The sequence below is a fragment of the Neopelma chrysocephalum genome, unplaced genomic scaffold, assembly GCF_003984885.1.
Source record: "Neopelma chrysocephalum unplaced genomic scaffold, ASM398488v2 Primary Assembly neopelma1_25, whole genome shotgun sequence".
In the NCBI taxonomy this organism is placed as follows: domain Eukaryota; kingdom Metazoa; phylum Chordata; class Aves; order Passeriformes; family Pipridae; genus Neopelma; species Neopelma chrysocephalum.
In genome coordinates, this window is record NW_020897694.1 from 29,873,886 (window position 1) to 30,018,064 (window position 144,179).

At 38.4% G+C, this 144,179-nt stretch overlaps 2 protein-coding genes and 1 long non-coding RNA gene across 6 annotated transcripts; all 3 read right to left on the bottom strand.

The window, feature by feature from the left end:
* Positions 1–6,973: 6,973 nt before the first annotated feature.
* On the bottom strand, positions 6,974–41,221 carry LOC113963536. 3 transcript variants are annotated; one of them, XR_003532852.1, is made up of 3 exons: positions 40,552–41,221; positions 11,113–11,213; positions 6,974–7,098 (listed from the first exon to the last, which is right to left on the bottom strand). It is a non-coding gene; the product is annotated as an uncharacterized LOC113963536 (long non-coding RNA). The 3 variants fall into 3 exon arrangements; XR_003532853.1 differs by lacking the exon at positions 40,552–41,221 and adding an exon at positions 31,996–32,159; XR_003532854.1 differs by lacking the exon at positions 40,552–41,221 and adding an exon at positions 31,976–32,159.
* A 22-nt stretch (positions 41,222–41,243) lies between these two features.
* Positions 41,244–85,715, bottom strand: EFNB2 (ephrin B2). Its single transcript, XM_027674728.1, has 5 exons — positions 84,553–85,715; positions 62,945–63,228; positions 45,889–45,981; positions 45,015–45,128; positions 41,244–43,424 (listed from the first exon to the last, which is right to left on the bottom strand). The coding sequence occupies exons 1-5, from the start codon at positions 84,678–84,680 to the stop codon at positions 43,042–43,044; spliced, it is 1,002 nt and encodes a 333-aa protein (XP_027530529.1). The 5' UTR covers positions 84,681–85,715; the 3' UTR covers positions 41,244–43,041.
* A 5,924-nt stretch (positions 85,716–91,639) lies between these two features.
* Positions 91,640–102,095, bottom strand: ARGLU1 (arginine and glutamate rich 1). Of its 2 annotated transcripts, none has more exons than XR_003532855.1 (4): positions 101,488–102,095; positions 95,288–97,437; positions 94,777–94,860; positions 91,640–93,656 (listed from the first exon to the last, which is right to left on the bottom strand). XR_003532855.1 is itself a non-coding variant. In XM_027674730.1 (4 exons), exons 1-4 carry the CDS (start codon positions 101,841–101,843, stop codon positions 93,492–93,494), a joined length of 831 nt encoding a protein of 276 aa, XP_027530531.1. In that variant the 5' UTR covers positions 101,844–102,094; the 3' UTR covers positions 91,640–93,491. The 2 variants fall into 2 exon arrangements, 1 of the variants encoding a protein (XP_027530531.1); XM_027674730.1 differs by having other exon boundaries at positions 97,212–97,437; positions 101,488–102,094.
* Positions 102,096–144,179: the final 42,084 nt, after the last annotated feature.

Below are 144,179 nucleotides of genomic sequence, written 5' to 3' on the forward strand. Positions count from 1 at the left end.
GCCCCAACGAGAGCACTACAAGCACAATGAGATTACTTGATTTTCCTTATTTTCCTGAAAAGAAAAGAACAACCTCTTCTACAGCAGGGTAGGACAAATTCTCAGGAGGCTTCAGCCAGGATCACCACAGAATCATGTCTCCTTGTGTATATAAAGTTTGAACTGGGACCCAAATAGGAAGGGCTTTCTGTAACATTGTGATTCATGACTTCAAGAAAAGAATCCAAAATTTAAGTACAACCTCCAAAACTAGCTAGTTTGAGTAGTCCACCGTTAAGAGCAAGTCAAGATGTGTAAATGAGGTGTCTCCTTCTCTCCATTGACTGTACAGACTAAACAAAGAGTCACCTGGCAACAATTAATAGAAAAATGGATTGCATTTCCTAAATGAGGTGCATAAAGTGGGCAGTCTGCACCTGGCTGTATGAGCTTTAAATTTGCCATCTTTATTCACAATGTATGAAGTATTTTTCATAGCTTTCCACGACAGGCATTGCACAAGACATTTGTAACTAGCTGAAAACAAAGAAACCCTGTGATTCACTGAAAAAAAAGGATAGTTAGTTAGATGCATGACAGACCCAGAGGCAACTTCAGAGCTGCAAATGCAATTACTGCTGGCCAGAGGCATTTGCTTTTTACTTAAAAAAAAAAAAAAGTCTGCTGCTGTCTGATTGCTGTCCAGAGAAGAACAACATAAAACCTGTTCAGTCTTAGGGGATTGGGAAGATCCTCCCTAAAAAGAGAACAGATTTGGAAAAGGTCCCTTTACCTACATGTGAAATATGAATAAATAATTTGGTCATCCTCTTGCCCATATTATAATAGGCTGAACATTGCTTTTCATTGCAGGACGGGCAAAAAATATGGAACAATTTTATATGCAGCCTGTACTAACATTGAGAAAGCCAAATCTACTGTCCTAATGAAATCTATTGCAATATAAAAATGGTGTGTTTATTAATAAGGCAGAACATTATTAGATTTTCTTATTGAGCTAGAGCATTTCAAGGCCATTTGGGGCAGGGAGAGAGAGCAATGCCTTTACAGTACATTCTTTGTTTCCTTAACACTGATCACCTGTCATACTTGATTCCAACAGTGGACCTTTTATTGCAACTTGCTATTCTGACCTTTGCATACATTTTTTGCAAACTTTACTCTGGGACCATTTAAGCTGGGATGAGTGGGCATATGCTGAGTAGGGTAGCAAAGAGTAAGGAAGGATTAAATTTCAGTTGTGAACTGGCTGCATCTCTCGAACTATTCATTACCAGATTCCCTAACATTTGAGTTTTCAAAAGGTGATGATTTTTTGTGTGGAAAAGGGTATTTTGTTGGCTGGACTCCACTGAAGCATACTTTTAACATTAACTCCCTATTGGCAGCAGTTTCTTCTTATGATTTGTTTTAATGAACACTGGTTTAAACTGGGCTAATCATGATGACTGCTGGAGAAAGGTTAAACCTCAGCATAGTTTATACAAGCCTGACTCAAACAGAGCTCATGTACTGTGGATGATAGTCATGCAAAAGGATTTTTTGAGTGTGGGAGTTAAGTCTATGCAGGATATGGTAAGAATATGGGGGGAAATGAACATTTTTTTAATTCTTTTTTCTTCCTGTTACCTCAGTTCCCTATCTCCCTAACCAGTGCACACACCCACCTCCTTCTATCTCTCTGACCCTGTGGATGTCTCCATTTGCTGCAACCTCTTCTACTCCTACATCCTCCACTGACCTCAGTTCCCTCATGCTCCATTTACATCCTGTCAATATTCTGATTGGAGTGCTCTTCATTATCCACCAGCCACGTGTCTTTTCATCTTCCTCACAGCTTTCCATGGTTTCCTAAATCCTCCTTCTCAGATCTTAGGTGAAACAGCTGGAACCAGAAAAGGAACAGTTTCTAATTGTAAATATCATATTGTAAATATCTAATTGTAAATATCATATATTTAAAAAATACTCATTGAATTTCTCCGAAATGTCCCTAATTAAATCCCCTCATAATATCGAAAGGTCATCCTTACTAAAGTCCACAGAAAAAACCCCCAAAGCTAAGTTGTTATATTTATTACTGATGTCATTAAATGAAAATACATTTTTCATTCAAATTAAACCATAACCAAGTATTATAGCAGTAGTAATTTTAATCTGAGTTTTACCTAGCTATACAGAACTAAATTTAGAATAAACAATTTTTGAAAAAAATTAGTAGTTCTGATGAAGTTTGGGAATCAGCAGGCAATCAGCTTTACAACAGGACATCAGCTAAACTCCCATTGATGGAGTGCCCATATCATTCTGCATCTGGTTTGCATCAGCACTGCATTTCTAATCAGACCTTGCCAATCCATTTGTCAGTACTGGTCTACAAGTGACAGGGTTGAAATATTATTTTCTATAGAGATATCTGCCAGCATTTCATGCATTTTGTTTTAAAATAGGCAAAAGCAAGCATGGATTGTGAAACTCTCTTTGGGAATAGTAACCATTACAAATTTTTACAAAGACAAAATTGAATAGGTTAAACATTAAATATGAAGAGAAAGATCCTCAGATAACATAAATTGTTATTGTTATTCCACTGATATCACTAAGCTATATTGATCCAACCCTGCTGAGAATATGCTGAAAAGTAGTACCACATCCTGCAGCCAGAAGGAATACTGAAAAAAACACACCTGACCCTTATCAGAATCCACTTTGCTTATAAAAGGAGGTTATTTCTTTGTAGCTTTATATTAAATTTTATTCTTGTGAATATTTCTCTGTGAGTTAACTTGAACTCCCTTGGAGCCTTTTCCCTTTGAAATGCAAGGGTCTCAGTGTTTCATTATTGCAAGGGACAATTACTTTATGGAATTTACCTGTATAACTAAGCATTTGGATTTCAAACCTTGAGAGTATGGTATTGAAACAGTGAAAGTTCCTTCTTGAATATGAAACCCATTTCAATTATACGTATTGTGAGTCCACTGAGTTAAGGAAATAAAGCAACACATTTTATTTGCTAGTGTGCTATTTATTCTTCTTCCACCTTCTTTCTTCTGCAAACATCTCTCTATGTACTGTTCTGTTTAGTAGTATTAACAGATAAGCCTGTGGAGGCTGGAAATCCTGCCTCCAGGATGGGGGGGAAAAAAGGCTACAGAGGACTCCAAATGAGCTGTAAATGTGGAGACCCAAGGTGAGATTTCTAATACATCAGGTATGTAATTGCATTAATTCAATACAATGATTAAAGAGCTTTGAAGCAATGCTACTGCCTCATCTAGACAGATTCTGATCAAGCCACAGAGGTGTGAGAAATTGTTATGGATCAAAGATTGATAAGATATAGGTCAGGGAAGAAAATATGTTCAGAAGATTAAGAAACCATATTTAGAGGCTCTGAGGAAAAAAGGAAATGTCTTAGATATAAGTTATAGGACAGATTGTTATGTAGCATTACAAATTTGCCATTAAATGCATACTTTAGGGGGCACAGTAATAATGGATAATTTAAAGATATTATTTAAAATTATTTTAAGGAAGAGAAAATAGGCAGTTCAGTTGCAGTTCAAACATCAGCCTCTTACACATACAACTTAAATATCTAAATTTAAACACTGGTGAAGTAGCTTAGTTTCTGAAAGATCTAAAATCATTGGTGAATTTAAGGAGGTATCCCAGGGCCTGTAACACACACCCCTCCTAGAACCAAAACCCCTGTGTTGACTCTGGGCAGTCAAATCACCCCAACTTTCAGGGCTGCAGAGGATTAATGATAACTAGATTTCTTCCTGACTACAAACATCTTGCTCAAAATCGTAAAAATTAAGGCAGTACATTAAGCTCAAAAACTTAGTAGTATCACAAGCCCTAAAAATCAACAGGCAAGCTCAGGAGCATTGTTTCAGATTACCTTTCTTTGCTGCCTGAGTTCAGATTAGTGCCTTGTTTTGAGAAGTAGTAGTCCAGAAATAAAGTGAGAAAAGGTGGGCACCTAGAGGAGTGAAGATATGGCTGGTGATCGTAGTTTTCAGTATGCCTGGTGGCCATGGAAAGTCATGGGTCTCTGGAGAAGTCAACACATGGATGGTATGCTAGCAAATATGCTTTTCATTTCCTAGTTTTTTGTGGATAGAAATTCACTGGACTGTATATTAATATGGAGAGTTCCTAATACTTCCCAGTAAATTGCTTATCTTTGTATTTTTAAAAAGGTATTTTAAGGATTCATTGGGAAAGGCCTACTGCATAAGAGAGAGTAGGCTAAAACATGATGGGTGTTTACGAGCAGCCACTGACATAAAAAAAATCATGTACTAGCAGCTGCTACAGGTGAGCATTTGTATTGCATTTTTCAAGAGTTTGCCAACAGACAATTACTGGGTTATACAGTTATTCTTGTGATATGTGTGTATGGCCAGTCTTCGCAAACGAAGATTTGGGAAAGGTCTTTACCCTTCGAGCCCGCGCAATGGATTTTTTAGGTGAGACACAGTGTGTGCTGAACTGAGCCCACCCTTTAATCCTAAGGTTCATCTGCCAGGGCCGAGCGAGCTTGGACAATGGCAGCGAGGTCCTCAGGACGTAGGTTTGTTTAGAGTGACCTTCTCTTAGATGGATGGCCTTACAGGGCTGACGAGCTCCATCTGCCCGGGGGAATTCCCTGACCGGGAATCGAACCCAGGCCGCGGTGGTGAGAGCGCTGCATCCTAACCACTAGATCACCAGGGGGCCCCTTGTGATATGTAGCTGCAGAAAATTACCTACCGTTCTTTTATTATTTATTTTACAAATTTCCAGTTGCTTCAGATCTTTTCAGGATACACTCCTCTAACAAATGAAGTGAACCTCAGCAGTGGGTTTTTTTGAGAGTTATCCATCAACTGCTACTGTTGAATCCTCAGATGGTGCTAAATTCTACACCCTTCCTACAGGCAGGTTAAGAGAGCAAAAAACATCGTGACATAAAATTAGACTAACACTACACAGAAGGCCCAAAGATGAACCAGCATTGGTGTCTATGCTATAAGTGGTTTCTGGCCTATTTTATCATCTCTTCCAAGTAGTGGTCATGCTCCTTTAGACTTAGGACCCAAACCATGCTTCTTTTCTGACAACTGAAGGGAGTATAGCACAAAATAAAGTGGCTGCAGAGCTTTAGTCATTGCATAAGTGGGGTTTGGAATTCTTAACATTATGTTTATCCCCTGAAATTGCTTCTATTTGAAGCATTTTTTGTGCTTAGAAGAGCTAATCCCATTGCTTAAAAGGCTGTATAGAGGAATACATGCTTTGTATATAATTATTCTCTTTAGCAAGTTGCCTTGTGAAAGTTACATTGTTGAGTCCTCAAGGCACTGCATAGCAGTTTTATTAATATCTGGATGAGTACCTCCAGAAACAGAATAAAATTCTCTTCCTAGTGTTCTTTGCTAGTCTCTCTGGTGAAAGACAAACTAATTTCAATCACCTGTAACTTTACATTTTCTCACATGTCAAGTATCTTATTACTCTTTTTATCTTTTTTTTTTTTTTTTTACTTTTAGTCTGGGCAGAGATGTTGGCATTGAGTAGATCAGCAGCACAGAATTCCTGGTGCAAGGAGGAAGAAAAAGTGAATTATGTAGTTAGCTGTACTGGTCTGTAGGTTTCCATTAAACAGATGTCTCTGGCTTGCTATCATTCATTGTAATTGCAGTGTCTGGAAAGTTGACTTTGCCTTGAGACTAATCTATTTTAAGTTCAATGGATCAGGAGAAGCTTTTGAATGATTTGTAAAATTCTTTACACTTAACTTCTTAAGTCCAAGGAAAGACAATACTGTGTACCGTACATACTTATAAGTGCAGAATTTATTAGAATATAGAGACAAATTGTTGTGTGAATTTCCACAGGCAATGGATTACCACACACACATATAATCATAGAGATAGTAATTGTTTTCAGAGATGGCATTTAGAAAAAAAATAGCTAATTTAGTCACAGTTGTAATCATAGTCTTTCTATTTTGCTATATTTCCTATGTTTGACCATCAGCTCTGGCAGAACTATCAAGGCAATCAAAAGTTGCTGCAGAGAGTTTCAGACATGCTCTGAAGGAAAGAATGTTATACTTTAAGGCATTTTTGGCATTTTGTCCAAATATATATGGTATAAATAGGCTAAAGGACTAGTCTTTTCTTCTAGGCTCATTTCTTCACTGAAATAACTTAAAGAGATTATTAGAAGTTCTAAACTAATTTAAAAAAACTCAGAAGAGGATATCAATTATGCCCTGAAATCTCTAGTAAGCAAAAATTACATCCTTCTTACCTAGACATTCAAACTATTTCAACCCCATGAAACATGGTAACCAAACAACAGTTGGAAAGGTAATCTAAAATCTCATTTCTGTGGCTGCTGTAATGTCTGTGACTAGTGTAATCTCTGTTTAGGTCTCAAAATCAACACAAGATTCATACAATACATCAGTGGCATACTTAACACCTTACTTACGCCTCTGAATATCATATAGATTAAGATAAGAGCCCTACATTATGTTCATGGTCAATGCCAATAGAATGAAAGCAATGGTAAAAAATCAGTGGTTTAAATTCTTTAATCAAAAGTCAAGAGTAACCAACTTTCAATGTAAAAAAAAAAAAAAAGCCACAGAATATATACAATTCTTGGCCCGTAGCATTAACTACATTAATTCCTGAGAGAGAGAGAAAAAAACCCAAGTAACAGTTATCATACATGTTTCTTAATCCATGGCTGATAGCTGCATAGCTGCCCTGTAAAGAGAACCATGTAAAAAATGAAGAATATTTGCTTTCAGTCTTCATAATGGAGCATGCTCAAACCTTTCAGACTCTATCTCGCTTTCATTTTTCATGTTACCTAGGAAGCCAATATAGTAAGAAGCCTAAAGGGTATTAAGAAAGCCTGGTGTTAAACAGATGCATAAATGGGCAGTGAAGTACATCACCTGCATTCCAGGTGACAAGACTTGAAATGCACCCAGTCTTCTAAATAGTTGTGTTCAGAAATCAGAAGCAGTGGGAGATACTCCGTATCTTGGGTCTTTAGCACTTCAGGTTAAACACAGCACATATGTCTCTTTATGAAATAAGAGGAAAATTATTACACTAGAAGACTGCTATTAAATCTGAAACTCTGAACCCTAATTTAATAAAAACTAATGTTCCACCTTGCCTTCTCTTAGCACCACTATACACACACCTCCTTGAAAGGGCACTGAGAGCTTCCCCATGAGGATGCAGAGCACACTGCGACCTTCTACCAGTGATCTCACAAAACACTCTACATCCCACTGAAGGTCTGTCCGGTCATGCCCAAGCATGGCGTTTCTGTTCTGCTCTGTGGTGCTTTTGGCTGCTCCAGAGGCTGAACTTGCAAAAGGCAATGGTATCTGAGTCAATTAGTGAGGTCACTTCATAGGCATTGTTCTATGGCCAGTGTCATATGTGTAGACTTCACCAGCTTTTCACATAGTTTATGACAGACCATGGTAGGAAAGAGAAGCGTACCCACCACATCAGCCTTGGGCAGCAGTAATAGTCACAGTTGAACATCAGACCCATCATGTGATATATAATCAAGAATTACCACCATCAAAACTGTACTTGGATTTTTGTGTTTGTGTGAGAGAGCAAGGCTCCTTCATATTCCTGTTTTTGTAGATGCACATTAAACATATTTGCTCAATCTGTCCTTGTATTCCCACCAACAGAATCAACATATGTGCCGATAATGCTTCTAAAGGCATTTTTCTATACTCTTAGCATTAAACTTCTTTGGAGATCATTCTTTCTTCCTTTTCTCTTAGGATTAGATCTTCTTTTAGCTCAAGATGTTTCTCCATATCTGGCTGTGCGAATGAGACTTTGAAGATTTTGCTGTTTCAAGAGACCAGAATGATTGACTGCAACAGCAGTACAGTAATGGAGGGAATCACTAGGGGGATGTTGGAGCAGACAGCTGTTATATTATTTTGAACAGGCAGTTTTCCTTATAAATATTTACTGTATTGAAAAACAGACAGCTATTGTAGCAGTGATCTGGAAAAAATTTTGAAAAATTACTGGGATTTTCCCTGTGAGACCAACATCAAAAACTGTAACTGAATATATTTATGGTCCAGTATTGCACAAAATTTGGGCTCAACCTGTATTTGGGAAAAAACTTCTAGTAAACCACTGTATTTTTTAAGTGAGGAGGTCAATGTGACTTTGGTTTGAACAGATATTTCAGGACTCCTACCTATTGTTCACAAATTTTACCCAACCTGAGACATACGCCTAACAAAATTGGCCAAATGTCCCTTTTATATAAAGGGGTCTTCACAGCCCTCACTACAGCTGACATGACTTACACTAGTGGAAGATTCGATCCAGCAGCAGAGATTAGTAAATTTATTAAGAAATAATTAAAATGTTTTTCTGAAAAGCTGCTGATACTTTTACCAACATCTTCTGAACATCTTAAATATAATAAACCATTTCTAATACCTACCAAACAAAGATTACTTGAAAAAAATCACACTAGGAAATTTCAAGAGCTAAATATTTGAGCCATAATTTAGTTGCTGTTGTTGTTGTTTTAAAATTGGCTCCTTCATTATGTAAAATGCTGTACATATGAGATAATTGACTTTTCCTGTAATTAAACCTGCAATTAAAAAAATGTTATCATCACTTAAATAACTGCTTGGGAAACAATTGGATGAAAAGACGAGCTGAAAGCCAGCGAATGGTCTTTTCTCAGAGTGTGAATAACAACAAGGTTTCCTAGTCTGTCAGTCTCAGTACCAGCAAGCTTGTCTTTGAAAATGCTTCCATTTTTCAAGCTGTTAGAGGGATTGCTATAGATCCTGGGGGCATATGCCTGAAAGAAAGATCATAATTCAGCAATAGGAGGTCTGCTTATCTCACTCGACAGTGAGCTGGCAGAGGACGAGACCCACACTTTGTTTACAGGGAGAATAAACAGCATACTTTCTTGGTGCCTGCATGGGCTGTGAACCCCCTTGGTACAGAAGTGAGGGAAGGATGGAAGAGCGAGGCACAGACTGTGAGGAAAAAACTGTGCATAAGTATGTAGGTGTGTAATAAGTGGGACTCTTCACACCTTCAAAAAATAAAAAGAATCTGCCTCATCCATACAGTACCCCTTGATCTCTTTGTTAAACTCTATTTGTAGGTTTCTATTGAAATGTCATTCAGGAAACACCATTCAGCTTCCCTTGACACAGAAAGAGGGAGGACACTATTAAGTGACCTGTGTGATGAAAGGAAAGTTTTATTTCTAATGATTTTATATTATTTCTAATTAAACTGAGATAATTACAAAAGAGATGGGGAAAATGGGAAGAGAGGGGGAAAAAAAGGGAGAGACAGAGAGAAGAAATTGAATCCTATTTATAACACACTCTTCATAGAGCTAAATTCTGCTATGCCTACTTATTTTGAAGTGATTCGGTCTACTTGCAAAATATTCCTCTAAAGAAACCTCAAAGGTGCAAAAGAGGTTTAACTGATTATAGCATGATTTACATAGTAAGAAATGGTCATTTCACTCTTTTAGCAGAAATGTATTTAAAATCTAATTAAATAGTTTATATTAATTTGGATTTACAGGTGACATTCACCAGACAGAAAGATCAGTAATTACACTAGTTGACTGCTACAGTGCTAAGAAAACCAAACCAAAGAAAAAGAAGTGTTCACTGAAAAAGAAAGATACATTTTGCTTTGACTTGTGATTTTCTCTATACATTTCTAAAGAGTTTCTGGTTTGGATATTATGAGAAAATAGATTGAAAAGAAAAAAAGTATTGTATTTAAATATTAAAAAAATAACATTATATTAACCTTTTAAAAACTGAAGATAAAAACTATTATTTATATTCTGCTACCTGTGGTCCAAAAAATAATTTGACTTGAACATACTTGTAAAGGTCTTTAATAATTTGATAAAGTAAATATTTCTATTTTCCTTCCTTCACATTTTTTTACTCCATCAAAGCTAAATGAATGTAAAGCAGTTTTAACTGTTTTAAATAATCAGCTTGCCTTTCTCAGTTCTTCATGAAAGATAATGAGGTGTATTTGATCACAAGGTTCATTAAAAATGATTACATAAAAAAAAGGAAAGTCATTCCAAATAGTGTTGCTAATTGGAAAAGATGAATTGTCATATGACTGAAGTTTGGATCCAAGTTGAGAGTCAAAGAAAATGTGTAACAATTTGTTTTCCCATATGCATTGGTTTGTGTGATGTTATGACATTAACAAGTCCCTCAGTTATATCAACTTTCATTTCACTGTGTGATGTTGAAATAATTTACATTTTTCAAAATTACATTTGAGTTTCTAAGTATGAATTACCAAAAAAAGTAATTGGCTATTTAGAAATTGATGTTTCTAATAACGAAACAAGTGTTGAATCATTTCATTTTTTCAGCATCAGTCATATTCTTCATATGATTTCTTAATTGAGCATGTCACGTCACTGATATGCCTTTTAAATTGAATTAGGGGAAAAATGGTAGTTGGAGAAAGTGACTGTTTTTCATGTTTCATCTGCATAGCTAATGTCAACAGAGTAACAAATAGTATGCTTTCTTTAACTCATCATGGGCAAATATTGCTTGAATAGCCCTACAGACCTCACAGAAGCCACACCTCTGTTTAGGTTTGCAGAATTGACTATCGCATAACACCATTACTTTTTCAGAGGAAAGCAAGCCTTGACTTTTCAGCCATAATAAAAAGGTATTGCTGTAATAAGAATACTCACAAGTTAATATATAAGGTACCTAAAATAATCAGGTAAGGTAAATGCTAGGGAGAAAGGAGAACATATAGTCAAAAGGAGATCTCCTCTGAAACTTATAGCAAGACTTCAGCCTATGGAGATTAGATTACAGCAGGAACATATGCTGAATAAAATTTACTTCCTCAGCAAACTACATACCATTTTTGAGTACAAGTGGGCAATAAGACTGTGAGTACCCTTCCGAAACCTATCAATCCTAAACACCTTGTCAGGACAGAATGAATGACATATCTCTCTCCATTGTGCTAGAGAAATTTTATATAGCAAACTTACCACATCTGCACAAATGATGGGTGAGGTGAATCCTGATTGGTCTGTGCTCTTTTTGGGGGGGTTTGCAGCAAGTCATCAATATTCAGTTAACTGCTAAGGATCTATGGAGAAAAAGAGAATAGATTTCCTTTTGAAGACTGGATTAGGTGGGGTTTGGGGAAAACAAGCAAAGCTTCAACTTGATCAAACAAAGGTGTGAAAGTACTACTTTTCTTGTGCAGAATACGTGTTTGATTACTATAAAAGTAGATTACTCTTTTAAAAAAATTGCATCTGTGTTATGCATAGGCTGCCTTCTCTGTTAAATGGGTGTACCATGAGGTTCTGCGGGGATGTTCAAGGCTAATTTACAAAGCTGGTTTGTAAAGTAATTAACTGCTTTAGAAAGAAATGTTATTAATTGCTGTATCTTTAAGAGATGGGAGTGTATAATAATATTGAAGACTCTAATCAAGGAGCGACAAAATAAAATACTGTGAAAAGAAAATTTATTCTGCCTTTTTCAAGAATTTGTTGTATTGTATGTAGTTACAACTGATACTGTGAAACAAGCAGGAAATTAGGTCACTCATAGTATTTTTCAAGTTAAATTCTACAGGAAATAAACTCAATTCTAATGCTTTTAAGTACCTGAAACTTGATTGTTCATTGCCTTGGCCTTGAGTGATGGTACTTTTTTGAATGCAGTTTGTACAAGATAATGACAATACAAGATACAAGAGTGTAGAGTTCAGTCATTACATCCTAAAGCTTTGAATATCAAACAGTCTCTCTGTAAGTAATTTTTTCTCCCAGAATATTCAGTGGGCATAAATATTATTAAACAGGCATTAGATAGAAGAATAACTTACAGATAGAAATGGTACTGCTGATTCTAATTTGAGGAAAGAAAAAAATATTGATGGAATGCATCAGTTGGTGTCGCATCACCAAATTGCGGACGATATCTTTACAACTGAAACTGTTAAGAACTTTGTTGGGATCCAGGGAATCATTAAATATCCCGGAACACTGGGAGAACTGCTTCATATTACTCAAAAACAGTTTCTGCAGAGAAATATCTAGACAGTGTGCCATTGTAGGCAGATGCTCTGAAGAGGCATGGTGCACTGAATATTAACACCATTTCACACATTCCCAAGATGTATGCAATTACCTCAGGGAGAGGAGCTGGGAATGTGAGGTCTCAAGGGCTTAGATAATGACATAAAATAAATTGCAACGATTACCCATGTATTTTTCCAAGAGACATATTATTTAAAACCTGTCTAGGCTTTCGAGAATGTAAGACAGAGGAATGTCCACTTTATGAAATTGCTATTAATGTGTGACCTAGAGTTGAAGACAAGGTTAATTATAGGTTTTAAACAGAAGTATCATTCTGGTTTAATATCACTACCCAGGCCTTAAATATTGAAGTAAGTCACATTTTTCGGGGACAATTGACTTTGAATGAAGAATGGCGGGGCTCTGATCTTTGCTGACCCTACTGACTCTCATTGTGTAATCCATAGCAACAACGTTGCTACAGCAACCAGGGAACACGTTGTAAAATATGATAAGACCATGAAATCTGATGTCAAACTTCCATGAGATGCAAAATTGCAAATAAATTCCTGAATCAGGTTTATTAAATGATTGATATATTGCATATATCAATGGGTCAATCCGAAATGAACAGGGAACAATGCAATGAATGAAATGAATAATGGAAGGCAAGCTGATCTTACTGAACACTTTAGTGTTCTAATCAAATGTTTGGTGCTTAAGACAATTATCCTCAAAATGTACATCTTTACTTTTTTGTTCTCTTGAGCTTTTTCTCTCATCTGGATCTAGTAGACAATCAGATACACTTGATCTAATTCCATACAGTTATTCCTAAATTAGATGGAGAAGAAGATACAACTGTAACCAGTGCTGTGTGAATGAGAGGGAATTATTCAGGATATTGTATACAGGTTTTTTGCCTTGTCTACAAGATGATTTTTCCTCACAATAGTGTACATCCATCCAACCAGCATGTAATTTACGTGAATGTTCACAAATACAATAGACAAGCTAGAAACATTAAATTATACTTTCTGACAAAGAAAAATTATTTTTGACCACAACATTCTTCAGAACAAAAGCATAATAGCATGTTATAACTTTTAACAATAAATATTAAAAAAAAAGCAATAAAATATAACTCCACTGAGGCTGAACTATCAGCAATTTTTAAAAGACTGTTTTATCAAGAGTACAACAAAACAATCTGAGAACAAAAGTCCTATTCATTAGAAAAAAATTCTTGCTTCTCAACCCTCACAACATTTGTTAATTAATATAACTTTGCAGTAATCTTAAGTACATATCACTGAATGGATGGATTGGACTATACATATTATAATAGGCTCAATAGCTACAAAGCACAACACAAGGATTTTTTTTTTTTAAGGATCAGAAGGACTTACACTAATCAATTTCTTACAGTTTTTTCTTAGGTTTCACAATAGTCAAAGCTGAATATTTCAGAAGAAGCTGTAAACTCCTTTCATTGTATGCTATCATAGATTGCTATACCCTAAACCTAAATTTTTGCCAAAGCACAGATGGTGATCTACTTATTTACCCAAGTACAACGTTTGATGGCTCCTGTAATTTGATTCTTTTTTGTTAGCACAGCTAGTCAACGAGAAGTGCCTTTCTCTGGAAGTTCTACCTGTATATTAATCACTTGTGATGCTCTTCTGCACATAATATGCTGTAGACATTCTGCCTCTATAGGAGATTTTAAAAGTATGTTCGTCAAACATACTAACCTTGCTAACATCTGCACCTCTAAAGACAATTTTTTGATACGGAAAATTCAGAGACGATCGTACAAATCACAAATTCAAACAATGGTGATCCTGTTATTAGATAAAATGGTATGAAAACTAAAAACCTTATTTTTCAATTCCTTTTATGGCTCTTTTGTCCTTTTCTTAAGGCTGCCATGTGATAAAAAAAAAAAAAGAAATTCTCTAAAATTACTCGCTTTTTCACTAAACATATGAAAATTGATCATGCACTTCTAGAAGGAGTTCTGCTTTTTATAAACTAACATGCATATTTATGACTTCTGAAAACAAAGCAATATAGTATTTTGGCTTTTAACTAAAGACTAAAAAAACCCAGTACTTTATTTTACAAAAAATCAGTACTTCTCAACCAGCTCTATCTTTCCTATAGTTATCTACCACAGAAGTTTTATTGGAAACATAGATTATCTTTGTAAACTAATTGAAACAGGTAAGTAAAATAATTTGATTTTATGGCTGAAATTCTAAAGCTGACATAAGATTTAAACTGCTTGTGAAATCCAGCTGCAAACTCAGAGATATATTATTGAATATATATATATATGTATTTTTTTTCTTTAAACAAAGGTAAGATATTCACAGTTTTTGTCTCCCTATTGAATTATGTTCACCATCTGGTAATATAGGAAAATTTTCTGGGAGATCTGTTTACAGGAAAGAAAAAAAAAGGAAGAAAAAAAATGTCCATGTCTATTAGCTGGAATTACAACAATACTTCTTTCAGCGAGTTCAGTTTCAAAGTAGAAAATCCCTCAACAATCTCTTTTCTTCACTTTGACTCTACATTTCTATAGGATCTGGAGCCATTTTAGTTAGGTTAAAAAATTGCATTAAACTGATATTTTGTTGGAAAAGCAGGGTTTCTTTAGGTTTAGATAGAGGAAGGGGTGAATAATAGATCTTCATTGTTGAGTATCCCCTTCTGCTGCAGAAAGGACCGTGAGTGAGTCCTGCATCTCATCTGCAAAGGACATCATTGAAGAAAGTATTGACGTTCCCAGCAGTTAATAAGGACTGTTCTGGCCTGTGGGGCAGGTGTGATGTGATCACTAATCTCAAGTGGCTACCAATCCCTGACTAGACAACTATCACTCTCCATGGTACACTCTATAAAGAGTGTACCTGACCATCCAAACTGGAGGGACCTATTGGCATATGTGTCAGCATACTTCAGATTTTCCTGCCAGTCTGATGGGAATTACTCATCCATTTTGCTTCCTCACATCCCTGGATGCACACACACATACACGTATACATGCACTCATGCAGGAGGTCATGCACAGACTCTCTTGTATTAGAGATTCAGAGGCAGCAGGAACACCTAAATTAAGAAGTCCATTCCATCTCATCTCTGCTCCTTCCAAAAGCAGTACAGAATCTGAAGATCTACTACTTCTTGCTACTGATTCATATAGTCTGCAACCTGTAATTCACAAGCTTTATTTTCTTTACCTGAGATAAAATTAGTCACAAAACGTCCCAAGAGGATTAAACTATTTTCAGTTGCTATAGTTTACTTTATAGATTATTTTTTGTCTACACAATTTTCTCTAATTTCACTCTCTGTTAGGAGTAGCATTCTGTGTGAAAGCAAGCAAAAGTAATTGTTATGTTTATTCTCCTTATGTTTCCTGCTCCACTGGCATCAGAAGAAACGTAGCCACTAAGCTCAGAGGATGTTGGATCCAGCCCTAAACAGGCTCATGTATGGCAATAACATAGTTTCCTCTTGTTTTGAATGGCATTTCTCCTTCTTTCTATTAGTGTCCATCCAACACATCAAAGACCAATTGAGTCAAGGCAGGTTATAGCTGTAAAGAACATAATCCCCCCCCGCAAAGTTTAAGGCTGAAGCTATGACCTATTTTAGCTAAAAAAAACCCAAAATGGGCTTCACAGGTGTCAGAATTCCACTACAATCAAGCTCTAATCTTTGTTTTGCAAGAGTGAAATAACAACAAAAGCAATTTATCTGTAAAATGATGAGTTGACTCTTGCCAGGTTTGTGTTAAAACAAGAGACTTATTTAGGTATTTTTGAATATATTTTTAATCATGGACTTTTAATTCTTTACATATGTGAGGCAGGGAGGGAATATTTATATTATTTGATTGTTTCATCTACTTTCCAGGCTCATTTATTTTATCAGCTGAAAAGCTGGAAAATATTCTTATGACTAAATAATTTCATGTTTATTATTAACATTATTTTTTTTAGCCAGTTCCCATGATACTGTTCTAATTCTGATAATGTTGATAGAAGAAGTTGGAAATATTTACATTAAGCTATCTAATAATTCCATTCATTCAAAGACATTGTCAAATGTATAAAGTACTTGTTAATAAACTGGTATAACAAATATTCTTCATAGCGCAGAGAGATATTAACCTTTTTTTACATGTTCTATACTTTCATATAGGTTTATATAGCTTAGTTTTGTATGTAAGCATTGGTTCTGGAAAGAAAAAATCATAAATAAATTAGATTCCTATTAAACTGTAAGATCTTTAGAGCTGACATTCTTGTTTTAATCCGAAGGAGGATTTACAAGAACACTGGTGCTGGTGCACCAATACTAAGCAATTATCACCTCTAGTTTCCTTGGATTTTCCCTATTTTGTAACTTGTTGTTATCAAATAGGCTTGCAGAATCAGAGTGAGTCTTTATCTTGTGGAGTATGTAGGCAACTTTGATTTTTTGAAAGCAATTTTGTGGCAATTAAATTTTGATGATCTGTCAGACATATGCAGCCAGTAATGTAACTGGCTCTAATTTAAAAAATAATAATTTTTGCTGTACCAGTAGCCAAAAAAAACAAAGAGAGGGGACAAAAGGTCAAAATTGGAGCCAACTGCCTTTCCTCAGGAAAAGCCTGTAGTTGAGACAAGGGGAAATCATACATGAGAATCATTTTCTCACTCTATATATAAAGAAAGAGAAAGTTTACTGTGAAAATATTAGCCATGAGGTTGTTTCTGACAGATGCTCTTACATCTTGATTTCAGCACAGGCCAATGTAATGTTGTTGAACTCTACCTCATTTCAATATATATTTACTCAGAGACAGGGGAGAATGACAGCAAAATGTAATATTCAGAGTTTTTATTATCATTTTAGAGCACAGAGTATGCAGATAGTCATCAACTAAATCATTACCCAATAGTGTTGGGCAAGTAGCAATCACAAGATTTAATATGTGCACAAAAGTTTCACATTAAAATCTGGACTGTATAGTACCTCTCACTAAAAGGAAAAGGAGAGGAAAAGAATAATAAAAACTATGTGGAAGGAGCTGTAAAAAATTATGCTTCTGTTTGCCCTTGATTGGCCCTTTGTATCCATAAAACTCTGCCCATCTTCAAGAGGCTGCTGTTTTTTGTGACAGTGTGTAGCAGAAGAGGATAGTCACTGCTCCCACTTGAGGAAACCGAATTTTTGTTCTTCCAGTTTTCTTTGTTGTGCATTTATATGGTCTCACTTTAGGTACAGCCCCCTGAAATAGGAATAAGGAAGCACTTCTTTTCACAGTATGTACACGTATAACACAGTACACACAAGGCCCTTTACTTCTTAACTTAGTGCAACCCTTCTGCATTGGTTTCAGATGGGAAAAAACCCATAATAGGTTTTAATTATTCCTGTTGGAGTTTGCACTGGAAAAGATGTGCTTCAATTAACACAGATCTTCATGATTTCTGCAGCATTTTTTCGTATGCCTCATTTCAAAAAAATCAAGAGTTCTCCATGTCTCCGTATCACATGTGGCTCTTGGAGCAAGAATTAGTTTGTGTGTCAGGCAACAGAAGGACCTCACTGCTCGTGCGAACCTCTCCAGCTCTGGCCTGTGGGGTGCTCCAACAGGAGCTGAGGCTGCTGATCTTCCTCATCTCTGGGTTTCTGATACTTCCTACTGAAGTCTTACCTTCACCAAAAAGAAACCTCTCCCCCACACTGGAGAGGGCCCTGAATTTGCCTTTGCATCCTCAGGCTCCACAGGGTTGATCACTGCGTTCACCATATTTTCACCTCGGCTTGTCATTTAATGGCAGGATACACATAAACCCCCTCAAATACGTATTTTAAAAACAGTCTGGGTAGATCTTCCCCCACAGCTTTTTTTTTGTTAGTTTTGTTTATTTTAAATTAAGGCTAAAATACAACAATATATGCAATGTTTAAGGAGAAAAATCCTGCTGTGAGGAAAAAAAAGGAAAAAAAAATCAGAAGTGTATCTCACGGAGATGACCAACTTCAGCTAGCATTGGCAGAGTCAGCTTTTTTTTTAAAAAAAGTAAGAAGCAAATCTGGTTTACAGTTAGCTCCATATGCTGTTTTTGAAAATCCTGTCTCACCAAAGTTTAACTCATATGGTACAGACTGATACACCAATCTCCATTTACTTTAAGCATTCACTGATCATTGTTTCAGATATTCAATAGGGGTCTGGAATAGACAAAATGAAGAGGTGCTGAAGATCTAGATTTATTTCTCTAGGGATTTCTTGGACACCCTCTTAGGCTTCCGGAGATGCAAAGAAAGGGAAAATAAAAGTTTCCCACAGCCCGAAACACAATAATCAGAAAAGGATATCATAACCAGAAGTTGAAAATGAAGTTACTATTAAGGTTTCGCCAACTAAGGGATTTGCGAGACATTCAAGACAGAAATGTTTTTGTCATCCTCACAACCAAGGAAGTCAGAAAAGCCACTGTTCATCAGAGGATAATGTAATCCAAACATAGCCTTTAGAATACTCATAGTACCATGGTATTTAACAGTGTTGTGTGACTTTGATTGCCCTCAGTTTGTGTAACCATCCTTAGTTTAAAAGGCTTGGTTTTTAGAGGATGAAGCTGAGGCATGTGAAACCACTAATTCAAAAATCTCAATTTTCTAGCATATACAGCAATACCTTAAAAAAATGAAGTTCTGCCATCAGTTATCTGAGACTGCTTCCTAATTATCTCACTATTCCTAGGATGTGGCTGCTCAGAAGTGAGTTCCCTGAAGCACAGAGCTATCTGGACTATCTTAACATAGTTAGCTCAGACATCATTACCACTGCAGTGGAAGCAGTCCCAGTTAATTTCTCCTTCCCATCAGAGCAAATTGCTCTAACTTGGGAGAAGATAGTCACAGAATAAGAAATTGCCAGTATCTGTAGACATGGTGAACAACCTCCTCTTAAAGTTAGCTTTTAATGTGGGCACAGCAAATCATCAAGACCATTTGTGTAATCTACTGGGGATTTTTCGAGTGATGTCGGTTTTTCAGGTATGCAACAAAACTTTTTTTTTGCCCATGAAGGGATGAAATACTGAGGCAAAACTGAACATTTGTAAATGTTATCATTCATGGTACTGAAAGATCAAGTAGTAGAACTAAAGAGACAAGCAGATGCACTTAAAAAAAAATCAATGCATATAAAATATTTTTTTGATGACACATGCCTAGTTTTAGACTCCAAAGAGGTGACAGGAGAGGGAGACCAGCTGCAGGGATGGAAAAGATAAGTGAACCAGAGATAAGGCACCAGAGAAGCAGGATAATATAAAAGATAATGATTGAGTAATTGTGAAGACAGATATTAAGAGAGGAAGGAAGCATGGCAAAAACAGTGAATACAGTAACAGGGTCTAATATATCAACTACTGGATGTCATAGATGGTGAATCAGAAATTTTAATATAACATTTGAAAATAAATAAGAAAAGAAGTGACAGAAAAGTGTAATGCAGGCTGAAATATTTTCCACTAGAGGAAAAATGAAATCATAGAAGGGAGCACTGAGAAAGAGAGAGGCATTACAAATAAAAAAAAATATGGAAGGAAAAATATTGTGATTTTTTCCCTTTAATTAAGTCATTTTTATTCTTTACTTTTTTGTCTTGGTCATCAATAGTTGCTGCTTATTAATGAATTTTTTTTTTTTACTGTATTGGGGGGTTTATTATTGTTATTACAAATCTTTGTTCCATTAATTGCTGCTTTTGTTTCATAGGCACATTGCTGCTAGGAAGAATTTCATAAAGACTACCTTTGTTAGCAGGTACCCTCAGTGCCAAATTTACCCCTCAGGTATTAGCCTCCCACTGGCAGGTAGAACTGCACATACAACCTCACCAAAGGACAAGTCCAACCAGGTAAACACTCCACTGTGTGACAAACAATTCCTATCAAGATATCAGGACATGTGACACACCTTCATGGCAGATTTGTCTCACTAAAAGTGAAAAGAGAGGTATTCAAGAGGAATAAGTAAAGGAGATGTCAGAGAACATCGGCCTGTGCTACGAGAACATATGGTTTTCCAGCAGAGGAGTTGTTTGCTTGTTGAAAATAAAAAGAAAAATAAAGTTAGACTTTTCGAACTTTTTTGTCTTTTTTCCTTCCTCTCTAAAGTAAAAAAAAAAAAAAACACACCAAAACCAAACAAAACAGACAAACAAAAAGAAACAAAAACAAAACATTTTTTTAAAGAAAAGTTGTTTCTCGATCTAATTTAAACTAAATCTAGTATGAGTTATTAATCTGCAAAAATAAGTCAAGCAGTGAAATTAGCTTATTCTTTTTCTTACCATTATTATAATCACTTTCTTGGTAGCTACTTCTCACAGTTAATTCAACTGTAGATAATACCAAGCATGCAGGCGTCAGCTGATTTTTCTGAAATTTCTACATATTTTCATTGAATCGCTCATACTGAAGCTGCCTGATAATTTGGACCCCCACACCATTCTGAAGCTCTGTAACAGCCATTATTTGTCTTCAATACAAATAAGGCTTAAGCATCACATTACCACAGGCTTCACTCACTGCAAACTACATTTATAGTCAAGGAGACTGAAAGTTTAAAGGGTTTGAAAGTGCAGGCAAAGCTGTAAGTTTTCCAGCTGAAAAGAACTTTATTTTAGTAGTTTAAAACTGACAACTGTTCAGAGGACCATACCAGATCATTAAAATGAATTTAAGCCCCCATAATATTACTATAAATTTAAGCAATAACTTATCATATGAGCCTTGATTTGGCTCTAGACCCAGGAATGAATTTCACCTGTGGTGAGTGTTGTGTGAAGGGAAAAAAATGTATGAGAAAGATTCCATGGAACGAAGCAAGCTGATAAGTTAAACAAGAGGATTGGCGGAGAGCCTGCTATGATTGGTCATATTGGATAAACAATGTGAGAAAAGTAATATGAGATATTTTAAAAGCCATTCTAAATCCTTACCTAGAAACAAAGGAGAGATATACCACGCTTTCTTTGTGTTAACCAAGAAGGAGTGAGTGTATCGTGCTTCCATTCATGCCTTTGTTGAGGCTCTGAATTTTCAAACCATACTGAATTAAAGCCAAAAGAAAATCTGAGCTCTAGAGATACAAAACAAACTGGTGATAAAGGAAAAGGCTGTATAATAGGACAACTATTAAATACTATTTTCCACCAATTAATATCTTAACAGATGCAGCTCTAATAGGATTAGAAAACTATAGTTTGACATGGAACCTCTGTAATATAGAGCACAAAAAACCCAAGGGCTATAGCTGAAGAAAACTAAAAGTGTTGAGTTGTATGAGCTAACCAAATAGATTAATAACTACCAAATCAACACATATTTAATGAAAACTAAACATCTAGCAGCAGATATTTTAAACTACCTTTAAAATGTTTCATTGACCTAGTATTCAAGATACCAGGCTGCTATTTCACAGCTTGTCTGTGCTGCCAACTTCTGCAGGGATTTATCTGCTTACACTGCCCAACTACTTTTCACATCTTTATGTGACTGACCACACAAACTACACGTCCAAGTGCAGGTTGTACATTCATCTTCAAGCTTTTAGATGTGATTGATGCCTGTAACAAATAAGTGGATTTGAAGTCAAGGTTAAATGAATTATCATATTTATCTGGACCTCTGAGCTGTTATCAAGCCTTCCACAGGCTACCATTGCACTTAGAAATGAGTATTTCAAAGTAAAAGTTTAAGGATCTTATATAGAGAGAAAATAATCAAGTAATTGACAAACTAATTTGCTGAGTCAGGTGATAAAGACAATTTATCCTTAAACATCAGGATAGATGTAATGTTGTTTGCAAAATCCTTTATGAAACTCAGGAATATTGAATGTTTTCTTTAAAACTTCATCTTTCAGTGCAAAATGCAATTCAACTTAACAAGGTAATATATATGCTTTTGAATTACCTTCCTTTTGTTTTACAGTGACATCAAATATTCTGACATAAGACTAGAATCAAGTAGAATAGAAAGCAGACGGTAACTCTGTGTGGAAAATAGCAGATTTTGGAAGTTAGGGTCACATTTGCAAGTACTCAAATATGGATTTCACTTCAGGAAATACAGCGTACAATTACAATATAACTGTCCAAACATTACTCCTGTATGGCAACCATATTTCATGCCCCCATTATGCATGATTTCTGAAACTAGTTTGAAAGCTGTATTCTAGAAATGGCCTAATTCCAAGTTGTTCTGTAGTGGATATCACTGAATATAATAAAGGCCAGTTACGGCTGAATATGAAATTACTATTATTAATGTATTTGCTGTGCTAGTGACAAGCTTACCCTGAATTTGTGGCTAAACAAAGCAAAATTTGATGTGTGATGCAAGAAAAAACTGAGCTTATTAGTTATCTAAAGCTTATATGCTCTCAGTAGATATAATAAAATACCTTTATTCACACTTACAAAGGCTCCATTTTATTGCTTCAATCTAAAGCATTGTTTTGAGGGCATAATTGTATTAGTGCTCATTACATAGAAACAAAGTCATCCTTCATCCTGCTCTAGCTGAGTAAAGCTTGTAAAAATGAACTATAACTAGAAAAAAAAGTCACAACTTATCCAAGTCTAACAATACAGACCTTCTTGCAGAGTATGAACACATAATACGAAAAATATATGATAGGCTACCTGGTTTTACTTGTTTTAAATACTCTGAGTGCTTTTTATAAAAAAAAGCTATTGACCTGAAAAGGAGCAGCTGTGACATATTGTCCACCTTTTTTCCCAAATATTAATTTAATAAGTTTTAATTAAATACAAGCATCTGAGGATTAGAGGACCGTGCACATGAAAGTACATACCGTGGCACATACATGTGTATACATAATTTTTAGGGAGGTTCAGTACACCTGGAAGTGAAAGATAAGGTCTATTTTGAGGGTTCTAATTTCCGTCTAATTTGAGGCTAAACCAATAAATAAATGAAAAATAAGTTGGGGTAAAATGAGGTACATGATTTCTGGACCAAGCTGTCTTTTCCTCTCCAGCCATCCATAATGCTCCACAGGGACAACAGGAGTTAACTATTTCAGCCATGGACAAAAATGGCTGAATCAGTATTTCTGAATGTTAGTGATTAACTTTATTTCACTCTGTGCCACGGGAGCTTATTGGAGTTAATTATGACTTTTCATCAGAAAAATTAAATATTTGAAGTCTTCCAAGTAAAACTTTCCAGAGTTCTCCTAAGGGAATCCCATTATCATTATTATTGGTTTTTTGACAGGCCCACTGTGTGAAACAGACTTATCATTTCATTACTCCAAGACATTAAATTGCTCAGTGGAGTGAGCACATTCCCCTCTCGCTGTGTTGAGTCATGCAGTATCTATGCATGGTTTGCAAAATTCCTTTATCTCTGGTAACCTCTGTGACCCAACTTAGTGACTGACTGGCACCTTCACTTTGTGGGGTTAGGATACCTCCAGGCTTTCACTTTGAGTAGCTTTTGTAAACTGATCTTTTAAAAGTTGACCAAGGCCTTCACAATTATGAAGTATTCCAGGAATAAATTCTGCCTTTTTAAGTTCTTGCACAAGAGCCTAGTGTCAATGAAACCTAAAAGAGTGCCTAAAAGAGCTCTATTACAAAAAGAGATAAACATTGCAATTGTGGTGTTTAAACTGACCTGTGATTACCTGAATTGAGTCCAACATGCGCCACACTAAAAGTTCCAGTATCCTCTGGTAGATTACTTAAACCCTGGCAACTCAACAAACGTTTTAGTTTTAATTTTATCAAAATGATGACCCAGTTCAAATCGTCCCATTTTCATCATCTGGGTTGGAAACATCAGCTGATAATGTTGTCAGTAACATCAGCTGTCCTAGCCACAAAGTGGATAGCCCTGAGCAATGGTGCCTTCTTTGCTTGCAAAGTTGGCCCATGCGTAAATTGGCACGAACTCTCATTGAGCTAAATCAGATGAGACTGAGCAGCCAAACACATAAGAAGAGATGGTATTTATCCTGATCAATCTGCAAAAATAAACTGAAAAAAAGGGAATTTTTTATTTTTGTGGGGTTTTTTTTCAGAAATCAGTAGTACAAAAATCTGCTTAATCATTCTGCCTCAGGGAAAAGCTGTATGCATAAAGATGTGGACTTGATTAGTTTGGGCTTGATTTTTTGACACAAATGTTCAAATACAAATCTAAAGAGGAACAAAAAATACGTACCATCATCTAATTTTTGGCTATGTATGAAAAATACATGTTTAAAATGAGACATAAATGAAGGTACTTGTTTTTCAATCCATTCTTTCACTTATATCCTTCTGAAATTATGTAATATTTTATAGTGTGAGCACACCTAAAAAACGAAGAGACAAAGGGAAGCTAGTGGTTCCGTGCCTACCCACAGTAGTTGACTGTTACCTTAAGAAAAGTAAGAGACATTGCAAAAACAAATTAACAGAAAACAGCAGCTATAATCCTCCTGTAAGAGGTAATGTAAGCCTACAGCCACAAAGCACTGAAGGGCTTTTGAATCACATGGTTAGTCTTGTGGTAATGTATATGTGTTTCTTTGAAATAAGGTGGCACTAATATATACTACTGTGACATTTTTTGTGTAAACAAAAAAAGAAAATATTTATGGAAAATAGAATAACAAAAATATAATAGAATAGCAACAACAACAACAACAAAGTTGATCTGTTCTATACCAGGTGTATATACTATTATAAAATTAGTAAGGAATCAAATACAGCCAATAGAACAGGACTGCTTTCCACCTTTCCAGTACCCTGGATCTTAGTGGTCAAAATCTTTAGCATATTTCTGATTAGCTGAGACCAGTTTTTAATATCTTGGTACCACACTCTGTGAACAGCCATGTTGATTTCAAGCTGCCTGTACAGGGAATAAGGAACTAAGAGGACACAAGGTGGATTTCTGCAGAACGTTGCTCCCTGCCTACCAGAATTTCCTCATGCATTAGTCTTGCTGAATCTGTACACTGTAGCCCTCACTTGCCAAATCCACCCCATTTTTCACCACAAACATCCCTCCTTGTCCTTCTTAGGGAATACTTCCCATCTGCACTACTAGCTTTTTAAATTCCTGATCTCCTGATGAAACTATTCCTTGCTGCAGCATTGCACTATGATAACTGATGATGAGATAGATGTTAGGTATGACTGTTTTTCTGGATTCTGTTTCCTTTCCTGAGGCCAGCATGAGTGGAAAAATCAAAGTGGCTGTCATGATTTTCTAATTACTTGTAAATATAATTTTTCAGGTCTAAGATTTATTGAAAGTTATATTTTATATTAGATGTCACTACGAAAGACGATTTTTAGGCTTGGTGATTTTGTTGTTTGTTATGTTTTCAAATGGCCAGCAAAGGAAACTAAGAACATGGACATCTTCCTTAGCTACTTAGTAGCATTTTGGGTTGGTATTTCCTAGATACATTTACACTTAAAATGGTACAGTATTTTTCTTTATTTTATTGGTCATTATACTCCTCTCATTTTCCTTCTGAACTTTCTTTTCTACAAGCTTACTCAAAGGCAGCCAAGTCTGCAAGTTCCCTTTTATTTCTTAATTCTGAAAGGGAATATAGGAAGTGCTTGCTCTGCTCTTTATTATTGCATAGTTTACAGCAGAGATAATCCACATGATCCAAGGAACAAAAACACCCACTTCATGGAGGTGTGTGGGCATGGCTGAGTTTCACTGTGCTGCCAGAAATCTAACACAGGCCTTGAGATTTATTCTCACTGGATAAATATGCAACCCTTCAAAAGATTTTGCATTCAATGTATCACTAATTTATAAAAGTAAATAAATAAACAGAAAGCTGGCACTTGCCACTTACTAGAAACTTTGAAAAGCCTTGGTACTATAATGATTTATCTTGCTTAACAAGGGGAAAATAATGCCTAGTATGCAGTTGTTAACACTTCCTATAAACCTCTAAAACAATCTTTTTTTACTCAGTGACAAGAAATCTTCACAGGTTTTTCACACGAAATCTCTAAGCAGCTATCCAAGATCTGCAGGGTTTTTCATCCAGGGTTCTTTCTCCTTCTGTTTGCTATTCTACTTGGCTCTGCTCTTATGTGTTAATAAGAGGTGCTATTCTAAACCAAAAAGTTTAATCAAAAGCATATAAATTTGCTGATGTGATGGTATATCAAACACAACGGCTGCTAGAGCAGGTTTTAAAGGAAACCCACAGCATTCTGTAATGTACTGCACTGGATGATGTCCATGCTTCATTATTGCATCTCAGAAACAAATTCTCCATAACTTGACATAATGAAAAATTAAAAAGTGGGGAAGGAAAAAATCTAAACATGAGTAATAAAAGCTTGTTTCCTGATCTGACGTGGTTCTTTCATGGTACTGTCTCTCCATCTACTCCTGGTTACCTGCTGCTCTGCAAGGGGTTGTTTGCTCAGGTGGAGCAGTATGTGAGCACAGGGAGACAACTCAGACCACTGGGTACTGTGGCTTTTTTTTTGACTTTCATCTGTGCCCTACAGTGAGCCCTCTCATAACCAGAAATATTAGAATGCTAGAATATTAACCTTGGGTAAAGGCTGTTCAAATGCAATTTTATTGTTTCTGGACAATGGCTCCAAGTATTCATACCACAAAATACCTGATCTATGAAGTATATTTCTTCCGTGGAGTCATACCTGGCTTTACGTCATGGTTGTACTCATGTCTGACTGTACCTACTGAGATCCCAAAACAAGGATTCCTCTTACCTCATTAGACCTGACCATGTGTGTGCACAACACATGGGAAGAAGAAGAGACTGGGGATTGCCAGTAGCCAGTATTCTTAGTAGAAACCTTATCTCCTGACTGGAAAAGCAGCACAGTATTCTTTTGACATTACTCTCTCTCGCCTTCAAATGAAAGTGTTGGAAAGACAACTTCTACCCACTCATTTTAATACATTTTAATCTTCTACTTTACTTTGCCACACTTATTTAAGCTTACTCCACAAGTCCTCCCATTGATGTTATTAAAATGTCAGCATACAGTGACCAGGCTACTTTGAAGAACTTTCCTGGAAAAAAAAAAAAGGAACAATTTTATCTGCATTTTATCATCTCATGCAGATTAAAAAAAGCCTCTTCAAATAAATGCCCAATAGAACAGGTATCATAAGAAATTATGTGGGCAGATAACTATGTTAATTTACTGTCATGATTATTATTGCCTTTTACTAGTCCTAAACTGTTGCCTATGGAGACAGACAAGTAATTTCCCCTTCACAAACATGAAATACTCTTCATGTAAATAGATTTCTAAAATAGAGGTACTCACAATACAAGAAATGTTGCAAGCAATGCATGACTGTCTTTTGGCTCACAACAGAAATTAGTATCTGGATGTCACAAGGAGTGTGGCCTTGGTACTGTGCAGAACACTGCGTGGGACTACACCAGACAACTGGGAAAGGGTTTTTTGCATAAGATATATGTGTAGCAGTATTAGCTTCATGATGTTTTTTTGCAACATTCCTCTATCCTTTATTATTTACAATTCTCCATTGCTATGTCACATTTCTCATCAGACTGCACTACTTTTGAGACTGGGCTTGTGTCTAGCTGATTCATCTCTAAGGCATCTATGATACTACAGGGATGTCATAAGTACACATTTTTAATCCTTTTTTCTCCCTAATCATACTCTAATTTCTGTTTATTAACTGCCTCTCTTCAGAAATCCTGGTCTTGAAGATTTGTCACTTCCCTGTTCCTCTGTGGTGTTATATGCTGCCTTCAATTCAAGCAACTAAATTAAGTCAGTGGCACCCAGTTTCTCATTCTGGATTTTCACCTACTGCTTCAAGGCAGAAAAAAGAGCAGTTCTCCCCAGTCTGCAGCTGTCAGCTAATTATCTCTGGTCTGTCAGCAGAAAATTTAAAGAAATACTCTTTTCTTTTCTTTCTTTTCTTTTCTTTTCTTTTCTTTTCTTTTCTTTTCTTTTCTTTTCTTTTCTTCTCTTCTCTTCTCTTCTCTTCTCTTCTCTTCTCTTCTCTTCTCTTCTCTTTTCTTTTCTTCTTTTCTTTTCTTTTCTTTTCTTTTCTCCTCCTCTCCTTTTTCTTTTTTCTTTTCCACGACAGTGCAAGTGTTCTCCATTTAATTTTCAATTTAACACTACTGACTTCAGAGTCTGTACATAATAGATGAATTTAGTTGGGTAGGGTATGATTCACCTAACTCTTCTCCCCAAGTGTCAGGTGGGGAATTCACGCACCACTTCGATCTCTGGATTCCACTACAGAAGTCAGACACCTAAAATTTAGGTTTGAGCATTACCATGCCTACAACTCTTTTTGCATCTGAGGCACAAAGACCTACCTCAGCTGTGCCTAAGGCTGCTTTTCCCTCCCACACCCCTTCAGACTGAGGTTTCCTGCCCTACCTTAGCAAATAAATGGATGGAGGGCATTAAAAACACAGAGTCAGTCTCTCCTTCATCCAGATTATAAATGTTCAAGATGGTGCCTCTGATTTTAGGGGAAATCAGCCTCATTTCTGAGGATAGAGAGTTTTTCCAAAAGCAGGAGAAGTTTGATAAGAACTCTAGATGTATTAACAAGATAAGAAGCTTATTATTCCTCTTCACTGCAGCAGGAAGGAATTAAAAAAGCAATTAGTTCAATAGGTGACAGCTTCCTTTAATGACCCACTTAAATATGAAATAATAAGGTCACCCAAAGTTTACACCTGTACTATTTAAACACCACTAAAAGAAGCATATGGAGCAATTCTGAATTCTCTGTTGACCTAGCAGTAATTTTATTCATGTTGCCATGGGGAATACACTGCCTATTAATTAGTTAATATTTTTTGCATTAATATGTAAATAGACATTTCTAGGTTAAATCAATCATTCGTCAAAGATCTGATGGGTCGGCCATGTCCTTGTCAAAGAAAATGGTTAACACTGTATTAAACACCTAAAAATTTTTATCTCTGCTAATGGAAAACAGATAGAAATCTGTCCAAATCTCATGGACAGATAATTCTAAAATAACAAGACAAACCAGGAAGGCTTTTGTACACTTCCTTTCCACCTTGCAGTGGAGAACTGAAAGCAGTTGTAGACACCTAAGAAACTAAAGCCCATGGAAAAAACATATGGTACAGGATCTATCATGTGACTGCCTGAATGCAAAATCCTAAAGACATCTGAAAATGTCATCTGTGGATCTTGACTGTTGGTGGGAACATCTCTCACCCAGAGCTAAGCTTTTTGAAGTGCAAGGCCTCAGCTGTTTCCTTGGCACTTCCTGCTGACATCCTTGTCTTTGATGCCAGCACCAGCACTCTTTTAGGATAAAGTACTTGTCTTTAACATGAGGACAGATTTTTATGTAAATCTTAAATGATTTTTAACTCTTGTTCCATTTTTTTCCACAGTTTGTAATGTAATTTGGCTTAATACATTTGGAACTGTGACTGTTATAAAATAAATTACTCCAAGTACTCCAGTGGGATGGTATTTTCTTCAGCTATTGTACACTTTGCAAAAATTGTCCCCACTGCCTAACCATTCGGTATAAGCCAGCTTGTTCTGGCTCTTAGGGGTAGAAACTGCACAGGTAAGTTGATTTCACAGATATGTTTACAGCATTCTTTCTTTCTTCCTTTATTCTTGTTGAGAAAAAGAAGGCTATTGATTTCCCGTTATTTCTTTGCCACTGTTCTAATTTTAAGCCCTTTTTGTTACATGAACCTCAGGAGGATCTAAAACCACGGTGCTGAAAGAGTTAAGCAGGTTTTAAGCAGAGAAAATACGTGTCCTGACTTGTTGATGCTTTTAAAACGCCATCTAAAAATCAGTGTAGAGGAGTCAGTACTGGCTCTGCCACTAACCATAGACAGCAATACTTTGCAAAGAGCACTTTATTGTTCCAGTACACTAAAAGTGTATTTTTAAACATCTGGAGCCATGAAAGCTGTTCAGCTGAGGCTGTTCATTACAGGAGGAGGCAGGGATGGCAAGCAGCCACGGGATCAACAACGTAACACCTGGTTTCTGACCTAAAGTGGCTAAGAAACTGAAGATCTCATCATTGGCAGCCACAGCTTCCCTGCAACATGATCTCTTCTCTGATATATTTGTCTAGTGCTCTTTTTAGGCCTCCTGTAGGCTTTTGCTCAAGAAAAAAAAACCCTCTGAATTCTTTCTTTCCCTGTAGAAACTAACTGGCAGAGAGATAAAAAACAGAGTATGAAAGACAGTAAATGGATCTCAGCAGGAGGAGCCCCGTTCCCCTTACAATGACCAGCCAGTGTGTCTGTTGCTCCAGCACAGAAATTCAAGTCTTGTCTTTAAAATCACCAGGCATCTTCTAGACCTCATGGATTCCCTAATTTTTCCTCCAGTTCCATATTATAGCATTCACGCTTCCTGCTACAGGGGTTTAACCGTATCAAATGTTTCTCAGTCTGCCAGAAGGCTTCCTTACAAGTACCGTATATTTGTTTCAGTCCTACACGCTTCCATACATTTTTTGGTATAGACATGTACAAAGTCAGTGGGAATTATGTCTGCGTACGGCAGAGCTGAATACAGCCCCAGATTTACTGTGTCATCCAGTATTTGTAACACAATAGCATTTGTCAAAGTGCCAATGCGAAGTGCAAGTGGATTTCAAACAGCTGTAGTACTGCCATATGCTGCCCTTTGGTTAAGCCATGACTTAAAGTTCAGCTTCCCATTTAGAGCAAAAATTGACAGATTCATCTCTTTTGGATCTTCAGAAGCAGTCAGGCTCTTTGCTGTGCCTTTTCTCATCTAAATACATCTAATGGGCGCTGCTGACACCTCCCCCTGACATTGGACCCAGCGGGTGCCTTGATTTCTGAAAAAAAGAAACGTCCCCGTGGAGTCCACTGTCCACCATTAGTGAAGTGTATGGGATCTCAGCTCAAGCCAAAAGCTCAGAGGACAGCTTACAAACAGTCACATTGCCAGTAAGACCCCATTTCCCACTTAGGACACATGCTGAATCGGGACAATGTCAGAGACCTCAAACAAGATTTAAGCTGTACAGATGGGCTTGCAGTCTCCTCTGAGACATGAGCCATACCTCCATATTAAAGGGGAATTCTCTAAATGTCAGGTTCTGGGATATCCTTGATCCAGCTCTCTTATTTAACAACAACATAATGCTTCCGCATGTAACCGGTGAGGCTGGGCGAGTAGTGTTACAGCCTGACTCCCTAGACCACTGGTTCGTGAATTTTAGTATAATAATAATGGCCAGTCTTCACGAACGAAGATTTTGGGAAAGGTCTTTTACCTTTCAAGCCTGCACAATGGATTTTTTAGGTGAGACACAGCATGCGCTGAACTGGGCCCACCCTTTAAGGTTCATCTGCCGGGGCCAAGCAAGCTTGGACAATGGCAGTGAAATCCTAAGGTTCATCTGCCAGGGCCAAGCAAGCTTGGACAATGGCAGTGAGGTCCTCAGGACGTAGGTTTGTTTAGAGTGACCTTCTCATAGATGGATGACCTCACAGGGCTAACGAGCTCCATCTGCCCAGGGGACTGGGAATCGAACCTGGGTCGCAGTGGTGAGAGTCCTGCATGCTAACCACTAGGCCACCAGGGGTCCCTGAATTTTAGTATACTAGAGGCTCTTCTGAACAATAGCAGTTCACCTACCAAAAGTGATAAAACTCCAAGAGAAATGAATGACAGACTCAAGATACTTGGTAGGGCACTAACCTGAAATCATAGATCCATACCTCTGTTCTGAGTCATGCTGGCTGTGTATGTATACCTTGGACTCCTATGCCCCTGGTGAATGACCCAAACTGCTTGTTTTCAGAGGTGATGGAGATGGTGACAGTCTGGCTGCCAGCATGGATCTTTAGTACATGGGAAAGGATGCAGACTTAGCTCAAAGTGTGGTCTGTCTAAAAGAGATGGATTGCGAAATAAAGCAAATTGTTAGTACAGCAGTGATTCACGTGGTTTGTGAGGAAAAAAATGGGTTAATAGGCTTATTTGAAAACGCAGTTTTATGCAATAGGTTGGAAGATACAACAACAGAATATTCAGAGAAATATTTCCCATTAATGTATTACAAAGGAAACATCCTAATTTTGCTATAGAGAAACATAAGTAGAAATGTCTTAAGCTTGGTGACTGCAGCCAAAAATATAATCCTCTCTTTCTGGATAGGATACCTAAGAGGTGCTGAGCAGTTTCAAATCCTACTACTATTGATGCAAGCTTAAAGTGCTTTATCACCACCCAAGATGTTTTACAGGAGTGGTTTCCCACAATGCTGTGGGCACAATAATTGGCCATGATGGCATCCAAACTGTTTCTCATGCAGTTCCTCTTCAGCTTTTCTAAGATTATGCTATAGGAAAAAGACAAGAAATTTCAACTAGCAAACTATATATTACCTTTTCCTTTCTTTTTAAGGGACAAAGTAGAACTAAAGGAGAGTTCACAGTACCAAAATAATAATTTTGTTTGGGGCATGGAAAACTCATTAAATGGAAATAGACTGAGAAGCATGGGTACCAGAAGAAAGAGAATGAGATGAATGAGTGTTATCTTTTTTTTTTATAAGGTAGAAATATGCTAAGAGGTGATAGAACTTAGGAGCTGACTTCTCTGTCTCGGAAGGAATAGAGAAAGTTTCAAAGGTGGAAAGCTAAAAATTGATCAAAGAAAACACTCTTTTATATGATGTGTGACTGAACTATAAAACTCACCTCTACATAAAGACACTCAGGTCTGGAATTTACAGAGATTAAAAAAAATCAGAATTTCAACACCCATTAAGAGAGTTCAGAGCTCTGATTTTCAGAGCCTTTAAAATAAAAGAACTTGGTACACTCAGTGATACACACTTAAAATAGCTGGCAACAGATAGGATATTTGCAAGAGCCATTATTTCTATGGAACTTGGAAATGTTACTAAATGGGTCTTAGATTTTGTAGGGACTTAATTGCCACCTGATTCATGTCTGTCAACTGGTTGGTAATCAGAGGCCAAATTCTTCAGGGCCCAGAAATCAGTCAGCTGCATCAACAAAAAATTCCACTTCAGGCTTAAGAAGTCACATTTGGATCAGACACTGTTCTAGAAGCCTGCAGTAATGTTAAGTGGAGCCATCAAATAATAAATAGGAAGTATAAGCCTTCATAGATCTCCTTCTGTGACCCAGAAACAGCCTCTACAGAGAAGCCAATGACTACCTCTGAGTCTGCAGAAGATGCTGTTGTGACAGTCACAGCTGTTTATCCTTGCCTCCATGATTCTTACCACCTGTGAAACTTCCAAGGGTTTAATTAAGGCGGATCCTCCTCATTGTTTGTTCCTTGCAAATCATGTCTGGCAGAGCACTCAGCAGCGGGACAACAGATGAGCTAATGCATGCCAAAAGCCCCGGATCAACCCCCACGTGTCTTCCTTACATGCTCAGCCCACTTCCAAGAAATCTTTTGAATTCCAAGTGGTTGCTGTCACAGCCATGTACACAAAGCTGAATGAATGAGCCTCATCACTTTCAGCTTCAGTCCTGTGTCTGACACACTCGGTGCTGCAGCAAGAGCCGTGTGAAACTCCTGCCTCGTGCAACATGGAGCAGCTCTTCTCTTTGAGAAGGAGTAATCAAAGTGCTGGGAATTGAGACTTCACCACCTCCTCTCCACCTCTCTGTGGAAACCTGAACAGCCCACACTAATCCCTCACTGCTGGTGACTGAAAGAGAGAAAATAAAATCAGCCTGTCTAACTTTCGTGGCAGTGATGAGGCCTTTCTGGAGCAAGGTGTGCTGGTTTTGCAATCTGTTTGTAGCATGACACAGCTAAAATGCAATGGTAAGATATCTCTCAAAAAACTGATGCAAAAATGAGTCTTCTAAGACTCATCTGGATGCTTGTAGGTATCTATTAGTGGTGTCTTGAGCAAGAGGACTCTGTGGAAACACTGCAAGTAGCCAGCTACACAGGGAAACAAAAGTGTTGGAAAACTTGATCAATATAGTTCTGATGCTATCTTTGAAATATTTAGGCTGGGTGAAAAATCCAAAGCAAAAACATGTGCTGTTTTAAAATGCAACACTAGAACAGAGTGGAGGGAAGCTGACAAAAGGGATTTATGTCTCTCCTGCAGGAACAATGTCTTAGTATAAATTCCTTGTATTGTGTGTAATCACATAGGTTACACCTACCGGTGGTCAAAGTATCCAGACTTCTGTTTTATCACTGCTCATCAGAAAAGATCGAAAGGACAAAGCTACATAAAAAAGCCCCAAGCTGGCTGCCACCTGACTGGTGCACTGGCAGTAAAACCAACAGCACTTTCTGCTTCCCAGTATTGAGCTGCCTTAAGGAAATGAAACAAAACCAAATATTGTTTATTGCCAAAAATGATTCTGTCTTCCAAATATGCTCGTTATTTTGAGCTGCACATCAACAAGTGCTTCTTAATTCTGCTTAAATGATGCTTTCCAAAGTGAACTGCTTACACTTTTCTGAAAAGAGATTTTAACAGATTTAATAATTTTTCTTAAATTACAAGAAACGAGGCAAACCCATCTGAGATATTTTTAGTTTAATGTATTGATGAATGGAAATGTAAAACCAAGTGGATTGAAATGAGTTATATTTAAATTGTATTTAGGAATTTTACTGCATGCTATTTTCTTTCAGATCCAATTGAATAAATACAAAAGGAAGAGAGAGAGCCACATAAAAATTCAAACTAAAGCTGATTGAAAAATAAGGGGCTTATAAGAAAACACACTCTTGGTACAAGGATTGTTCCTGTGTTCCATCAGAACTTTATTTTTTTTTCAGGAAAAAGTTGTCACTGGCTGAAATCCAGCGCCAGCCATATAAAGAGGAAAGCCTAGCACAACATTTGAAAAGAAACTTTCACGGTCAGCAACAAAAGCTTTGTCTTGAAATGAAACCTTATCTGGAAAGGTACAAAGCCCCAGCAAAGGCTTTGGGATGGGCAGGGTTGGCATATTGAGCCAGGTGATCAGGGCATGGCATCAGGGTGTGAAATAAACAGGCTGAAGGAAAACAGCCACCCTTTTCTAAACAGTGGAAATTTGAGAAAAGACCTCCAGACCCAGCCATATGGATCTCTACAGCTTGGGCACTATTTTGAGGCTTAGAAAATTCACATGTGCTTTGTTTGTTGTGTACAAAAAGAAAACATAAGACATAATGAAGGAAAGAGTGTGAAGCAAAAGCAGCACGTGCAATTATTTTCAGCTCTTGCACCATCATTTGAATCTTCCAAAATCTTGGGATTTTTCAGAGTGACGTGAAGAACTCTTTTGGCCTTCTGGCCATATTCCTACCATATTCCTCATGGTGATGAAGGTTATAATGCTATTGATTCTGCATAATTACTAAATTATTCATGTGATCATATGCTTCCAATAGCTGAGTTTAAAGACAATCAAAATTAGATATGCTGATTGAATTAAGAGATTTGGAAGCACTGGGAACATGGCATGCGGGGGATGAACAGATACTGGCAGGGCACAGCTGACCTGCCGGTTATGCGTATGGAGTAGAATTGAACAAAAAACTAGGAAGGAATGAGTTTAAATATTAAAGAGAGGACAAAAAGACACATTAAAATGTGAACAATTTTTATTACACGTTTTCTAGTAATCCAACCTACTTTTAATGAACAGATACAGCAAATTGCTGACAATGTTCAATAAACTACTAATAACAATTTTTATGGCATTTAATAGCAGTCTGTTATAAAAGCAAGTCATTGTTGGTATGTTTTTGAGTACAGTCTTCATAATATTCAGGACAACACTTATAAAGCATTTTCTCATAGCTAAGAGCTATAATAAAATCTGTATATGCATGTGCAATTCTGAACTGTGATAAGTAGGGTCAGATATCAAACTGAACTACGTTAATTTATATCCACTGAAGGTCTGATCTAGAAGCAACTATCCTCCCACCTTCAATGGATTCTCCGTATTATTAATTTAATAATTGCATTTCAGCAGTCTAAGCACGTGAGACTCTGTCAGTGCATTTACGAAAACGCAAGTCCTGTTCCAGGGGTCATGACAGCTGTGCACAAGGTTCTCTGCTATTTGGAACTTGAATAGTCCTACAGTTATTCAATTCTTGCAGATCTTTGATCTCTTTTTCACACGATCCCAGGTTGCAGAAAACACTGAGTTCTGGTCTAGGTTCTCCATCCCATCTAAGCTCTGTCTTCTTTCAGTGTCTAGCAGAACAACCTGGCCTGACCTCCTCTCCTACCTGAAACAACAACCAATACTTACCAAATACTACACTTATTTGCCTTTCATCTGTCAACATTTTTCTTCTGCTTGCTGAGACCTGTTTTACACCAAAGTCTTTCCCAGAGCTGTTTCTCTACCTCCCTCCAAAGCTGTCACCTTGCTCTAATTTCTCCCTGGGATTTTGTCATTGCAGATGTTCCCAGTCTCCTCCTCAGAGTCAGAACCCTCTCACACACCTTCCTTCTCCTTGCGTCCTCCCTCTGCTCCACAGGCCTTTCTCCAGGAGCAGTCACTTGCAGGTCCCCCATCTCATCCTCACCGTGCATGGTCAGGCTCTTGCCCCTCCTTCTCAAGAAGGTTTGCTATGGATTACATTATCCTTTAATTAAGCATGAAAGTATTTCCACGAGTCACATGAAAGACGGATATTATTTTGTGTCATAGACAATAGCTCAGTCAGCTGAATCCAGCACCATTTGGATTATGAATGGAACAATCATGAATACACTGTGGTATATGCTCCAATACTCATATTTTTCCAAACCAAATATTGCTTGATTTCCGGTGTGATGCTTCATGTAATGACATACCAACTGTATAAGGAGTATGTTTTTAAACCCCGGGATTTTTGCCCACCAAAATTTGTATTGTGGTCATGAAGATGGAGAGTGTCACTTAGAAAGACCGAATTTTCATTGTCCTTTGTTTTGCTAACCACTACAAAATTTTAAGCTTTTCTGCAACAAGAAAATTTACAGTGCCCATAGAATCGAGTGTGCTGCTGACTGAGCGAGCATTTGATCAATGCATCACAGCAAAGCTAAAGAGACAGGCCAAAGAAGAGGTACAACATTTTAAACCTAGGCAGTAACACTGTTATGCTTAATTTGTGAGGCACTATTTTATGTAACAGATCTTATTCCACTCTAGATGGATAACAACTGTGAATTATAATTTTATTTTCCACTTAGTGGACCCTATTGACTTGGACTAGATCTTGCCAGAGAACCAGTTTTGTCATAAAGGCAGTAAATTCTGCGCTCATTTTGTGTTTGTTTGATAATTAATAGTGCAGTGTTAGCAGCAGGACAAAATGCAAGTATGATTTTTTTTCCTCTGGAAGATATAAAAGATGGGTTATAAGTCAATGACTTTATGCTGAGTATCTAAGGCACATATCTTTTACTAAAATGAGTTCAGCAGATTCAATGGAGATTCTTTTCTGTTTGGGAAGGTATGTGTGCAAGGCACTCCTATTAACCAAGCATCCTTGGCCCCAGGCATAAATACACAGATAGTTACACTGGTAACCATTTTTTCCCGCAGTGGAGACGCGGTTTATAGCAACACTGATTTTCCCTTATTGCTATAACAGTGACAAAAATAGGTGTCCACGGGTGTCAGTATACATGCTAGTTATAAGTATAATAAAAAAATTATGTATTTGTTTGATAAAAGAGGCACAGTAATGAAAATGCCATGTAAACTTTACACTATTGAATTATCTTTGTATCAGCATCTTCCTGTATTTACCAACGCTTAAAATAAAAACAATAGCCTTAGCCTTCGCTAAGCTAGAGCCACAGCTCTAACAGATGGCTGTGGCAGACAAACTTGCAGCATAGACCAGACCTGAGCATCTCACAGCAAATTAACAACATGGGAACCCTCATGACAACCCACCGAGATGAGCAAGTGAAATCCTGTGTGTAAGCGCGAAGCAGGGAGTAAAAGCTCAGTCTAGCCAAAGATCTGTGTGCTCAGAGAACACAAGTCTACCTCCTTTCAAGTAACTTACAGACATAAATGGAGGACTAGGCCCCAGTGATTTACTGAGATGCCAGAGGATTTTCATACGCTCCACTGTGAGCACACATGCCTTCTGCTGGACCAAGTCAGTCACCCAAGGACATCTGTAGCAGAGTCAGAAGGTAAACATAAGTGCCACGGTGTGATTTTCCTTTTAAGGTCAACTTCCAGCACAGATTCTGTAAACTGGACCTCTAAAATGAGCTCCACCAGCAAACTGTCATGCTAGTCCCATGTCTGGGATTTTCTGTATGTCCTATTTCAGAGTACTTGTGCCATTGCGACATGCCAAGTGCCTTTGCCATACAGTCATGTTTTTCTGATTATTCCCAAAAGAACAAATAATTTGACAAATGGGAATTGCATGACCCATACTATGAATAGCCAGTTGCTTTTCTTCAATGAAAATTTTATGACAAATTGGCATCTGCTGGTAAAGTGACAAATGCATCTTTGCCCTTTCCCACCTGTTACTCCATGGATGATCACGCCATTTACGTGCTGCTAACAAACTGAATAGTGCTTCACTTTCAGGGTGACCAGGCTTTGTCAGAAAATTAAGGTATTATTTATTAAATGAATTGGTTATTCTAGTGAAAATTACAGCAGCACAACCACAGATCTTGTATTAAGGCTTGTGCTACCTGCACGTTGGCCTTCATCTCCCTTAGGGTGCAGTAAAGCAGAGACAGGACAATGCATGGCCCCACCGAAAGAACCATGCAGAGATGTTTTAACTTTGCAGCATTTCTAATCCTTCATCATCCTCCTAAGGTCTTACATCTCCTGTCCCTTCCTGCTCAGCCCTGTCACCCCAGGCTTGCTGCTTCCCCTCCTCTGGAGAAGCAGTGACAACAGTATCCAGAAGGCTTCAGGTATATTTTTTTCTCTGATTCTGCTCACAGTGTAAGTCCACCCTATAATGTCTGGGAATTATTTGTGTCATTATAATCTCACCTCCAAGATCATCCAGGCAACCAGGTTACTACACCTGATTGGAGTTCACTGACTTCTAAGGGCATAAGATACCCAGATGTTTTCTAAAATCTGCTGATATATGTAAGAGAGTGTCTGGGAAAGAAGTAGGTTAACACAAGTCAGTGTATTATAAGAAGCTTTCTTTCCTATAAACCACTAGCAATCAGATTGGAGAGATGGGGGAGAGGAGAAAGGGAGAAATGGGAGGGAAGTAGGCATGCAGGCAATCTTGGTGGCTTTCTTATTTATTTTAATCTTTTAAAAAAGAAAAAAACTGCAAAACAAAAGAAGAAAATACTTAGAAGGCAAGGTTTCCATAGGAAAAAAATATTTTATTTTTTAAGAACAAATTCAGTTTGAAACAGACGTGGAATGTGATTTTCATAATTTCCATTTTCTGGGAACTAATTGCAGTGTGGAACTAAAGCAGATTTCAAACTTATGACCGGCTAGTTTTAATACAGAACAAAACAAACAAACAAAACCAAAAACAAACAAAACAAAAAAAAAAAAAAAGGAAAGAAGAATATTTATAACTCAAGCATAATACTGTGTTACTTACAAACTGGACAAAGAAATTCTTAAATAAATATTCATGGTACACAATTTCAGCACAAATATGCGGCAATTTGGCAACCTTTTATATCATTTTTTCCTCAATACAGTGCAAAGGGGAATGACACTGCCTTTAAACAAGCTGTAGCTAAATACATTGCAAAATTCAAATTTTATACAAAACATCTTGCTCAGACTTTATAAAAAACCAACATTGCTCTATATACACAATCTGGTTAAGAAAAGCCTTTTTTGTCTTGTTTTCATGTGGTTTTTTTACTTATTTAAAAAGGTGAATAAGGCTACTGTAACACCCCAAATCCATATACAGTAAATCTGAACCTATTTACAGCATCTTCACTTAGACATGATGGTGCAAATTCCAATTCAGGTGACTAGGGATGATCACACAAGCAAGGCATTTACAGTAATTTTTCAAAGCTGGACCAACGTCAAAGAAAGGAACAGTTGGTAGATTGTCATAATTCTGCACCAGACACAAAACAAACGCACAGTACATTTTTTTCAGTTGGTTGCAGGTTGCTCTTGAGCAATTAATCTGATTATTTTTTTCACAGTTTAGTATGCAACTAGAATGTGGCCAACTGACAAAGCACAGATATGATTTAATAAAAATCAGTATCAGTAAACCCATCTTTTCCCTTCCTCCCCCTCCCCCAAAATAAAATCTTAATGACTTACAAGAGAACCTTGTATGGATGGATTCACAGAAAGGAAAGGTTGTTGAAAAGAATTACATATGTACTGTAGTTAGTCACCATGGTAACCTTCCACAGAACCATGGGTTGAGATTTTTTTTGTTTTTGTTTCTCTCTTTTGGACCAACATCTCAACATAATCCTCAGGTTCAGAAAACAGAGTGATCATTTCTATAACAGATTTTTTTCTTTTCTTTTTTTATTTCCAGGGGCTCACCGCACGTCTGAGAACCCTAAAATGCTGTTGCTACATTTTCTTTCCAAATCAGAAAGCAAAGTGTTACCATAGTAACATCACTATGTTAGAAATGTCTATTTGCATAGCACATATAAAAGTAGAGTTTTTTTATTTCCTCCCCAGGGTGGGAGCTTTAGGGGAACAGCCATGCTAAAGAGAAAACTTTAACCTGAAACCTCCCTCTACGAACCTCAACAAAATCTACAGAACACATCAGCCTGTAAGGCAAGGGAAATCACAACACAGAAAATAAATGCCGGCACACCTTCTCGCTGTTAAATACGTGATGCAGTAACACTGACTTCTTGATATTTTGGGCCTTACATTTCCTATTTTTCTTTTATGAGATGCTTTGGAATTTTTATTTTTTTAAATGTGCTCCCATTGCTATTTTTGGATGGCTGATTTTTTTTTCCCAGAAGTAGTTTATTTTTTAAAAAAAAGTGTGCGTATGCATAAATATATATGCATATGTATGCATATATAAACATATATATGTGTGTAAATACTTATATACACACACATTTATATATGTAAAATGATAACAAGTTAAGACTATGTACTTGCCGCAAATGAATTTCACATCTTCTGGTGTAGATTCTGTGCAATCTCAAAATATATTAGTAAAAAAACCAAACCAAAATAAAAAGTAAGAAAAAATGAACAAAAGAAAAAATCTCACTTTATATCCCTTGTGTTCTATACACCTATTATAAATAAGACATATTTTCCTTCTCCATCTCAGTGTCATAATTTATTTTATTCTTATGGACTGAAAGAAGTTTGCCATGTGTGCTTTCACTTTACAACAGAGCACCAATGAACGGCTGTGTCAGTCACAGTACCTACACTCACTGTGCAGGGACAGCACAACAATAAGCCAAAGTGCCAAAAGGGTCAGTCAGAAAGAAATTCTGCCTTACTTTTAGAGATGAGAAAGGTTTTGTGGTTTGTTGCTTTTTTGTTTTCTTTTCCACAACTTCACCAGTGATAGAGTTAGCTCATTTGACCCGTTGGCTTATAATCTTCTTGGTCAGACTTGGCTCTCTGCTATTTTCTTAAATGCTTTCCCTGTGTTTAGTATAATCTGATAGTATAGCAGCTGAGTCTGCTTAAAAGTCACCCAAAGCAGACTATGTTTTCCCTACAGCTTCAAAGCTGTGTATCTTATTGCCAGTACCACATCAGCCCTGCCCTAATATAATCCTCAGCGGCCTGCTATTGTCTTGTCTTCTCCAGGCTTGTTCACTTACTAACAATACCCCTCTGTTCTACTGTATCGAAGGTTCTATTTTTTTCTGCACACTGGTATTTGATAACCAAGAATTCCTTCAAATGCAGCCTTAATCCACTGTGCATGTTATTGTGTTTCCTACTTGCCTCTTAAAACTTAGCATACCAAAGTGCTGTGCTACCTAAATGTATTTTTTTTACTTCTCAGCTTCTATTTTTGAGGCAGTAATATTTAACTGCAATCAGCCCTTCCCTCCACCACCCAGTCCTGCTCTTGACTTTGTTGACAGCCTTACTATTTGGCTGGAAGGCTCCTTACTATCAAACACAATTTTTATAAATGCATTACCCATTCGAGTGAGGCTGCTGTAGCAGATGGATGGAGTGCGGATCTCCAAACATTAATGTTCCATTAGTGATTCAGGAGGTGGAGTGAAAGGAAATCTTATGTGAAGGATGGCAGAGCCCTGGATAACAGAAACAAATGGAACAGTGACGGACTAAAAGTGAGAGAACTTTAACAAGTCTTACTTAGACACCAAGGTCTGTGTGACAAATCCAGTATGCACTGAGAGAGACACACAAAAGTCAGAAGATTGCATTTTAAGGTTGATATATCCTAGAGCACCATCCCAGGATGCCTAGAGCTATTAACATCCACGGATTGCTCCATCTTCCCTTGGCTTTTGTACATGCCTGAACGCCCGCAGCACATGGCTTTGAGGATGATGAATGTAACAAGAGTACAGCAATCAGAATGGGCATCTTCTACATAAAAGTCTTCCAGCTTTTAGTGAATACTTATTCACTGAGATAGGAATTCTACAGACTAGGTAAGCTGTCCAGCTCGCGTTGGTTCCTGGAGAAAGAGCTGTTGCTTTCTCCCCCCTGTGCTTAAGTCAATGCTAGCGCACCAGGCATCATCACAAACCCCAACAGAAAGCATTTGACCAGTGAGTTTCCTCTACGACTCAACTGTACCACAGAGATGGTCGTGTGTTTTCAGACCTTGTAATAAATGTTTGCTGGACTCTGAGGAGGCATCTCTTGAACTATGTACACCGGATGTCCATAGTCGCCGCTGACCTTTTCATAGTGGGGGCAAAAGACACTGTCTGCAGTCCTTAGAGGAATGATAATGTCACTGGGCTCAGAACCATTGTTGTTGCCACTGCGTTTTGGGGTGGCTAATGTACTAAGTGATAGAGTTGTCGTGTGTTGCGGGGAATGCTTCCTGTGTCTTCTCCGGTACTTCAACAAAAGAACCACCAAAGTGATGATGATGACGATGAAAATGATGCACCCTGATGCAATCCCTGCAAATAAGGCCACCTCTGAACCCAGTATACTGGAATGCCCAGCCTTACTGCCATCTGTGCTAGATCCTGGAAAGAATGGAAATACAATAGACAAAAGTTATTGCCATCCTGCAACCCGTTTACGTTGCTTAAAAATGTGTAGAGTAAGCAACACTAGAAGAATCAACTGACAGCTAAAGTTTGACAAACCAATTACCCTGTTAGATGCAAATAGCCGAAGTCAGCAATCAATATTAAACAAGACTTTGTGTCTGTTGGTCTCACTTTTGTGCTGCTCCCAAACCACTCTGTTCCATACATCATCATCCATCAGTGGCGAGGACTGGCACTGACAAGGCAGCCTTTGATGCACACTGCATCTTTTAACAGATGCTGGCCAGCCCCAGACACAAGAGAGGGGTGAGATAGCACTGGAATTGAATATAACACAAGGAAATGACAATTCTCAGAACAACTGTTACTATTCAGTGTCACACTGTTCCCTCTGCTATTTTATCTTTTGCATATTGATTTAAGTTAAACTATCCTTAGTACCTCTTTACGTGGACTTCTCTTGCTTGCACATGAAACAAAGGAGCTTGAGGCAGTGTGGGAGACAGGCAAAATAGCTACAGCATGTACCTGTTTGTATTAACTTACATTTAATTAAAAGAAAACAATACCATGAGTTTGGTAGTCAGGAAAAGCTCACGTGCTGAATAGTCTGTTGAATATTTGGTGCCATCACACCACCATATTATTTGTCACAAAAATTAAACAAGTGCTTACTTGATACTTTCTCTCTTGAAAGTTTGAACCAATTTCCCTTTCTTGATGCTCACTCACAATGGAAGACTGATACAGATGCTACATTCACATAATTGTTTAATCTTCCTACCAGAGCCTCTGTAGGAATAAGCGAAGCCTACCTAGTGACCACTTCATCAAAGATTCATTAGCCCAGTAACTAATGACAGAGCTAGCAAGGAAAACTTGCAGCCTTTTTCAGGAAACCCAGAACCACCCGTCAGCAAGTTTTGCTTTTGTAGCATTCCCAATTCACTGAATTTTCTTCTAGACACCTTCAGTCCTAAGAGTTAGGTTTTTTCTTGTTCACCTAACAAATGCAATGCATTCTATTCTGAAGAAATTTGTTTGGAATCATCTGTTTATTTTGTTTGGATAATTATTAGAAAAAAATAAATCTTTGCATTTAGTAAAAGATCAGCCATGTGTAGACTTTATATGGTCAGCTAAAAGATCAGGATATTAATTATAGATGCCTTGAAATCAACTTTATAAATGGCTGTCGAGAACCACTTGATAATGTATTATACGGGAAGAGAAAGGTAGAGACTCGTTCGTCTGCCAGAGCACTAGATGTAAGGCAGCACTGACCGCTGTAAAGCTGCTTAGCAAATGTCCTATCCAAAAACTTTCCTGTAAATGAGTGACAGATATTGTCACTAGATATAATGAACTTCTACAGGAGAGTGGAAGAGGGGACAGAGCAGCCGTTGTCAAAACTTGCAGCTCCAAGACACTATCAACCGGAGCATCAGAACTGGCTTATGCTTCATCTCACGATGAAAATGTTTGCTTTTTTGGCACTTTAATGGTAAAGTAAAATGCATTTGGGGACAAGGAGGAGACGTCCTGGACTCCCACCACACCTACCTGAGTGGTCCTTCACAAAGGGGCTGGTGGTGGAACTCTTCCCATTGGTGCCAGCTTCTTGCTCAGGGCGCTTGGTGGGATCCGTGTGCCTGGGCAGCCCTGCCGAGTTGGGATCTGGGGGAGAGAAAGACGACTCATGCAGCTTTGGCACTTGATGGTATGGAGCCTTACATGCCAGCTCTAAGTACCTCGTGAGACACAAATGGTTTAGCAGAAGAATCTTTATGCAAAGGACAGGAAGATATAAGAACATAATTTTCCTTTTAAAGCAAAATGGTTATATTAAGTTATTTCAGATGTTTAAATTGTGAGGCCATCTGCAGAAACTATAAGGACTCTTGTGACTAGTAAGAAAAGCTTTGCAGATGACATTTCAGTTTAACTGAGGAAGTTGACTGACTACTAAACCAACTTCTGCTTAGAAGAATAATTCTTTCTTCCTGCACAATAGGTTATCTATATGTGAAAAGAGACAATGAACAAAAAAACCTCTCTGTAATCAGGATTCATAACAAGCAAACTATAGAAATATTAGCTTCCCTCTTTTCATGTATTTTAAATAATTTTGAACAGCAGAGTTGTGGCTTTTGTTTTTAAAATACAAATAAAAATGACTGAAATACACTACTCCCAGGTGACCTTTCCTTCTAGGGATCTCTCCAATGAAGAGATCTTATTACGCTAACCCTCCTTCTGTAGAAATCTGTCAGTAGCTGAGGAAGAGAAAACAGACTTTGCTTTCAGACTATAAGGGAGGAATGACCACACTAGATTTGACTGGCTCTCTGCTCTACACTGCTAAAAGAAGCCTGAAAGCTAAAAAGGACATTGAGACCGATCAAAGTGATTTCATGAAACAGCAGATGGTCTTTACCTTGTCCAACTTTCATGAGGATCTTCATGGTTTTTGTCTGGCACACCCCTCCCTCCTGGTTATCCAGGCCCTCCAAAGACCCATTTGATGTTGCTGATTAAAAATAAAAGAAAAATAAATAAAAATAAAAATAAATAAAAAACAGGAAATCAACAGGCAAAGTGATGTGAACATGAGTGTCTGAAAGCAGAGATCTTTCAATCTACCATGACCTGTTCTTGTTGCTTGGGTTGACCTATGGAAAGTTGTGAAATGTTGAAAGCCAAAGGAATGAATACATTGGTAAACTGTACAATATATACAAATGGAGGAATGTGTTATCACTGTCTCAAATTTACCCAGCAACCTTTTTTTCCTATGCATAATTGATAGACTGACTGACTTGGACAAAAACACAGTGCCTTGCTAATAGGTGACGGAGTCAGCTGAAAAGGAAGCTCTGGCAGGCTCAGAGAAGGAAAGCACTGAAAAATCACCCTTTCCTCCCCCAACCCCAACAGTATCTTTATAATCACTATATTACACCTGCTTCCTCTATTACAAATCTCCTGCTGGATGAAGTGAATGCATACAAAAGACCCAGGTGAAAGCTAAGATTCTGAACTGATTGGAAAATCATTTAATATTTTAAAGCACAATCTCATTTTTCTCAGCATTGAGGAGCCTCTGCCGGGGTGGGTGCCAGAGGAGAATACGCTCTACTCTCACGGAAACCTTTTAGCTCACATGAACAATAGGGTGCTTTCCCCTGTGTTTATATTGTTCTTGCTTATCTAGGTGCTGGCTGGAACCACACAACCCTGGCGCAAGCCAACACTGCCATGTGATTTGAGCGCGAAACACCACTCCCTTGGAGAACCCAAAACACTGAATCATGGTCTATGGGTGCGCCACTGCTGCCCAAGCCAGCTGTTGGTTGCAAAACAGCTGCTGGAAAATGATTTGGCAGCTCCTCAGTAATTGGCACGGTGGTGACTGCACTGTGCTGGGCACTGGCCACTGTCAGCATGTGCAGTGGCGCCCTGGGCACGGTGGCAAAGAGGGCACAATTGCACATGGTGGGCTCCAGCTTTGCTATGCAGGGAATGCACCAGAGGTTTTCCTGCCCTGATTGTTCCGAGGATGGAAATTTCACCATTATTTCTTGGAGCTGTTTATCCAAGGCCCAAAACGGATATATGAGAGGGTGCATGCACGGGCATCAGCACTGGGCCACCAACTGGAAAAAACAAATGAAAAATGGATTGTACGGCAGCTCACTGCTTGTCATGGCTGTGGTGAAATGCTTAAGCAGCACATGCCTGCTTCTGCCCCTCTCCTTTCAGCTCATGGGCTTTACACTGTTCAGGTCTTTGTTTTTAATTCTCACTCCTTCTCTTTCACCTTCCTTGGGGATTTTCTTTCAAATGCAGTCTATGTATATTTCCTTTTTCTTTCACAATGTCTTCCCAGCCCCATGGCAGTATTTTTCTTGCTCTAATCTTCTTTCTAGCCATAAAGATATAAACCCCATACCGCTGAACCCTGCTTCCTAGCCTTTGATCTACTTCTTGTTTTTGTTCCACTTCTGACTCTTTTGTGACCAACGCTAATTACAGCCACCATACAAACTTCCCAAATTGTGCTTTCTTTTCCTAAAATTCCCTTCTCCTCATATGTGGCCCCTCCCAGTTCCTCCTCTTGTTCCCTCCCCCCTGTAAAAACATGACAACAGACGTATGGCAAAAAGACTTTTTAAAATACAAAAGAGCACATTAAGTTATTTAAGATAAAAGCTGATCTGAAATTTGCCACTGCATTGCCAGGCTCAGAAAATAATGGAGACATATAGTTTTGTTTTCTTTTGTTTTTTTTTTCCAGAGGGAAAAAAAATCAATACCAAGAACCCATCCTGGACATAAATCAAATGTGTCTTTGCTGAAAGTGTTTTTTATTATCTATTTTCCAATGTACCAGCACAAGGACAAGGAGAAAAAAAGCAGTAAATAGAAATACCAAAGCTGAGCATCAACTGAACCTACAAGTAATAAACACTGACTTTGTCTTGTGGTTTTTTGTTATTTCATTTTTTTTTTTAATCGAGGCAATGAAGATTCACATCTCCTTAAATACCTTCTACTTGATTTTCATTGAATAAAGTGCTGCTTCTTCTGAACGTCAATGCCTTTTTACTCTTTAAAGGCCTATCCATTTAACTCACAGAGCAGGAGACCTCAATAAGATGCAGGCGATGCAGTCTGACCTCAGCACAAAATAAGAAAGTAAGATGGCAAAAAGAATGCAAAATTACTTCAAATACAGTCTCCAAACGGGAAGACCCAGATGTACAATGAGTCTGGTTGTGTGCCTACGCCACCGCAATCTGCCTCGCTTGCTTGCTAAAAGAATGCTTTCATAGCTTTGATGTCAGATGAATGAATTTGTAGAAGTATTCACTTTTTCCACAGTTCTTCAAGGGATTTTAGGAAAGCCTACGTTACAGCTCAGAGTACAGACTGCTATGTCCTGAGGAATGGGGAATTTTCAAAAAGGAGTATTTCAGTGACAAAGCAAAGTTTCCATCTCAGCTTCTCCCTGTAATTAAACCGACAATTACCCAAGGCCACTGGAGGAAATTATTTTTCAAAATTCATTAAGACTATCGAAATATAACCTTGCATTATCCCTGGTGTACCAGGAAGAAAGTGGGTATCTTTAAACACATCATTTCAAGCTTTGAAAAGCTGCACAGAGAAAAAAGAAGTAATCTGGGACAGCAGAGAAAACACAGTTTCATACTGCTAATGCCCCTTGACAGTGTAGTGTGCAGAAGTCAAACAAGGGAGCGAATACAAAATATTCCTCAAATACTTGCTGCGGCCTTTCTATATCGATCTCCAAATGAAAACTACACCCACTATCATGTTAGCTCTGCCAGTGCATTCACACTTCTGCAGGAAAGCGACCCTTTACCTGTAGCTCTGCTCACACTGAAAGGATATTTTAAAAAAAAGTAATAAAGTGGCCGTGATAGGAGTCTTGGGTATAAACACAGAAATATAACACAACATTCTTCTGTCTAAAATGAACATTATACTCTCTAGTGTGTTTATATAATCAAATTTTAAACCTTCCATTCAGTTTATTTTTATATATGGTCTGGGGTTTTTTTATATATACGTCTAAATATGGACATATTTTAGAGTCAATTTCTTACACATGGCCCTCTGATAAGACTAGATACTACTTAAATATTAACATTAATAAAAATAACTAATGATTAATATGAAGTTTCTCATTAGTATTAAATGTTCTCAGAATTCCACACTTTGCTGTGTATTAATACAGCAATACATAGGAACCTAAAAGTAAGTAAGTAAAATGTTGCTAAACAGGCAGCAAAATATTTTTAAATCTTTTGATGGTTAGATACCTCTGGTTTTCTGAGACCTGTCCTTTTCCACTGATGTCAATTGCAAAACTAATAATTACAGTCAAAGGCACATTAAATTATTCAGTCAAAAGTTAATCCGCACAGCAAATAAACATATATAATTGCACTAAAAATTTTAAAACTAACAAAATTGTAATAATTTACAGGCATTTTTATCAGTAATTTATCAGACATTGTGTGTCTGCATTCCTTGAATACAACAGCAGCTGCCATTTTATGAGGCATGCAAGTTTAGGTTTTCAACATTCAGAAAACACTTATCTGTTATGAAAATATGGTTAAGAGTCTGCTGATACATACTTAACTTTGGAGAAGCTAGTCTACATTTTCAGTTTTGTAAAACACCACCTTCACATATCCTCTCCCATACACAAGGGAGAAATGAAATTATTCAGACCAAAAAACTTCATTCAGATCTGCCTCCCCTTCTTTGAAATATATGAATTATATAAAACCAAACAAAACCCCTAACAAAACAAACAAAGAAACAAACAAACAAAAAAGCCTGGAACTCATGTAAATGTTTTACATTTATTTGCTTTTAAAACTCCAGTGCTGTTTATTGTATGAAATGCATTAGTCATAAATGCAGAGGCAGGGAATCCGTGAACGAAGCAGAGTCAGCTGACAAGAACAGTTTCTGGCTATGATTCTTATACAGTCCCCATGGAGAGGAAGTAATATTACATTTTAATATGTCTTCATTTGATTGTTATTACTCTGCCCCCCAGGAGGCTGAGCCACTGCATGGATCATGGCTGTTTTCAACCTATCAGGTTGGTAACATTGCTCTAATCAGATGGAGAATTAAGCTGCTGGATTTATGCCTGTATATAGCTTTTCATTCACAAAGAGATTAAAAATGAAGGCACAGTCACAAAAATTCAACTTCCTTCACTCCTAAAAACACATATTACAAAATGAAAAAATGCCATCACAATTACTTAAAAGAAAACACCAGCAGACAAAAATCTCAGCCTCTTAATTCTGCTACAATTATTACCTATAGTTTCATGTTTTAGGATGATGAAAAATACAACCTGTTTGCAAATCAAATGCAACATCCTTTGAACCAACACAACTTTAAAACACATGTATTTCTAGAGCTTGAATATGAAATGTACTACATAGCTGATGAGAGAAATGATGACCGTCGTACTCAATTTTCCTGTGAAAACTAAATGGACCTTAAACCACAGACTATAGGAATGAATGAGTGATGTCAATTGATGAGCAAGGACAAAACTGGTTTTGTTCCTCCTTAGTGTGCTGGACAATAAAAGTCATTTGGCAATATATCAAAGATACATTATTGATGAGGTCATCAAAAATTAATTGCTGCTGATGTGGATCTGTTAATAGCAAATTGAGAACTACAGGTTTCTTTGGGGTGGATCAGTACTATCCAATAGTAGTGATTTTCAACATTTTTTTCATTAAATACTGTTCAAATTCTGCATCAGAAAATAGGTTTCTCAAAATCAGAACAAAATAAAATCAAATAACATCACCCATCGCCACTTTCCCCTGTTGTGCTTATAGACGAAATGGAAAAGCCTAAACAGCAGCAAAAATCCACACAAGCTTTAGATCCAACATTAGTAAGAAGTTATTCTTAAAGCAAAGCTGCACTTGATCTCACATGCACTCTCAGGACTACTAAATGCATGTAAAATCTTTCAGGGTTTTTTTATTTTATTAAGTCATAGAGAACTATTTTGGTCAGGCATCACGTGTTGGTGCTCTGATTGCTTTCATTTGCTTTTAGGTCCTCTTAATGACTCTCTAAGTAAAGCACCAAATAAATAATTCTTCTTTCCCATAAATTTAGATAATTTATGGGACAGGTTTAAGAACACCAGAAATCACACACTGTGAAACCACAAATCACTGATCACAACATGGAGGTTGTTTCTAAACCAGCCATGGACGAAAAACAAGGTAGCTGAGTTAATAGGAAGAGTGTTTCAGTTAAACGAAATTAAATTCCACCCCCTCTTAGTAGCAATGCCAGATCTGCATGGAGATCTGGAACAACAACAACAAAAAAAAATTGTTCAGGTCACTCACCAAAGAATAGATATCTTGGCACATACTATGTTGGGTGAGCTGCAGAATGTTTAGAAAGAGGAGAAATACAATAATTTCAAATACTAGCAACTAATGGTTTATCTTTGCTTGTAGAGACAAAAAATTAGACTGACACTGAAAACTCTGCTTTTTAAAAGGGATTACATTGTCTTCCAAAATTTAATTATCAGTGGTCCCAAACCTGGACTCCAAGTGCTAAAACTTAAATACATCATGAATAGTTGCAGGGAATACTGTCAATGTGTTAAGTGTGTTTTTATAAACAGATAATAATATCACAGCTTTTCTAATGATCTTATAGAGACAAAGAAACTATCCTTAATTAAAAAAGAAAAGATAAAAACCTGCTGAATTTGGTCAATTAGTACAATTTAGGACACCAAGACTGTAATGAAAAATATAAAACCAGCTTACCAATAATTTTGCTTTTTTTCTAATGTCTGTTTTTATTTGCCCTACTTGCAAAGTCAAGGTGGCAGCAGAATTTTGAGGAGTTTCTCAATCAAAAAGTCATTCAGAAACTCTCTATCTCTCAATTTATTCCACACAATGCTTCAAATTAAGATAGATTTTTTCCTTAAACTAAAGCTTATGCAATGTTTATAAAAACACTTGAAGCCACCCTTTTTCTCTCTATCCACACGAGTCAAAAATTCAATGTGAAGGAAAGGACAAGAATTCTTCATTCTTCTTTTTCACTTCTCATGCTTGTTTTTTAAATTAAGTCCTATATTGCATGTCTCAGGATTTATAGCTAAACAGGCCCACAAATTATATTCTGCACAGCAAGTAAGCAACAATGCCCTCCTCAGTCAAGCTAAAACCAGAACAAAATGAAGTAAAATAAAACCTGGAAGAAGCAAAGGCTCTACAGTGAAACTTTTCTAACCACTGCTCTAAAATGTATCTTGTCCAACTGTGAATAGCATGACTTATGGTACTTACTATATCATAAGCTGGGACTCATGATATAGGGGTATTTATATAAGTCCCCATACAAATCTCCACTTGTATTCATGTTAAGAGAAAGACAGATTCTATTACTGTTTCAATGTTTTTTTAAGGGTGCAATGTGGGGGACACAATCAAGACAGGCCAATCAGCTCTATACTGTGATATACTTTGGTATATACCAACAGTAAAATTCTAGGCACATCTCTGGAAACCCATAGACTCTCCTTCCCACATCTCATGTCACCTGACAACACAAAATAGAGAATTGTAAAGTTTTGTACATTCAGAAGGATTTTATTAATTCCAGGGAGGCATGTATAAGAAAAATACAAAAGGGGTAAAAAACCCCCCCTCTTTATGTCAGCAAAGTCTTTCCATAATGGGAAAAAGCTATAGTGAGCAAGATGGGGTTGGAAAACATCAAGAAAGCTGTGAGTTCCAACTGATTACTGCTGTGTATAATAATTTTAAAAACACCACCATTTTCTTGCTGGGTTAAGGTATACCACAGCTGAAGTATACTAAACAGTAAACTATTTGCTCAATTATTATCCATAACTGAAGGTCACAGCTTCCACCCACCCATAACAAAATCCTACTTGCTTCACTGCTGTCAAGTGTCCCTTTATAAAATTCTCTTGGAATGATTTAGAGATTATATAAAAAAAACCCAGAAAACCCTCTCAATCCTGTATCACTATGAATGACAATTTGAGTCTTTCATTACAGTTAAGCATTTCTGAAAGTATTTCAGTTACATATTTCACATACTCTGAGAAATGTTGTCAGATAATGATCCACTGCACACATGCTTGCTTCTAGTTTACATAAACAAATTATATATTTGTGAGTGCTGAAGTAACTGTGGCAGATGTAAGCCCACTAATTATGATGTATTTAGTGTATATCAGAAAGTATGCATCTAAAACAGATTACTAGCTAGTTAACTTCACCAACCACAAACAGGTATTTTATGTAAGTTTATCCTTTCTCCTGGCACCTACTGACAAAAGCCTCTCAGGGATGGGGAGGAATATCTCCCCACTACCACAGCAAGCTTTGCTTAACAGTTCGGCTGAACAGAACTAATAGAATTAGTTAGCATTCAAGTTACACTGATTGTTGCTAATGACAAGACGGCTTAATGGAAACAAAAGCACAAGCTTTAACAGTAAATGAGGACCCACTTTCTGTATCATACAAATTCAACATCACCCTACAAGGATGTTCACCTGCCTTGAAAATCTCTCTGGTTTTTGTCTGTGGCACATGGAAAAGAAAGGGTTATAGTGAAAGTTCATATTAAATAAATAACAAACCTCTTGCTCATTCTACTGTCACTAATTGCATGCAATGATATTAATGACCCAGTAATTACTATACGAGTAGCACTGAAGTGGAAAACATCATTTTGAGGCAGAGTTCATCTCTAGGTGGTAGGACTTCACCAGTGACTGAGTTAATGCCTAGTGACAGTTTAGAACATAACACTACAGATGAGAAAATGTGCCAGTCTCATGGTTATAAGGTTATAACAGTTTGGATGGACTTGATGTTATTTGCTTTGACCACACAGAGTCCAGGAGTAACCCCAATAAAGTGCCACAGTCAGACTTTGCCCTGTAGATGAACCTCATTCCTTTCAGGGGAGATGCTCTGTACTATAACAATCTAGAGCAATTTTCCACATGTTTGCTTCAATAAAAGAATACCTTCATCTCCTGCTTTTACATGGAGGACAACAAAAGTGTGCTTTATTGCAAAACATAAAAAGCTATTTACATCATCTAACTATCCTTCAATAACACAGAGTTTGGCACCTTACTACCAAGATCAATTATGATACTATTGGATGACTGTGCACTTGGCAAAGATGATCAGAAGTTAAACACTGTTTTGATTGCAGTATGCTTATGCTTGTGTTTAGAGCTTTAAAATACCCACAAAGCAAACTTTAATGAGGGAACATTGCAAACACAAAGCAATCTGAATTTCCAAGGTACTACAGGACCTGCAGTTAAAACACTTGCCATTAAGAAATTAAGTCTTTAGGTGTTTAGCGTCTTTAGAAATTATCACATAGACATGTTCATTGTGGTTCACTTTAGGAAACTCTGGTGGGACGGACGTTAATCCTCCAGTGTTTGGAATTTTGAAAAGTTGCAACTAGATAGGCAAACTGATACTTTTAATACTTACATTTATACAGTTTTTAATAATTCACTAGTGTTTTAACACTATGACATTATTTTTGTTTTTTCTTTCTTTTGCAACACAAATTATTTAATTAATTTCTTGATTCTGCTACCAAATCTGCTGTGGCAGCCTCTGGATGGCAAGGTGGAATCAAGTTTCAGCGCAGGCTGGGGCCAAACATCCGGAAAGCACCTCTGCAAAAAAGACCCAGAGTGTCCTGGTGGACACCAAGTTGAGCATGAGCCAGCAATGTGCCCTCGTGGCAAAGGTGGCCAACAGCCTCCTGGGCTCTGTCTGTCAGAGTACTGCCACCAGGTTACAGGAGACGATCCTTCCCTTCTACTCTGCACTGGTGAGGGCACACCTGGAATGCTGGGTGCAGTCACAGGCTCCCCCATACAAGACAGACATGGGCTTACGGGACCAAGTCCGGTAAATGCTCATGGAGACAATGAAGGAACTGGAGCATCTGTATAGGAGATGGGGCTCTATCCTTGGAGATACTCAAAACTCAGCTGGACATGGTTCTAGGCAATTGGCTGCAGTTGGGCTTGCAAAGGTTTGTACAGGGACTAGAAGATCTCCACAGGTGCCATCCAAAGCAAACCATTCTGGGATACTGTAATCAACGGCGCTGTTGTGGTCTAACCCATTTATACGCTAACATATAATACATGAAAAACAAATAATTTTCAGTTTTCCTAGCAGGATTTGGATTCAAAATTCTGTTTCTCTCACAGCAGCTCAGTAAGCACATAAGGACTAGTCTGCTGCTGCAGTCTAGTGATTTTTTCTGTCTTCATTTACTGAACAGAAAACAGATAAATCATGCTAACAAAGATCTGAACATGCTTTTTAATAACAGCCTTATCAGCTTAATATGGACTCTTCTCCAAGAACACCTAAGACTACCTTAAGCCTAATCCTGCTTTTAGTCACAGAAATACTTGCATGATTTCCTTGAGACTGAAAAAAAGAAACTGGAAGACTGCCCATTAAAGCTTAGTTTTATAGTCTGGTTTATCAGAAATAAATACTGAAATAGTCTTCATCCAAGGTTTCCAGGATTGACTAAAGTTAGGAAAGAAAATCCATACTGACGTTTAACTCTGGTTTTCAACCATTCCAACCCTGTGTTTTAGCTAATGCAGTTCTCAGACAAAAGCACATTTCCCTCCATTCCAGCTATGTAGAGACTTTAATAAGGCAAACAATTTGAAATTTTTAAAATCAGTTTCATTACAGCCTTTATAAATCTTATGCAGTTCCTCACTTTTTATGTTAGGACTTAAAATACTGTAACATAACATTTAATACAAGCAACTGTATAAAGTAAAGACTTATCACCCCACTTGATAAGCTAAATGCTCATCACCAAAGTTAAGTACAAAATGAAAGTTAAATGTGTTTCAGTATGGTAGTGCTCTTCCAAATTTCTGTTTAGACAGACACTTTTCTCATGCTTTCCTCACATCATGGCATGTCTCCCCAATACACATCCCCCTGATTTAAACAGTTACTCATAGCCTGAACATAAAGCATAAAATACACACTCAATCCAGTCTTCTTCTGCATGTAGCCTTGTTAAGGCTTGTTTATGTGAGAACATACACAACTTGGAGAAGAACAGGGTTCAAGCTTTTTTTTGCAAAGCACTATGAATGCTATATATATAAAGGCTTCTAAGTGAGAGTATCTTTCTTTGTGACTGTACTATATTTCCAATATTTATAAATTGTTTCTGAGGAACTATAAAAGCGAGAAATAAAAATAGTGACTAAAAATATTAAACAGCTTCCTATGAAACTTTAAAATCTGTTCAAGTCCTGAGTATTTCCTGAATAATTTTTTCTTCCAGTCTGAATAATTATTCATTTTCATCTGATTCCATATCTATTTGGAATACCTGTGGGGGTGTGGGGGAAGATAACTAATTTTTTTCACAAGATGCCATCAATTAACAAACTGAGCATTCCTATCTTTCATTTCCTTCCCTTAGGAACAGACACATAATAACAGATTTCCTGCTGAACTATCTCTGTCTACTTTAAAGGAGATAAACGATTGGTATTGCTTAGGTAATGGCACCGAATATGAACAAAGTCCATCAATATAAAATAGCCTTATTCTCTTACAAGACCTGTGTGGTCTGGGACAAAACCCCAAAGGACCATGACTCCATTAATCCTGTAGGTCTCAGACTCTTAGAAATCTGAAGCTGCACAGACAGTGATTTTTCTCTCCAATAATATTATTTGTATAAGCTGTATTTATATTTCATTCAACAAGAGCTAAATGGTATTGCTAAAACTTCCCTTAAAAGACTCTTCAGCAGAGTCAAAGACTGACCTCTGGATATCACTTTACACTAAGCAGAAATTATTTATCTAATTTTCTGAGAAAGGAGGAGGAAAAAGGAAAGAAAAAAATATGATCTATGTACAAATGGAATCAGAGTGACTATTATCACACCAGCATCACAAAAAAAAAGAAATAACAGCAGATTTCTGGACCTCACAGTCTTTAACAAACAGCAGGGAAAATGTCTTTGTTGCAAAAGAAAATGAACTGAAATTCTGATAAGGGTTTTTGTTCCCATTTAGGCTAGTTTGGAATTAACCTCGAACAAAGGAAAATCTGTTTACTGTTTCCTTTAAGGCAGCTCTTGCTAGGTTACCTGGAGGCTGCAGCGGGCTGCAGGTTGAAATCTGCCTCAAAACGTTTTCAGAATGCCCAGCCAGACAGATTAGTCAGCGCTTAAACTGGTCAGCATACTAAAATAACATTTTAATGTAAATCTATTTGGCCGCGCAAAGAGATTTATTCTTCCCAGCTGGGCCATACTTCAAGGCACAATCCATATTGTCCTTTAATATGTTCTTTCTCAGACCGTTATTATCCTTTAATTGTAAAAGAATGACAAAGTGAAAACAGAAAAAGACCTGTGATTTTTTCAAACACAGCTAATGCTAAAGTTTCAGAATGACTGTTTTGATTTTAAAAGCCACAGCACTATTAAAGCAGTTATCCAAAATGTAGTGCTACTAGCCAGTATAAACCTTCAAATCAGTCAGGGATCAAAAAGGGATCAAATACATATATATAATGTGTGTGTGTATATATATATATGTTTTTTAATTTAAGCCAGAAGCCAATTATGTAAATGGGTCACTTGAATAAAAAGTTGATTAAAAAACATTTAAGGAAAGCTGCATATTCCATTTTGCCAATGTCAAAGCTGAAGAGCATCATCGGCTCAGCAACTTTGGCTAATGAGGTCCAGGCAGAGCAAGCCTTATAGAGGAATCTTTCAGAGAACCACTCTGTAGCCCCTTTTCAAGTTCCAAGCCATTCTATTACAAATTTAGAACAGGTGAAGATTTCATTGCAGGTGACTTATTTTTTAATGTTGATGATGTCAGCCTATAAACTTTACTTTACTTATACTAAAGAAGAGATGAAGGGAGTGAGGTATGTGTTTGCTTGGCCTACCTAAGGAGCTTGACAGTGGCTTGAAGGCAGGCAGCACTGCTCCCTTCCCTCTGGCATAGCTTCCCACAGGCTTCCCCAGGGGCTCCCTCAGCACAAACCTAGGGTATTGCAGGGCACTCCATGGCCTCTGCCTTTAAGTGAAGGGTTCAGGACAACTCCTGTTCACCAAAAGTAAACATCTTTGGCATATTATATGTGTTTGTACTATGCTAACACATCTCCCTTCCAAACAAGAAACACTGCATCCAAGAGAGGTACTGAAGTAGTGACACCATGACTCAAGTATTTGCTGATCAATCTCTCAGTACTCAGAAGATACTCATTGCTTGTTCTGAGCAATTCACAACAGTAGAAAATTATACTTCATTCCCTAACCATGCAAAGACACAAAAAGACTTTTTAATGCAAACATCAGAGTTGCAAATCTTCATACCCTTCTGCTTAAGTTTGCCCTTCACACAGATATTTATGTTGTTGGGCATGATGCATCTCCCTTCATGCATCTGATTAGGGATTTCCTTAGAGACTTATGATATGGTAACTAAATGGTCACATATTTTAGGATAATCAAACGTTAATACTTCTGAGATCTCAAGTACATTTGACCTTCTCCAGTTCTGTTGAAAAGAAATAGGGTAACTGTAGGAAAATGAATCTATTCATTTCCCAGGAACAAAAAATTGATGATGGCAAAGAAGAGAAAGGAAGGACACTCTGTTACATCATTTATTCACTTTTACAATACCATTCCAGTATCATCTTTCCAATTACTGCTGTTCACAGAATTAACTCTTTGGATACTGATACTCATATTGAGGAATATCATGCCAGGAAATGGATTACTTTTTTTTTATTATGAAAGTACCACTAAATGTGAAAACAGGTATCAGAAACTCATTTACACTTTTACTTTTTAAAATATTGCGAATTGTGAAATGAGAAGATTTGCATCTTTTTTTTATGCTTAGGCTTTGGGAAGCACTGAATAGAAAAGATCTCCTTCTGGTATACTTATCGTGAATACATCTGGATGATATAAAAATTATGGCTTGAAGAATTCCTGTGAAATCACATGTCCCTGAAGGTACACAGGGCTCAGGAAGCTGCTTCATCCTGTGTTGTAATTCCTCATCCCAAAATGACTAACCCCCTAATCTGAATAGAGATTTTACTGTTTAATACAGCTCCACAAACCACATACTATTACCTTAGAAAAACAAACTGTGTTTTCAAATAATGGCAAGATGATAAAGGTATGTGACGATGCACAAAACATTTAAAGGGCTGACAACAGCCTGCCAGCATAAATAGCGTGAGATTAGGCTGCAGGGGCAGCCATAGCAAGCGCTGCAAAGATGCTGAGCTCAGTAAGCTCGTGTCAGGTTTGCTTGATGCCCCTTAGTTGAGGGAATGCAAGATCCTAAAATACTTCAAAATCAAAAGCTGACACATAAAAGGCATCATTGCTTTAATTTCATAGCACTCCAATCCCCTCCAAAAAACCCAACAAAACAAGCAAGACAAAACTCAAAGCTACCAAACAGGAAGGAAGGAAGGAAGGAAGGAAGGAAGGAAGGAAGGAAGGAAGGACAGAAAAAGAAAGAACTGCAGGTCTGTGAAGAGGGATTTATGCAAACGATTTACAGTCTGATTTGCGTATGTGACTAAGATGTATTATATTATAAGAAATGACAGCAAATATTCTGACTACCAGAACTTCCATTGACAAGGCTGTGCCACGAGCTTTTGAACACAAACTGTTAAAACCCTATCTAGCTTCAGTATCTCCGTAAAATGGTGTCCTAGCTGAGCACTGGCCTCGTTTTCTACCCCTCTCAGTGTTTCTGAGACCAATATCACTGAGTTTATTGTTTTCTCCTTGAATGACAGAAAAGTAAGAGTTTTAGCTTCAGGATGGCTGAGTTTTCAGGGCTGGGGAGCTTTTTTGTCCAGCCTATTAAAATGTATAGGTACCCTCAATGCAGCTTGGTCAGTATGCTAGCAGTAGAGTGATAAATTAGCCATTTGTTTATGCCACAATGAGCAGGAAAAGTAATACCCTAAGGCACTCCAGTACTACTGTTAGGCCAGGGTGATTTTTGAGGCTGAAGGCTGACTAAGTTCTTTCAACCAAGTTATACTGTAATCTTACAGGAAATGCAACGCCTATTATGTCTTATTGCTATAATGAAATAATTACACAAAACTAATGAAAATGAGATGTACTTACTAATTCTCTGGGTAAATCCATGATATAGATATGACAGAACTGACAGGGTATCAGAAAGCTCCATTTGTGCCTATAATTCTCAGGTAATAATTGTAACAGTGCCATTTGTTCCACTACAGCTGGTCTTCTGTGGATGATTTTAAAAGCAGTGCTAAATTCTGGCCATATTTCTGCATTTAAGCCAAATATTTGAGCACGGTCATTTTTATGCTACACATTTTCAATGGAGTTACAGATAACTATCTATTAACAGCTAATCTTGTCACTTTTACCCTGGATCTCAATGGATTTCAGTGGGAAGTTTGTCAAAGTTAAATACCGTGTAAGTGGGATCAAGTTTTTACATATGCCCCAACTAAAACAGAAAGCGCCTATATTAAGTGATCTTTAAAACCAAAAAATGGTGGTTTGTATCTCCTGCTACTGTTATTTAGTAATTTCTACAATTAATATTTAATAGAGTGAATTCTTTCTTAGTTTTTGTGACATACAACCTCTTTTATACACAGTGTGTACCATAATGGATATAACTGGGAAGTGAGCATTAATTTATACTGAATGCATTTCCATTTCCATTTCCTTTTTAAAAGTACTTCCTCAGAGTACTTTTAAAATTACCCATACTTTTAACTAAAAAATTAAGAAATATTTACACAGGCAGACATCACATGAAATACTTATTAACCCTTCAGTTTCCAAGGAGATGGCAGAAATGTGTTTGGGGACAAACTTTTTAGTAGGATCTGTTGTGACAGGACAAGGGTTAATGGTTTTAAACTAAAAGAGGGTAGATTTAGACTAGATATATTGAAGAAATTTTTTACAGTGAGAGTGGTGAAACACTGTAACAGTTTGCCCAGAGGGATGCTAGATGCACCATCCCTGGTAACAGAGTTCTGAGCAACCTGACCCAGTTAAAGAGATCCCAGCACATTGAATGGGGCTTGGACTAGATGACCTTTAAAGGTCCCTTTCCAACCCAAACTATTCTATGATTCTGTGAAATAAGACACACCAGTATCTAACTTCCTTGTAACTGCAGAAAAGCCAAAACACAGAATTTGTTCCATACTGTAATACCTGGTGATACTTGCTTGAGACTTCAAAAGTGCCCATGGGGCTAAATGAGATCTGCAGGGCATACACAGTATTACCATGTGTGGTAGTTTGGCCTGGGCCTTCCTTGGTGACCAGCTTGTAACCAAGGAAGTGCCCAGATTTACCCGGTATTCCCTACGATTTTTACGTAAACTGGGGTATAAGAAGAAGGGAGGAAAGACCTTCGCTCTCTTTCCTTCCGGCGGCTTTGGAGGTGCAGATCTCCCTGTGTTGAGTCTGCCGGCTTGGAGAGTGAGGCCTGGTAAGGCCTTGTCGACCTTGGGAGGCGGAGGCCGCCGGCAGGCACCAGTCACCCCAGCGTGATTCTGCGTTGTCCCAAGGAGAGTAGTAAGATCTTCTTTGTTAATTCTTTTAGGTGATAGACCTTGGGCTACTGAGCGGGATAATATAATATATATATATATATATATTATTTTGGTTTTTGTTCTTCCCTTCCCCTTTCCCTGTGAAATTATATATATTTATATATTTCAACTGTATATAACTGTAAATATAAGTGTAAATATATTTATATACATTACTTTGTCTCTCTCTCGTTTTCGGTTCTTTCGGTTTTTTTCCCCCTCTTCTCCCTTGGTTTGGGGTGGGGGGGGACTCCTTGTGGTGAGGTTTGGAGACTTGGCAGGGAGCCAGCTCCAAACCATAACACCATGACAAAACTTAAACTAATGTAAATTGTTGTTGTACTGCTGAGGTCTCAGCTAATGCTAACTCCTGATTTACATCATTAACTTTACACATCATAAGTAATTTGAATCAATAAACACTGTGGCTACCTCCAGACTTGCTCTCAGCCATAAATTCCTCATCAGACTAAAACTGGCACAAAGTTTATTTTGTTGGACAGAAGCCTGTATCGTGCACATTCATTTTGCAAGCCAGGACCATGAGAAAGGATGAAATTCCAAAATCATGCAAGTCTAGGTTTTGCCCAAAAACCCTCCTGACTACTGTATGGACACAGTAGGTACATTGTGAGGAAAGGCATGTTCAACTACAGTCCCTCATCAGTAACCCTTGTGAGGAAACTACACTGCCAAAATTGGCACCAAAATTGCCAAAAGACGTTTCCTGTGGGAGTGTCTGGACCACATGGAGCAATGGCTAGCCATGTCACATAGGATGCCCCATCTCAGAATAGCCAGGTCACCGTACTCCTACTCGTGGCATAAGATGACCCAAGGACAAGGCGAAGAGCATAGTAAATCACCAGGGCTGTGGGCAGGAAACGCATCACAGTTTAGCTGCATACAACTTGCAGTGCGAACACATGACACAACATTGTGCACAGAAAAAAGAAGCCCTTTACAGGCACAGAAGTACAATCTAATTTGATTTACACAAACCAAGGAAAAAAGAGACAGAGACTCTTCAGAAATCAGGAATAATGTTGAAAATATGCTGGCAAGAAATTACTTTCAGGTAAAAAATACAAACCCATTTATTTTCCTCTTAGTTCACTTACAATGTACAAGACAGTGTACTAAAGAATGAACAATTATAATCAAAAGAAAGATGAACAACTAAAACGTGGAACTTACATATGACGTAATAATCTTTGTTCTTCTGAAATTCCAGGCCCCAGAGATTAGGACTGAACTCTTGAAACTTGATGGTAAACTTAACATCTTGATCTGGCTTGGCACAATTGAGTAGAGGTGTATTGTCCTTTTTAATAGCACAGTTATCTGCTTGGTCTTTATCAACCATGTAGACCTTATAATATTCATATTGACCAACAGTTTTAGAGTCCACCTTTGGGCATATAATATCCAGTTTGTCTCCTATCTGTGGATATAGTACCAATCCTTGTCCAGGAAGGAATCTAAAATGGGGAAAAAAAAAGGGGGGAGTGGGAGAAGAGAAGAAGAGGGAAAACGTGAGACGCTTGATAAAATCTCGTGCAGAAAAGTAGCAACTGCAGTGAACAGAAAGGAACAAACACAGTTTCCAAAATCATAATGACAGACTGAGCAAATCAAATCTTAATAGTTCGAGCCTAACTCAATATCAACAAGATGTTTATTTAGATCTTGGAAATTAGAGATGGATTGAATCTTATAGTCCTTATTGCAGTTGTGGGAACTCTAGCAGATTTTACATCTTCTCTCTGGCAAGCACTGCTATTTTTTCCACATTTGGCATGTAGAGCAGCTAATGCAGTATCTGGTGGGCTACAATTCTGTTTTTCTGCTTTGGTAACATTTCTACTATTCCTGCACATATTTTGCTAATATTGGACATGGAAGAATGACAAGAATAGTCTTTCAAACCCCTTGAACAGCCAAGTGGGACAGGAAAAAACTTAGATTTTAAGAGTTAACAACATATTAAGATGCTGATTGATATTACTAGTATAACATAAAGGAACATCAGTCACTCAGCAGCACCATGCTTACAGACTCAGAACGGGCAGAGATCTACCTGACCTAAAGACCACACATGCTTCTGATAAAACACTTATATCCAAGACAGTGTGACCGCTACACTACAAGGATTTCTCTTCATAAACTCCACCGTTACTGTCATTATTTTAGCTCTTTTTTGATTTTTTTTTTTGTGCTAGAAGTGAAACACAGGTGTGCTTCTGCCTCAGTATGGGAACACTTATTACACAAGCAGACAGTGAGCTTTAATGTTTACACTTAGGCATAATATTGTATCTTTCTGTTCATAATAATTAACAGGCAAACATCAGCACTTTGTGAAAGAAAAATATAAATAATTACTTATAGTATTGATTAATCCACAAAATGAGGAGCTTTGTTCTCACAAAGACAAAAGCCACAGCAAGTTTGTTTCTCTCTCCATTAAGATATATGTGTTCCAATTAAGGCCAAAAAGCGCATGTTTTAGAACGACAGCCAACAACACAACGTACTCGAATGCACAGACCTAAAAGACTGACTTTCTTTCCTCTTTCTCCTGCCTGCCAGCCTGTTCCAAAGATCTTCCTTAATGGAAAATCGGCCTGAAAAACCGACCGAAACAATTGCTGCCTAATGAACACCCTTCTCCAAGTGCTAGTATTTAAACAACACACGTAGTAAATCCAGCTTATTCACAGCCAGCCTTTCCTGGAAAGTTTAAATTAAGAGCGTTAAGACCCACACAGAACAAAGCTGTAGGCGTCAGTCAGTGACCTCCAGCCTCTGGCTTGGCGAAAGAAGCCACCAGCAGTAGTGGTGGGGGAGAACTTACTAAATTAAAGGATGATGCAACGCCCCCCCAAATTTTGCTTGCTCCTATACAATTCAAGTTTATGATCTGTGCTAATTGAGCAGGATTATTTTCACTCACAAAGCCTGTGTAAGAATTATATTTGTTATGAAGCAGCACGTAGCAGGACAAAGACATGTAATTACAGATTTAGGGAACTAGAACAATGGAATGTTATGGCAAGAAAAGCGACTGTTGATGTATAAATTACTGCACTCTTTTGTGCCGTGCAGTGTAATTTCCAGACTGCAGAAACTGGGCTTGGCCACGGCTGCTCAAAATGAGATTGAAGTGGAGATGGGGTAAAGCTGTGCTTCCTCCCCCTCCAGTTTTCAGACATGCCAAAGGAATGCAGTGACTACCACTTCCTGAAAGCTGAAATGGCAAAACAAGTGGGAAGGTGGAAATGCATCTTCAGAGTTAGAGGCCTAAAGAAGGACGACCAGATGTAGGTGTAGATCTGGCACTAAGGGACTTGGTTAGTGGTGAACACAGCAGTGCTGGGTTAACAGTTGGATTTGATGATCTTACAGGCCTATTCCAACCTAAATGATTGGTTCTGTGATTCTATGACTGAGGGAAAGGCCAGTTCTGCAGGGATACCAAGGAAAGGTGGGTAGGAAGATCCCAGTCTGCAAACATTCCCAAGGGAGCAGCACGTATCCTGATTCCGGCTCTCCTCGGGGATCAACTCTGACCAGGCGAAGGCCAAGGACAGAGCTTCTGAGCGAATCTCCATCATCTGTGTCTGACTTTACCACCTTGTCTGACTACAGCCCCATTTTAACTTTGCTCCTGTGCAGCAGTGTTGTACATTAGGAAGATGTCAATTACGTGCGCCAGGACAAAGGAGGGTCACTGTATGATCCCACTGCTGAAAATATTTCTTCTTGCCAGCAATTCTTCTTCATGTAATTGGAATGTTTAATATGAAACACATGAGATTTCAGAGGACTGCATCTTTGCTTTTAAATTAATTAATTTAGGTTTCCATACATAACAAATATGAAATTTGTAAGGTTAGATAAATGCACTTGTTTTTCATTATCAATAATATGACCCAAAAGCTCCTCTGAAAAACAAAAAACGCTGATTCCAATTTTAGACTTTGTGTATATACGCGAAACAGCCACAGTACACATATTCCATGCAAACTCTGAGCACAAACAGGATGAGTTGAGAAACAGCATGCCAGGCAATCTTCAGAAACAGCTACAGGAGAGAAAGCACACTTGTGAGCCTTGGCTAAGTAGGCAGGAATTGCCCCATAAAAGGTAGAGGACAGAAGTACCCCCAACAGAAAACTAAAACTACATTTTACAAGAGCTTTAAACCAATGCACTCGTTAGACTTTATGGCAGGGGAATATTCTTGCTATGACTGAAATCTGCACAGTTTTAGAACTAAACTCAGTAAGTCTCCTTTCACTTGAGTGTCTGAACTTGCAGGATCTAACGCTGATAGGATTAGGGAAGAAAAAAGGTTGAAAATGCAAGGATTGCATTGAGAACTTGAAATTTCTTCCACAGTTTGTAGTTTTGATCGTGACCTTTGCGAGAGAGATATTTGTCAAATTTACTTTCCTTATTCTCTTACAACAACAAAGCACATGCATGGAGATAATGAAAAAGTTTCACCCTACGTATTTCAGTTCGACCAGAAAACTTACAGTGGCTCATTAGTAGTAGACATGATTATTATCCCTGTATCCCTATATACTTTTGCTACTGTAGTTTTTCTAAAGACTTTAAGTAAATAATTCGCTGGGTACCGAGAATTTTCTGAAGCTATTTATGAAATGTCAGGAGGATTAAGACTACCGTTTTATGATCCTATTTTTGAAGACCTTCTATCTGAAAAATAAAAGAAAGGACAACATACATTCAGCATTAGTAGAGGTTACAAAACTTTTAGGATTAATCCTGAAACTTTATTTTCACAAGTGTTCCTGTAGCCTTAACTATTCTGGAGTAGCATCAACACTGATGAAATGTTTCCAGGATGGTAACTATAAAAATTAAGTTAATGAAATGGCTTAAAAAGTCTGATCAGAATGTGCCTTCAACTAATTAAAAAGCTTTTTTCCCATCAAAACAGAAATATAATTAAGATGGAGCAAGAGGTTTACAGAATCTTGTGAGTGATCCTGAGGAGGCTCTGTTGCTCCAGTGGTAGCTTGGGACAGTGGCATGCTCTCCGAGCAATCGGGATAGCAACAGTACTGGAACCACTGCTGTCTAAAAAAAGCTAACTTTCTAACTTTCTGAGTTTCAGCTCTAAATATTATTTACTGGGAAACTTACATACCAATATAGGCCCCTGTACCCCACCAGAAACTTAGGAGAGAAGCTTAGCGAGCTTCCCAACTCATTTCTGTCAGCACTCAGATATAGTAAGACTCTTAGAGCATTTGAAAAATCCTGCTCACAATAAATAATCCTGGTGCTTGCTGTGAGAAAGCACAGACAAGTATATTAAGTACCATATAAGCTGTACAATGAAATTCATGCGCTTTCTGTCTGGCACTTTTGGATACAGATGGCATTTTTACTGTCAGCCCTAAACTGGTGTATTCTGGGCGACATTTGACATCTGTGAAAAGCCCATGGATGTGAATCCCTCCCACATGTCCAACTAAACATGTAGCTTATCAAGTTATATCAACCTGCAGAGTTCCAAACATTTTTTGAAATAATTGTATTTGACCAAAAAGTCACATGACACACAAACAGAAAACAGGAACAGAGTATCTTGTTCCCCACTCACACCAGTGCTTCAATGATTTTATCTACCACATTTATTTTAAGGCCCAGCAACAGTTCCTGGCACTAACGTACCCTTTATTGGTCAAAGTCCTCAAGAAGTTAAATTTGATTGTAAAATTTTATAAAAACATAAAACGTATATTTTGCACAGTTTCCAACTAATTTCTTAAGAACCTAGTTACTGTTTAGAGAAACTTAGCACATTCAAGCATACTAAATTACAAAGGAATCTTGCTTAATGATAACCACTCAAACCTGCCTAATCTCATAACAGCAAATTCTCAAAAAAAAAAGAACTTAACCTACCCATACTCTTATTCACTGAGAGTATTCTATCATTTCTTACTATACAGTCATTTATGAAATTGTAAAATTATCAACAGATAAAATTCTTAGAGAAATAAATTCTTAACAGTTTTTGTTAATCGGTATTGACTGATGTAACCAAGTGTTTTGTCAGGCTTTTTCCAACTTGCAAAACTACACACACAGACAGATATATGTACACATACTATAAATATAGATATGCACACTTAGCTTTAATGGTATTCCGGTAATTGTAAAATAAACACGATTTTAGAACGCGTGTTACTACTTGTTGCAAGTCTTGTATATTTAACTTCTGTGCTTTAATAACTTACCTGAACTAATTGGTGTAGGCAGTTAGCTTTAAATTAATGTCACAAAAATAACCCTAAAAATGTGAACAATCAAGACACTTCTTAAAATGCAGCCTGAAACCTACTGTTGGGGAATCCTACCCACCTAACTTTATGAAGTTTAACTACCAGCCTGACTATAAAGTTATTCTTTGAAAAGTTTTATTAAGGAAATTTCATTAATATTAATAACACTATGTTAGTCCGTTACTTGTAAAACTGCAAACTGAAACAGAATACAGAATGACATTCCACATACAAGTCCTTACTGTTTAAAAAGAATGGTTACTAAATAGTATATGTATTCATCTCCTGACTGTTGAGAAAATAACTACATTCATATTTTGAATATCACTTTGTCCACAGGAGAAATATTTAAGCAAGGAAAAAGTCCTAACCAGCTTGATGCAAACCAAATAAAAGCTTCAGGAAAAGGCTAATGATTCCAGTAAAGTAGCAGTGGGCTAATTATGATGAAAATCAGTTTACTGATTCCCAAAAACATTGAACTGAATCAAATTCAGGAACATAGATCAAAGCTCTCTGTAAGAGTCCTTTGCTCTATACAAAGCTTTCACATTAGTTTCTATCATACTCAACATCATATACAAAGATATGCCATGTGGATATAATGTATACACCCAGCTGTAAACGTGAAACGCCTTTTTAGCAGAAGCAGTGATTTTATTGGACTCATCTCACTCCAATTTAAATGGATTAAGTGAACATGAGTTCAATGAGAAGAGGATCATTAACTGCTGTGGACAGACAGAAAAACAAGCTTCATCAAAACAAGATTAATATGGAGTCTCAAAATGGGTATGTAATTTTGTGAAAAAGAAAGGCACTATACTTACGTGAAGTCTCTGCAAGAAAAAATACCATGGAGTGACACAGCAAGATGACAGACTGGCTTTATTCACAGACTAGCAAACAAAACTTTGAAAGCAAAAAGAAGTACAGCATTTCATATTATTAAAATTTTTTAAAGTGAGTTATGGAAGCTACTTTTCTTTGCTAGTGCAGTCTTATTAAATCATTTTAATACTATAGTGAAGTTTTACAGAACATGCTCAACAGGGATGTTTTTGAATTTAAATGAAATTTAAGACGTTTAATCTGCTGACCTTTATTTATATGTAACATTTTTCCACACAGTTAATGAAACTATTAATGTAAGGAATAGTTACTAGCATTAATGGGACTTGCAGGCTAGAAACTAAATGGAATTCAAACAGATAAATAGGCAAATATATTCACGCTCATTCCTTAAGATCTTTAATGGCAAGTACCACATTATAAAAAGCCAGACTATAAAATAACGTAAGACAAGTTGGTAAAACTGCAGCTCTTGTATTTCTCACTTCTACTGTAAGGGAAGAATGCTCCCCTGCAATAAAACCTGCAGTAAGACCACAAATGCTTTGAAACAGTCCCCTGAAACCGCAGCTGATCTCCATTCTGGGGCTTGGGGTACCTCCTTCTTCTCGCCCTTCCTCACCTCTGAAGGAGCCCATATTCTCTCAGACTACCTGGGGCAAATATCTGCAATGCACTGAAATTTTATTTTGTTTTAATCTCAGTTCTGGACAGAAAATGGCAGTGGTGCCACCATTTCATGTGTCCTAAGTAGCCATGCAAATAGGCACTGTTCTTGGTGCATTTTCCTAAACCTATTCTTACTGAAATTGGTTGCAAAATTTCTATCGACTTCAGTAGGGCAAAACAATGCAATATGTTTGCAACTGAAATCTTAATAACCTACACAAGAATGATTCTGTAGCATTATTATGCTTTCTCAAATTTTTTGGTGGACAGGGAATTAGAAACATATAAAAATTTTAGCCCATTTATCTATCCATTCATCGTACTGCCTTTAGCAAAATAGTAGAGGAAGGCATTTAAAATACAACAGGTGATTTCTAACAGTTGTAAAAGAAGGATGGCCTGACAGTGCATACACTTCTCCCCAAAGAAAACATTTTTTTGTGTGGACCTGCAGGATTTGAGAGTCAAATTGTACCATCATATCACACACAGTTCTGATGAGTCATGAGCTTCCTCCAACAAATAACTCTTAAGAGTAGTACTGTTGCAAAGGTACACTATTTTGCCCCACTCAGCTTAGAATGGTCACAAGTCTAAAGGTGTCTTGCATTTGAGAGAGCACAAAATCTGCAGGCAACACATGATATTTGGCAAGAACCATACCCCTTTCATCGTTCATATATATGGAAGGTCACCTGCAACATGGTACCAAACACATTTTATTGGAGACACTCAAAGAGAAAAGGTGGTTCCTTAAAAGGTGTGATGTTCAAGGTTACAGATGTGATCTTATTCTGTAGAAAAAGTAAATAAGCCAAAGGAGTTGCCGCAGACTCAGCGCTATCTCAATCCTGGGTTCCAGAAGAGGTAGGTGACTTTACAATCCCTGTTCAGGGAATCATGTCATCTCAGGGTGAGATCATGGCATCTTGGAGTAACCACAGATACAGGGGCACCAGGAGCCCTCCCTTCCCCAGCCCACCCCACTGGGCAGAGGCAGCACACTGCGTTCAGCCACCCAGTGTGCAGAAGGGTTTTACTGTTAAGACAGTGTATCTGTTTCAACCAGGCGTCATCTCCACCTGTGAGAGATGGTTTAGTTTTGCTGGAAAACTGCTCTTTCCCTCGCTGCTTTGGCTCTCCCTTGCAGAACAAAGCAAAAAACCCACTTACACAACTCAAACCTTCAGACCAACTTGTGTTTTACCCCTCCACCCCCAACAGAAAACCAGAGTGCAAAAACAAATGTCTGTTTTTCTTCCCATAGAAGTTAAGCATGTTTTCCCTGCTTTTAAAGAAACTTCTGAGAGCAAACATCTGTCTTTTCCTGTACAATGTGGTTTTTGCACAAGAACGTACAACCTGGCTCAGAATATTTACCACAAGGGTAAGGCTTGAATGTTGAAAAGATGTACAATCCAATTTTTTACTAAAGTTAAGGAATTTTTTTTAAAAAATATAGATTTTATATTCAATTTTCATACATGACCTCCACATAAGGCACTATTAATAGCAATTAAGTTTCTGTATTATGTGCAGAAGGCAATTACTGCTCTACTAAAAGTACTTAAAGCACTAGAGATTTCTGATCCATTTACTAAATCAATTCCTGTTACCACAAAAGAACCACTAATGTGCTTCAGGACAGTCTTCTAACTAAGAACAAAAAAAAAAAAGAACGATGGATATGACCAGTGTTCTATTTTAAAGTGTGTTATATTAACATTTCATCAGCATTTACAGAAATATGAACCTCACAGCAGTGCTGGACTTACTCAGCTGCACCAAACAGGGAATCATTGCTCACTTGCTCTGATACAGAAGTATGGAAACACACAGGCACATTCTCCTTTTTATTTCATTTCAGCAGAAACGTGCTTTCTACGTGGAGTTTAAAAACTGCAAGTGGCTGCAGTGGAGAATAGCAGCCAGTCTGTATAAATGGCTTATTCTGAGGAATTTCTGAAAGAAAAAGCACTCAGTAGGTGCATTATAATTAGTTGCTCTTTCTAGTTACCTCTTGACAAATGATGCATGCGGGTCTGGATGAGTGCCCAACTCTTGACCCATGCCACCACTACACACTTTAGTACTTCAAGCAGAAACCCCTAGCCTCAGCATTCTTTTCATTTTACTTTTTCCAGAAACGTGGCACTAGTAGCGCATAACATGAGAATAAGCCATGATTAACAAAGATGGAATTCTTTCAAAAGTGTTTCATATAGCTATGTACTAAATATATCTGAGGGGAGCTTCCTGCCTTTGATTCCTTACAAATATATAGCATGTTTCAGAACTCTATTAAAGGACAGAAGTACACAGAAATACACAGGGCAAGCATTATTCCCACAACACTTAAAGATACGCTTTGGCAACATTTGTAAGCCTTTCAAACAGAAAATATTCATGTGATCATTATTTTAATACAGGAGATTCTAAACCTACTGAGAAAAGCAACTTTTGACACAAAAAACACCCATAAAAATAAACATTTTTTTTTTGGATAGCACTTTACTGCCCCCTTTTGCACTCTAACATTAGAACAGGTTTCCACACGAACACACATCTGAGAAACACTGTGAAGATGTGGGGTAAAACGACAGGGCATCATGTTTAGTTATCAGTCTTTGGGGACATCTTCCACTTGCCTACACTGCAAACAAATGAAACATCTAGTTTTGATTGCCCTTAATCTTCCATGGAAGAGATCAGTAATGGATGGTTTAAATTACTGTCTTCCATTGTAATCTGCATGTATATGGGCAAATGGAAAAGAGGGGGATATTGCTCATTAACACTAGTTGTCTCTATAGCATAATTTTCTAAAGTAAAGATCATCTGCAACTTAAATTTGGTTTATTCATCTAGATGACAAAGGGCTTTCCAGTCTGAGGTCATTCATGTGTTAGCAATGCCTGAACTGAAAGGATGGGTGTATCCTTCAGAAGAAAACTTCACAAACTGGCAGGCAAGAATATTTTCATGAAAGGTGAAGACAAGAAGCCTAGACATTCAAATACCCTGCAAGCCTACAGGCATAAACCAGTTCTGCAACTTCACACTGCAATTACAGTCAGTATGGAATCGATGTATGTCTTGTGTCCACATAGATCTGCAAAAGGTAATAAATCTATAGTCTAGTGGCCAGCTATTTACAAAATACTAATTCATTGTGACAGAGCCAGAAGGGGACCCATCCTGTCCCAACCCTCAGCTTCCATTGACAAAGTCCATGTGCTGCTGTGTACGCTTATATTTAAACTTAATCCATTTTCCTCTGTCATCCTACAATTACAGTACAAGTCACAATAATATTAAATTTCACTGCCTACAGCATTGCACAATTGAACCATTACTGTAATGAAAACTGACTCCCTTTGATATTAACACTGGTGTTTTCTCTTATTTGCTAGCTATGAAATACAGGAAAAGACCAATGTTGTTTTAATTAAAGAATTGTTGTTCAAAATATGCTACTGGGAATATTAAAGTAGTTCTTTGCTCTCGCGGCAAAGATAATCAGGTATTTCTATGGTTTGAATTTTGGGTAAAAAATAAAAAAGAAAGTAAAATAAAAAAAATCTGTGCCATGAATTTAGCGCAACACAAAACCACTGCTCTACTGGACTTGTGCACACAGAGGCAGGGTGTGCCAAAACCAAGAGAGACAGCACTAAAGAAATTAAAGAAATGCAGAGCAGTAGTTAGCATGGAACACAAAGTCAAACTAAACCATGTGTGTTTCTTCCACAAGTCACTTAAGTCTTAGCTTTTAGAAAGCTAACAGCGAGCAGCTGGCACTTGCCAAAGAACTACTTTTCAAAAAGTGCAAACCAGATTGTTCTATTGCTGTGCTATTCTGTGCTCTTCTCCACCATTCTTGTTAGAAAAACAAATGTCTTATGTCAGCCACAATGTAAGAATGCCAACCAAAGTTTTCAGTCCTCCTTCTCTTAACTACAGGTTGTTCGCACCTGTACAGTCTTGTTTCAGGACATGCTCCAAGCTAAGTCTATAAAAGAGGGCAGGGACTGTCTTTTAGTTGATGAGACATTAATGATCAGTGATTATATCTCAAATTCAAAGAAAAAGTCTCATCTGCTTGGCAGTCTTTAGAAAATATATTATTGCATTCCATTTGCCTGCATAAGTAAACATTGGAAGTAGAAGTTGTTAACTCACTAGTTTCAGGAAAAGTTATGCCAAATCAATAATGGCCTTGTATAAAAGTTTGTATAACAAATCTATTTTGGCATACCATTGTTATGCCGAGGAGCAAATGACCTTGAGCAAAAACCCAGTGTGAGATCTGCAATCAGTCTGCACTTGTTTCTCGCATCAAACCAAAGATTCAGCCACTTGCAAGCATGAAGATCCTACACTCTTACATTGTGTACCAACTTCACCCAAGTTTGACTGACTTGCAGAAGCAGCATAAACTGGGTGGCCGCAGCCACCTTCAAGGCAGTAGCAATATCTGACCTACCAAGAATCAGCTTTTGGCCCACTGCAGGTCTGAGCCTCTCAAATGAAGTTACACTGACACTGGATTAGTTAAAAAAAAATCTGTAAACACCCAGAAGGGCATTGCACACATGACTGACAGCCCTGCCCCAAAAGAAGAGTCCATCAGAGGGGTTCAGCAGAAAGCTGGAGACAACAAAAGATCCAGACACTCAAGTTTTAACCCATTGCCCTGCACCCATGAGACAGTGACATTTCATTCAGGCTCTATCGCCAAGGAGGCTAAGCCTGTGCACCCCTTGCACATCGGGTTCTCTCTCAGGGGAAAACAGGGGATCTTGGGAACAGCGGGGTCATCCTCAGTGATCAGTTGTAGGGGAAATGTGCTGCTGGCAATACACCAAACGGTGAGCAAAAAAAGCACAGAAAACTCAGTTCCAGCAGAGCTATCAGTGCAGCCAGACTCCAGAGGCATAGCTTATGTACTCGCTCAAGCTCCCAGCTGGCACAAGGGATCACCACTGGTACTGACTACTGGTAAGCTACACATCTCTTTCCAAATGCAGACATGGCTGTAGCTTCTGACACAATTTTCTGATATTTAAAAAAGAGCAATGAAGCTTCAGAGAGACCTGTATTTGTCCAAGCCCAAAAAACTCTTCACTTTGGCCTTGGTTCAAGACAGCTCAAGCTCAAATTCATCCCGCTTCAGCAAAAATACTCAGCATTCAGAACATGCTTGACATGAATTTTTCTGAATAAGAACAGTTTCCCAAGTCAGGCCCTAGGAGCACAATGCAGTCCTGCTTGCCTTGGTTTCACACAAAGATCCACAAAATGGAAAAGACTACAATAAGCTAAAAATTTAAGAAGAATCGGCTTTCGGTTTTCTTCAAAAAGTGCCTAAAATCTGTCTGATAGAAAGAACAATGATTACCATTAAAAATTATCTTTTAAAATATTTTTCATGCAGACTAGTAATCTTGTCTGCCAATGTGACTTTCTCTGTTCAGCTAATCTATATAGCTCAGAAATACCCTGGAAAAAGAAACACCCCAAAAACCTGAAGGTCAAGTGTTCTGCAGTGATTAAGCTAGACTGCTTCTGAACTAAACTTAAATTAATTAAACATGAAGATAGCAACTGAAGTGTGGACAGATAATGCTACGGGACTGCAAATCCTCAAAAGGACTCAAGATGTTCCCAACTCCAAATTTACACTTTTATCCAGTCAGGTATAGAAACCAACTGCTGCTCAGGCAGTAGGTAAGCAGATGGCAAGCACCAAGCAAAAATGAAACTGCGAAATGATGCACCACCCGAAGAGTCAGAAGAAGCGCAGTTATGTGTGCTTCTACCAGTGCTCACTGCATAGGTTCCTTAAACAAACTGCTTCAAACTTGCAGAACATCAAAAGCCAGATGGGTCTTCCTGAATGAATCCACAGGCAAGGAGCCAGGATTCCCGTTTGCTGCAGAAATAGGCCTGGACTTGATTTGAGTCTTCTTAGCTCTGACAGGCTGAAGTTTGGCAGAACTCCCAATCCAAAATAAAATTGCATTCAAGTGAGACTGGGCTTTAACTAACAATAATAATAATAAAATTTCAAATTCCTCTTTTTAGCTTTAAAATGCACTTCCCTTTACAGTGCAGTGTTCGCCTTTCCCACTGCTGTTCTCTAGTTTGGGTACGTAAGTGAATGCACAATTCGGAAAAAAGCTAACAAACAGTGAGAAGCAATTTGCAGCATCACAGATTTTTCAGCCTAACATTATCATTCCACCATCTAACCTATCCTCCTGTGTAAGACAAGCCAAATAATTTCTCATTTTCCATTGACACATGTAAAACTTTATTATGCTTTAAAGTGTACAAAGCTCTGATCCTACTAAATAAAGTTTCATAAATCTTATTTTAGCCATCAAACACGAGACATTTAAAAAGAACACTATAGGTAGGAAACCCATCTTATAATTATGTATATGCCATACACCAGGAATGATTCACCTAGCAACATAATCCTCTACCAGCCTTTATCGCTTTTGGCTTGGAACTTATGTTTAAAACCAGAAGAAAGCATAGACTATTACATCAAAGTTTAAATCAGCTGCACTATAATTATCATGCTGATACCGCAATAAACACTGGGTGTTGGCTGGCCAGGATTGCCAAAAAAGATAGAGGTCCTGCCCTTATTTGCTGTCTCTGACAACGTATATAATCACATCAAAGCAAAGTTCTGTGCATCACAGTTAACAGGAAAAAAAAAAAATCTGGATGTTCTCTTTCCTAGACTAAAATGATAGATTTTGTTCATTAAAAGAAAATTTAAATTTTGCCTATAATGGAAAAACAATTATAATGCAAAGCCCTCGCAGGCTTACAAGACTTGCAGTACTCATTGAAATCACAGGAGGTATTTTCATGGAGTTGAATAGGAGCTAGACAGAAGCTTTGAACATGTTTATCTACTTGAAACTACAAATACAAAATACTAAATGAGGTTTTCGTATATGAAATTTAAAATTACCTATTGTAATTCTGTATTTAAGTGTACTCAAAGACTTCTGAAAACCAGGCTAAGATTAAACATGATTTTACAAGGACAGAAATGGTAACCAAAAAACCCCCAGATAATTCAAAATTACAATGAAGACCCTTTAAGTTTAGGAAATTTCTGCGTGTATGCTTTACTGTTTCAGGTCTTAAGATCTATCTGGGGGCGGAGGAGCATTACCAAACTGTTTTTTATTCTGCCATTTTGTTTTCATACTAGGCTTTCAGAAACATATTGAGCTCAACGTACTTCTTTTCTCAAAGCCTCTCCACTGTTCTGTGGGGGTTTTTTTTTCCCTTCTAGGGAACAGGAGTGCAAAACCTCTGTGTTTTAAAGACATCTTCGAGTTTATGTCAGTGAAAACTCCTTCAGGGGAGGGGAACCTGGAGGGGAAGGACTCAGTGTGTGCGCTAGGAGAGGTGGGGTGCGCTGCCCAAGATGCTCTCCATAGAGGATTCCCCACTTCTCCCGGCCAAACCTGTCGTGCCCTATCTGGGACATTTCTGAAATGTGACATGACAGGCAGGTTCGAAAGCTAAACGTTGGATAATGGTGAGCAAACAAAGGACAGCGGTTTTTGCATTATTTCTTTAATTACTTTAACCCTCGTTCGAACAGAAAGCATAAGGCCAGAGTAATTCAGCTTCTCTCTTTGTCATTTGCCTGCCATAAATATGCACCAGTCTGCATTTGAAAAGCTGAAGGAGGCCGCAAGCTTGCTGGACATTTATCATGCTCTGTTCCCTGTTAACAAGCAAATACTTTAGTTGAATGGCCCATTAGCAATCATTGTCAAATGCAGAATGCAAGGTGCTTGGATGTGACCGGCCTGTAAATTAGATGAGGGTGCCCCTGAGCTTTGGAGAATTTCAGCAAATGAATTGAATCTTTTGATATAGATTTGTGAAGGTTAAGTTGCAAGACAGGAAACCTATCTGAGCACTTCAGGCCCCCTGGATTCTGCCAATCTGTCTGGCTCCCTATATGCACTTGTTTATTTTTCATTTGTTAAATCACATCAGCATCAGCAGCTAGACATCGGGGTCTGGAGTTCCCTTTTCAGTCAGAATTGTGAAGGTTTCAGCATACCATCGGGTAGAATAAGAACGATAAATTCAAGCATGTCATTAACATCTTTATATAAAAAAACACGAAAAAAACCACCAAATTAAAACAAAAAAAAACCCAACCCACTTTAAAAGTGTCCCAGCCACTGCCAAACAAACAGCATGAATTCCATTTTGCCAAGCTCATCCCAGGCTCACTCCCACTAAAGAAAGACACAACTGTTATTGTAGGCTTCGGTGTTTTTTCCTCTTGTGTCTAGACTGTGCCTAACAAATGCTGAGTGCTTTCTTTCCCCCCTTAGCAGACGAATGAGCAGGCAATAAAGTAGGTATAGTAGGTATTTCTCATTTGAATCGTACCGCTGATTTGCAATGTAGTGCTGACTTTGAGGGTGTTCAGGGTTGTCAGCTGGGTAGAAAAGCAGGCATTAACTATTTAGAAAGCTCTTTAAAAGAAAAAGCAAGAAAAAACAAATCCAAATAGCTACACTAGGAGAGGTATTTTACTACCTTTACAGCTGCAGATTGCTTAAAATAAATAACAAAACATAGCTGAATTGTCAGCAGACTGAACTCAAGGGGCCGACAGCAAACTCATCCCAGTGACTGTAAACTGAGGGGGGGGGGAGGGAAGAGGCAGATGCTTATCTCATTCATTTCTAGATTTCAGCCTGCCTTTCGAAAATAAACACCACCTAGAGACTAAGCCAGATCCATTTGGTTATCTACAGCCTGACTGGTAAATAAGAATGGATGCTGTTTTGTTTGTGGTGGTTTTGTTTTGTGTTTTTTTTTTCTTTTATATTTCTGCAGGACGGGAAACACAAGAGATTCTCTGAAGTATCACCTGGCCAAGGCACAGACAATGCAGCATGTTTATCTTTGCTGCTCCCACGAAGGGTGAGATGGAGACCACAGACTGAAACACAGCTGAAATCAAAAGGTCTTTGTTTTCTTTCCAGATAACCCCAATCCTACCTATCCCCTCTGCTGTCTATGCCTTGCCAGCATGCTACTGCCCGGAAGCCCTAATAGATTTAAGGCAACAAACCCCAAGCGCAGCCAATTCTTCAGAAAGGCTGCTGCTAGGGCAGGAGTTAAAAAGGAAAATCTTCCACACCTCACAATTGCAGCCATCTCAAGTTTTAATCGGCCCCCATCTCGGCAAAAAGGAGTAAATGAAATCTATCTTTACCATATTATACACCACCAATGAGCAAGAACTGAGCAGCTTTTCTTTACCGCATCAACCACCCCAAGCTACAAGTAGGCCTTTCATACTTCCTAATCCCGGCCCCCAAGTTTTGTGCAGTTCTCACATAATACCTTACAGCCCGGAGCAAGGCCCTTAGTTTATAACACCCCTTTCAGAGACGTGTCATTTCTAACATCAAGCTAATCTATATGTTGCCATGGCACCACCCTTTATCTGCCTTTACATCTTATGAACTGCATGGATTTACCACATTATTTTTATCTGAAAGACAGAAAATGGTGGTTTTATTGCCATACAATCAGATTACTGCTGCTAGTTTCTCTATGCCTTTTTACCATACTTCAATCAAAAGGGATCAGTTTCTTTATACTCTGCCCTTGATTTACATTACATCTGTAAAGACCTAGTCTGGGTTGTAATCCCCTTATTAACTATGACCAGGGTTGATTTGCCTAAAAATAAAAGCAAATTGTGTCAGACCTTTTCACTTTGTTTTTGATTCGGAACTACAAAATGGATTACTAAAGAAATCTTCAGAGTTCACACGGCTGGTATAGTACTGAATTTAAAATGAGAATTAAACAAGTTAAACATGGGAGCTGTGTCAACGGTTTACATTTACCATCATGGGAGAAAGGCTGAACTGCATTTGTCTTTGTGTTCTCTGGCTTTAAAGAGACAATGAAGCCACAGGAGTTTTTTCCAAGCTCTTCTAACACTGTCTATTTGCTATCCTCCCTTCCTCTGCTTTTTCATGCAACTCCCCCATAAACTCTTCTCCCTCCCTGCTCCCTCCCAACCTACCCAAAAAAACCTCCCCTCCCCCAAGACAACAGTGTGCTGGTTAAAAGTCTATATTCAGTGGCACTGAGTATTTTAATCAAAATATTTCAAGCAGTTTAACATTCCTATGTAAGTTTCCACAACGCCTCACAAAGAATGAGCTCATAAGGAAATCCATGTAGATGTATGATAAATGACCAGAAAAACAGGTTTCTTTATGTCAGCAGCCAAGGCAGACAGACATTAGGCAAACATGAATAACATTTTAATCACTATTTTTTCTCAGAAGAACACTTTCTTCTCATTTGCAACAAGCAATTTCAAGTACTGCAGGTTTGCACTGACACATGAAGACCAAATCCTAAAAAAAAAAAAAAAAAGTCCCCAAAGCAGGCCTGCCTGTGGCTGCTGCTCAGGGCCGAAAGGCCTGTCTTTGCCAGCGTGTCACAGCAGTCATCTCAGCTCCTCTGTTGCTGACTTCCCATGAGGGGAACCTTGGCCGAAAATTTGAGATGATCCAGAGTGTCACACCTCGAGCAATGTGATCTCCTCACAATAAAACAGGGAAGAGAAAAAAATGGGGGAAAAAAAGGAGGGAGGGCGGCATTCTTGTGTGTGGGAAGAGGGAGAACTTAAGTGATTTTAGCATGACTTTTAGTCACTGCCTCTCCAAAAGCAATTACTGCATTAAACAAAGTGAAATAACGTAGCACAGCTTACAGATAATATGCTTTAAGATAATTACTATAAATAATATAGCAATTATACTGCATATAAAAAAGGCTGGAGAAAACAATGCGCTAAAGAAATCAGCCTTCAGTTTATTCTGAATTAATTTTGCTAATTCACTTGTGCTTCAGAGACCTGGCTACAAATGCCAGAGATATCAAATGAACTGGAAGCCACCACTCAGCTCCTTCTCTTAGCATGCCAAGTGTCAATAGCTATGTTTTGGGTACAATTTAGGAGCATGTGTTTAAATCATTTAATCTTCCACTCCTGTTTCTTCAGCTTGAAGCTGTAATTGCTGAGGTTAGAAAGTGCGGTCCCACAGCACAGGAGTCCCAAATAAATTCTTGTCTAGCTGTGAGGCTCCCAAACATGTTGTGAGATATCGTTTTAGCAAGCTCTTTGTGCTCTGGCTGGCTAGCCCGGTCCTGTGAAACAAGGGCTGTGCATTACCTACAGTTTATCATCCTGACAAAATGTGAGGAATGTGGATGTGAAAGCACTAACAATTCCACCCCTGGTGCTTTCTCCCTTTTTTCTCTCTGTATTAAAACCGACAAGATTAACCCAAATGCAAACTGCAGAGCATAGTTCAAGGGGCTATTCAATCCGTAGTGAATGTGCATTTGTTTACCTACAAAAATAAGAATTTTAGACACAATGAAAAGCAGACTAGTCTATATGCTACTGAATAGAACATTTAACAGGGTCATCAATTGTAGTTTATTTTATCAGTTTCTGACATGTTAGCATTCATTCAGAGGCGGGCTGTGAAACATCCCATATATAACTGGTTATCAGAGGGAGAGAAAAACAGCTATATAACCTAACTTAATCAGTGTCAAAGGCACCACTTGTGAGGATAACCTTCCACACGCCTTAAGAAGAACCGCCCTGCTCGCCGGCCTATAGCACGCAGGGAATAATGACACTTAGACATAAGCGATGCTTTTTTGAATGAGATTCCTGTACTGCTTCACAAAAAGGCACCCCATAACACTACATGCGGCCCTGCGTATCAAAGGCAGTGCTGAGCCCTTGTGAGGTGAAACTGAGGTAACTCGTGCTATCTGCATACGTTGTTTGTCTTGGCAGAAACAACACAGACAGAAAGTCCCCCCTTAAAAAGTGGTAACAGGAGTTAAAGCTACAGAGTATTTTTTCCTCAGTCTTTTCAGGATCAGGAGATCCAAAGTTCTTCAGATGGTAAGTCTGTAAAGTCTACCAAGACCATCTGCAACAATGATGTTTAACCTCTCAAGTAATAAAGTCACAGGTATAATTATTATATGGAGGTCACTTCAACCTCGTGATTTGGCCAAGGCAATAAAATAGATCTCTAAAAAGAAGGGGGGGAACAAGGGAGGGAGCTCTGTGTTCAAATAGCTACCGCATGCTCTCCATCCCAGCCACCTGCTAGAAATTATAACCTCTAGACTTCAGTGCAAAACCAATTTAGTTTATACATTCACCTTAACATAAAATTTATTATTTCGTACTATATATTAACCTGACTAACAACTTCTGCCAGCATTTAATTGCCTACCTGTTCAGCAGATTTATGTGTTGAGGCTTTCAATAGAGTTAAATGCACTGCTTCCCTGAATAAATTAAACAGCACCAAAGATAGTTATTATTTCAAACCTAGAAAGGAGCTTTATTATTATACCATGCCAAGATCTATTCAGCAGCTTTGCTTCTCAACCAAACATGCAGCTTGAATCCAGAGTGAGGACAATCTCATCTAAGGAGAAATTATTCAGTATCCTTCAGGCAAACAACTATGAGAAGAATTAGTAAGAAATCCTGCTCTGAGAAGTGGAGCTGCCTTACCGGCAGCAATATCAGGAATGCATTTGTAAGCCTCCTCAAACTCCAGGCCTCCAAGTGGCCTATAAATCACTAGCCCCAGCAATTGAAAAGACTAATTTTAATAGTGTACTTCTTCACTGTGGTGATTAAGCCTCAATGAATCACTCAAGAAAATTCAATTACATCAGCAACACAACCTATTTTTAAGCGTGCATTTAAGTTGAAAAAGTAATTAGATATTATCATTAGATCTGCCATTAACAACATTCAAACCTTTTTTGTAATCAAACAGTTTAGAATTAACTAAATGGAAACACAAATCGTGTTTGATAAAGGAAGCATATCCCCAGGCTCTGTAAGATGGGTTGAATTCAGCTGCCCGGATACTTTCGTTTCACTGATGGCTAATAAAAGCGATCAAGGTAAGTTAAAAAAAGCGAAAGCACGTTGGGGCTGGTGGAGGAGAGCTCAGAGCAGCCGGCTCTTCTGCTTTGGAAGAGTGACCTCTGTAGGCATAAACCCAGCGAGGGCTGGGATGCAAAAGCCTTCCTTCCCTTTCCTCCAAGGCCGAGCCAAGGCTGTTTTCCACCAGCACAGCAGGCCCACTCCTGCCATGTAACCCCGGCTCGCAGCCTTTGCCTTTCGAGAGCCTAAAGAGCCTTATAAAGCCCGCTTTATAACCGGCCAGGCAGCTTTATTCTCTGATGTGATGCCGTGTCTTTCTTCAGTCAAAGAAAGGCTTTAGCTATGTAGCATCATGCAAGTGCTGAGCCAGTGACTGGAGCTAAAGTTTATTTTAACAGGCTTCCCAACTGGTGCATATATAAAATGAGCATTTGTCAATTAATGTTACAAATAAAGACACCGAATTGAGCAGTCCACAGCGTTCCTGGTGTTTTTTAAGAAATATCAGAAAAACTACTCGGTAAAGAAGTCTTACAGAAATATAGCAACTATTCACACTACTAAAAAAAAAATACATGCAGAAATCTGTAGCGATTTTTTTCCTTCAGTGAAAACAACAGGAGATAATGATGCCTGTAAGGCAAGGCTGCTTGATAAACTTGAGATGCTACTTCCAATTCAAACTTTGAAATCTTCAACAAACTCCTGGAGATCCTGCCACCTACGCAGAATTAATCCTCGATCCAGGAAATACTCCATTCATTCTTGTCTCATCACCACCTAACACTTCCTGTACAAAGTCCCCTGGGAAAACAAGATGTGTACTCACTGAACTTATTGGGAACTTCTAAATTCAATTAACCCAGTGCATATGGTTTGATTTTAAATATCTATAATTGAAGATAGAGCATGCGTTTAAAGAAATTATTTTAACCCACTTCTGGTGTTGCATCACTGGTTTAAAACTCCCTCAACGCATTACAGACTATTTCTTCTTACTGTGATTTCTGTTTTCTAAACTAGTGGTTTTAATCACAAAAGTTCATAAGATCTCACAACCGTACAGAGCCAACTTCCACTTTGTATGTCAAAAATTCAAGGGGACAAAAGAGTAGCAGAATTAGCTTTTCATTACTACCTCAGACTTCTTTTTACAAGGACGGCCCACTTTCCAGAAGTTCCTCTTTCCAATAGCAATAATTTTGTATGTTTAAGTAAAGAGGATTTTTTTTAAAGGATACGCTTCTATTTTAAGAGTGCGCTTTAATAGTGAAGTCCTGGGAACGCATGTACATTTTTGCCTGGCTTTGTTAATGAAGAATGACACTAAATGGTTGTGTGATGGGTAATGCTTAGTTCATTACTCACTGACATGTGCCTTGATACCATCAACTCCACAATCAAATTTAGCCCTGTTATAAGCAGATGTAACTTCGCTGGAGTCAATGGGATGAGTTTGCATCTGCAGACGGAGAAGTTGAAGAGTATCACCTTTTCCTGGCAGCCCAGGGCGGGCAGCCCGGCTCCTCTGGCCTCTGCCGCTGCTCTAGCCCGGGCGAGCCCGGACCCCGCCCGCAGGTCTCAGCCTGCTACCGCCGCCCCACTCTCCATCCCGCTCCCGGTCCGCTGCCCCCTCCCGTCGTGGCCAGCCCCCCTTCCCGGGGCCCTCCTGCCGGGGACAAGGGGCGACGGGGCGCTGCGCCGCCACACCGAACCCCCACCCTGGGGAGGGCCGGATGCTGCTGCCAGCCCTGGCCAGAGTCCCCTGCAGCCGCCGCTCATCGCTGCTGCACCCACCCCGTCCCCGCGTCTCCAGGCAGCCGCGGCCAGTCTGCAGCACTGTCCAGTCCCTCCCCCGCACACGGCCGCGGAGGACAGCGCCGGCCCCCGGGGAGACGGCGGACGGGAGCGGGATGGAAACTTACTTGGGGTTGGAGGAATTCCAATATATGGGGTCCAAAACGATGGACCGCGCCAGTGCAGTTCTGCATAAAACCATCACGGCTCCCCAGCAGTACTTCCAGGCGGAGGCATCTCGCCTCCGCGCTGCCATGGTCGCAGGCGGCACCGAGTCTCTCCCCAGAGCCTCGCCAACTCCGCCGTGCGCCTTCCCCCGCACCTGAGCAGCAACAGTAGGGCGGGTGCCCGGTATCCCAACAGCTGGGACGATTAATAGGGAATAATAATAATAAAATAAAAAAAAACACAAGCTAAGAGTCGACGATGTACTTGGTGAGAGCTGCAAGCAGATCTACTGAGTCATGTATGCCACTCGCATGTAGCAATATCTCCTGCGAGGTAAGATCCAAGCTACCTCCGAAGTAACAGCAATAACAAAAAAATGCAAACGCCTCAGTTCTTCCTCTTACAGGGGGTCTCCCGGCTGCCTTGGAAGATGCCACTCAAACTGCCAACTCCCATTTGAATCCAGAGCGCCATACGCGTTCACAGTGTCTTAAGGCTCGCGTGAAAAGGAATAGGGAATTAAAAAAAAACCAGGGTAAAACAAACGGTGGTAGGAGAAATAAAGGGGTGAGGGAAAAGGACACAGCTTCGGCGGGAGGCTCCTCCTGCGTGTCTCTCACTGCTCCCCGCAGTTTACAATCCGCAGGACACTAGCCCGGGCTGTTTCGGGGAGCTCGGAAACACCCACGAGTCAATAAATCCACTCCGAGTCAGCTCCCCCGATCCCAGAGAGGCGCATCCACAGGGCTCCGGCTTCCCCGGGGAGCAGCACTGCTGTCCTTGTCGCCGGCAAAGACCACGGAGCGTTGTAAGGAACGAAAGAGGAACAGATAACAGTAAATAAAAAAAAAAAAAATAAAATGGGCGGCGGGGGGGGTCGCAGCGTCAAATCGTCCCTCTCCCCCGTTGCGCGATCTGCAGTGCGCGCCGCGGCGGCCGACCGACTGAGGACGAGGATCGTCGAGCGCGGGACTTGTGCCGCCACGCAGCCCCACCGCGGAGGAGAAGGCAGGGAGCGAGAGGAGAGGAGCGGCGCCAGCCACGGCCGTTCCCACCGCGGCGCCTCCAACCCGCGATGTCGCCGCTCCGCTCCGCTGCTGCTGCCACCCCTGCCGCCGCGGCGAGTTCCCGGCGCAGAAGCGGGGCCGGCGGCGGCGCGCCGCCGTAGCCATATAAGCGCGGCCCCGCCGCCCCGCCGCCGCCGCTCATAGGGCCGCCGCCGGGCCGCCGCGCTGGTTGGGCGCCGCGCCTGTCACTTACCGCGGCGGCGGCGGGCGGGGCCGCGCCGGGCCCGGCTGAGCGGGGCCGCCAGGTAACACCCCCTGGCCCCGCCACGCCGCGCCGCGGGCGGCCGGCGTGACCGGGGAGCCCACTTGCTCTTAGTCATGCCGGGGTGGTGCGGGACGGACGGCGGGCCCACGCGGTGCGAAGTCGGGGGAGGGAGGGAAGGAATTAAATAAGCATTAAAAACCAGTCTTTGCTAAAACTGTTCCTCCAGTACAGTGCGGTTTACAGAGCGGGGAGCAGCGGCAAGGCCAGGGAGTACGGGGCTCCCCCGCACCCCGCCCGCCGGTGCGGGCGCAGCGCCCCGGGGGAGCGCGGCTGCCGGCGCTGCGCGGGGAAGTACCGGGCCGTGTCCCCGTTGGCGCGGAGCTCCCCCCGCAACTTTCTGCGAGTTCCCTGCCGGGGAGGAGGGCAGGGGGTGCTCCGGCGCTCGGTCCCCACTGGCCCTTCCCCTGGTTTCTGGGAATTTCCAAAGTTTGTCTGGTTGCGCGACAATTAGCCACGGGCCGTCACTAAATAAAAAGGAGTCGGACACGCGGAGCCCCTCAAAGGGATGCGGAGCGGCGGGCAATGCCGGGCTCTGGGGCCGGGTGCGGGTTCCCTCGCCTTTCCCTGGCGATCCCTCAGCACTTCTTTCCTCCCCTCCAGAGCTCGGCGGGGAAGGGTTCGGACCCAGTTCTTCGCGTATCCCAACGGCACGACACCTGGCCCTTTTATTTCATTCTATCATTAATTTCTGGCCAGAGCGAGTTACCTGCGAGCAGCGCGGGAGATGCTTCCCCTGCGGCCCCGCAGGTCCCCCGAGGGGTGCGGAGGGCGCCGGGGGGTCACAGCGGCCCCCGCGGGTGCTCCCTACGCCGCGCTCGGAGCCCGACGCGCGGCGGCTCCCGCGGCTCTTCCACGGGACCACAGCTCCCACTAGCGGCCAGCCGCTGCCCTCCGCGGGGGGAGTGGTGCCCCCGGCTGTGCCCCTCCGCTGCTCCCCCGCGTCCTGCCCGGCCTGCCGCCTACGCCGTTCCCCCGCACAAGTCGCCGTGTAAGGTGAAACGGGGCGGTGGTACGGCGGCACCGGGCTGGGCAGGCAGCACACGCGAGGGGTCCGCAACAAGGGCTGTACCGAGGCTAAACACGGGTTGTGTAATGTAATAGTCGCTCCTGTGAAATTAAGGGAGTTACCGAATTTCTTCCAGCGGTGATTTCTTGCCAAAATAGTATCTGCAGAAAGGATTAAAAGTTAAATCCCAGGAAATTACGACGTTATTTCTGTTATTATCTTACCTTTTAGTCGAGGCACCCAAAAAACATGCTACCAAAGACCTTAATAAAGAGACAATTTCGCATAATTTTATTCCCGAAAAAATACGGGCATTCACCTAAAAATCGGCTTCGTGGTGGTGCTTGTCCGGCTTTTAGACGAACGCTAAGAAGCTCTTATAAGGAAAACAACTGGCACTGTAATTTCTTTCTCGGATCAATTTTGGAAGCCAATGTTCTCTTTCCACCTCTTTAACTAAACCAGTGTTTCAGCCTGGCAGAGCCCGCTCCTCTCGCTCGCAACAGAGGGGAAAGAAATTTGAGGCGCGCTCGAAGCCCCATAGATTTTGTTGTGTTTGGTAGTTCTCTAATGAAATCTGCCACCTAAGGAAACAAGGAAATCAGTTTGCTTTTCACACAAAACATCGAATACGTTTTAAGTAAACTGCTTAATTAAATTTAATTTGCAGTGACGAAGGAATTGCAGATCCGGTAACGCAATTTGGTGGAAAAGGATCTGATTCCCGGGACGGAAACTTAGCGCTCAAGTGGAGACAGAGCTTGGGTATCTATGCACTACAAGGGGCATCAAAGGAGAGCTTCGCCAGTGAGGGGAGGAAAATACTTAATTATTAAACTTTTAAACAAATGTGTGGTGTGTTGCCGGTCGTGAGACTATGTAAACACGGAGCCCGATAAATGCTTCCAGCAACAGAGACGTGTAAAATAGGTCTACCTCAGTTTTGTGATACTGCTGGGTTTGTTTGTTTAGATGTAAAAGGTTAGGAGCGGTGTTTTGTATAAGCTGTGAGTAAACTGTGACCTCTGACTCTCCGTATCCTTGCTTTAAGTAAACCAGAGGAAATGAAGAGCCCTGGTATTGTCTGAAAATATCCTCCAGTATCTAAATATATCACACGACGCCTGTTGTCCAGCGGCTAATCATTTTACGCAAATACAGCTGTTTTACTCTACCGTCCAGCATCCTACCGATGCACACTCTAAGTGTATAAAAAACTGCGTTAATAAAATCACTTTTGAGTAAGAACTAAGAGAAAAACGACACTTCATCTCCGAGATAACCTAAGCATCAAAGATTAAGACATCCAAAGAAATGGGGGCTCAGTAGCTACTCCGCCCAGGTCACCCTTTTTGGCCGAGGGACCGGTCCCTGCGGCTGGGGTCGGGCCAGGGGGCCCTTTCAGCGCCGCGGAGGTACTTAGGGGTGAGAGCAGGGCCGGGCCGTACCGAGACGGACCAGGAGGCGGGGGGCGGCCCGGAGCGGGCGGTGCTCGGAGGGGCCGCGGCGGCGCGAAGTCCCCGGGCAGCCGCGCTGCGACCGCGCTTCCTGCCTGATTCCCGAACCCTCCGCCCGCTGCATCGGTCTCCAACATTCCCGTCTCGCCTCCGAGAAGCAGCAGGGATCGCCTCGGACACGGGGGAAACGTGAGAGTAGAGGTTGGGAACGGGGGTCTTAAAGCAAAAAAGATGACAAATGTTCGGAAGTTAGAAATCGGCTTCGGCCGCGTCTTCTCTGAGGGCTATTTCAGGAGGAGGTTCCGGCAGACATTTCGGGTTTCGCAGGGAACGGGGTTTCCTGACATACGAATTCGCAGGGGACAGGCTGCTAGGGGAAATCCTGCCGCGGCCGTAGGAACGGCACCGCGGTTCCTCGGCGCCCGGGCGGTCCGGCTCGGCGGGAGAGGATGGACACACAAATGGACAGACGGATGGATGGATGAGTACGGCCAGCGAGCAGGTGAGACCCACCTATCCCTTTCCTTCACTGAAAAACTGGGACACTCTCGTTTGGATCGCTTAAATTTCCTGTACCTCAGCCAGGCTTAAAACAAAAAATCGCGTTTATCGCTGAATAACCCTTTTCGCCTTGTTTTAGATAGTGATGTGGGCAATAATTACATAGACATTTGCTCTGGTCCTACGAAATCCGTAATAAAAGGCAGCTAATTTGAATGGGATCAGGATTGGGCCCACAATCCCTGATTCTCTTTTAAACATCAGTCTAAACATCGGCAATGAGAATATATGGGACATGAATCTTTTTATTAAGTGGAAAAGCTCACCATCATCAATCATTACTTAAAAATGTACCAATTTTAAGTCGAAAATACATAACTCAATGGATACAATTACTGCTACATTTAATAAAGAGAAATGTCATAACTGATGCTTACTGGCTTAAATGGATTCTTTATCATTTGTCCAAAGGGCAAGTGTGCCACATACTTGAAACAGCTCTTAATATATCATTCACACCACAACAATGCATTTTCTGCACTTATGGTAAATACACATCTAGATGTTAATTTGCCTTCTCCAGGTCTATTTTATAACTGCAATTTTGGTTAACCATAGGTTCTTAGATAATGAGCTTGGCTCCTCCTAAATACAACCAATAGAATTCAAGCAGCCTTATAAAAATCAGAAACTAAGTTTGTACACCCTAACCATGCATTTTAATTGTTTGACTTATTTTTATACCAATTCTCAGTACCACTCTGAGAAAACAAAAATATTTACATTATTTTGCGGTTTGTGATATGAGTGGTAGGAACCTGGGATCAAGCTTCCACACACCCATCCCTTTATTATAAAAGGGGGTTCATGTCCTGTTGAGCAGAGCTGACGCTGAATCAGCATAACCCTTGATTCGAAGAGTCAGTCCAGGGAGAATGGTCGGAAGCATGAGGTTGCTCCGTACAGAAACATCAAGAGGCTCAGCACTCTTCAGCGGGCTAACAAAAGGGTGGGATAGGGAGATGGAGATAACCCTGAAATGCATGTTTGGTGGCACCAGCATGAGAATGGAATAGAGACACATGAAAGTCATGGTTCAACTCCAGCCAGACTAGCCTGTCAGTCCGAAACCATACCAAACCAGGCACTTCAACCATATCCTCCTGCCTTGGAATGAGCCTTAGGCACACTGGCAGCTCCACAGTTCTCTTCTGAAATCAATCCCCTCTGTAACACAGCCTGGAAGGTGTTTATTAACTTAAATTTCCCCTGCACTTGCACCGAGACCCTGCAATGACAGAGCTAAGATCCCAAATGCTCTGAAAATGTTTAATGAGACACTGCATGCAGTTTAAAGTGAATAACTAACACCTCCATATTTGGTGTACGTCCAAAAAATGGCACACGTTAATGGCATCACAAAGAGGGGATTACCAGCTTCAGGTCAGCAAGGGAAATAGAGAGGTTGAGGTGTATGAGATGGCACAAAGCTAAAGAGAAAAGGAGAGACATCAAAGGTAAATCCTTCTTTTTCAAGACAAGATAGCAATGGATGAACTATTGATACTTTAGTGAGATTACACATAGGTATGCTGTTGCTTGGCAGTTTAGATATCTCACCGACCTAACTGTCTCTGCTGTGCTAAGTGTCAAGGATTCCATCCCTCCAATAAATTTCACAGCAGTCAGCTTTCCACTTGTACTTGGAAAAACAATGATAAACGAACATGGGAATTAGCAAATCACCAAAGTAAGAGCACATGTTTAGCATGCTGCTCTAAGGCCTTCCATGCTCCTGCCTTTGCCAGACAGATGCACTGTTCAGTATTAAAATAATTATCCAGGACATTTATGAACAGGCGTTGCGGAAACTAAGATCTCTTCTGTTATAAGGGAAATGAATACTGCTCAAGGTAGGTGGCAACAAAAATGCCTACCGGCCTCCCTGAGTGAGTCAACAACACACAAAAACCCAGAACAAACTAAAAATTGTCTAACCAAAATTTGAAGTTGAAACTTCAAACTGTAATGGAATAAAAATAAACACCCAACACATTCACCAATAGCAGTTTCTCTAGGCAGGTCAATATCCTCTTGAAGATGCACGCAGGGAGCTCACAGTTTAAACGCCACATAAATGTCAGCCTAAACAGGCATGAAGTTCCATGGGAATATAAGAACATGCCAAGTTCTCCCAATCAAATGTCAATTTATCCCCCTCCCAAACTGTGCACACCTCTACTTTCCTAGAAATCAGTATCCCTGAAGTCCTACAATAATTTTAAAAAGAAAGAAAACCACAGTGCAATGCAAATGTAACATTCGCCCACACTGAACCTACAAAGAACTATCTCAAAAACACAGAATGCTTTAGGACAGCAGAGACGGAGATTCCACCAACTGAACTTCTACCACAAGAGGGAAAAAAACCCCGAAAACAAAAAAAGCAAAACCAAAAACCTAGCTGCTTTTCCGTTTTTTGAGGGCAGGGGAAAGAGAAACAGGTAGTGAAATGAGGAAAGGCAGAATGGGCAATCTCATTAGGAATGAGCATTTTGTCCAAGATAGCCCTAGAGGTGTGATGGAAAATAACCTTGTAACATCTAAGCCTACACAATGTTATATGCGGAGAACAAAAGTTGCTATTTAGCAGCAAATTATGTGATGCAGAACAAAATGCTTGATACCACAGCTGCACACATGATTACTAAGCTTCTTGCTTTTAGAAGAGGAAATGAAACTGCATAGGTCTGTTTTGAGTATTGACTTTTAATAGCTTGTTTCTCATAAGGGAACAGGGGATGTTTTCTGTTTTAGAAATACAGGTATCAGTTGATCTTTAAATACAGCCTGCTCCTGCCAACAGGTCACGTACATGATTTATTTGGCTTCAGCTTTTGTTTTTATGCATTAAGCAACTTTTAACCTTCTTTTGTAATACAATATATAGGCAAATTTAAGTACAATAATAGTGTAGGTATTTTACCGTCTTCACATTTTCTTGACATGCTGGACAAAGTGATACACATCAGTCTGGCCCCCAAGCCCCAGTTTCATACAAAGCACGTTGAATACTGCTTTCAGTGGCACACTCAACTTGCTCCCATATTTAATTTGCCAAATCTACAGAAACAGACCCTTTGGGAATATCAGGAATTACTTCTGACTTTGTCCAGTGACATTCAAATACTCAGGCAACTACTGGTAACTTTCATTTTATGGTTACTACAGATGTTGCACGCTGACAGGAAAAGAAAGTTTTAGAACTGGACAAGCTATAGTAATCCAGGTTTTGGTAGAAGAATTATATACAAAAAGGGGATTTATATATATAGTTTTCAATCTGTAGTTTCATTTTTCAAAATAAAACCTGTATATATAAATGGATAATATTCAAGATCTGTATATGAATAACAGTTGCTTTCTGGCTAAAACAATATATTTAGACAGAGTCTCACTTTCTGTTTGTCACTTCAAGTATACTAGCCAGTCCAGTCCTTTGGGAGAAAAAACTTCCATTTTTAAATCCTTGAGGATCCATCAGATTCATTATTTGGTAATGACCTTAACTTATACAATATACTATATTATGAGGTGAACTGAAGGGGATTAGATATCGAAGTACCGGTCTGGGTGCAGTAAGCCGAACAGCCGTTTAAACATGATACTACAGCTGAAATAAGTCTCTGTCAGAATAAAAACCAACATTCATAAAAACAGCAGAAGCCATCAAAAACATTCACAACTGCAGGGATTTTTTTACTGTGTGTAATTTTGCATTATAAGTAGGAGAAGCCACAATAGTTTAAAGCAAAATTTAAAAAAATACCACTATAGTCTTGAATTTAATAAAGTGAATTGTCACTCTTATAGCTGTTTATAGAAGTGTACTAAAAAAATTTACTTAAACATATGAATTTAAGACTTTCACTTTATTCAGCAAATTGGTTTATTTACACAATGGGGAACGCTGGTTGAATGCTGTCAATGTAATAAAAACAAATCTAACAGAGACAATACTGCTCTCTATGTATTCATAGCAGAAATGACAAACTATTTCCTTACCTGTATCAGGAACATCAAGCGCAACAACGGGACAGTATCATAGGACACTGATTTAACAATAAACCGCAGAGGTCCAGTAATACTATGGCAATTTACTCATGTATTTACTGACTTCAAAAAAAAACATTAAAAGTCAGCAATACCCAGTATAAAGTTCTGTCAATTATCAGAGTCAAACTCTGACTAGTAGGTCAGTAAAACCTTATTAGATCATCCACAATTCATGAAGTGACATGACTTGCTTCAGATCACCAATACAGAAACAAAATTGATGAAAACAGATTATGCTCTAAAAGGCAATGATGATCTGATAAGGGTTTAACTTAATGGAAGTTTAAAAAAAAATAAGAATTGCAGAGCACAGCCCCTATTAGAACAAGCTAACTTTCCAACTTTCAAAAAAGACAAAAAAAATTGAGAAGAAAAAAAAACAAAAACACTTCAACATGAAGCTACCATACAAAGTTTTTTTTGTTTTCCTTTTTTTGTTTTTTCCATTTGTTTCTTTTTTTTTCTTTTAGGAGTTCAGAGTTGAAATTTAATCCTGGCTTTTTAGGGAGAAGGACAGTTTTGGCCTAGACTTTCCTTTGCCCAGGATAATTTTTTGCTCTTCCTTTTGCTGACGTTGTCTCTCTTGTTCTAGTTTCATCCTCTCCTCATGAATCTTTCTTTGTTCTTCAACAATTTTCAATTGTTCTTCAGCCTATGTAAGGAAATGATAACATTTAGGCCAGCATATTTTGTAGTCATAAAAGCAATTTACAAGTCTATATTAGCTTCCAAACAGGTCCAATCCTGCATAGGTATGTAGGCAGTTCTGCCTGAGCTAGATGCCATAGTTTGTTTCAGTGAAACTATTTATAAAATGGTTATTTGAATTGAGTTTAGAAGAAACACTGAGAACTTTCTACAGCTAATGTATTGAAATCTTGGGTGCTTACATGCCATATTTTTCAGCACTGCTGTGCAAACAACACTTTATATTTAATTAAGGAAGACAACAGATATCTAAAGATATCCCAACGTGTAAAATGCAGGCACAATGAAGTAACACATCTTCAAGCAGAGGTCCCTGCTCCAAAACACATCTAAAAACCCCTCCTAATCCAAACCCATCTTTACTTGATTTGTAACTAGTCAGTCCTTACACTGACCGATGGTTCTTACAGCTCTTCCAGTGGTCTTCTAAAGGTGTTTATTTTGTTCATTACATCAGTTCATACTTTAAATTTTCTTTATGTCCTGTTTCGACCATATAAGGTTGAGAAAAGGGTAAAATAGAAAGAGATCTAAAGCAGGTGTAGTTCAAGCAAAGAGTTTTAAGAAGCCTCCTTTTTACATGAAAGAGGTGTAATTACCTGGGCAATTGAAACTGATTAAATGGTCTTGAAGACCAACATATGCTAGACTTTTCTAACTTAGACATCTCAAGCTTATGCTGAAAGTCCCTTTCAGCACTTCTACATCAACATTATACTCAACTCAAATCCAGTTTGTACTTGTCCTGCTCAACGAAACAGAAGAAGTCATTTGAAGCTGAACATGTCTGCAAACTTACTTCAACCTTCCCCATGAGCTATACTTAAAACAGACTTTTTAAACTCTGAAGGCAGCAATTTCCCTCTAAATTAACTGCATCCGAACTATAGTGTTAGTGCTAAGGATCTGGTCTTTTATGCTCAGGGGAAGGAGAGCAATGCTACTGATACAACCAGCAAGAGGCAAGTTAAACTCTAGAAAGCGTGGATTTGTTCAACTGTGTTTCAAATCTAGCAGAGATACCTGTATTTCCCTACAAAATGGTTATCTACATCTTCACATACCAGTTTAGCTTGTGCTTCTGCAATTTTTCGATTATTCTCTTCCAGTATTCGCTCTAGTTCCTCACGCTTTGCACGCTCTTCTTCCTAAAGGGGAGGACAGGGCAAGATGTTAGTAAAGTAAAATATTCATTTCTGCATGTTCACTAATCTTTCTCAGAATTCTTTTGTGAACTGACTTAAAGTGGCAGCTTTACAGCCACCTATTTTGTCTCACAATGGTAAACTGTGCAGCCACTAAAACTGGTTTCTACTACTCAATTTAAATCATCCCGCCCAGTCCAAACAGCAACCAACTAAACCCTCCCTAATCATAGAATCCTGACAATTTATTACTAGAATTTTAATATCACACAAATCAACAAGGACAACTACAAAAACTGGATAGTATTTACCAAATTAAAAAGTAATATAGAAAATATAAATAAAGTGAATAGTTTGTCTCACCAATTAAGTATACCTACGTATTCTTTACCTATACTCCTTTAATCAGCATTAAAAGTTGAATATTTACTGTCTTGTCCAGTGTCCTGCAGAGTGTGCTCCTCGGCTGCCATACGCGCCAGCTTCCTCTTTAAAATGATTTGTACTGTTAGCTTGGCAATACCTGCATCAGCAGCTCAACCATTTATAAAGAAACAACATACAAGGAAGGCTGAGCTGAGGAATGCAGATGTTTATGGTAAGAAGGAACAAAAATATGTAAATCATTCCTAAGGCAAACAATTAATAAGAAAAATACATTTACTGTTAGTGAAAAATACAAATGGTAATCCATACTTCATGGAGCTATGGGCTTCTTTCATGGGGAGAATGGACTTAACATTCAGTATTTTGACAATTTTAAGACAGCTGAAACTGTCGTTTGCAGCATGAACTTGGAATTCAGGAGTCCAGGGAAGGCAAGATCAGGAAATAAAGCCTTGTAATTGTTGTTTTCTTGGTGAATTTTATGGAACTCTGTTATGCAACTCAAATATGAAGACTGCGTGAAAGTTTTTGAAGTGTTTCAGTTCACATAATATATATCCAAATTATTTTAATATTTGGAGGATTTAAAGTTAGCCAGAGGTTTGTGTCTGTGTAAGAAAAAAAAGTTAATACGAACAAAGCAAGCATATGAAAACTTCTTACTATGACTAGTAACGAGCTACTAGCTAGCACACTTCACTCCAGGCATGGAGGTTTATTATGTGTTACAAAGAACTGATGAGACTTCTCCACATGATATTAACCATAGCAAAAATACTTTTTAAAAAGAGTCATCCATCTGATCAAATGAAAATCTCTATCTATATATGAAGAATTTTCTGACTATGAACATTTAAATTCAATGTAAATTCTTTCATATTAAAGTCTGAATTTGCAAAAAAAGTATCATTTAATATTTTTAATATTTATTGTAACTCAGCATTCCTTTTTTTTCATTTAATTAAGTGATACTATGTAACTGACAAGTCACATTTAGTATGAAGGGGAAAGCTGCATCGCTACTGTCTCTACTTCTATAAGCCAATCAAAATATTAATTTAAAATAAACTGTGTAGGAGGTAGAGAATGAAAAAAGCATTCAACACTTATGACTATTTAGCACAGATTTGCTTTACAGTTTGAAGTTTGTTTTGAAACTTTTGGATCCTGGAATGATTGGTGCAGGCAGGCATCAAAGCCTTTAGTAGCAAATTACTGTCTCACAGAAAGACATTTTCAGCTTCTGCTCCAGCTGCTGATTAAAAAAACAAAACAAAACAAAAAAATCCAAAAACCCAAAAACCCAAGTCACACGTTCAGCTTGACTTCAGACAAGGGCAACCTGCTCTTTTATAACTTCTAGGGAGAAAAAAAGGAGTTGTTAGTAGTTATTAAGAATGGGTATAATGATTTGGACAGAGATCCTTCATGAAGACGTGAATGGGCTTATGCTCGAAGTCCCAGAATTAGTCCAATGTATGCTCAAGGAAAATGTTCATTTTAAAATGAAGAATAAGAAACCTATTTGTTAAAGACAGGTACTGCAGATCACTGCTGGACCCTGCTTTTTGCCTGACTGAAGGCAAAAGCCTCTTACAGTCTAGGTAAACAAAATGAAACAAATGAAGGATACATAATTACAGGTTTTTCAATACCCTTCCCCAAAAATGAAAGGACTGCTGATAAATCCTGCAGCCATGGCAAAAGTTTCAAACAATTCTGAAATATGTAGGTCAGTTCCATTAAAAATCAAGTATCCTTGTTCAGGTTTTAGGAGAATAACTGTTTAAATATCAGTGAGCTCCTCTGAATAGGCTAGAAATTAAGTTTCGCAGCAATGCAAGTTTATATGAGAAGGGAATTAGATTTGCTGTATTCCATCTCTTTCTGAACCGAACAGGAGGCACAAACCAACACTGAAAGTTTTGCCATGGACTGTCTCTACTTTCCAAACGACCGAGCGTTACCTCTCTGGCTTTTTGTGCTGCAAGTTCAGCTTGTCGCTGTCGCTCGAGTTCTTCGAGCAACTGTTTTTCCATGATGCGCTTAGCCTCCTCCACCCTGCGGAGAACCTCTCGCTCAATCTCATCCTTTCTTTTCTCCAACTCTTCTTCTACACGTTTAGCCACAAGTTCTTCCACTCTTCGAGCAGTTTCTTCCTCTACGAGTTTCTCTTCAATTTCTTGTTGACGACTACAAAATGCAAACATGAGGATTACCTTTTTAATCAATAAAGAATGTTTGCACTAAAACATCAACTCCTTCAATACCCAGCATCAGCCACGCTACTGAATAACTTTTGAAAAGTTTTATCTCTTATCCATGGACTATATACATATAGAATATTTTGACCTACATTTAAAGAAAGTGAATATTCAGACAATCACTGTTCCTACTACAGGGAATCCATTCAGCCTATACCATACTTAGCATCTTTATATATACTAACAGACTAAGATTAAGAATACCTAATCATACTACTTCTTCATCATAATTAGGGGGGAAAAAACCCAAAACAACAAATAACACCCCCCCCCAAACCATTAAACAACAACCGCAACCGACCCCCAAAATCCAAATCCCACCCAACTCTGACCATCCTTCAGGAGTTCAAATGGTCTCAATTTTCAGCCACGTGTAGCAGTAACATCCTGTAAAATCTTGCCTTAAAGTTACCACCTCAGAGGTACCAAACTCATCACTAGTAACTTAAAATAGAAGACAGAAGCAATAAAATTTGTGATTTGAATATTTTAACTAGAATTCCAGTGGTATACCTGTAATCTAGTTATCCAATCATTTACCTATCAAATTTTGAGTACCTCAGCTCTCCTTAAGTTTTTTTATTGCAGCACTCTGTTCCTACTGTAATTATCCAAAATAAATTATACCAATACCAAGCGTTAAATAAATCCCTGTGAACTACAGCTTTCCATGTTCTGAGTTTTGGAAACATTTTCAAACATCTTGTCTTTATTTTTGTTTAGCAGCAGTGTTATCACTTAGCCTGACTGCTGTTTTAAGTTTTCATTAAGGATATGAAGAGTTTAGCTAAATTTGCAGTTTAATTACCCAATGCAGGAAAAAAAAAAATTCCAGGTAGTAATCAGTAGTACAACACAGCAATTACATATGCAACGATGAGCAGTGAACACTGTATAGCTGTATTTTACATAGTGCTATTTATCTGGAATTATTATGGGCTTTGGGGAGAAGACTGTTGCTTTTAAACTTGACATGGAACTTCCATTTTAAGTATTCTGTGAAGTACAGAACAATCTTATAAAACTTATCTTCTGGATTGTTAGCCACAGAAATGCATGATTTAGAATAACGACTACAATTGCAATATCTTCATATCCTGTCATTTTCATAACGCTTGCATTTTTCTATCTCATTTGGAAAACCTTTCTTAATCTATCTTATTTGGAAAACAACTAATTTAAAAAAAAAAGAGTTACAGGATTTACCAACTTTTAGATTTCCCAAGGTACAATTTACAAAGATGAAATAGGAGATGATGAAGTATGTACTACTGATCTAGATAGGCATGGGAAATACAGAGCTGAAAGGCTCCCAATTCCCCCTTTTCACGTGTCATCTTTTCAGAAGTGTACTCAAGTAAGTTAACTTCAGTAAAAAATTTTGGAACCCTCAACTCAATCATTCGGCCTGAGAACACAAATTTTATTCTTATATTCCTCAAGAGACAGCCATCTTACCTGGGGGCACATTAGGCCAGTATTCACTTTTCCAAAATTGACACAAAATACCTTGAGGTGATTTTTTCAGAAAAAAACAGACAACAAAAAGCAAACAAAAAACCTAGACCACTATCACCATCCAGAAAAATGCAACACCCCCATTCTGATACAGTAGTATCTCTGCCAAGCCACAACCCTTTTTGGACAATTTTTTAAACATCCTTTATATACTAAATATCCTTTTATTTTAAAAGGTTTTCATTTCCTCTTATGAGGTTTTATTCAGCAACGAATACTCTCACTGTCCTTCACCAATACTGCTTAGCGTACCTAAGAGGCTGTCCTAGAGAAAGAAATGGTCAGAAAGTTCATATTCTTGTGTTTTATTCAACTATCATAGGTTTATGTTTAACATTGGGAAATCCAGAACAAAAGTTAACTAATTGAATAAAGACAGTGCATAGTTACAAAAATACCCATGACATTCATGTCTGAAATAAATTTTCAAGTATCCTCAGCAATGGATGATGTACTCACTGTGCCTGCAAATGTTTCATTCTTCTCACCCCAACAAATTCCATTTAAATTTAATTAAACCAATCAAATGTGTTTTTCAACACTTATAGGCAATGATAATATTACAATGCCTTTGACCTCATCAAGGAAATTAAATTATAAACACAGATATAAATCTCAATGATTTATTCTGTAGTTTGTACCATTTTTTTTTTAATCACATGAACTTACAGTATTTCATACAGAGGTATAACTTTATCATCCTGGCCTACTGATGATTCCAGAGCAAAAGATAAGTCATTAAAGTAAAAAACTATTTTTAGTATGATCCATTTACTTCTTGAAGACTAATTTTATGAAATCTGCAGAAAAGAAACCATTTACATGTCAGCAAACTTCCGAGGGAAAAAAAGTCATACTTGCAAGGCCTTTATAGAAAATGAGCATTATAGGAAAGAACAGAAGTTAGGTTATGTATTAAGATTTGAACAGACACAAGAAGAAGAAAGTAACTTTCAATATATGAACTGTCCACTCATTTATTCAGTCAGCAAGGAAGTACTCCTTTCCTTCAATAACATGAGTCTACACTAAATAGGTAACACAATTTACAGATGACTTACTCAAATACCACACTTTTCTACTATATTAGGTTTTATTGCTTTTTTTTTTAAATTAAAGGGTATTCCAGAAGTATGAAAATTTCATACCCAATCTTTTCCAACATTGATTCTTCCTCAAAAGTCTAGTATTCTGTAGCAAATATTGCTCAAATGTCACATGACTCCTATACAGACTTCATGAGCATTTTAAAATTTCAAAACTAACTTAAATAGAAAATTTACTTATATATGAACTAAACCAGCTGTGAAACACTAAAATAAACTATTCGCTATATTCTCAAATTGTTAAGCGCATTCCAATTCATCACTGAAGATATGGATGGAATATTTTTTTTAATTTAGGTACTGACTAAAATTATAAACCACAAAATTAGGATCAGTACCTCCAAACCCTTCAGACCCTTCAATTTTAACCTGTGTTTGTGTTACTGTGGAAGTTTTTGACAACACTGCTGTCAAAATCTCACGGTAGCAAAGAAGATTATCAACAAACAAACACGAAAGTGATAACTCGGGCTCACTCAGCCTTCTGAACGTCAACTAATATTTCATGAGAACGATAGTGCTGAAATAAAACTCAAAGTTCCATCTGAAAATTAACAGGAGTACTTGACTTCACTCATACAAACAAGTGCTATTTCTAGCCTAGGTGGTCCAATGAGCAAGGGTAGTATTCAAAGAAGAATCAGCTGATCACAACTGTTCAATCCATTCTCCTCTGTGCTGCTTAAAGGTCTGTTTCATAACTTATTACGCTGCTAAACATCAGTGCATACCCAACGTTTATTAAAACAGAATTTATCTCTGCAGACTCAACAAATAACCACACTCCCCACAACGTAAACTGAAAAGGGACAAGGTTTCAAACAAAACAAGTCACCGGCTGTCACTGTCCCATTTGCCAAGAAAATAATCCCTCAGTGTTAATATAATAGCTTCACAGTGCTTCTTGAAACCCTCAGCCGAGCAACTCCAGATGTCTCCGCTCGACGTACAAGAAGCCCCACGCCAGGGCGGGGAGGGGCGGGCGGTGCAGCACAAAGCCTCGGGCGCCGCGGCCTCGCCGCACAGGGAAGTTTGGGAGCAGCGCAGGAGCGAGAGCAGCGCCGGCGGATGGGAAGCGGCAGAGCCGGCGCTGGGGAGGCGGCGTGCGGGGGGCTCGCCCCCGAGTGGGCGGCTCCGAACGCACCTGAGGGAGCCGGGCTTTGGGAAAGGGGCGGATGGCGGGAAAACCGGCTCTCATTAGGCCTCAGCGAAGGCCCGAACGCCTGTACCCCAGCGCCAGGCGGCCCTCTCGCAGGAGGAAGGCGCGGAGAGAAAGGCACCAGGGCATAGACCACCCCCCTTCGTCCCCCATCCCTCACCTCCCCCCTAACCCCCAGCCCAGGCCCGGAGCTCACATTTTCCGCTGCCGCTCGAACTCCGCTTTTTTCTCCTCCTCCTCCCGCTTCTGCTTTTCGTCCAGGCTGCTGCGCTTGCTCACCGTGCGCCCGAAGATGTCGATGCGGTCTGGGGGGGAGGAGGCGCGGTCGCGGTCCCGCTCCCGGTCGCGGCGGGAGGAGGGGGCCGTGTTGGAGCGCGAACGGGAGCGGGACTCCCGGCGCCGGTTCCGCTTGCTCTCCCGGGACTTGGAGCGCTTACGCGCCCGCTCCTTTTCCCGGGAGCGAGACCGCGATCGGCTCCGGTTCTTCTTGTTGTGCTTGGAGCTCTTGGTGTGCTTAGAGCGGGACGAGCTCCGACTGCGGGACCGACCCATCCCGGCGGAGAGGAGAAGCCGCGCCGACGACCGCTCGACCACCCCCGCCCCTTTCGCTAGCGGCGCCCGGGAGAGGTGCAAGGAGGCTCTGCACGCATCAGCACCCCCCGATATAGCCCCTCGTTCTGTTCCTTCCCACCGCTTTGAGCTGCAAGGAGAAGGAACAGGCCCCAGGAGCAGGAGCAAGTCCGGACGCAGCCAAGATGGCGGCCCTGGCTCAGCAGCGACTCTCCTCTCCCGCCCCACAATGCACCGCTCCGCGATCGAGCCGCTCCCCCCCTTCCGCCGCCTCCGGCGACGCGGCGGAGAAGGCCGAGAGCACTCGACAATGTTCGGCAGCCAATGGGAAGCTCCACTCGGACGGGGAGCTCCGGCCAGCCGGGCCCTTGGGCCGTGGGGTGTCCGACGTGCGGGCAACCCGCGGGCAGCGCGGCCGGGCGCCGAGCGGGGTCGTTGACATCTTTTTCTTTAGCTGATTTTCTTTTTTTTTTCAGTCTGGTGGTTTTTTTTGCTTTGACATAGGGGACACAAGGAATCTATCAGGAAGTTACGAAAAAACAGTTAGCCCCCCCCCCCAATTGTGAAAATTATTTTTTCTGATGCCACTGTTGAATCACTATGGCGACCCATCCTTTAAAGAGAAGGAAGCACCTAAGATTCGTAAATGCTTATTTGATCGAAACCAACAACATAACGGGCCCGCAAACAAACAAAGTTTTATTAGTAAATTACACACTTGGTGTGGAAGTTGTTGTGTTAGTTCCTACACCTACTACATAAGCACACAGCAGTGCGTTTTGGATAAGGGGTGAAAGGGAAGAGAGGAATTAGAGAGACATGAATTAAAGAAAGAAAGAAAAAAAGAAAAAGGAAAAGAAAGGGAAAAGAGAGAACCAGTCCTGGTTCCAGCGTTCATCCAGCTGAGGCGATGTCAGTCCTGGTTTCAGCATCAATCCAGCTGTGCTGGTCCAGCTGATGAGATGTTCAGGGTCCTGGGGGTCTGTTTCCATGTAGCTAATGTCCAGTGTGGCACACTGAATGTCTATTTCGGCTGTATTTAGCGTATATTTACATGCAGACATTATTGTTCGTTGTTGTTATCAAGTCTGTAGGCAAAGGAAGCACTTCAGGTCATGCAGAGAGTATGAACTAGTGGTTCTGTAGGCATCTCTGTAGGATGTTTTTATCACAGTTCTGCCATGTAATTTTTAGAATTTTCTGCTCTAACAATGTTTAGAACTGGTGTTATTCTTGATTTCAGTAAACTGGTGCAATCTATATATAGTTAACCTCACTTTTTACTTTGAGCAGAAATTTTAGCTCCTTGATATCTTTCACAACTGGTGCTTTTTTTTTTTAATAGGTAGATATTTTTACTAAGTTTATGTACTGTTAGCAAAACATTCCTTAAGTCACCGCACAAAATCAAATCTCACTTAAAGGTAATTTCTTCTAATTAATTTGATTGACTTGCCTTATTTTTCTTGAAGGAAGACTTTCTTGTTTTGAAATTCAGACTTAATCTAATGAGTACCAAAAATAAATCAGGCGGAAACATCTTTCTGATAGATCACTTTGCAAGTAACAGCAGTGTAATGGATAGGGTGAAACCAGCATGGCAGGAATTCCAGAGTCATAGACCCTGGCCACACTTGTTTGTCCCTAGTCTTGGGAAGCTCCTGCAACAGGTAACTGAGGAAGTTGATAATCAGACCTTTTAGACCCTGACCAGGTAGGTGAGTTTCTAACTGGCATGATTCCTGTAGCAACTTGGCTACAATTGTGTGCTGAAGCTTATAAATTCATATGGTGCAACAGGTTCTGATTAAAAAATGTATCATAATTTTTTTATTACTACATTATATATTGGATGTACCAAACCTGACCTGGAAAATAGCAGAGGGAAGAGGCAGAACTACTTATTTTGAAGTCATAAGTATAAATGAGTTTTTAAAATATTTACACTAAACTGAGTTTTCTCCTTGGTAAATCGCTATAACAGAACCTGTTTTTAGCAGCTTGGTTGCCTGAAGAAATACCAATTTCATCTGCAGAATTTTATTCCTATTCAGCTATATTGACTCATCAGTGCTATAAAATGCAATATGCAATATTTTATGAGAACAATTCATTATGGTGGATTGCGTGGAATTAAGGAATTATATAATATGGTATAATGAAATAATTTTCTCCAATTCATTATTGTATTGCTCCATCTCATTTTTTTTAAGCTCCCGAAGTAATAAGAGCACAAGATTTTTAATGCTTGTACTAAATTAAGGTCATTAGTCCACTCACTTTGTTATTTAGGAGGACTAAATTCTGGTGCTTCTGGAAAAAGCTCCTTTTCCTCTTAAAAAATACATTCCTGAGAGCTGAAAAATAAGTAGAAAAGCATTTCCATCTATGATTTCATTTTTACTTTGAAGCTTCGTTGTTATTTGATTGGGGTATTTTTTAAATTCTATAATCTTATATTTCCCAACTTATTAGTAGTAAAATATTAATATTTAGGATTTTTTTCCCCAGGTGTAATTACAATTGATATGGAATTAGAGTATCAAAAGGAAGTTTTTAGTAAATAGTAAATTTAAAAGCCTTGATAGTTACATAATTTCATTTCTTGTTTTCAGTTAATTAAAAAAGAAGATGGTAATTTCCCTTGTTAGTTTCACTTCAAAGTTTTAAATATTTAAACTCATGCAATTTTTTTTCTGGATTAAATAATACTAGAATTTTTGAGTTTTTAATGCCATGTGTGTGGGTTTTTTCACAGTTTGCTAGCTATACAGGATTTCCATCTACTCTTGTGTTTTCACATTTTTTTTCCATTTTAATGTATCTCAGTATATTAAAATGCATAATTTGCTTCTTAAAACTGTTGCCTTAGAGTTGGAAAATACCTTATTTGACAGCCAAATTCTGCCATAATTATAGCACCTCACCTTTCTTTACCTTGGCTACTGTCATCACATGAAATCTCTCAACCCATAGGTATTTAGGGGTAGCTCCATGGAGATACTGTGTTCTTATAATCTCCAGGTTGTACCTGCTCTTTCTTACACCACCACTTCTGTCATTAGCTGGGTCAAGAGAAATCTTGAGAGATTAAAGGTGGATTATTTTGGGATGTGCTAGTGTGGCACAGCTGGATGTAAGATCTTTGTAATGGGTCTGAAGTGAAAGAACTCTGGAGGGTAAGCAGGGGAAGAAAGCAAGAGCATAATAGGATAAGGTGTTTGGTATATAATTTGCTGTCATCTGGTGTAGTCTGTCTCACAGTGGTAAGAGGGCAGAAGTAGCACAGAAGAGCTAGGTTGTTGTAAGGGAAAAAAGTGGTTTAAATGTGTATTGGTTCTTTCAAAGCAGATATTTCAGCCGGAGTTTATTAAAAGGTCAGAAACTATGAATACAGGTAGTTTGGGGTTTTTTTAATTTTAAATATGAGTCAGTGCTGCAATTCATGTCACAGAATCTGTAGATCACAGAAGCTGTACAGATGTAGAATTTGTATCAGTCACTTTTTAACTTCATTATTTTTTATACATAATGCCAAAGTTGCTTGTTATGCATTTTCGGTCAGGTGCTTTGTTTCTCTTTGAACAACGCCATGGAGTTCTGAGCTGCTAAACTGCAGAGGTAGGGAGATGAACTATCCAGGAGAGTGGCAGAACAGTTGTGAGGAAGGCATGGCAGGAGCCTGGAACAGCTGACAGAAAGGGAAATATCTTTTCTGAGACTTGAGAGAATAAGTCATTAAGACTGCTGCTGCAAAGGACTGTTGAAAAGGGGGAAAAAAAGTTTAATTGCAAAAGTGGAGAGGAAACCCTGTAAAATGAGAAATTAAATAAATGAAAAGGCTGTTCACATTTTACCTATACAGAAAGGCTGAGTAGGTTGTATACATAAGTATAGTTATTAGCTAAAATAACTCTTTTCCTCTTTTCTGTATGTTCAGTTGATAATCATGTGCTTGGAAATGAGCAGTACTGCACAGAATGCTGTTGGAAGTGTTTTGTAATTTGGATATGCAAAAAGACACAGCATGAGTTACCAGGACTAGTGTTTGGATATATGATAATCAAATTAATTTAAAACAATATCTATTTTCTTTCCCACGTGGACTTATTTTTAGAAAATAAGTAAAATGGCCAGATCATGATCAATGTGGTAATTTAAATATTACATTAATTATCAATGTCAGAGGACATTTTATGATTTTTGCTTTATGTAAGCCCACTAACCACTTTTTTTCATGTTTGGACTACTTTCTTCTTTCTACATAGAAGAAAGAAAGGAACATTCATTTGGTTGCCTTCTTCACCTTGCCTAATCCATTTAGGTCCTAAATAAAAGCTCTTGAATGCTATTAGAAATGGCGAATAAAAGTTTTTACTGCAGCTTGAGACACTGATCTGCAAACCATAATGATGCATAGTGAATCATTGTGCCTTTTTCTCACAGTATTTTTTTTCAAAATCATTGATACTATATGAAATATGCAGACTTAAGATCACATATAAGTATGTATGGACCTACGACTTGTTTCGTCTAAGACTGACACCAACCAACCCTCCTCAGCAGCTGCACAGTCATTGAGCTACTGTAATTCTGTAAGCATAGTCTCATTTATCTGAAGGACTTCATAGTCATGTAGTGTTGGTATGTGTAACTAGGGACTTAAGCCAATCAGAAATGGGTTGAGGTGTCATCTAAGCCTCATGAGGGACTGATCCAATCTGGATACTTGGATAGTTCCTTAAAAAAAAACAAAACCAAAAACATGAACAAAAGAAACCAGAGTAGCAATGAACACTGTTATTCAAAACCAGGTTGCTCATGATTCAGTGGTTAGCATAGTGGTTAGACTAGTTGAACAAGCAGGAAAATGGGATTCAGGTGTGTCCTCATTCATATCAATGTCTCTTCCTTCCCATGACCATATGTTAATCACCAGGTCAGTGTCTAGGCTGGAGTACAGTGAGAAGGGAGCTAAGGGCAAAGTCCCCCTCTGTGTCCTCACAGATTTGACAAAGAGAAAATAAATGTTCAGAGGCAGGAGGCAACATGGTTGTAACCTAATGTCTGTGGTACTCTGGATGCAGGAGCAAGTTGTTCTGGATTTCAGTCTATTCAAAAGACTAGTTTTGAATTTTGTTACATAATCATGAGAAAAGAGACAGAGCTAATCTTGAAAGCTAGAGCACAAAACTTGGCAGGTGCTATGACTGCTTGGGTGTTGCATAACATACTCCCTCCCACAGCAGCTGCATTTCAAAAGGAATGAGTAGTGTTCTGTTCTTCAAAGGCTACTTTAGGCACTGCCTCAGGAGAGGACTCCCAGTTTTTGGCTCCTGAATAGATGAAGATGCCACCTTTGTGGTGCTGACTCAAAACACCTTGGCTTTAACAGGGCAACAGCCACACCTCCCTGTACAGAATTTCCTCTTGGCTTGGTGACTCCTCGTTAGCATGTGTATTTTATGAATTCCTAAGTCTTACTTAATTTTGAAAAAAAGAAAAGTATTTGATTTAAATACCTTTCTGGACATTTTATATCCAGAACATTTTGCATATTTTATTTGTAACCAGAATTTTTCCTGTTTTTCCCTCCTACTTCTTTAGGCACACTAACATCTCTAGCAGTACCACTTTTTCAGTATGAAAATGACTGGGAGTCATTACTTTTATTTTAAAGTAGTCAAGAAGCAACTTGTTTATGATAAAAACAAGGTTGCAGGTATGGGAAAACCATCCTACCTACACTTAAAAATTAAATTAATGCCACCACAATTTATGGGAATTGACCCTGAAGCATTTTTGAATGTTAACAGCTATTTTGTTAAAATTTTATCGAAAAAAGGTCAGATGAAACCTTTTTTTTTTCTTACCACCATGCAAATTGATGAACTTTAAAATTAAAACTTCTACATATTAATGGGCAGAAAATAGCAGTTGTGTTTTGTTAAAAAGTGTAAGACAAATATTCTGTCTACATAAGCAAGCTAGTTTAGCAGGAAGTCTTCTGAATGCCAAATTCTGCCTCATGTATTCACAAAAGTAACACTTCATTTTGCAAGCTGATTAATTAATTAATTTCCTTGACTTGTTAGGTTAAAGGTTGAAGGAATAAAGCTTTTGGGTGTGATGGAATTTTATTGTACAGTTTCATTTTAACAGAAGCTTTTAAACTTTTTTAAGTTTTTGAGAAAATCTCACTAAAATGGCAAAAGCTCAGAGCCTGTACTTGTAGAGGTCTTTCTTACGGATCTGAAGAGAAATAAAATACTAGAGAGAAAACAGACATTTTGAAGTCCATCATTCTGGGAGTTTTCATTAGTGTTCATTAGCATCTCTTCACTCTTTTTGAAAGACTAAAAATGTTTGGCATGTATTTTTCGCTTTTATTATTGTTCTTTATGTCTTTTATTTCTAAATTATATCAGTAGTACTTGTCTGCAGATGGTTTGATAATTTTTAAACTGCAATGATAGCAATTCTGCAGGTCAAACTGAATTGTGTTTTCATGAGTGATCTGGGTGACTTATCCCAGCTGATGATCTGCCACAGAGCTGTAACCATAACCGTGACTTCAGCAGTACTAGAACAGGGCTGTCTTGATGAATCTTGGTGAAGTTGTTTTCAGGTTTCTATCACAGTTGCTAATTGTGGCTTTGCAAATTCTTAGGATATAATCTCTGTAATGTGGGAAACAAATGGAAGGGAATACATCAATCTTTCTTCTTTATCTCTTGTTTGTAGTATTACCAACTTTTGAATGCATGAAACATATACTTCAATTGTTTAAATCATCACAAATGCATAGTGTGGTGGTATATTTGTGCTTGGAGAGTTCTCTATATTTTGCATTGTGTCCTGTTTTTGGAAGCAGCTAAGGGAAGAAGAAAAAACTGCCCATACTGTGTTAAAACATTTGAAGAAATACGGTGTTAAAGTCAGGCACTGCTGATTGTGAATAAGAGTGGCAGAACATAGTTGTATAGATGAAACTGAATAAATCTACAATAACATTTTGACTAGGAATAAAGACTTATGTTTTTGCTGCTGAAGCAAGTCTCTCAAACATCCATTTGATTGCATTTGGAGTGGTCTCAAAATGTGTAACCTGGATTAATTTTGGATAAGACTAAGTCTGAAATAAAAACTGAAATATGGTAGGTTCTGTTTGAACATGAATGGGTTTTTTTACTGTGAGGGTGACCCAGCACTGGCACAGGTTGTCCAGAGAGGTTTTAGAGTCTTCATACTTGGAGATAGTCTGAGCAACCAGCTCTAGGTGGCCCTGCATGAGCAGGGCAGATTGGAGAAGATGACCTCCAGAGATCCCTTTCATCCTGAACCATTCTGTGTTTCTGTGAAATTGGATGATGTGTTCTAGAACTCTGTCTGCTATTAGGGCTTCAGTCTGCAGGACTAGGCCAGAGCTAGTGGAAAGTAAAGCTCTTGCCAAACGCAGGTCGCGTGGACATCTGGTTCTCAGCAGCCGCTGTCTTAGTTCAAGGCTTTCTATTGCTAAGTGCTACTTGCCAATGCAGTAGCATCACGTAGAGCTGAGTTAGCAAGTCCTTCACTGTTGGTTTATTTGCTCAGGAGCACATAGATACAGCAGAAAGCGCAGGCCAGAAGCTGATACAATTCGTTTGTATATTGGATCTGTACAGACATAGCCCCTTAAGACATGTTTTTCAAGTTACAGAGCTGTGGTGTTCGGCTGCCAGCATCTGATAGATAGGCACCAGGCCAATCTAAATGTGTATAGCATTGGAGTATCTAGCTAATCTGAATTTGTAGACTTTCCTGCTGGTTGCTTGATGACTTAGCACACCCTAGACTCTCTTCATTTAGCTTCATGTTGGACAATTATGTATTCTTTATGGCTGGCCAAAGGTAAGTGGAAGAAACGAATAGGGGAAGATAATACTGAAGTTGAATGGCACAGGAGACATGGGAAGAGATGAAGGTATTGTACTAGATGGTGGGGGAGGATGTATATAGCTTAGATTGGTATGATGAAGGTTCGTCTGCACACAGTCCTGGAGCTCCTGCTGTGTATATTAGGTAATGGAATAATGAACTGACATGCTCTGACTGCTCAAAACAGGACTTCCAGGGCAAAATGCCATCCATACTTACTCACCCTGCTGGATAGCATTGTCTGCAATTTTTCTCAGGCTGTTTCTACAGGTATTCAGTCTTGGTGGTGCAGAGAGACTTGGAATTCTCTAAGAAGTTGTACTTCAAGAAAAGGTGACTTTGCTGCATCTGTAGAAAAGTGCTACTGCAAAGAGCAAGTGTGAAAAAAAGTCTGGAGCTTCCCTCAGGCTTGAAGCCAAGAGCAGGCTTGCAGCTGATTGTGAGACATCTGTCATCAGCAGGAGCTGCCAGTAGTGGAGCTGGGGGCTACAAATGAGAATGACAGAAGTACATGATGACCTAGTGAAAGAAAAGGATTTTCTAGGACAAAGGCTAGTAGTTCATGACAAAAAGGCAAAATAAACTGTGTATGTGAAAGAAGACGATCAGGTGTCTGTGGGGGGGTGGAGGAGTAACTAAAGCATAGAAAGCCACACCAAGAAATAGGCTGTGAGTGAGCAGTACTGGGTACAGATAGTGAGAAAGGAAAGAGCGTGGTGGGAAAACAAATAGGAAATTAAGAGCAAAAGAGCCAAGAAATGAAGGATGCAAAATCCAAGAAAACACTCACTGCATTAAGGGAAGAAAAACCCCTCAAAAATGTATATGTACTATATATATATATATATGTACACACTACTTTTCTATGGGGTCTGTTGCTAATATTGCCAGAATGAATGTCAAACAATTTAAATGCAATGGTGTTTGAGATGAACTCTCTTCAGCTGTATGTCTCCTAGGCAAACGTGTGAGAACTGCTGATCTGTTCATCTTGTTCAGATCACATGAATGTGAACACAGCAGAGCTTTGACTTGGTGTCCCTCTCTACAAATATAGAGGGGAAAAAAATGGAAAATGGAAAGAGAAGCCTTTCCTGGGAAGAAAGGGAGGGATCCCATTATTAACGAGAGTCATACAACATCCCTTCTGAAGGCGTGTTGAAATTTCCCATGGGGGGAAGAAGAATAAACAGAGGTTGGTATTACTAATAAAAGAAAAATAATTGGCAGACAAGGAAACAATAATTATTTGATCACAGCATTCTGAAAAGCTAGCAACAGAAACAACACTATGTTAAAAGCAACAGGCTGAATGCAGCTCACTTGGAACCAGCCCTATCTGTTGTTACACAAGGATGTGTTTGCCTTACTGCTCTGAGAGTAGTGCTCTGCCATGAAAATAAATACGCCCTGGCTTTTCACCTTTGCTGCTTTACTTCTTATGACTGCAGTGTTCCTAAAGGTTTATTGAGTTTTACTTCTCAACACTATTGTGAAACAAGCAAGGAGTAACTGTTATCTCTGCTTCACAAATGAGGAACAGAGCCTGCAGGTGAGCTGCGTTTACAGCTGCACAGCTTACAGCAGGCAAGTGACTTTCTAAATCACAGGCCAGTAGCTTTCTTTGCTCATTTTCTGCTCTGTGGTGGCAGAATCGGTAATGGAATGTTAGTATTGGGAGGGCAAGTATAATGGTTTTTCTTGAACAATCAACTTTACCTGACAGGAAATAAATGAACAAAGTTTGTTATTGAAAAGAAAATTTTAAAAAATCCCCAGCCTTCAGCAATTTCAAGAGAAGATCTGTATAGTCTTGAAAAATACATTAATAATTAAATATTTATGTTTGTATTGCAGGAAGACGCTATTTAAAATGAGTACAATTTCGTTTAAAATTCAAACTCTCAAAGCCTGTTAAGGCCAAATTAATGGAGAGGTGTGTGGTGAGCTTGACAAAAAAAGGCCATACAATGCTCTGGCCCTGTTTTCAGCCTGCCTGACGATGGGACTACAGCCCTAACTCTGCCCTCAGTCAGATGTAACCTCTTTGAATGGCACCATCTAGTTTAGCTTTGTCACAGTGCAAACAGTTGTTCTGCATTCTCGGTGATCTTATCTTTCCTATCAGTGTATAGTGAGCTGTGGGAAGGTTTGTTCCTAGGTCACTGGGGGCTACATAGAAAACGCTGTTCTATGGCAGGTGTCACTTTCTCAAGTTTGAGTGCATGCTAAAAGTGACAGAGGCAATACTCTGGAAAGAGTTCAAGCTAATGCTGTTGGGAAGGGTGAGGTTGTGTAACATATGCTCAGTCCTCTGGGCTATAGAACGGATGGGTATTGGATGTTCCCAACACACCAATTACTACCCTTCTATGGGGACTGTAGCACGCTGCTTTTCATCTGCTTTTCATCGTCAGGAAGACAAAGCCCTGTGGCTAGATCTTTCCTGATTATTTTTTTTGTTTGTTTCAGTGACTGTCCATTTCTTACGTTACCACTCACATTAGGGTATCTTCAAGAGCTTCAGAGTCATCTTTGCTTTTTTTAACTGCATCTTTGAGTTTTTCTTCTATCTTCTTTGTATCTATGTTGAGCATCTCTGCCTGCTAAATGGGATTAGTCTTTTAGGATTGTTACTTCCTGTTAGAGCAGTTACCTTGGAGAACAGAAGAGAAAGAAAAACATCACTTTGAATTGTCAAGACTTTTGTTACAAAGTCGTTATAAAACTGAATAGTGGTTACAAGCATAGTCATCTTTTAGAACTTAGTTGCTGCATAGGAGTGAAACATACCATGCAAATTGCTGTTTGTAATAATACTTGATGATGATGATGCCTGTAGCTTTTTAGGTATTTTAATATTAAATATATTTGTGCTATTGAAAGAAAGCCAAACCTGAAGCTAAGCTGATAGCTGAAGACTGATAGTGGTTCAGTGGTCATTGTTCTGGGACCCTTGCATATGGCTGTGTATGAAATTGATTGTGCTTCATTTTGTAGTATTAATTTATTATAGGAATTTATACTATATATGAAGTGACTGCTCTTACTTCTGACATAGTTCTGCTAAGTTAGATATCAGCACTATTTTCCAAAGAGGTCATAAATTTATCTTTCTTTAGACACTTGTGTGCAACTACTTAAAAATGTCATTGTCCTGAATTAATATGAAAGCAATCAGTTCAAGTATCCCATTTTAAATGGTGATTTGAAAAATAGCACGTAGAAGTGCATATTCCTGAAATATTTTTTTCCCTTTTCAGTAACAAGTAATTTTCTTAATTGTAAGAAATAAAACAGCCACATTTTAGTTTCCTCTCTTGGTTTCCCTCTCTGAAAAAGGGTGATAACAATGCTTCTCAATCTCCTTGCAATTCTTTGAGATATTTGAAAGGAAAATGCAAGAAAATAATTCAAATATTTTGTAATATTACTATATACAGTTTATTTTCCTTTGACTGTAGAGTATGCTTGAAAATCTGTTTCCTTCTTGCCTGTTTCAAGATGGGATAAAGAGTTTTTTTCTCCCTAACTAGATACTTTGGTTAACACTTCTGAATTGGAAAAAACATTTTAAGAGCTCTGAATAGACTGAGGGAGGTTGGCAAAAGGATTTGAACTCGTGCTTGTGGATATTGGACAGTAGCCTTAACTATGTGCATTAAAGATGAATACCAACATGATTGTATAAATAGTACATTAGCACGCGCTTCTAAAACCAGCCTGAAAGACACTCTTGGACTGTGCTACTCTAGAGTGACTGAAATGGGAATAGACTAAACACGCATGTATGTACCCGTGTGCTCGGACACGAGTGCTTTGCACACAATGGGGCTGCTGGAACAGCCGGTGGATGGTCCCAGTGCCAGGAGATGGCACACGAGAGCACATCCCCCACTCCCACAGGTCCGGCGAGAGGTTGGTGCGACTGATTCCTGCCAGAAGTTCTTTGCGTGCTGTTCTTAGTGAAAGCTGCTCCTGTGCAAGGCCTGATGCTGAAAAGGGGCCTAGGAAACTCGCATTTCAGAATCGTCACCCTGTGAATGTGAACTGTACATTATTTTTTTTCTACTGAAAGTCACCAGTTTCTTTCCAGTTCTCAACACTTGTTTTGCTTTTGCACTTTTTTCAAATCATAAATTAAATGAATGCGTCCATTAGAATATATAAAAGGCTGCAATGAGAAGAATTGGAATGGTACAATTAGAGGAACTCTGCTTCCCATTTTGAACAAAAGCAGTGTTGACAAAAATCTACAGGAGCAGGTCAAGCTTTGTTGGAAAACATTCCATTTCCTGTTTTATGGGCACTATACTAAATGCAGTCCCTTGCCTTTGATGGAACTAAGCACGCGGTTTGTCAGTCCCAATGGAAGCAGAATTCTTGAATGAGCCTAAAGTTCCCTTTTATAAGAAAGCAAGTAGGTAAGAACAATCCTTGGTGACTAGTCTGTCACCTATTATTAGTTTATCAGAGCCTCCACCCATTCTATGTGGATAATGGACTCAGTCCTTAACATAGTTATTAGTCTAGACTGGAGACAAGTCAGGTTAATAGTTCCACAGAGAAGGGTTTTCCCCTTTAAAACCAGATGGTAGCTTGAGTCACAGTACTAAATCTGGAACATGCTCCTAAAGACTCTGATTTGGTCCCGTTGGCAAAGATTACTATACTGGGAACCACTCCCAGAAAAGGCAAAAACATGAATCACAAGCTGTTTGATTCCCTGTTGAAAGGACCTAATGAAAAAGTCTTAAGAGCATCATAGGCTGAAGGTATTTTACATTAACGATGAGTTTCATTTCATATTTGGCCCTGGCCTACTGCTGTACAGAAATTACTGTACCCAAATATCTGACTAATTTCTAGAAGTGTTGGATAGTACTTTTTGCTAAACTGTAATGTAAACCATGCTTGATTTGATTAGGTTGCTATTTCCCCAGCTTGTATTGGATAGATAATCTGAAATGCCTTCAATTTGCCCTGAAAAGAGGAAATTAACTTTGCAATTATATTTTGGCCTTGGCAACATCTTTAAAGGATGGTCTCGTAACAAATAATAATAATAAAAGAGTGTAATTCCTGCTTCATTAGCACTTCTTATAATACATCTTCACTAATGACTTAAAATAATTCCTACTTCAAAACTATTCTGGGAAGTCAGGAAATTTGCAAGATAGGGATTTCTATGCTTATATCTGTGCTGATCTAAAAAGCTGGGGAAGGTGGTCATTTGTTTTTGGTTATGGAAGCAGAGTTTATCAAAGAAAGCTTCTTTTTTTTACAGACTGTCTGAGAGCATTTATGTGTCTAGCTAGCATGGGTGAAGTAAATAGTTGATCAGCATTTCCATTGTGAACCTTCATTTTCATTATTTTGTAATAGTAGGAATCCCTACTTTTATTTTTTTTTCCAAATGGAAACCTGGCATGTATATTTTCAGTCCAATTATTTTTGTATATTTTGCGACAAATCAGTTTGTCCATTTTTAAGTTTTATGGGAGATCATAAATGTTTTTATGGCTTCAGATGCCTTATTGCATTCCTGTAGTGGTGCAGGAATTAGTCAAAAAAGAGTTCTGCGTTAAAAGGAAAGTTTTCAATATATACTGTTAACCCATGATTTTTCGTGGGGTTTTTTATATTTTTCTTTTTTAATTAGAAAGTACCACATGGTACTATGTGCCATGTCTCATTTAACATTTAATATTATTTCACAGAAACATATTTGCATGTTATTGACTGCTTGGCACCATCCTGCCAGTGATCTGTAAACAAATACCTATTTGAAGTGTTAAGTGTTAAGAGTCTGAGAAATTTGCAATTAGGTCTATACTAGGAAATGCCTTTGAAGGTAGTCCAAGTTCAGATATGGCATTACAGTGTTATCTTAGACCTTTTTCCAAGCTAAAATCTAGGACTTTTTTCCTCTCTCCTTGATTCACCTATCTGGCATCCATTCTCAGTGTCCATCAAAATTAAACATGCCCCGTTAAGATAAATTAAAGACTGTTAACCCACACCTTTGTGAGGTGAAAAAAAAAATGAGGTTAGCTCATGTTTGGACCAACTAAAACCAGTCTAGAATCATTTTCTTAGTCCAAATAAACTCTTTCTTGTAATGGACAGTAGTAGAACGAAATAGAAATTAGTTTTAATATCTCTAAATTTCTTTAAAAATGTATTTTGAGAGAAATAGAGTATGCTTTTAAGGGTGCTGTCACTGAACAGTGGTGCAAGATTAGATCCTCATAAATAAAAACCCCACCGTAATTCAATGTACTTGAGTATGCCAGCTTCTACTTGCTAGTAGTTGGATACAAAATATTTTAAGAGATTAACAAGGTAAGAAGATCTAAAAACTTAGATTCTATATAAAATTGCCAAATGAAATGGAGTATCATCCTACTTGCTGGCCACGGTTCTTTGTACGATAAAACCCCTTGTAAGTAATACCTCCAGAGTGTTAATGTTAGAGCAGAACCACCAGAAATTTAACAAGTCACAGAAATAAGTATTTGTCCGCACATTGGAATCCACAATTCTCTGAAAAGCTTATTAACTTCCTTGATGAAGAAATAACTTCATCACTGGATTAAAGTAGTTTTTAATTTATAGAAACAAAGTGTATTTGTAATGCCAAGTAAGTCTGTAGATGCAACAGCCTATTTAAAGTATGTAGACTTTTTCCTGATCAGAGTGTTTTCTTTACTCATCCAATTTCTGTGCTTCATTTTAATAATGAGTCATAATGGTAACAGCAACGACAATGAAAACAATAATGGAACTTTATAAAAATACAATGTGTCACTTCACAAAAATGTTGGAAAGCAAGTGTATTCAGTGAACAAACACAACCTGATACTCTGTTTTATATCACATATGTTTTAAATACACTGGAATTCTTGTGAAATTGGGGAACTTCAGCAAAGGATGAGTCTCAAAAAGACAGATGAAATGGCTGGCTGTGTGCCTGTCTTTATAGTTGGTGTTAATAGGCTCTACAATTACAAACACCTATGACAACAGCATTTTGAATGTCCCTAATGAGCAGATTCTTGCAGAAACCAAAGTGTGCCAGCAATCCATGGTGATCCTGCTGCAGTCTAATTTCAGGCAAACACTTACAGTAAGTTTAATGATGACTCAAGCATTATTATTTAAGATGCTGGATTTACCTGTTCCAAACACATTATTGCTATTATCATCCTCATCATTATGAAGGGTGCAAAATCAGGCCTCAGACGAGTAATCCTGTACAGTTCCAGGGAAGATGTTGCAGCTGAATGTCTGTCTTATTATTCTGTGACTGTGAGCACCAATGTTTCCTCTCATACTCCTCCATCTCTTTTTTTTCTTGTATATGTGATTAGGTTAGGCTGCCACAGTAGAAAATGAAGCCACCTATCTTGGGTTTAGAAAAGGCAGAGGGTGTTTTCACTAATTCAGACCCAAAGAATATATTTTGTGTAGCAGCAGAAGGGTAAACTCAACCAAGAACCCTAGAACTCGATCTTTTATAAGGGGTAGTAAAATTTTCCTTTAAGTGAAATGTTTGGGTTTGTAGTACATTGTCTCAGTAGCGTCATTATAACAGAATTTAAGACCTAAATGAACATCATTTAAGCAGGACCTCTTGTGACTCAGTGATTACTGCATTCCTGAACCCTCCCTTAGCCATTGCAGCCTTTCTGCAAGTGAAAGAGTGAGAGAATCTTCACTGTGATTGACATCAAGAAGGGATCATCTCCCTGGGACAGTGACTGTGGGGGACTCACTGTCATCCTTCCCTGCTGGACTGCAAATATGTATAATAATAGAGCTCTGCCTATTATCCCTGTCAAGCCACAGGGATTTCGGATTTTCTTGGATAACCTTACAGTACTATTCTGAACTTGCAAACCCTGATGGAAAAAGAATTATTCCAGTGAAGCAACACCTTCTTTTATGTAATGATTTCCTTTATTAACAAGCAAAACATAAAACATGTAACTTTAAAAAAAATGTCTGTGTTAGTCATGCTGACTTGTGGAATCATGTAAACACAGGAACATATGAAACATGAGAGAGTGGGCAACTTCATTACACAGAACTTGGTTCTTGGCAGTCATATCAAATTAGAAAGTTTGTTTTTTCTGAGGCTGCCATTTCAGAGACATTTATTGCTATATGATAACCTGCACAAGAATTGAAACCTTTCTGTGGCTTGGCTGTTGTAGCTACTATTGGACCACTGGTGGTGAAAAGATGATGAAGCATTTTTCCTGAAATCATTTTGGTTTTGTAGTAGTACAAAACCAAATTTCATAGCCTTGCTTTAGAGTCAAAGTCTAATTAATTGGTTTTGTTTTATTGGGATATATTGTAGTGTTTGTATCCTACATGAGTAAAATATTAGAGCAAGAGGGCACAGTCTTAATCTATGCTCGGGGAGGTTTAGCTTAAACACTAGGAAGAAATTCTTTACAGAGAGAGTGACCAGACATTGGAATAGGCTGCCCAGGGAGGTGGTGGATTCACCATCCCTGGCGGTATTTAAGAGACTGGATGTGGCACTTAGTGCCATGTCTAGTTGACAAGGTGGTGTTAGGTTCAAGTCTCAGAGACTTGAAGATCTCAGACATCTTTTCCAACCAAGTTGATTCTGTGATTATAATAAAACTAAAATTATCCTTTAGAATTCAAATATTTCTGAACATTTTTGTTTGTTTCTTTGGGTTTTTTATTTGTTTGGTTGGTTGATTTTTTAATATTAGTTAATTGATGCATGGCTTAGGACATTTAACTGTTACTTTATTCTTAGTGTAGAGCTTGGAGTGAAGGAATTCTCACCTAACTTTAGGGGGCAATTAAGTCCCCTAAATAGCTGATGAGAAGAGATGGAGACCTGCTGAAGTCCTGCCTTAGGAAATGTGTGGCTGTGTAAGTGGAAACCATTATTCCTGGCAGCTGCCTGTCTTTCTTTTGCCCATGAGGGGTATGTAGGGAGTTTGTGTCTACCCAACTGCTTTGAGCAACGTTTTAAGCTGAGGTTTGAATCACTGTATAAATGTATAGAAATCAGGGACCAGTTTAAAAAGTGCAGATTTAAAAAAATATGAAATATTGCCTCTGTGTTTTTCTGTTGTTTGAGGTTGTTTTTTGTTTGATTTTGTTTATTTGTTTGTTTTGTTTTCTCCTGAATGCATGGAGTTTATTTTTTAAATGTTTCATAGAAGTTTCATGGGATAGAAACTTCAAAATTAAGCCTGAGGGGTTCAGTATCATCACAAACACTGGGGGCTAAGTTTTTAAGAAAAAGATATTAAATATCCCATGAATCATGATGAAATTGTGAAGAGTGTCCATACTGATAGGCAGAGACAGCTTTTTTATTAACCATGTAACTGTGACCTGTTATTTTTTTGCTCATTGCTATCATTCTTACTGATACTAGTGGTGTTCTCATTATTACTAGCAACACATCATTGCAGTCCTTATTAAGTGCAAGGGCAGTTGGACTTATTTTTGGTGATTGATTCCGCAAGAAAAGGTCTCTTGTTGTGAAAACAAAAATGCTCTTTATGTGATAAGATTTTTGTTTGTTTCTTAGTTGATTGTGGAATTTTTTTTCTTGGTCAAGCCTTGTGTTAGGACTGGAAAATATCTATTTTGTAACATTGAAAGGCTTAGTAGAGCTGTAATGTAATAAATCAACTTTATTTAAAACTTTTATCAGGTTTGCTGTATAAAAAAATGTTGCCTCTTGTCCATACATAACAGAATCTAAAGGGAATTTGGCAATAAATAAGTACATTAAAAACATTTGCATTATAGTATGCAAAACAGTTAAACCAACTGATATCAGGCTTGAAGGCCTGGCTGAAAATATTATCAAAACACATCTGAAGGTGTTTCTGGACTTCAAAATTATTGTGAGGAGATATTTAGTACTACTGTTGAGAACTTATATCACTGTTGCTGAATTATATTTTACAAAATATATTTATAATTTATGACATTATTTTCAAGTGCATGTCTCGGAAAAGCTCATTCTTTAAAATTAAACAAAAGCACTAAAATTCACATTCTGTGTTGTCACTGGAGCAGAAGGTCTAGTCTAGGTCAACTTCTACTCAAAGGAAATGATCTGAAGGGAATAGAGCTTTATCTCAACCTCCTTACCATTATGGCCTTTTATCGTTTCCTCTACTCTTGTGGGAAGCTATGAAATGGGCTATCTGGCTGTGTCAGTTCTGATGCTCATTTGTGATTGGAACTGGTAGAGGCAATGTCTAGTGTCCTTGTTTGGGATCTATGCAACTTCAGATGGCACTGAATTTGTCATTGATTTCTTCCTGTGGTAGATGGTGCATACTGGAATAACAACTGTCCAGAACGGGCATGTGTGCTGCACGATTGCACTTGAGTTGTACCTTGAGGAAGTCACCAAAGTTAGAACAGATATAGTACTGCTCTGAGAGATTTTTGTCAAAATTACATATCTCCAGAGGCAAGGGTTTGTAAGAAATTTTTTACACAGGACCTAATAAACTTTGTCCTGTAGATTTTATGAGGGGAAAGGACAATCCAAGACCTAATGTTGTATATCTCTGCCACTTCCCCCCCACACACAAGTAACCTTAGTTATTGATGACTTGAATAATGAGAAGAGGGTTGGCAAGTGAAATAAAGTCAAATAATGACATGTATCTGTAAAAAAGAAATATAAAAATGGGCCAAGTGACTATTCTTTGTATAGTTTTCCTGTCCTTACTCAGAAGGAAAAGTGGCTTTCACCAAGAAATATTTAGTATTTGGGAGGGGATAGAAGACCAGAAGGGTCTTTTATTATCCTCTTTTACAGCTCTTTATGTAAAGTGCAAAGAGCTCATTTGGTAGTTGTCATGCTACACTAATTTTTGTTTATTTCTGGAGACAGAGGCAAGATTGCTGATTTTTTAAATACTGCTGTGGTTGTCTTTCTTGCTCTGCTAACCTTTAAATCTCTATTCCCTTATGGCACTGTATGTAGAACTTGAAATTCATGACTTAATATGCTTTCATATTCTCTTTTTGCCATTGAACTCAGAAACAAATAAATTAATGATTTTTACTGTTAAATTTGTCATTTACTTGTAGAAATTACATTGGCAGAATTTTGCAGAGGGTTTCTCTCCTTCTAGAGTTGAAATTTGCTGTTCCCCTGAATGAAAATAAATTTGTTTTTCTTGATCTGTTTGCAGAAAACAAATAAGGAAGGGGATGTTAAATATGAACACACACACAACTTCCACTCTTAATAATTAACTTTTAGACAGGAGCGTGTGGACTGCTTTACATGGTAATGGATTAAATTAAGAATTTGGGTGTGAAATGTAAATAATTTCTTTCCATTAGGTGTTTGCACAGAATCGCTACAGCACTGTAAACAAATGAAAAGAAAGTGAAAAAAAGGGAGCTTTTAAAATGAGGATAACCTGCTTTTGTAGAGTGTAATTCCACTCAAAGAATTTTAAAAATAAAATTTACAATTGCAAGGAGTGTACGTCACAACTGAGAAGCTACATTAATATAGTTTCAACCCACTTTTCCACTCTTATTGAATTGAAATAAAGAAATTGTTCTGGGAAAGCCAGTTCTTTAGGAGAAAGCTGCAGAATAAGGAGCTACATGACCACAATCTCAATGCTGTTTTGGTGCAGTAGACTGGCAGTATCAGAAACATTTCATGCCACCACAGATCTTGTGCAGTGAGGACCTGCCTGGGAGCCAGTAGGTCATATTTAGAACACCATTGTAATTGGCCTTTTGTAGGAAGATGTTCTGTCTTGATTATTTAAAGTATTGGCATTGCTTCATTGGTGACAGCTGTCCAGCTGGTTAGCAGTGTGTGCAGCAATGCAAGATTGAAGAATGCCTTTTCCAGCTGAAGCTGGGAAATGTCAGTCCTCTGGCCAAGTGCTGTGGAAGCTGCTCTGCTATTGAACTCTGAGCATAGTAGTACAGTGAAGGCCAGCATTGTTTTTTATGTTTTTTTTGTGAGGATGGTTTGGGAGAGTCACCAATGTTTAGGAAATCAGTCTGAAAACTTGGTCCAGTCTTACCATGGGATTGCCTGGTGGGCTGTGCTGTGTTGCTCTGAGTTGGAAAGAAGAGTGCTACTAATGCCTTGCCTTCCCTGCAGCACAGAAATGAAATAAAATGTATGTATTTATTTACTTTTCTGCTCTGCTTGTTTATGTCCAATATGTGCTGTTGTCCAAGTTGTAGCATAGCCTGGTGCTACCTGAGGTATGTTGTTTAAGAAAAGCCTACTTTGGGTTACTATCTGTATATTTCTCTTAGGTAGAAGCCCTCAGATTTCCACCCACCCCCCATCTCCCTCCACTAGTATATTTTCACTGTGCATTTCAAACAGCGATGAACAATAGCTCTGATTACTCCACACAGGCTGTGTCCCTTCAGAATGTATTATCTCAACAGGGACTCAAGTGAAAAGCAAGCTATTTCCTTGTTTTCTAGCAATAAGTCAATGGACTCTTAAGAGGACAAGCTTTGCCACAGATGCAATTCTTAGGCTATGAGCAAGCAAAAGATAAAAGAGATCAAAAGCTTGAAATTCTGGTGAGGGGAAAAAAGCTGCTGTTAGCAAGGGGCCAAAAACTATAGCAACACAACCATTCTCTAAGAAGTGAAAACTTAAAAGGAACTTTAAATATGTGTATCAAACGAAGTCTAGTGTATGTTCTCTGTGGACAAAGGAGTATATGCAGGCTCACCGCGTTCTGTCTCCCAGTGAAATGTAAACAAAATTCTCGTTTGATTGGTCTCTTTTGTATTCTCCTGGTTACATAGAAGACAGTGGGGGAAGGAGCAGCTTAGGACCTGGAAGGAGTATGCTTAGCAAAACTCTTTTTATTGTTCAGGGAGCTGAGTTTTAACTACTGGATTGAATTAGTATATAAAATACAGCTTTGCAACAACTTATGTTTTATTAGAGAATTATATTTCATTTGATCACAGTTCTCTTTTTAAGGGTCCAAAACTTCCGCTGATCTAAGCAACAACTGAATTTTAGGAAGAACACTAAATTATCCCTGGCACTAAAGCACTTTTCAGGCTGTCATTTGAAGTATCTCATATTTCTTTCTTGTTGTACATAAAAGCATTTGCTGCAGAGGACTTTGAGGTTTGTTACATTAGCAAATACATTAAGTACTGAAGATGAAATCTATCTTCCTAAAAACTTAAAAGTAATTATGTAATTAATTTACATTTAGATATGTAATCATATATAATTTGTGAGTCCTTATAGTCTTCTGTGTGTTTTGTACAAAAATGGGTTGCTGTTACACATGACCAGGAGATGCAGTTATCATTACTGGAATATATGCTGGATTTCAGAGATACCACTTCTCACACTTTTCTTGCAGGCCTCATTAGGAATAAAATCTTTTAGTGCAATTGACAACGCAGGAGAATTATGTGGTATGATATTTTGTTCTCCCAAATTTTAGTTGTAGTCTTGTATTTTTGGGGAGCAGTGTTACCTAGCCATTTTCTATTCTGTAAAAGTAAATAGGGAAACTACTGTGCCTCTGAGGTCCTAAATTTGGAGGGAAAATTCTTCTCAATTAGCTGTCTTTTCCCATTGAGGGAAAATGCTTGCCAATTAATTGCAGAGTTTATGCAATGGTTGGTGGAAAGAGATTCAGTCTCCATGATCAATATGTGAGAATATTATCAAAGGTGTCACAAGAACTTTTGCTTGTTGTACACCGAGTGGGAGACACAGTGAACTGTAAAATATTATGAATCTAAACCCTTTATGCTTTTTTTCTTTTATCCATCTGAACTGGGTTTGGTGATGCTGCAATTTTTTGCATCATTTTCCTAATGTGAAGTATTTTATTACGATGCATCTTCTGAAACACTTGTCAAGCTTATGCATGTTCAAATATGCAAGAGTCTGAGTAAAACTTGATAACTAAATGTAAAAATTTTTTTCACCCTCATGTATACATATGTGTACCTAAAACAGCTAACATTTTTATATGAGACTGAGTATTGCTTTATCAGATCACAAAATATTTTGTTGGTCAAGAGTTCAGTGTTAATAGAATGATAGAATGAGAATCACAAATCCCTAAATGTTTATCTGGTTTGATTTTTGTTTGTTTATTTCATTCCACTCAAATGGCACCAGACAAAATAGGATGCTGCTTGAGGTCCTTTTTTGTTATTTCAGATGTGACATTCTTCATGTTGTACTACTGTAATCCTGAATGATTCCCTAAGCCTTCAGAAACATAGCCAGACCTTTTATAAATCCTTAACAAAGACTCTTACATCACCATCAGGGAAAGTGATCTTTTTTCCCATTCTGATACCTGTATGCCTTCTATAGCAGTAATCCTTTAATTTAATAAAGATAAAAATACAGTAGCTTGGTTAAATAATACAGGACACGCAACAGCATTCCTGGTTTATCTGTCTGTTTAGCCTTATTGATCTAATTACATATTAATTATTCACATGAGTGCACTGGTCTTCTATACAGTATGTAGATTCATTTAAATCTGCATTCCTCTAAAACCTTTGCAGAAAAAAAAAGCTCATGGGTCAAATGTCTCAGTGGCATTCATGGTCCAGAAATTCTTAAGTCCATTAATTACCTTGGCTCAGCATCCCATGTGGAGCAATTTCATTACGGTGATCAGCAAAGAGTGCTCTGTATTAATCCTGCGTTAGCCAAATGAACTATCTTGGGAATTGGGGTCTTAGACTTTCTGACCTATATCTTAGACTTCAGAGTGTGTAATATGCAAGACTGAGATGTTGAACTTGCAATGTCCTTTAAGTTTCACATTACTTTAACATCATCTGGATATAAATATACAGCGTGGAGCCTTCCTTAGCTAGCAGTAGAGGAGAAGGTCTGCTTTATTTTAATCGGCCTAATATTTGTTTCAATATCTCTTGTATGGATTTTAGGGTGTGGTACTGAACATGATTAGTTGGAGCAGCCCAAAACAGAGCAGGGACTGAAATAACAGTCAAGCAACAGAGATGGTCAAGTCTCATGCCTGGGCTCCCTCCCTAGCTTGCCTTTATTTAGCACTATACCTCCATCCTTTGAAATGTTTACAATATGATGGATGTCTTTCTTGAAGGTTTCTTATGGTTGAAGTTAGAAATTTGCTGAAAAGATAACTGTTAAGAAACTTTAATAATTTATGCATAAAATCAGTCTAAATAAATGGTGTGACTTGTCTTACCTTTGATGTGTGTGAGCGTGTGTGTAATGACTCAGCAAAGCATTTCTCAATAATAAAGATACTTTATATTTCTCTCTGAAAGATTAAGAATCCCCAACTGGTCCTCTCTCTTTCATATAACTATAGAATTAGTGTTTTGCCTGCAGGGTTGTAAAATTGCATATGATTTCCTTGGCTTCTGTACACTTTTCCTGTTGGGCTGTACTACCTCCTAGATGCATTCAATTTTAACTTAACTGTTGTGGGGATATAGACTGCAGCTAAAGAAACAGGAATATTTGTCCTCTGTTTCCTCCAGGAGTTAAATATTGCAGATGTTCTTCCTTTTCATGCTTTTTGTTCAAGTCTTCAATTCACTACTGTTTTCATCAGCTGTGTAGTTTGCTAGCCTATTCTATGTCTTATCTTTAATGTCCAAAGGCATTGTTTAACTTTTAGTACAGTTCCTGGGTTGTTACAATACTATCGTTTGTATTTGTCAGGCTGGAGAGTTTCATATCTGTGGCTTAAATCATGTAATGACTTATACATGCCTTTTATACAGTGGAAATTCTTGCAGTTTCAGTGGGAACAGTCACAGGGTACTAATTTTATGGAGCGACAAAATGTTGGTAAATGTTTGCCAATAAGCAGCATTTTTCATAGTGAGACAATATATTTCTCAAGAGCTGTAGATTCAAATGCTAGAGGCACTTCTACCCTACTGTGTTTTTTTCCTTTATCTACAGTTGTATGTTTTTAATGCAATATATGAGTACTCCTCTGATTGGCTATTGTTTTTGAAACACTGCAGTGGGTTTCTGATGAGCTAGACAGGGAGTAAGCTTAACGACATGGAGAAGACTGTAGTTGTGCCACTGACTTGAGTCCTGAGCTTTGGTGGCTCATTGAAATGCTGCTCATCTTCCTGCCCTTTGCCATTTATCAACTGCACATTCTCTAAAATTCTTACCATCTTGTGCTGTGAACTGAGTGAGTAGCCAGGATGTGGGTAAGTGGCCAATGTAATTGTTGCCAAGAAAACTGGAAGTCCCAATCTTTTCTCTGTATTCTTTTGTACTTTTACTCCGATTTCTAGCCATATGTTTCCACCCATTCCTCTGTGTCAGCTTTTGCAGTAAGACAAATTTGTCTTACTAGTCTGGCAGGAAGCTAGTCAGGTTTTCTTCTGCTGTATTTTTCTGCCAGATTAATAAAATGTATTGGCTTGCCAAAAGATCTGATGACAGCTTACTTTCCATACTGACAACTGTCTGAGCTCTGACAAACCACATGCTATCTCTGAAGCAAGCTTCCCCACAGCCCAACTTCTCCCAAGAGCCTCTGAGCTCAATTTTGGGGAACACACGCTGGATGTAAGTAGAGGCCAAACACAAGTCTGCAGCTTTGAGAGTGCCATTTTCCCACTGGAATTTCCCTTGTGGGCAGTTGTATAATCAGAAAAAGAGGTCTCATTCATCTTGATTTGAAGGTCAGCCCCAAGGGACACGTTGTGTCTTTAGTGCTGTTCTGTGCTGCTTAAAGCCAAGGACTGTAGGTGCTGCAACATCTTTAATTTAGGGAATATCTTTGGAAGGTCTTTAAAGAAGACCGACGTTTTTGTAACATTGGCTGCTTCTTCTGGAGTCTGTTATAGAACCAAACAACACAGGCCTGACTCTGGGTGGGCCTGATTTTAGAGTAGAGGTTGCTTGGAGGAAGGGACTGTCCTGTCTACTGCTACGTGTTTTCAAGATGACTAAGGACATTGAGGATATAGTTTGAGGGGTGGCAGTGAATGCCTTTTCTTCAGCAGTGACGAGAATAAGGAGGGCAATGTATTTGCTACAGAAAAAGAAAATAAACACAATAGGATTTTTTAATTGTTATTATTATTACATTGAAGGAAGTAACATTTCGTTTTATATTTGTCTTCTAATAGAAACTCCAAGAGAACTGGGATTGTCCATCATTAACTCAATTTTCTGACCCAAACATGCATGCATATGGTCCTATCCCTTATTCCCTCCAGACTAAAGAGCTCTGTTTCTGCATGCTGCTGTGATCTATTCATCCTGATCTAGAAGAGGGTCTTGACTAGGTGTGGGGCACCTGTGTTCTCAGACCCATTAATGAGAAAGGCACACCTCAAGTCTTCCTCAAGCTGCCTTTAGACAAGATGAGTTTGCAAGTGGGAGAAGACTGAACCTGTAGGGTGTCTTCTTGCTGCCCACTCCCATGCTGGCACCTGAACACATATGCTTTTGAGCAAGGAACCCAGACTGTGGCCGAAGTTTCCTCCTTTTGTTGAGTAGTGCTGGCAGTTGCTGATATGAATCACACAGGGAATTTTGTGTAGGCCATGGGCATGCCAGGTTGCTGGCACACAGATGCAGGAGAGGGGATGGGACCAGCCTGAGAAAATCTTGCTGGCTCAGAGGTAGAGGATAAGTACTGTCCCTCAGGGTGTGCTGACCTAGGTGCACTCTTTCCACAGTGATCTGAAGACTCTCCAAGAGCCAGAAGTGAAATAGTCTACTCCATTGTAGCACCATAACAGAGACCTTATTCAGGAATAAATCTGCCATGGAAATAGCCAAAGAGAATGAAAAGTGCATTTCTAAAAGAGAAATTTTCTGGCTTTGAAGGAAATTATTTCTTAGAAACTTTCATATGAGACGTTTTGTAATACTCCACAGACAATGTGGGTTGAGTGAAGGTTGACCAGTTGAGAAGTTTCAGGCAATCAAATTCCAGAGTTTCAGTATATTTTCCCTGGCAGGTCACCAAACTGACAGCCCAAGTTTGATTCCTGGGAAGTGAGTCTTTTAACAGAAAAACTTGTTTTATTTTTAGTGAGAGGAAGAAACTTTCCTAAATGCTGAAAGCAGTATTCTGGTTTCCTAGTCTAGGTGGAATCAAGCCTGTTTAGGATAAAACTGATATGATTTTCATTTGAATATCATGTCATAAGTATCTTGAAACTTCAGATAAATATCTTGCCTCACATCTTATCTGTAACCCAAAAAGGCCACCAATTCTAATCAGGGCAAGGTTGCCGTTTTTCTAGTATTCGGTGACATCAGGTTTTGGAACAGAACTAACATATTCAGAAAAAAATTATTGTTTTACAGCAATACAGCCTTCTTATTTTCTTTTGTTAATTTATCAGCAAAGCTCCCATTGTTGTTTTACTGATGATAAATTACACTTTTTTATGGAGTGCCGAGTCATAGTAATTTCCTTGTTCCAATTTCATTGACTTCCTGATAGTATTGTCTGGAGCAACCAGATGCTGATGTGTAATCCAACTGTTTCCCTAGTATGTGGGAAGCAGTAAACTTTTTGTTTATCTCATAAACAGTTCTGGCTATATATCTTTGGCTGTTTCTTTCTCATGGCTGGACTAAGACTGGCCTATATGGTATTCTTATTGGCACCACATAGTGCCTAGAAACAGGGACAAAAACATCCCAGACCCATGTCATTAGTCTGGTTCACAGAAGTTAAGTGACTTTGTTTTGTTTTTAAATCTGTCTGGGTTATGTTATTTTTACATATAATGTATACATGAACAGTCTCTGGAAAGCTGGAACTTTACAGTTAATCATAAATTAAATATAATTTTATATAACCTTACCTAAAATCTTTTGCAAAATCTTTTTTGTTAATCTTAACATCTTAAACCAATGAAAAAAATAATAAGCAATATAGAAGAGAGACATTTTCTCAGTCCTCACAAAACATCGCAATTGCAAAGCCCAAAATAACAAGACTTTTAAGTGACTGTTGTAAGAAATAGGCAATTTGGATCTATTACAAATATTTACTGCTATAAAAGTGATTTTGCTAGGTATTAACCTGAATTTGGGTACATATCTAAATTTTTTATAAAATCTGTAAAATACTCTTGAAGATTAATGCTTTTGGTTTTGAACATTTCTTTCAAAAAGTTTCATAAACGTTTTTGGGCTAGTCTTGAAAGGATTTGATGTCTTGAGTTACCATTTTTCTTGGTATAGCCAGTAATATCAGGACCATAATTAATCACCTATGAATCATATTTGTAAATTCCGTGGATATTTTGGGATGAAATATCTTTATTTTCCTTAAGAGTACTTCAAAATACAGCAGAATCTGGCTCTCTGTCCAAATTATTCTGTCAAAGTTGGATATTTTTAGAAACAACAAATATGAGTAACTATATGCAACTATTGCAATAAGATATACTTTCATTTCTTAAGTGTTGAAAAGGTTACTTGAAAAGAGAGCAGCAGGGGGAAAAAATCAGTGCTTGCTGGTTTGGAATGTCTTTGCTTTATGTACTTTGAGATAGGCTTTATGAAAGACCACACTCATAAAAGTTTGACAGTGTTACTTTCATCTAGATGTACTTGAGCATTCTTGACCTGATAAATTGAATTTTTTATGTTTTTTTTTTTTAATTTTTACACTTGGTAATAATGATTTTTGGAACCTAGATCAGAACAATTTGAATTTAAACACCTGAATTATATTTGCAGGGTTGGCATTATCTTATTCTGTAACTGTGGAGTGCCCCTTTGCTTTATTTTGGCCTAGAAATAGGCACTCCTATACATGACTAGATTGAGATTGGCGTTCAGGCTGATTTTTACAGAGTGTGGCACATTTATAGCATTTCTTTTAGATGCAGTAAGATTGTGAAGTTGGCTGCAACTATATATAACTATGTATGTATATAATATAACCACTTGAAGATCTAAGTCCACTACTGAGGCTTAGGCACTGAAGCTCTCCCCTTTTTTGGTGCCCAGATTTGTGGTAGGCCAGAATTGGACACCTAGTACTCCTATACAATGTGCAGGGAGATTCAAGTGCCCTAGGAATATAACTGTGCTTATGCAGCAAGGTTTCCATCACTGGTGATGAGGAAAATGAGCAGGAGGGAAGAGGGAGAATCTTCATCTGCATCAAAGGCCACTTTGGAGAATCTAAGTGGACTTTGGTGCTTGGGAACTCTTCTCAGTTTAGTATTTTAAACATAAACATTGAGAGTATGCATGGCTTTGCAAGGGGCTTTCAGAGCTATGAATTGGAAAACAGTAAGTACAGTGATATATTTAAAAACCTTTATTCTCTATTGCCTGTTTCTGGGCTGTTGGTAAGTGCCTCCAATATGAAAGTGATATTTTGTACCCAGGCCTTTGCATTGGCCTATATTTTACTTTAGATGCCTGCATTCTCCCTTGGCCCTCACTCTTAGTTTTGTCTACAAAGTACAGTAAATTGTATTATAGAAATAGTGGAACTGGTTTCTCCAAAAGGTAAGTTACTCTGACTGGAGTATGTCCATAACACAATTGTACTTTGTCTGCTAATTTAAATAGTTTATTTAGAGTTAGCTGTCTTTAGGTGGAACTGAGCCATAAAGTCTATTCTGCTCTATCAAGAAATTTGGAGATTGGAAGCAACTGCAGTTCTATCAAGGCAACTAGAGCAATGCCAAAATGGCTATTATTATGCAAGTTCAAAATTTATGCTTGCAAAGTATTTATTACTTTGGTTCATAAACTGTCTGTCAGAATGGGCATAGCCAATGGAAGTTTTTACTATGGTTTCTTTTTGTTTCAAGAATGAATAATGACCAAAGACACTGGATTTAAGCTTTTAATATGCCTTGGCTTACATTTTTAATTTAAAACATCTATTTATAGGTAAAAAAGGCATTTGTGTCTCATAAATGTGGTAGTCATGAAAACCAGTTATATGAAGTGATGTTTCTATTCAGTTGCAGCTATTTTTATCTGTATTATTTATACACTTATTTTCAGTCCATTTGGTAAAAAATGTAAGGTACTGTGTTAAAAGAAACAACTGGACATGGCACTTAGTGCTGTGGTTTAGCTGTCAAAGTGGTATTCGGCCAAAGGTTGGACTCGATCTTGGAGATCTTTTCCAACTTTAATGATTCTATGATTCTATGACAAGTAACTGTAATAGGTATGAAAATATTTTAATTGTGATAGTAAACATTTTCCTAGAAGAAAAATGCAAATTATTTGTATTAAAAATGATTACAAATTAGATGCAGATCTTTCAATTTTACTGCTAGGAGATAAAATTAGAAGACTCACATACTGCAGTTTCTAACCTGTTGATATTTTTCCACAAATTTGATTAACATGGACTGAGTGAGACCTTTTTCTTCTAATCAGATCCACATTGCAGGTATATTTAAAATTTCTAATTGTGGGAGAGCTAATTTTGCCATCTAATTTTTATAACTTAAAAAATATTAAATTATATTATGAAAATAATAACTGAAAATATAAAACAATTTTTTATTAAAATCTTCCTACAGCAACTGCTTAACAGTTCAGTCCTGTAGGAATTTATTTAAAAATGCATAGTCTTCATTTAAAGGTGCTCCACAAAATGGATCTGATTAAAGCAGAACTGCAAATCTGAGTGTTTTCAAAATGTTTGTATGTAAAAAGCCTCCTGCCTATAGAAAATTGTCACACTGACTGTAAAAAAATTATGGTTTTGACAAAGAACGAGTTCCATGTATGGAGTAAATGCAACATCTCCTAGTTATATTTTTTCACCAAATGCCAAAGTAGGACATAATTCGGGCATGTTAGTTTGGAAAGATTTATACTATCTCTCTCTTTTTTTCAATATTATTATATTCTTGAACACATGGAGCTGTATGCCTCTGTCTCATCTGATGTGGTGGTGGAGCATCTCTTCCAATGCTTTTGCTGAGCACAGAGGGAAATAAGGTGGTTGGACCCTTGTCCTTGTAAGGGGACAAAGTGTGGGGGAGCTGAAAGGGAAGGTAGAGACAATACTGGATTGAATGCATAAATCTCCTGAAATTTTTGAATGCACACAATACAAAGACATTTTTCCCTTCTGTTTGCTGGTCATACCAGAATAGAATAAAAAAAAAAAATTAGTGTTACCTTGCATTTCCCTGTTGGTTGCTTTTTTTAATTTATTTTTTTTAAGTTTACATGCAAAGCTGTTTTACAAACAAAAGGGCATCAGATTAGAAGGTCATAATGCAACTGAGGAAAGGAGCTCAGAAAATGCCACTCGCTGAAAAGCAGTATTGTTAATTGCCTCTCCCACTATAAAATTCTGGTGTCTGAGTAAAGCTGGAATAGCTACAAGTAGTGGTGTTTTAATCTGTCTTCAAGCAGTTGGTACCAGCAAGGGTAGAAGACAGCCAGCAGTATGTTTTTTGTTTTTAGACTTTCTTTTCTGACACCAGCTGGCACTGAAGCACTTGATGTGTTTAACAGGCAGGAAGGATAGCTATGAAATGGTTTAAAATAAGTTTGAGGAGTACTGAAATCTGTGTAAAAACTAAACATATGAAAGATGTTTCTATATTTGATAGGAACTGTAGATGAAAAGCTGAGCATTTGTGACTGTTTAGAGGTTGAACATCCTGAATTTTGAGAGTCTGAATGCCTGGCCAGATTTAACTGCAATCTGGAACAAAAATCTCTAGAAAATGTGCAGTTGAGATGTCCAGAATCAACCCTCGGCAAAGCAAGTGCAGTTATATTTTTCATTGGTTTAGACAAATGGTTATGACTTACAGTTGTACTTTGCTTGGTTTTTGTTAATCCTTATTCACTGCCCTTATACAAATAAGAAGTTTATTAATTACATTTGTGGATAATATTTGTCCTTGCTTTGTTATGATGTCTTCAAATGCTGTGGAGGGTCTGTGCAAAATTACATACAGAGAAGGACTGTTTTGTTTAACAGGTTTTTGGTGCTCTGCACTGCCTAGCCTTTTCATTTTGGAACATGAGTATGAGAAGGTAGTTCTATAAATCTAAATAAAAGTTGTCTCAAGTGGATAGTTGGTCTTAGATGTATTCTAATCTGGCTTTTACATTTTGTCTGGCATTGAGGTTATTTGTGTCTCTAATACAGCTAGCTGCTAGATCTCTCAGCTGCTGACATGAGGGAAAATTAAATTTTTCCTTTGTGTGGTTTTCATATGTACATTTGACTGCAAGTGTGCAGGAGACTTACAAGATTGAGCTTGAAGATATTTTGTTTGGCAGTAGCATATAACGTGCATATATATAAACTGAGATTTACAATTGTGTCGAAATAAGACATGCCTATAGTTAGTATAAGAGGTAGTTCCAGATTTCTGTCAAAACAAACAGATTCACATCATAATTTTCTGAAAATCCCATCATCAAATGTAGAGCTGTCTCTCCACTTTTGGGGCAAAAGAGCATTTTGTTTTTTTCTTTAAATGTGAGCATAATACATTTTTATGAAGTCTCTCTCCATAAACTTGTCAGACAGACATGAAATATATAGAAATTTGGTGGCTGGATTAAGAGAGCACTTCAACAGATCTTAAGCAACATTGGCACCTTAACTGAAAAGATTAATGTGCAACCGATATTTTGTTTTGCAGTAGATGGAAGCAGTATATGCAACATCCTAATTTGTATAGGCAGCATTCATGAAAGAACATCAGCAGGTGCACAGGTAAGTAATTTTGTATTGTATATGGAGGGAAAGTTATTGGGTAGTGATGGCTAATCCTGTACTGTCAACTCATCAGCAGGAGATTTGAAATGTTATCCCATCTCTTATATTTCTCACAAAATTCAAAATAAACAATCACAAACTAATGAATAGCTGAACAATTTTATGATTATGTAGAATAAACTATTTAAAAAGTTAATAGGGGCAATTAAGGTATTCAGTCATCAGCATTAGTTTTCTAAAGGAAAAATAAAGTAACAAATGCGTTTCTAAAGTGCTTCCATTACTTGATTGTAATTTTTGGGTTCTTCTTCTAAGCATGACCTGATTTAAATTGCATTAAAGGCATTCAAACAAAAGCCATATTTAAGCAGTGAGTTATTCCCACCCATTATTTTCATCTATTATGTAATAGTAATATTTGGAACAAATAAGAAACTACCATGCTCACAGAGCTGTAGATATCACTGATTTTATGGGCTTGTAAGCATATGTGGTAGAAACCTGGCTAACAATTTTCCTCCCTTTTTGGACTATTTACTTGTGAAAATGAGTGATCTGAAAACTAACTGATAAATAATGGAGATTTTTTTTAGGCATTCTTACTTGAAGGCTTCTATTTTTTTCAAATTAAGCATTGAGTGTTTTTCTGATATTACTGCAGAAACACTTGTGGTGTGTGAGAGAAAGGAAGACCCAACCTTTCTAGAATACATTGCATGTTTATTTGCAGTGCTTTATGAGACTGCAGTGATCTTAGTCCCCTTTGGCAATGTTGCTATGATGTCCTGTAAAAACCTATAACTGGTTGAGAAAGAAGAATGTTGAAGACAGGATGTTTCTAGAGAGTTGAAACAATATGTTCATCAATGGAGAGAAAGCAGAAGAATATGCTGGGCCTATTTTCATTTCCTATGAAAATAGGAAACTTGGCAAATGGTGTAAGACCTCTGTATGAAATTTTAAGTAATGGCATTTGGCACTATGTATTTCAAAACTTCAGAGGAAACACAAAAAGAGAAAATTACCACTTTTTGACGAGGAGGGGAATTTAGGTTTGAATTAACAGTGCACTAAAGGAGAATAATAGGTGTGAATTGAAACTAATCAGTGTTTCAGATCATTGAGCTGCTTGAAAATAACGTGTGGTGAGAACTGTAGAAGTTAAGTCTCTCTTAAATGCCTAATTTACCACAGTTCTATCCTGCATAGGAAAGAAAAAAATGTTATGTCACTTACTGCTTTGCTCTAAACTGACTGATTTAAACGGACAGTCAGTCAAAAGATTTAGCTTCTGTGTGATAAAGTTCTCTTGATTAGGCTGACCCCGCTGGTCCAAGGAGATGTGATGCCCTGAGGCATACAGCTGTAGGCATAAAGATAGGCATAGGTATAATCAAAGTTGTCCAAAAAACGTGTAGTAAATCAAAACGAGCAGGTGGTTGGCACAACTGATGAGCATTTTCAAGTGTATGATTAATGTGAGTGCAGAAGTCCTGTAGCTGAGTGTCTAAACTGGCTTACACTCTGTGGCCTGATTTAAGCACACACATGTGTGAGGTAGAATATGACAAAGATACTAAAAATTAGTTTCGCACTGGAGAAATATACATTAAAAAGCATGGAAAAACCTCACTAGAGAAATATCTATTAAAAAGCATGAAAGAACCTGAAAGAACCTCCCTTCTATTCCTTTGAAAAATGGCTGACAGATGATTAAACTTATGTAAAATAAATCAGACAATTTGACGTGTAAGATCCTTTGCTTTCCAACAAACTATTGGGTTCACTGGCTGCAATCCAACAGAGAAAACAAAACGTGCAGAATAAACACTGTCTATAGCAGGTGGAGGTAATGCCTTATTAAACATAAATGATGTTTTGTGTTGTGTAACCTGGGGACAATTTAGCAGACAATTTTGTACTTAGAAAAATCATGGTTTTATGCAGAAAAGGAGAACCACAGATAATGAATTGTCTACATCTGAAAATACCACACTAGATCTGAAACACATGTCCTACCACATTGTCTTATGATTTCAAAAGCAGAGGAAGGAAGAGAGATTATTAAATTTAACTTCACTCCCTCATATCACTTTAAAACAGATGTTTAAAACCAAAAACTTATCCCTCCTTCCCAGTGTTTATTCTTACATATCTGAGTACCAATGTTTTGTAACTCAAGATCAAACATACAAACAGTGGCCCTTATTCATCATGCGACTAAGAACGAACTATTGTAATTTTGTGCATGAAAGCCTCAGTTTAACTGTAAAAGTAAAATAAAATAAGATAATAAAACAAAATGCACACAAAACACAGCTACGCTATGAGAAGCATGGGTTGTATGTGTGTACATGTATGTGGTGCAGGTGTGGCTGGCTGGCTCCAGGGGAAGCTGATCCCTGAGGTTTACCTTCCCCAATAGTTTTCTACTTTCATTTCCACTCAAGTGCCAGCATTTCCAAAGAAATGTGGGTTAACTGAGGTGTGAATTATATTTTTAAGAATTCAGGAGTCATCTGCTGTATTTTTTCAAGACCAAAACACACAGACTTATTTCTTGCACAATTTAGGTGGTTGTAAGTTGAGGGAAACCTACTAAAGCTTTCAGACTGCTGACGTTTTGTGCAAATGAGTTAGTTGTCTTCACATTCCTACAAAACTGGAAAGGCAAAATTATGTCCATACTGAGGTAGGTAACTGAAGCACTAGAGCCTACATCACCACATCACCAATAGGTTATTGCAGTTCTGTGTTTCCAACTTTGAGATGAAAAAGAAGAGGAAACAAACTGGTTTCCAATGCAACATATTTTGCTGATTTCATCCAATTTCATAATTATCAGCAATACCAATTTTTCTTCCAAGTGATTTATAAATTTGTTCTCACAATTGTCACAACAATCTGGATTTTACTCTCTGAGACTAAAAAAAAAAATCATTGAAGACAAGGAAACAAATTCAGTCAAATACTAATCGAAGGGTTCATTTCCTCTATGAAGTCAGCCTCAAAATGGCATTAGATCACTTCTGGGCAGTCCTTATTCCCAGTGCAGACCTAGTCATTGGACACTTGTTCATTTGCTCATTTTCTCTGAAGCTGGTTTCTCTGGAATCTTATTGCCAGAGGAGAGGAAATGAAAAAAGAGAAGGTTTCTATTGTTAATGCAGCTGGTTTTGTAAGTTTACTTCAGTTTCATTTGCACCCTGTTCAGTTCATGTTTTGCTCTTCATATATTGAGGTGGAAATGTTTATAGAAAAGATCTTTTCCTACAATTTAGTTATCCCCTCAGGTATGGCATGTATAAGTATTATCCAGAAATTTTCATTCAGGCAGGTGCAAAATAGCTGCTCTTCTGTTCTCTGTAGCATCACAGAAAATACGAAGGAGTGAATGAGACTATGGACAGCTCAAGCCCTTAGCTCTCATCAGAAGATCTCACAAAGATGTCCTAGGTTACATTCTCCTTCACAGCCTGGGCTGTACTTCTCAGAGGCACAGGTTTCCCCACTGCTCTGTCCTGCAATAGCATGACTCTACAACCACCAGAAAGGAGGTTCTACTGAGGTGGGGGCTGGTCTCTTCTACCATGTCTGCAGTGAAAGGACCAGAGGAAATGGCCTTAAGCTGAGATAGTGGAGTTTCAGATTAGATATTAAAAACCAAATTTTCACTGCTAGGGTGGTCAGGCATTGGAATAGGTTGCCCAGGGAGGTGGTGGAGTCACCACCCCTGGAGGTGCTTAAGAGGAGTCTGGATCTGGGTGATGTGGTTTAGTGGTTTAGGGGTCACTGAGATAGTGCTGAGTTGACGGCTGGATTTAAAGGACTCTTCCAGCCTTGATGATTCTATGAACTTCCCCATCACCTGCTCCTGTTACAGCTGGCTGTCACAGCTGAGCCTGTTGATGGGAGTGGGAGAAGAGACTCTTGGTAAGCATGGCTGGTAACAGTGGACATGAAATGTGACAGCAGTCCCCAAAGATCTTACCCCTTGGTAACAGATCAGCCTAATGCCCTTTGGCTAGTAAAGGCTCATGGAAATGTAATGCAATGCATGATGATGATATTGAAAGTCTCAGAGTGCTTGTTACTTAGAGTGTTGTTCTGCTTCTGGGAGAAGTGCTTTTTCCTCTGCCCTGTGTGTGGTGTGAATTAACTCAATGAGTAGAGTTCCAAACACAACTAAGTACTTAAAAGCTTTTTTTCTTGGCAGACGCTTTTTAAAATGTGAAATATCTTCTGTGTGCATACCCATGTGAATGCAATAGGATATTTAGCAATCCAATTTCCATTTTGCTTTAGTGCTCATTTAATAATCACAAAAGCTTTACTTTTTAAACATTTGCTTAAATTCAAATATTAAATGTTAGCAAGATTTTAATCTGAAAAAAAATTGTAAAAGCAGTTCTACTTTAATTTTCCTCCAACCTTGTGTTCACCTTGCACCTATCACATAAGGAAACCCAAAACATTATTAGTAGCTATAATTTGTGAGAAGCTTATCTCTGAAGAACATTATATGAGCTCTAAAAATGTGACTTCCTATTTTGTACAGGACAAAGAGTTATACTCGTTCACTGGGGCAACAGATGGAAATGGCTATTAAATAACAATGTTTCAAAGTTTTATAAACCTGCTGTAAAAGATTCAAAGCAGCTAGAATTTTTAATGTTTAGAGGAGTTGTTCAGGATTTTAAAATGGAAAGTGCAATTTAAACAATGGCATGCTAATACAAATTAGTGGTTTTCAACCCTCCTTCCTGAAAAATGAGATATTCTTTAAAAATTCACTGAATTCTCCAGCACCTGCCACCTCTGAGACATTGTAGGTTATTGTCAAAAGATGACCGGAATACAGAGCCACTGAATATTTCATTTTAATGATAATGTGTGCTGCAAAAGGTTTGAACTTTATATTGAGATTTGAATTGACTTTTGATAAAAGGCATGCTGGATTCTCTCCCCCCTCCCTTTTTTTTTTTTTTTGCACATTAACTTTGTGCCAGGACAGGGGTCAAAGCTAGCATTTAAATTCAGACTTTTCTCTACTTATTGCTGGTAAAATGGGGATATCAGGGGATTTATTTATTTTTAATGTAATTTTTAAAAGTTGTCTGAATCAAGTTAAACTAATTAAATGTGTTTTTAGAGAGACAGATGGGATAAATGTCAAACTATTGCAAGTCAGTTTTTTAAGTGAAGTATGCCCTACTACACTGAAGTCAAAGGTAATTTTACCATCCCTAACACTTTGAATGGTTTTTGCTGTACTGAGCCATGCACCCAGCTGTGTCTACCCAACTACATGTATTTATTAGTCAGAGAATCAGCATTAAACACCAGTGACATAAGAGCCAAATGTCTATCATAGTCAAATGGGCTGTAGTTCAATACAGTTCATAATGTATTTCCTAATTTTCATGACTGACTACAACACAAAACCAGATATTTCCTGCATGTCCAGAGTTGTTTTTTCTTTATTTTTTAAAGGAGTTTCAGGAAAAAATGTTCTTTAAGCTTAACATGGGCAAGTCTCACCAAGTTCTCTTTCAAGAACATTTTACAGTTGGAGTCTCATTGTCCAAAGTTGTTTCTCTGTATGAAGCAGCAATTAATTTTTGTGCAGTAGACAAAAAAAAGTGAAGGTAGTCTTTAGGGCTGTAGGTATGTTTCCTGATATGTTTATTTCACCCTCACACCGTTATTGTACGCTTTCTAGAGTTGAATTTAAGTCTTACAAATATAAAAAGTACTATGGGTAGTTTTTTTTAGGTTATAAATTATTTCAGAATGTCCTGATTAATCTTACAACATACAAATAATAACTTACCACTCACACAGTTCTCCTTTTTGGAAGGATTCCCAGGAAAGTGGCCATGATTTCTATTTGCTCTTAAACATTGTTTTAAGAAATAAGACCCTGCATTTGCCCCATATAAGATGGTTAATTATAAGTGTTCTAAAACATAACTATTTTCAGGAATTCAGTGACTGATTTATAACTTAGCAGAATGGAAAATTATACTGGTTTGTTGTATTATTGCAAGGTCAGAGTGTTGCTTATTATTTTGTAACTCCTTGAGCTGGCTGCTTGAGAGCTTGTAAGACTGGTTCTGTTTGAAACAAAGAAATTAGTTCAGAGTTTAAAGAAATGGCAATCCAATCAATTGTATGCCCCCTGTCATATCTGCCTCTTTTCAGAAACTAGAATATGCTTTACTGCTACTTCCTTCGGTTACCCACATTGATTTTACACTGGTGAAATAGAATGAGATGGTTGTCACTTTTTGTGCCTTAACTACAGAAATGGGAACCATCATGCAGTCACTTACACTCAAGAATTCATAAGAGGAAAATGCATTCAACAACACAGAAGTTTGAGCCTTGTGAAACAGATAAAATTTGGGGCTTTAATACCACCTTAATTAAAGCAGATGTCTAAGTTTTTGCTGTCTGGAGTGGTACAGGATGGGGCAGAAAAAGGAAGTTTGGGACTGAAGGATGATGTGAAGGTCTTTAAGAGGTAAACAGGAAATCCCAATCATGGAAAGAGAGAAGAAATGGGAAAAAGGAACCCAAACAAACTCAGAAAGCACAAAATGCTGTTTGCTTTGCAATACTTAACTGAATGAAGTGTAGAAGCTACAAATTGCTTGATCAAGTCAGGAAAAAAAGAATGGAGAGGATGTCAGAATACATAAGCTTCAGCAGATCAGTGGATGTGCAGCTGCTGCAATTAAGCTCTTTAAAGGGCATGTGTTAAGTTGTAAAAGTTTGAAGTCAGAAATGTTTATTTTGCACACTCATTCATTGTACTGGGAGATGAACACGTATAGCACTGTACAAACAAGTGCATTTTCTCTGTTTGTCCCAACCACTGACATAAGTGCTGCGGGTGTTGAATTCCTTCACTGCTCAGGGTCTGTGGGAACAGGGAGTGAGGGTCCTGCCTGTTCTCTGAGCAGTAGGAACAGAGTGTTTCTTGCTGCCACCAGCACAGGGACAGAGACTACTGAGTTTTTCTCCACTTGCCTTAAGAGAAGACATTTCTACCTCTCCTTGCTGTCTGTGCTATATACTACACCCAATTGCAGAGTAAATTATGGTGCTGTAATGTCATGCATCATAGTCTATTAGTTTGGTATACACATATTAAATTCAAGATGTCTTAATAACTTGAATCAACTCTGAAATTAACACAAAGCCTTAAAGAATGCATTTAAAGCATTACTGTATGGGTTTTATTGTTCAAGTGTAAGCAGTAGAAAGGAGACAGAGGAGGAGGGCAGCATCAAGGTTAGTATCAAGGCTTCGCTAAATGAACAAATTCTGATCTTCCAGATATTCCTAAGATGTTTCATTATAACCATTGACAGTAGTCCCATTGCTTTTCTCAGGGTCATTTGTGAGTTTGAAAATACAGCAATGAAGCATAAAGTATCAGGATGAAAAATGGGAGAGGAAAAAATAGCAACCCTTCTTTCAGCCTTCTGACAAATACATATTTGGTGTTGGATATATTGAGCACAGCACAAAAGTGTCTCATGGGAACTTTGTGCAAGGAAATGCACCGTGTCAGTCACTAAAAGAAAAAAAGAAACATGTCATCACTCCAAGTGGTATTGATTAAAACAATAAGGATTTCCTGGTGCCAACAGTTGAAACTACCGTGTGAAAAGTAGTGAAGAGGTATTACTGTATTGTTGCAGCTTTCTCAGGAAAATTCCTAATAAACTGAAGGATTCCTGTCAATATTTGTATAAGGAAACATGCTGCTGCCTGATTCAGAGGCCCTTCACACACATGCACACGCACACATGCCCCACTGCATGCAAAATTCTTGAGAAACTTTATTACAGCCACACACAAAAAAAGGACATACTCAGAGTTTGGTGCACTCTTTCTCATGCTAATATTTACAACATCGATCTCTTATTGTCGGTATTTGATCTACATTTCTCCCAGCTCTGGTCAATGGAAGGCACAGCTGCTGAAACCCCATATTGTGCAGGCAGCGTGCCTTTGTGTTCTGCAGCTGGGGAGTTCTCATGTCCACAATAGCCAATCTGAGCACACTAAATTAGGAAAGATTATTGTTTCATTTATTGACTACACAAGTTTAAAACAGCAAGTATATAGTTTGTTTCATGTTTTATTTGTTAAGGTCATTTTCACCAAAAGCTGGGCACATGGACACAACTATAGGGCAGCTGTACTTCCAGCCACCTCAGTAGGAAAAAAATTCCAAACATTATTGAAATGAAATTGGATGGTTGGTTGCTTTCATTTGGCACGGCCTCCCACCTGCCTTCTCCCAGCCATTCATTTGTGAAGACTTGCTGCAGCTTTTTTTTCATCGTTTTGCATCCAAGTTCCTTCCCAATAAACTGTTTATCCTACTGTACAGTTCATTTTAAGAGAAGCTGGTTTAACGGTGGAAGGAAAGACAAGCGAGTTCAATTTTTAAGCTCAGTTCTCCAAATGTTTCTTTCACTGAATGGTCTTTAGAAAAAGGAAGGCAGCAATTTTAGCTGAAAGTAAATATCACTTCAGAGTAACAAAAAAAGAGAGGGGAGAAAAGGGAGAAAAATCTATTTAACACTTTAGGATATAATAGTATTCAAATAATATATTTTTCTGCCATTTATTCATTTGTGAAGGAACTCAGTGAATAGTAATAGCTGCTGTCAAAGATATTTATATTTAAGAGGGTCTTTATGTAAAATAATTTTTTTTATCAGGAGCGATTTTTCTCCAGGAGAAGTCTGCCATCTCCTAGCAACCGATATGGCTATCTTTTTTAACAGACGCTGCAATAACAATGGGCGCCTAACCTTTATACGGAAGCATTTGCACATGTACAATCAGACCGCTTACAAATTCAAACTGAGCTGTTAAAGTGCTCCAAGGGAGACACTGGTTACAACTTTATCTACTATGCATCTCATCTATCCAGGATTTTAAAATGGCAGCCATTTTAGCTGTAGCTGAGTACCTCCCAGTGAGCTCCAGTAATAAATCTGCAAATGATCCACAACTTAACTTACCCTTTTCTTCTCTCACCACAATGAGTAAACCAGATCCAGATCAGAAAGAAAATGAGCAACAATTACAAGTAAAAAAAATAAAACATTCTCTTAAAAGCTCTTCTATCAATTAAGTGCAGCTAAACATTGAACTTCAATGCCTCCACCCCAAACTTGTAGTTCAGTCCTCTATTTAGTAACTTCATAGGAAGCTATGATAAATCCCCAGGTGTGATGACAAACTCTACATTAAGCTTCAACATTCTTCTCCAATTGCAGTTTATCCTCCTCCATTCTTCTATCCATTCCATTCAAAGTGATGCTTAAGGCTCATAGCCCGAAAATACGTTCTTTTTTTTTCAATTTGTAGTTGACCCAAAATTTGGTGGAAAAAAAAATCATCTTGTATATACATTTTTGTTTGGGTCAGAAGGGTTGAAAAATGGGGCTTAAAATGGAAGTCATCCACTGTGAAAGAGATTTTACTTCCTTATATTACTAACAACATTCTGGGTTTTTTTCCAGCTCAAAACTGAAATTTTTACAATCAATTTGCTTTGTATTCCCTTTGCCTTTTCTCTAATTTTTTAGCCAACTGCAAATTCTTGTCTATATATTTTGATATTTGTTCAGGGTTGAGCATTTTTCAAGGCAACCTTCTGGATTCTTCCTTTAAGTCAGAATATAGAGTTTCTCTTTCTCATTTTTGATGTCTGTGTGCAGGCATTTCCAAGCTGATTAAGTGTGGTCTCTGCTTTGCCACAACATTTAGTGTTTTCCATTACTGATGTTCTCTTCTTCATTTTCATTGATAAATAAGACTATTGTGCTTGTGTATCTACAACTCTGGGATCAAAATGTAGATGTTTGCCTATAACTTTATATATATGTATCTTTCATCATATATAAATAGCTCCCATCAGAGAGGCTGGGTGCTAGGTCAGTGGAGGGCCTTGGGGATGTACCAACACACATGAGTTCTTACTTTCAAAGTGCATTTAACTTCAGAAGTTTTTGCATAAATCCTTGATGGAAGATTGGTGTCCCAGAAAAAGAAAGGAAAAAGAAAACTGCAAAATCTTTATGTCAGAGAAGTAAATAGTAGCCAGCATTCTTTGAGAGTCTGATGCATATCATTTGAGTGCTTAACCCCAAATTTTTAAATTAGTCCTACTAAGAGAATTCATTAATATTAGATGAACTTCGTTCACTCCCTGAGTTATAGAATAATAAAACTTGTGAATAATTTGAAGTGGATATTTTACTTATAAAATGAATTTGACAAATTTAGCCTCTTTTTCTGTTTGTGGAATACCAACCAGTGCTGACAGACCTCTCTGTTTGTTAAGGATGTGAGACATGAAAGGACATCCTGGGTAAAGGGAAGCAGTTACAGCCTCCTGGGTAACAGCTCTCTGGTCTTGCTGGGAGCCATGTTGTATAATTTATTTTAGAAATTTTTCCAGTTTGATCTTAGAAGCAGTTAAGCTGCTATTTTAATCCTCTGGCAATTAGAAAACTTCTTCTAATTTTCCAGTCTAATCTTACCCAAGAATGCTTTGGTTTTTTGATCATTCTTAGATCAACTTTGGTTTCTTAGCTTTATTAGCTCTTTG

Excerpts from the sequence above, each read along its gene's own strand:
- EFNB2 (XM_027674728.1), bottom strand. The coding sequence starts at position 84,680 with ATGGCAGCGCGGAGGCGAGATGCCTCCGCCTGGAAGTACTGCTGGGGA. Across the intron at positions 63,229-84,552 it reads TGGAATTCCTCCAACCCCAA|ATTCCTTCCTGGACAAGGAT; the intron begins GTAAGTTTCCAT and ends TCCCCATTTTAG. Across the intron at positions 43,425-45,014 it reads CTTTGTGAAGGACCACTCAG|GATCTAGCACAGATGGCAGT; the intron begins GTAGGTGTGGTG and ends CATTCTTTCCAG.
- ARGLU1 (XM_027674730.1), bottom strand. The coding sequence starts at position 101,843 with ATGGGTCGGTCCCGCAGTCGGAGCTCGTCCCGCTCTAAGCACACCAAG. Across the intron at positions 97,438-101,487 it reads TTCGAGCGGCAGCGGAAAAT|TCGTCAACAAGAAATTGAAG; the intron begins GTGAGCTCCGGG and ends TGCATTTTGTAG. Across the intron at positions 94,861-97,211 it reads CAGCACAAAAAGCCAGAGAG|GAAGAAGAGCGTGCAAAGCG; the intron begins GTAACGCTCGGT and ends CCTCCCCTTTAG.